A 144179-nucleotide genomic window follows, 5' to 3' on the forward strand; every position below is an offset into this window, starting at 1 on the left:
GGGGCTCAGCTTGTAACTAGTGTGTTGGAAAGTCAGGTTCAACAAGATGTCCTCTGTGTGCGTGCATGTGTGTGTATGGAACAAGACAGGAAAATTTTCTTTCAGTATATAGTGAAAGGAAGATGATTAATGATTTAGGATTCTTTTCACACTGCAGTAAAAATTAATTAAAGATGTGCTGCCTTTAAGCAATTCTATGCCTACAATGATAAATATGGAAATGTGCTGCATTTTGCAGAATAAAACCCTCTGTCTTTACAACACACAGAAATGAATTGTATCCACATCCTCTTTTATGTAAACACTGTGAAAATCAATTGTTAAGGGTTCAGCTGAATGTCTCTCCATGATTAAAGAAAAGCAATACTGGTAGTAGCATCTTCAATTGCAAATACTTTTTCTCACTTAAGAAAGAATTGGAAAGAAAAGATTTTTGTCTTCTATGGATATAAGGGCAAGTGAGGGGAAGAGGCAGGTTCCATAAATACTTTCAGTAGCTAAATATATTACAATTATGCTGAATGAGGGGAGAAATATTTTTGGTATTATTTATTAAACTTAATTGTGTTAGATGTGAGCTCTGAATCTATTATCACAAATAGGCCCCCAATCCCTTACCCCTTCTATTCTTACAAAATGAAGCTACCAGAGTAATATACCTTTCTGTTGACACTGAAACATAATTCCTCTTTTCAAATCCCAATGGTGTCTCTCTATTATATTAAATAAAACCAATTGTTCTCAAACTTCCACACAACTTTGAATGCCGCTGCAGCTTTCTTTTAGTCTAGTCCATTTCCATTTTCCTTCCTGCAGTTGCCATTTTCAGGGTTTTGGGAGCATTCCTGGCCTTTTCTGCTTCCTCCCTGCCTCGGCACAGCAGCTGCACAAGCCTGTCCTACAGCCTGTCTAGGACAGCCACAGCAGCTCTTATCTCTGACTAACCTCTTAGATCAACCTCTGCCGTGCTGCCAGAAGTGACTTGTTCAAAAAGTGCCTTTCATCTGCTTTCTGCTTGCTCACCTGTCCTGCAGGCTTGTAAAGCCTGCTGCAGTTTACAGTGGTGATAAAGCAAACCAAGGTTAGGAAAAAAGTATTTAGAAAATCCTCTTCATTAGGAACCTGTTTGTGATTTAGCTATTCTTATAGAAAAATGCTTTAATACTACTACTGATTTACTGTTGAGTATCTCTAGGTCTCTTTATGGCACATCGACTAGAAAATTTAATTGGTTAAATGAGAATAGAAACATTCTCAGGAATATTTCTTGTTCCCTTTGCAATCTGAGGATAAAGGGAAGAAGGAAAGAATGGTGTAACTGAGAGCTAAGCATGCAATTGCTTTCTAGAGAGAAAGCAGAATTATTTGTGGAGCTGAAGTATCAGTAGTGGATGGGCAGTTGACCCTGTGTCCCCCTTCAGCATGACTGTGTTTTCTCTTTTGAAGGAATTATCCTTATATCCTTTATGTGCTGGCCAGTGTATGAAAATAAACTTGCACATCAGTGCCAAGGCACTGTAACTACATTGGCATCAGTGGAATGACAAACTGAAGGGTCAACCAAATCCGTCCATTTAAGAATTAAGACATAGTTAAGATGCAGAGAAAAGGATATATTGGTTTCTGAAAATTCAGCTAAACACAGATATATTTTTTGGCCTGAAAGAAAATTTTCTTGTAATATGGGTAAAGATAATATAGAACTAAAAGTTCTAGAAAACTGACATGAGTTTTTAGCACCTCTGAGGATGAATGTTTTGATGTAGGCGTAATGTGCTAATGAATTAGCCTTTTAAATACAAATGGAGAAAATATGCCTCGTTCTAGTCCTAGAGCATGAAAATTGTTTGCTCAAACCAAAAATGATCATATGCTTTAGCAAACTATGACATGAGAGGAAATTTCTACTTGGTCAATAGCAAGTAGGTTTTTTTGGTGCAGGCTTTAGAAGTGTAGTAAGAAAAATTCATGTAATCTTGCATAGTTTAGGATAATATTTTACCTAGGTTTCAATCAGTGTTGTTGAGGCTTGGATAGAAAAAATAAGCCGGGAAAAGATGAGAAGATGAGTGCTCTGAACTAGGTTACAGGAGGCATATGACCAAACGTATTTGAGAAGGTGTGTGCCCTTGGGATACATTTTTCTGTTTGCAGCAGATTTTCCACTCTTCTCTTGGAGTGGAACCAGGTCTGTCCTTGAAAAATCCTCTTAAAAATCTTAGAAGTCAAGTAAAGCCCAGTGAGTGAGAGCATCAAATCTGCTTAATTCTGAAAACAGAAATATTTAAATAAAAATAGGAAAGATTTTCTGACCACAAGTGAAATAAAAGCTGGGAATGTAGATTTGAGACGCTTGCTCTAGCAGCCACCATCCTCCATAAGTGCCTGTAGCTACACCAGCTTGTGGGTCGTGTTTTAACTAGAGGCTTTTCTATGCCTGCTCTACAGTTTGCAGTCCATTTAGTTCTGTCACTGCCTTTGCAAGGCTCTGATGGAAACCAGAGCACTGGAATGATTTGTGTTAAAAACAAACTCCTCTTAAAAAGGGAGAAGAAGTGAGAGGTGTTATTGGATATAACTGTTTACTCTGGCAGGGGAACTGTGAATTGTCTTGAATGGCCAGCAGCAGCTCAGCCTCTCCAAGGCAGGGGAGTGAGGGAGTGTTTGTACTTACAGCAGTAATTACAGCTGCTGCTCATTCCCTACTCTAGAGAAATTAAGCTGTTCCTGATTTGAGCAGTAGTTTCACGGTACAAAGTGCTATGTCTCAGTGCCTGTTGACTTTTATTTTTCTTCCTTCCCTCCTGCAGCACCTCCCTCCTTTGTGCTGTGTCAGCGCAAGTCTTTGTTCATGTTAGGTGAATTGGGAATTAGGGAATTAATCTGACTTGAATAAAACACAACAAACCCGATTACTTCTATGCCTAAAACCCCTCTGATGTGAGAAATGAGGACTGAGTGTACAGAATGAAATTATTGTAGGATCCGTTTTGGTGCCGGAAAAAACTTGGGCTTCTTATGTGTGCCTAACAGACAGCCTTATTATGTGCTCACAGAGATAATGGAGTCATTGAATAAGCGGTGTAAAAAAGCATGACTATCCATCAATTCCATCCTTTCTACTAGGCAAACTGTCACTAAAAATTAATAAAATCACATTGTTACTCAGCTTTAAACCTTCAACATCAGCAGTGCTATGCCATAACTAAGTACAAATCTTATTAGGAAAAAAAGCATTACCTTTTAGATTTTCCCCTAAAGAAGAAATATCTCACTGTTGCATTCATTGCTAAACAGAAACACTATTATTTCAGTAAACAGTTTATAAACATTAAAAGAAACTGAGTGAGATTTATGGGATTTAAACCTTCGTTTCATTATTTGTTAACAGTCTTTAGCTCCTGCATGCTACTTCAAACATCCTTCTTGAATACACTTTTCTTCAGTTTTGTGTCTTGAAAGACTGAGAAAAAAATTTTCTTACCTGAGCTGGATTTTCTCAGAAAATCAGCAGGAAGACCTGATGTCAATTACAGGTTTAAGCAACTGTACAAACATCACTGAATGTGCAAAAATGCATCTTCAATAAATTCTTTCTACTTGGACTATGATTTCTCTCATGAATATTTCAGTTATAAAGTTTTTTTTAAATTGACTTTAATTAAGAGGCCTGCTAAGACAAAACTGGTTATAACTTAATTTCCCTTTGACTGGCCTTATCAGGCATTGCATTCAGCAAAAAATATTTATTTTCTTGACAAAGTATTATGTTTGCTGTTGCAGTTAGAGCCAATACATAGACAAATGCTTATGGGCTGAAAGGTTAATACATCATACATTGTTCCTTTGCCGTGACAAGCAAAATTTGCAACTGGCTTCTTTATATTTACAACAAAATATTTATCTTTTCCACAGACAGGAATACCCACAAATATTTGATTTTTATTGACAGATTAACAACTAATTTATAAAATGCGTTTTCCTTGTATATCATCTCTTATTTTTCACTTCATCACATTACTTTAATATTTTACTCTTTATGGGGATGGGATAAGAGAAGTCAATTGTAATTTGATTGAATAAATGTCATGCAAGAAGTTTCATAGAATAACAATCTTGCAAAGAAATGCTCTAGCAGGGGTTTAGTGTATAGTGACTTTTGAGGACTATTTGGTAGTTGTTTTTGGATGCACAGGAGTATCTCTGTAGAAGTAAGGATGACAAATTCACTGACCTCTATGCTCGAAAGATGAAGGCTTGAAAATCATGATAAAAAGGAAGGTTTAGTGACAAAGAACAGGAAACAAGGAAAGTTTCACTTTTCTGAGAAGATGGAATTCAGAGGCTGATAAGATCTGAATATTATGAAGGCTTTAAAATCACTGGGGACATGGGAGACTGAAGTATATTTTAGTAGCTGCCAAATCTGTGGTATAGCTAGATCAGTGTATAAACTAAATTGAAACAATGCCACAGTGATGCCCTGTCAAAATTTCACCATCTAGCAAAAATGTTGCACTAAATGAGGCAAAAATGAAGCAGATTAGAAGCTTTCAACAGCTTCTGAGTCAGCTGGTGGCATTACCAGGATGGAGGTTTGCACAGTGTCTAGCCAGCCATTCATATCAGTCATTGCTTTGTGGAGATATTCTTACTTTTTTGCTCATATTGTAACTTCAAAGAGAAAGCTGCACTTTCAGCCAATGAGAAAAGAATATGGAAAATTAATACAGGACTTCTGCATGGTTCAACAAGATGATTACAAACTGGATTTTTTGTCTCTAATTTTTCAAGTGTGGAAAAAAATCTTGGATAGAATGATTACAGTCAAGAGAAACCAATTAAACAGATTTGTGTCCCATGGAATGTCTCAAGTGTATTAATCTCTATGTAAATTCTGTTTTCAAGTACTCAGAAAAAGCCTCTTTATAGCCATTCCTCCCTAAAAAATGGTAAATAAAAAGTGTAGGCTGTTGGTAGATTCATGCTTGAGGTATTTTTCAGCATTTAGACATAATCAAATACTTTAAGAAAAAGAAGATAGTCTATGAAAATGTAAAATGAAGTGATAACCCAACTTTTTCCCCTGATGCTGAGCCTTTTGTCTGGTGTGTTATCTGTGGTTGTAGTGTTCTTAAAACAAACCAAGGATATTATTCGTTCACAACCTGTAGTATTAAGGTTGTCAAGTAAAGCACTCAGAAGACAAGAAGTGCCAGTTTAGGTCCCCATCTGCATGTTATTTTGTCCCTACCTAGCTGTTTATGTTGTTAGATATTTTTTGACAAATGTACAAATTCCATTTCTTCTTACACTATTTTGGCATATTTAAACATCTCTGGCTTTGTAACTTTGACTAACCAGCCAAATGATTTTAAAGTCCTTATTTCTGTAAAAATATTCCTGATGCACTGGTAGGGTATGTGTAAAGCAGTAGCATGTCCTGGAATCACTTTCACAACTGTATCAGGTCTTCCTATTGCTGAGCAAGTTGCCATTGCAGGTCTGTCTTCACTGACACAGTCCCTTCTAGGCTACCTGAGCCTCCTCCTTCATCCAGGTCCTACCTATCATTCATGCTTATTTTATCCAAGGTGTGTTAACCACACTCATAATGCAGCCTTTCTATAATGCAGGATCTTTTCAGGCTACTCTGTACTTCATTTGCAGTAGCAAAGGGTGTTTGAGAAAAGGCTGGAGTTTAAGGTTTTTATGTGTGGTGGAGATGGTGCTGACTGCCTTGCACTCTGTGAAGCTGAGAGATGTGCCAATGAAAGGAGCAGGGTTGGGGTGAGAGAAGAATGTAAACGTCACCATTTCTGCAAGAGTGGCAGAACTGCAGGGCAGAGCAATCTGGATGGCAGCAAGGACAGAGCAAAAGACTTCAGGTTTTATGGGTCACTAAACTATCAGGGGGTGGGGAGTGTAACAACATGCTTCACTGTTATACTGACACCCTCCCAGCAAATGACTTCATCTTTTAATGTTCTTATGCTGATGTCTGTTGGCAAAATATAGCTCTTCTCCACTTAAAATTTTCTCTTACAGTAACATACATGGTTTGTGAGCTTTTATGTTGTTATCTGGACAAAGACATAGATACAGGGAATTATCAAGTTTAAACTGGGTTGTCAAGGTGAACCTTGATGTTCAAGGTTCATCTTACCAAGTAAGATGTTTCTTACTTGGTATTTCTGACCATTAACCTGAGAAATTTGAGTCCTTGACTCTGGCTGACACAGAGCACAGGGTAACTTTAGGGCTGACCCTAGTTATTGGTGCAAATGCAACCTATGCTCAAAAAGGTGGATAATGTTTTCTGTGGTTCTTACATTGTATTACACTGAACCTGAAACTCAAAATAGCTAAGCACTTAAATTTCAGTGAAGAAAATGGGCAAAAATGTGTCATGTCACTACAGAACTATTGGTTTGAGCTCAGTAAACTGCAAGGTCTGTGAAGTTTCTTAGAGAAAAGAGCAACTGAAAGTACTTCAGGACAACAGAAAATAAGAACTGCTTAGAAACTACTTATAGAAATAGTTGAAACGAAGCACACGGCTCCCCAAAAGTTCAGTAAGTCTGGTTAACCCATTATCTTTGAATAATTTTAGAGAAATAAATCTACCACAGTGCTACCCAGGCAATTAGTAGTTAAACTACTAAAGAAGAGAATTGTACAAGAATTAAAAGGAAGTGAGAGATCAGCTAAAGCAGAGATGATAATGCATTTTGTTAAAGGGGAAATATTAATGAAATTCCTCCAAGATCAGTCTTGCAACTGATGTAATGTAAAATTTTCATTAATAATCTCAACATAAATTTGAACTTGAGCACAGAGAAAATTCTCAAATTACTTATCTTTGGAGCACGGGTGAGTTTTACTCTGGGATAGTCTTGGGTGCCTAAACCAGTAGGTTAGAGAATGGAGTGGAGAGAAAAAATCATCTCCTGGGGCTGGCTCCTGGCACCTGGGTTAGCTTCCTGCTCTGAATTGCTCTTTTAAGTACAGAGAGGGAGTCAGGATGCAGCAGGAGGCCTATCAGCTCGCTGTGGGGAGTAATGACATTGTTTATTACACACGGTTGATAACCCCACATTCAGGCCTGTTCTAGTTCTTGTTCACAATGTTAAAACAGGGCTTGAACATTGACTGCGAAACCTGCAAGCCCCCTCTGGAGACTCTACTTGAGTCCATAGATAATTTAAATGTACATGAAAGGACTTGCCTAAAGCCAGTGTATTTCAAGTACTCTACTTCCAGGTCTTTGAACGATGCTTTTGGAGTAAGTTTCCCTTTGTTGCTACAAAATACATTTGTAGGACAGTATCTAATGCTCAGTGTCACCAACACTCATCTGCTGCTTGACAGGGTGCTGTGTACCTGCATAAGCACTAACCCTTTCCCTGACAAATTAACCAAATTAAAGAGATATTGCTCTCAGCTTTTCAGCTTTGATGCTCCTTTTTCAAAACTTGCATTATTTAAAAAAAGCCCAAACCAACTGCCCTCCCCCAACAGTTAAAAATCTTGCTGAAAATCAATAATAAAATATTTGCAGCAATACAAAAGACACTGAGGATTAATAAAAACTAGCTGCAATTTTTTTGTCTCTTACTGTATTTGTTTGTAGCTACCTCTCCAGCTCCTGGCTGCTCCCTGTGCCACTGTCCACACCCTCCAGGGCTGAGTGTGTGGGACAGGGGTCAGTGAGGGGAGGATGGTGACATTTTGGTTTCTTTCTGCCTGGGTCATTTCTGTGGTTTGGTTTACATTTTGTGGCCACATGTGGCAGTAAATTTGCAACTTTGCAGTTTAAGAAAGGCGGCAGAATGTCCCCAGTTTTCTCTACTTTCTGAAATTTAGCACACATTGTAACAGTTACACTGGTCTTTGCTTATTCCTGTTTCCCTGTGGCCAGACTTGACAATGCAGACCATCCTCACTGATGTGTACCACTGTACAACTATTGTAAAATACCTTGATCAAATATTGTAAAATACTGTAAATTTCTCTCTCTTAAGGGAGTCAAGTTACCAGTGCAGATTGGAAAACTAAATGCTGGTTTGGCTGTTCTATAAATGTTTCCTTGCTAGGTATGTAGAGCAAGCACCATTGTAGATGGAGGCCTGATCACATGTTTTCTAAAAGGAAGTGGAGAAAGATACCAGACTCAGGAGGAAATACCAATCTTTCAGCATGAGACTAAATTGGTTTCTTTAGATTGTACAGCAGGGACTGGGAGTGAGTGAATATTCCTTGTAAATAGTCCATGTTTTAGGCAACAAAGAATGAGAGGTGCTGTTTATCTTTAAAATAAGGAAAAAAAAGAAAAAAAAAATGTTGTAGGACCTAAGAGAGATGCACTGTAAGGCAGTGAAGTGTGGAAGAGAATTCCAGCAAAAATATTGGCGGTAAGAAATGTAACAAATTCTAATCTGAAGATTGATTGTTTTATGAATAGCGTGATTTTGTGGCTGTTATGATACACATTGTTTTCTTGCCTATGTTAGAAAGTGCTCTAACTCACTTACTTGGGTTTAGGCATATTCTCGTTTCCTAAATTATTATTATTTAATATGGACAAAAGCATTTGCTACATTAGTTGATAACCAGTTAAAAAAAGATAAAGAACTTGCACTTTCATTTGACTGCTTTATTTTGAAGTTTGACCTTGATCCTGAAAGAATTTGTATGAACTTACAGAAATGCAGGCAGCTATAATTATTGCAATGGGAACAAACTCAGCATATTGTGAAGTACATATGGGTTACAAGGAAATGTGCTATCACCACCTATATTCAAATAAGATCTCGTAAGACTGTGTGCTGTTGGCTGATAGAATACTATCCAGCTATTCATTTTACAGAATAACATTCCCAGCAGCTGTCACCATATTAGGGTCTTGAGCTATTCAGTCTGAGCAGAGTGTAGCGATTTGGCAGGAATCACAAATGAGCAGCAGTCATTGATTTGCTGTGTGGAATAGGAATGGCAGAGTACTTTGAGGGTTAACCCTGAAATGCAGCAGATAATTTGAGAAGGATTTTTAAAAAAATATTTGAACCAGAGACTTCTTCAAAACAATAGATTCTGAAATAGGAATTGCATAGATAAATTATGCATTCTAGTCGAAAGATCTCACATCATATAGGAATGTTTTGTCTCTTAGAAGAGTGTGCTGAAAGGGAGACATCAGAAAATGGAGCAGTCAGAAAAATCCATATTTTCACATCTAGTTTAGTTTTCCTGCAACCCTGCCCTAATTATTTAAAACCAGACTAGAGTGAGACTGTCTGCCAGTCCCTCTATTTACACCACCTTTAGGTTTTCTGTGGAAACAGTGCAAAAAGTTGCCACAATGTTCTGTGACTTAGATGCTTGTTTTAGGAATTGGTACTTAACCACCAAATTTATTTTGAAGCAAGCTATTGTAAAATCAGACAAATAAAACCACTTGAAAAATCTGGAAAAGACTGATTCTTAAGGTGAAATTATCCCAAATCCATCATCATGCTGCTGCCAGTAAGCTACTGTTAGCACATGCTTTGGCATATGCATTTCTGAATTTGCAGATGTTGCTGCTGCTTCAGAGGTTTTGGGGAGTAGAATGCATAAATAGCAGTTATTGCTATGGCCATTAACTTCTGGGTTTGAAAAGTCTTTTACATTATGATTGAGAACTTTCTTCCAGATGACAGCCAGAGGCAGTAAAAGACAGATAGAATCTTTTGCAAGATAGGACCCACGCATAATTGTATGAAAAATTATAATGGCAAAGTTGGACTGTAGATCTCTAATGCAGTGTACTGAAATAAAATTCATTTCCATATAGTACGTGCAGGACTACTGCTGTTTGTAGTAACCATCTTTGCAAAGCACAATATACTATCCCTGCATCAGGAGACACACTTTTTCTGCACAAATTTTTATTTTATTTTTTTTTCCTCGTAACTTAATCTGGTTTTGAGATATGAACATAGTTTGCAGAGGAGAATAATATGAGTTTAATACAGCTTCAATTAACAGTTCAGTAAGAACTACATCAGGTCCTTGGCATATTTCTGGACAAGTCCTGACACCAGAACTTACATAAAGATAATTTAAAATATAATATTTTTGCCTCATTATATTTTTGAGCCATAATTTTAAATTCTGAAATAAATCCATTGCAATTTCGCCACAAAGAGTAAATGGGAAAAAGAGTAACTCTTTTTGAATGGCAGGCTCTTGTAATCCTGAACGGGAACAACATAGCTAGTGTTACTAGCTATCAATCAGCCTGAGCTGATTGAGGGAAGACATTTTGTTCAACTAGCCTTGCTGATTAAAGGCACATTTTCAGTCCACCCTCTAGATGCAAGCTGAAGCAGATGAGAAAGAGAATCATCATAGAATCATAAAATAGTTTGGGTTGAAAGTGACTTTAAAAGCCATCAGTTCCAACCCACCTGCCATGGGCAGGGAGATTTTCAACATGACCAGGTTGCTCAAAGCCCCATCCAGACCAGCCTTGAATACCTTGAGGGATGGAGCATCTACAACTTCTTTGGGCAACCAATTCCATTGCCTCACCACTCCCACAGTGAAGAATCTCTTCCTAATATTTAATCTAAATCTACCCATTTTCAGTCTAAAGGCATCACCCCTTCTCCTATAACTACGTGCAATTTTGTTATATGGCATAATAACTCTGAAAGAGTTGAAAGTCCCTCTCTGGGTTTCTTGTAGGTTCCCTTTAGGGGTCGGAATCCTCACAATGAAGTGAAATTCCTCATTTATTTTATTGGGAGACGCTAAAGCAGAAAGGGACTATGTAATTCCTTGTACCACTTCATTAGTGAAGAATACAGGATGCATTACATTCACTTAGCACCTACTACTAGTAAGTAAAACCGAGCAAGTCCTGTCAAATCTCACTAATTGCTACAGAGTCTAGATCCTTCTACTATTTCTTAAGACTTTAGGTGTTGTTTCTATTTTTGAAAAGAAGTTGCTTCTCTGCTGTATCTGTATCATCTCTGTTTTTCTGTTCCTCTCTTTGAACCTCTTAATCTCTATCTCCTATTTCCTTTCTCTATCAGGGGCTGGCAAGTCCTCCAGACAAGTGGTGGTCATTATCTTTCAGATATTGAAATTCTTGTCTGTCATCACCTGCTTCCACTTCCTTTGTGCCTGCATATGCTTTTAAATTGCCTCACTCTAATGAATATGATGATTAGATTAGATTAGATTAGATTGCCCCCAAATTACTTGTTTTTTGTTGCAGCATCAGTTTGTTGTTATTTCTTCTCTACCCAGTTATCTTTGTACACACACTAACTCTGAAATGAACTTTTACATAAAGCCTGTCTCAGCCTTCTGGAAATGTCCAAATCTCCTTCATGAACAGAGATTTGACTGTGGCATCATCCTTAGGGCTTTCCCAAAAGAAAGGAGAATACCCACACCTTTCCTCAGGTACCAGAAGATACTTTTTCTCTGATATGATGCAAGAGGAAGTATTTGCTTGACAGATTTCATGAGTCTGACAAGCCAAAAGGTGTGTATCCTTTAAATAATACACCTTAACTAGTGATGTCAAATAGGTATCTGTTATAACTTACTTTCCTGATATTTTCTAATGAGCAAAGCAAAATATGATGTGTATCATAAATAGATAAATAAGTGCTCAAGACTTGAAACAACCACAGTTAGTGAAAAGGTATGGTATGGTGTGAAGTGGTATGATGAGATGGGCTTCCAATGCAAATTTGAAAAAAATTTGGCCTGAAAGCTACTCTGTGGACTAACTGTTCCAGGGGAATGATAGATGGTAATCATAACCCAACCCTACCCTTCCCAGAAACATTACTTCTGACACCATAAATGATATTAGACCCTTTTCTTTCCAGAATGTAGAATTGGATTATACATCGTTATTGCTTCCTACTGTCTCTTTTCTTTTCCCCAGTAATGCATGGACATAATGTAGACCTTTATTATTTTTATAATAAAAAGACAATTTATTATTCTCTAGTCAAATTTACGATAGAAAGACCCAAAGAAAATATCTCTTTGTTATAACTGTAATATAATTAGAAACAATGCAGAAAGATTTAGATGGTAGTCGGCTGACAAGTGTATGATAATAAATCAAAAATGCAAACGAAAAATCAATGTATGCACAAAAAGGAAAGATGTCACAGATTTCTGGCCAAGAAATAGAAAAAGTTTGGGAGTTATGGTGTGAAAAATCTGTCAGTTCGTCAGTATACTGCAGTTGTAGTGCTGAAGAAAAACATGTGTCTTGGATTGTACTGTTAGGAGTATAAAATCAGTGATGGATATTCTATCCAGAATTGTCGCTACACTTCACCTTAGATAATAGTATAATGCAACTTTGCAATGTATGCCACTGACTTTTCAGAGTTTAAAATGATAAAAAAAGAAAAATCCCTTAGATTGTAAAGATCTTAACAGAAGAAAAGTTTAAATTGGACTTTATTAGAATTGAAAAATGAAAAATATTCACTGGAATTTACTGAAATTTTATAATTGTATCATATAAGTTTCAGTGTCATTACGAAACATAATTATACAAAAAATACCATAATATATAATTTGCTAAACCAGTGGAAGCAAGCAAGAAGTAACAAAAATAGGTTAGAAGCATGATAGATAGCATAATGTTATATACTAAGGATAGCTGCTGAAAAAAAACAAAAATAATGAGAGTACAGAGCACAGTCTGTGTTAGGAGAGACAGCTTAGATTGTGCTCCTACATTACCCTTTACTGGGGAGCAGCAATCAGCTGGGAGGCTGGTCTGTAAAATGAATGATGTGAGATAAAGATTTTTTTTTTTCCTAGAGCCTTTTTTTCTGATCCAATGGAGGTGAAAATTTGCAAATGAGGAAAGGCAGTGAGAAGCAATGAACAGGACAGGAGAGCTGGTCTACAAGTTTCAGAAAGAAGAAGATAGGTTTCTGCACTGGTAAGGCAGAAATAGTTAAAAGAAAAAGGAAAGGAAAAGTTGACAATGATTGTGAGCTTTAGAAAGCATTTATTTAGTAATTATTTGCCTATAAGTAGCAATTTTAAATTATTTATCTAATAATACTGATTTTATGTGTGTTTTATCATCACAGTAACTGCATTTAAAAGTAATAATTTTTTTATCATCTTGATGTGACTTTGATATGGGAATTTTGCCCACAAGGGGAGAAAAAATATTGCTTACATTTGCATAGGAGGTCTGAGTCGAGGCAGAAAGTGGTAAACAGTCTCATCTCACTACTGAGCAGGCTGTGCAGATTGCTCGTAGTTAATCCGTCTCTAGAACAGATTTTCGTTCATGTTTATTTGAGTTTTAAACTTCAGGCTCCTGAAAGCAGGTCTGAATAAGAGAAGTAGTGGAAATCCTCACAAAGACTGGGTTTATGCAAATAGTGTCTACAGGTTGAAACCATGAAACTTAAGACACAGTGCCAGAAAGCCAAGTCACTTTTGACTCCAGACTGCATACAGGAAAATAAAGTGTGTCAGGGATCATATAAAGGAATTCTATACTCACGTAAAAAGCCATCCCCTTGGAGGAATAATTCTGACTTCTAGCTAAAGTAATTAAAAAAAAAAATTTACAACCTTTTTGATTTTTGTTTATTCCTCCAACCTCACTAAAATTTCAGCTTTCCAGGGGTAAGGGTTGGGAGAAACTGAAAGTCCAATCAACTAGCCAAACACCATACAGAAAAAAATGCTTTATAGCGATGAGAAATCTTTCTCTGTAAAAAGATCAAGCAGCAGCTTGATGACCTATTGAAGAAAGAAAATTAATTTTTACTTTGAAACTCAGATTAATATAATCTGAGTATAATTTTTTTTTAGGAAACCTTGACATTTAAAAAAAATTAAAATGTCTGGAAAGTTTAAAATTGACATATGTGCAAGAAGTAAGAAACACAAGAACATCAGGAGCAGTTTCAGCAATAATGAAGCTAAAAATTGGTGAAGGGCAACATTTCAATTCTCCACACAAATCAATATGCTCATATTTCTAACTGTATAATTATAAAATACATTATGTTCTAAAGTGAACATTTACTGAAATTAATGAGAGAATTACTAAAGTAGTTTGACTCTCTTAAAAGTGTGTTGGTGATGATCATTACAGGGATTTTGCTGGCAGGCATTCCTTATTACCAGAACTGTAAGACTGCACTTTCTAGAAATCCATCAAAAAAGAGGTTTTATGTCTTCAGCTTTGAAAGAGAATATGAATACCAGCACTATGCAAGTAGCAGAGCAGTTTGACAAGTGTGATGCCAAATTAGGGTCTGCACAGTTTCAAAAATTTTAGCTACATTAAAATATTCCATGCTTCACTTTTAGTATACAGCCTTTATAAGGAAATTTTGTTAAAGTTGGGTATGTTGTTTTTAGTAAGTTTCCTTAAGAGACTGCTAATTTTAACAGATGTGCTGGCTTTGTGTGGCAAGGTTTTGGTTGTGGGGAAGCACCAAGGGTGGCTGCTGTGAAAAGCTGCCAGAAGCTTTCCCCGTGTCCAACAGAGCCAATTCCAGCTGGCTCCAGCACTGACACTGCTGGTCAAGATCGAGCCCATCACTGTCTTGGTATCCCACTGCCTCTGGGATAACAGGTTTAAGAATAAGAAAAAACTCCTGCACAACAGCAATGGGAAGACAGGAGTGAGTGTGAGAGGGCAGCAGCTCTGCAGACACCCAGGCCAGTGGAGAAGGAGGGGCAGGAGCTGCTCCAGGCACCAGAGCAGACATTCCCCCGCAGCCCTGGTGCAGACCATGGCGAGGCAGCTGCAGCCTTGCAGCCCGTGGGGGAGCACAGTGAGTTCATGGTGGAGCAGGGGGATGCCCCAAGGCTTCTGTGACCCTGTGGGAAGCTTGTGCTGTTGCCCCACGGAGAGAGAAGCCCACGCTGGAGCAGGTGTGCTGTCAGGATTTATGACCCTGTGGGGTCCCATGTCAGAGCAGTCTGTTCCTGAAAGGCTGCACCCTGTAGAAAGGACCCGTGCTGGAGGAGTTCATGAAGATCTGCAGCCTGTGGAAAGACCTCACATTGCAGAGGTTCATGGAGGATTGTTTCCTGTGGGAGGGACCCCTCGCTGAGGCAGCACAGAGTGTGAGGAGCGCTCCCCATGAGGAGAAAGGAGCAGCACAGGCCACACGAGATGAAGGGACCACAGCCCCCATTCCCTGACTGCCTGCGCTGCAGTGAGGAGGAGTTACAGAATTTGGGAGTGAAGTTGAGCCTGGGAAGAAGGGATGGATGTGGGGAAGGTGCTCCAAAATCTGGTTGTAGCAATGACAGGAATTACTGAGCTATTTCTGTTTCCTAATCTTGACCTACGTTTTATTTTCTCTCCCCTGTCCTGTTGAGGAGGGCAGTGATAGAGCAGCCTTGGTATCTGGCATCTATCCGGGGTCAATCTTCTACAGCAGACAATGGGACACTGAAATCTTCAAAGACCTACTTCACACCTAAACTGTATCTCCTGGTCTTTTAAATTTTTTTTAAAATTTATTTCTTTAAAATTTATTTTAGAGGGAGCAAAACTTACTGAGTTTAGTGTTCCAAATTACTAATGTTACAAGTAAGACTTTTTACTTTTTTTTAATCAAAGAAATTAACTTCAGAAGTATATGTTTTCCTTCAGAGATCATTTGAATGTAAAACTAGTGTGAAAATTTTTCTCCTAAATTATATTGTTGATAAAGCCAATGAGTTAAAGGAATCCCAAGTCTTGTAGGTGAGAGGACACAGACACAGTTTGTTGCATTCATCTGGGTTTCTGAGATCAGAAATAATGAGACACACTCCAGCCAGTGATTCCTCCCACTCTGTGAAAACTCAGAAGTAGTTTTCTGTCACATTTTATACTCTTTCAGGAAGGAACTCCTTGCAGAAACCTGGGGATGAAGAAGAGCATCCAGCCGTTTTAAGGTTAGCAGAAAGACATAAAAAAGGGCAGCTACCCAAATCGTCTCTGAAGCAGCCAAGCAGAAAAGTTTTAACATACAGGCCCCCTTTTTTTTCTCTCTCTCTCCTTCTCTGAAAGCAGGACAAATGCAGTAAAACAGCCTGAAGGAAGAGATACGTTGGTGGAATATATAAAGTTGAGGGGGCTCAAGGACTATATAAAGTGCCCTAGTAAGTTCTGGGAAGTGTTAGACCTACAGGTGTTACCTCTAATAAAATTAAGGTGTATGTGTAGTTTCTCTCCTATTTGAATGCAACTGCTTTTAAAATGTTAGCTTTAAGTAATATTTAGAAAAATTTACTCTTAGAGTTTTTTTAAGCCACCCTTATAATGCTGAAGTTAAAAATTCTCCTTGCTTTGTGAACATCCGAGGTTGGGAGAATAGTAATGAATGGACTAGCAAAATAAAAACGCCTTAAATATCTGCATCCTAGTTTCTCCCCACGTTCTGTCAAGAGGATTTTGAGGCTTGGTAATGACAGTCATGCCTAGGAAGATTGTTAAATTCTGTTAGTGAAAATGGCTGCATGTCACATAGTTATCTCTGTGTTTATCTACATTTTCTCCTTTTCCCCACTGAAAAGTCTTATATAGATAGAATTTGAGAACTGAGAGCATATATCCTGGGATATCTAAGCAGGTTGAGGCCATTCAGGGAAATTTTTATCTATGCCTGAGATTATATGGACAGATCAGCAGAAAAGGCCTATGTGCAGTGACTTAGCTGCACCTTGGACAAATCAAACTCACTAAATACATACTGCACATTTCAGTCTTTGAGTTCCTGCAAAAAGAATGAGAACTCTGATTTTCCTGTCTGCACAGATGTATTGAAATAGATGTAATGTCCTGAATTTATTTTACTTTTTGCTTTTGACTAAATATTTCAATCATATTCATTTTTCTCCATGCCCTGAGAAGAAATATGGGAGGAAGAGGAAGGAGGCAGCAAAGTCAAGAAAACTTGGGAGACTAAGTTTTGTTCTTAGCCATACTATACAGTGGATTGAAATATATCTCTTTCTACAGTATTTTGAAATCCTAGGGCTAAAAATGTTTCTATAATGAGGCTTTATAATTCTAATTATTGTTAATATTTAAACTTTTTTTCACTATTTTATAATTCTAATGAAGAGAAAACTAAGGAAAAGGCTGTATTGGAGTGACTCCAAAGAATTTCTTTTCAGGGTGTTTCAAGTTGGTCACTTTTTTACTGTAAATTGTGTTATTTTCATTCAGACTGCAATTGACTATCCAACTTCAGAAAAGCAAATTCAGTTAAACATCTGTTCAACTCTTTATTAACCATAATACATGGCTTACTTTGTGTTGTTCCAAATAATTTCCCTTCTTTTTGTTTCCCATATTTTTTACTCTATGGAGGTGCAATGCAGGTCAGAAGATAAGAATTTTCAGTCTCTTACAGAATATATTTAGAGGCTTGCAGTACTCTACAGAAATGCAATTGGTATTCGAGAGGGCTTTTTTTCCCCCTTAATAGGCTGTGAGCTGAAAAGGACACTCCATTTTACTTAAATAGTCTAGCTGACAAATTATGCTCTTTAATTCTACTTAGGAAAGTGTCTTTTACATTAACTAAACATCACCCCCCTCCTCGGCCCTACTTGACATTTAAAGCTTAAGCAACTGCAACCTACTTCCAACAAGTTCTCCTTCAATATAAATTAAAATGACGTGGCACTGAACAAAATCATCCAGTATCAAACAGTGCACTCCTCTGGGATTTCTTTAATACTGTTCATGTATAAATACACGAATTCAATTAAAAATAACCTAAGGCACTATGCAAACTTGCAATATCAGCAGAATGAAATGTAACTTGTCAGAGACCTCGTCTCAGGAGCTGTATATGTATGCACACACATACACGTACATGTAGGAACACATATATAGGCCTAGAATGTTCCTAAACAAAGAATATCTTCTGCTCTCATTATCTGAGATGGTTTTATTTTAAATGGAGTTCTCTTCTGCTTTATTTGGCTTGTTAGACTTACTATAATGAGCTTCCTCAACAGCAGCATCCTGAAATTTTAAGATCTGTAGGATGCAGTTACAGTACCTTACAAAGTAAATGGTGTGAATTAAACTCCACAGATTTTACCCAAGCTCCTCTCCACAAACTCAGTTTTACCATCTACAAATCTTAAGAGTGGAATTGGGTACTTGAAACTACCACTGAATGAATGAATGATGTCTGCAGATGCTCTATAACTTGCCATCTTACTTAAAATCAAGACTGATCCCATTTGAGCTCCTCTAGATTTCTTTACCTTTTTTTAAAGGTAAACAGGAATAGATAGATTGATTTCATCACAACCATGTCAAGAGAAAATGGAAGAATCTTCTGAAACAGGTTGTAACACGATTATCATTAGATTGTGCTCACTTGAAATCATCTCTGTGCACCTTCAGAAGACAAGGTATGGCAAAGGTGACTTTTTTTCTTAATATACAGCTGTGTGCTAAATTTAAATTAAACATCTGTTGAACTCTGCTCTTTGATTATTTTTACTTTCAGTTTGAATGTCCTATTTTTAAAATGGCTTGGTAATATTAATTAATTTATTAATTGTGCTTATATAACATCACATTTGAAACTATTCACTTGTACATTGAAAATGTACTTACGGGGACAGCAGATCATTCATTGACTGTAGTGTTTGCATATCCTCCCTGTTCCACTATTAGTGGTTATCATTTAGTGCCTCAGGTGGAAAGAGTGTAGTGTCAGTGATTTTACATATATGTGATTGAAATACTGAAAAGTGAGACCTCAAATATGTTTACTTCCCGTTGTCCTGGAATTTAAAACACTGGGCTTTTTTTTTTTTTTTCTTCTGATGAAAATTAATAAATGACAAATACACCTATCCAGACTCCTCCTTCCATGTAATTTTTTTTTTAATATCAGTTACAGCTTTTCCTTTAGGTTAAGCATTTCTTTGCTTTTTTGAGTAAACACAAAATTTTTTGAAAATGGGTTGATAGACTTACTGACATGTTATTATAAATACAGAAGTATTTGTTTATGTAAAATATAGTTGAAGGTGCTTTAAATCACAGCCTATCCTTTAATGTTCTAAGCAGCCGTACTTCCAACAGATGTGTTGAGTATACTTTTTCTAAGAAGTAGTTTAAACAAAAGACCAACCAATCTGCCTTCTTGGATCTGATGTGCATTACATGCAAAGGAACAAGTCAAAGTCCTGCAAGAGATTAAAGTTTAAAACATTTTTCATAGACCTGAAATTAATCACACAAACATAGAATCACAGAATCATAAAATGGTTTGGGTTGACAGGGACCTTAAAGATTATCTAGTTCCAGCCACCCTGCCATAGGCAGGGACCCCTTCCACTAGATCAGGCTGCTAAAAGCCCCATCCAACCTGGTCTTCAAAACTCCCAGGGCCAACCACAATTTCCCTGGGAAACCTGTTTCAGTTCCTCACCACCCTAAGGGAACATTAAAAATTACTCTAATATTAATTTTCAATAAAATTGATCCTAAAAAACTACAAAAACCATACCTGGGCCAGAACATAAACTATTAATCTAATAGTTTAATTTTTTTTCCTTCAAGAATACTCTATTTGTAAAGATGTTGTCAAGTCCTAAGACAATGTTAGAGAAACACCTAGGTTGCTTTCCGATATGGTATACACATTTTAAGAGTTACAGGATTAATTCAGGGAAGTACTCAAACATGTGTCAAACTTTGAACACTGCTTAAATCTCATCAACTTTAATGAAATTTAATTGCATATGGGAGCACTCTCAAAGAATAAGATAATTCCCGTAAATGTTTTTTTCAGAGGGCTTGCTATTGAAAAAAGCTTTAACTGTAAGATTCCAGCTGTAGTAATGTTTCTGCCTAGTAAATAGTTTTACTAGTTTTAAAGTAATTTTATCTGGCTTGCTTTAGGAGTAACAGAAGTAGAGAGTGTTTATTTTATTCTTTAATGCACATGAATGGAAAGAAGCAGTGAATAAGAAGCACAGCTGGTTACTTTTATCCTTGGTGCAACCCTGTTGGCTTCGGTGTGATGTTGCTAGGGATGAATTTGGTCTGCTGTTGGAAGACTATATGTTCTGACTGCATGTGACAGCATAATTTAGTAAAAACATATTAAATATACCATTTAGGCACCACACTTCTAGCATTTTTGAGATCCATAGGAAAGATGTTCAAGCACATATGGTAAATTGCTCCCTGGAATTAATGGTCTGGTTTGATTGTTGTCTACAAGATTAAAAATAAATAGGAAGTTTTTGAATCAGGAATTTTAGAGCAAAACTGTGAGAGTTGATAAGCACACTTAATATACTATCTAGATGGACCATTAGTTTGATCTGGCATGTCAGTTCTTATGTACCTGAAAATAGCTTTTCAGTACACAAATGCCAAAAAGAATTTCGTCTCAAGCAGAGGTTAGAACAAGTTAATTTTATTTTAAATTATTTTCGTTTGCAAACTTTAAAAAATAGAACGATCAATTTTAGCAGAGTGCATACATCTTAGATGCATAAGCCCAATATATTTAAGAAAACACAAATGAATTCAGACTCCTAGCTTTCTGGTGTTGTGGGAATTCAGGTGTTCCCAGAGTCAAACCAACAGCTGCTGATGATTTTGAAAAATAATGCAGACTCCAGCTATATTTGAAGTTTAGCTTATTTTATTTACTGTACTTCCATGTCAAAGAGCTTGAGTGTTCTGCTTTCAAAAGTGATCATCTTTTGTAACCCAAGGGGCAACTACTGAACCATTCAAGAATGTAATTCATGGACTTGATGCTTTTGTTAAGGATCTATGAAATTCTCAGTTTTTAAAATTGGAAATATACTTACTGAATGATGAAAAATCCTTATAAAGAGGAATGTACAAGATTGAGGATCTTTTAAGAATGTGCTTGAATACTTCAGGAATTTGAGAACTCTACTGGTCATGTATTTGCTTCTTGCATGTGAATTTTAGATATATTGCAGAGTTTGCACAACTGCAAATTGAATTAAGATTAAATTCAAAATAGACCAAGTATTGCACAAAAGCTAATTTTATTGCATAGCAATGTGTACTTTAGATCTAGAGGATCTAAAGATCAGTCTACAAAGTAACCAGATGATAAGTTGGATTTGTTTGACATCTGAATGAAGCTGGACTACTATGCCTCTCTATCATTTGTTTCTTACAAATTAGTTTAACTTCTTTGAAAGTTGAGATGGAGAAACAGTACTTTTTTCCTTAAACTATTATCGATTTTTGACAAAACTTTAGTCAAGGTGAGGTGAAAGAAGACAGCTATCATAAATTTGTTCTAGGATATTAATGTGTAACAAAGTGACAAGGTCTCACACTTCACTTTCCCCATCGAAGAGCTGTGACTTCTGTCGGTAAGTCTGCAAGTTACCTTAGAAGGTAAGCTACTTAATTTTTATTTTTATTTTTTTTACTTTTCCTCATGTAAATTCCAGCTATACCCTTGGATGATTGTGACCACCTGTTCTCCCACACCTGTTTCAATTTCTAAACCATATGTTGCAGTCTTAGTCTAGAACTGCTAGATATATATGATGTACATTCTAATAAATATTTCATAGGCTTCCTAGTCTCTGTGATTAAAATTAATTTGAAAGCATTGATTTTCTGAAAGTCAGGACTGAAAATGGTTTCCCAAATTACCTCTGTTCCTTAGACAAAGAGTTTTACTGGTTGCTGAATCATAAAAAATCCTCATAGAACTATCAGCATATTGCTATCAGGTATTAGCCGTATCTTTTCAAAATCAACTCTACTGTATTCAATGGTAAGGAAACGGAGGACACAATAACTTGCTGTAACACAAGAACGTTTGCAAACAGTCATTTGAATGGTGATATTTCCTAGACTAAGTGTTCAGACAAGTTTTGCAATCATGTTCAAGTGTTAGAAAATTTCTTAAAATTACTCTGTTAGGTAATTTGGATAGTTGACAAAATCCTCTCCTGGTGTAAACAAAACCTTTTAAAATGATTTTCAATGAAGATATAACAATTTGTACATTGCATATACAAAAGTGCGTAAGTGCTCCACCCACTGAACAACTTCTGTAAGTTCATAATCTTTGAAAATATGATATGCTTGGATATGAAGCTATAGTGTACCTTTCATTCTCTTGGCAATACTGTAAAACCTCATTCAAACTATATTTTGTCTCTTAAAGTGGTCCCTGAACAGGAAAACTTCCATACCCATGCAAGATGAATGCTGCTGGTAGATAATAAAACCATTTCTCATGAAATCAGTTGGCTGTGTTTTAGATCCATTCTTTGGACTTTTAATCTCTTCCTACAACAAAATATGGATCCTCTTGCCTCCCATGGGCATGTATATCTTCACCAGCTTGTGCTGAGTTGATTTGGAAAGGAAAAGAAACTTGTTTACATAAACATGTTTTCTGAAGCCATTTGCCATTTTTGGAGATTGAGATGGTCTTATGAAAGCCCTTTATGCCTTACTGATTTTCATCTACTCTAAAGTGTTTGGAAGAAGTGGAATTGCTTGCAAAATGATTTGTTATGGCACGGACTTTATGCTTCACTTTTTACGCTTCATATGGAACTAGGAATGTATATTTATATCACTATGCAGGGGTAGTGAATCATTATGGGTGATGCAGAGCTGAATGTTTAATTAATGTCATGGATAAACCAGAGTGATATTATGCTCTTTTCCTATTGTTGTTGAAAGAGCATCAGCTGCCAACATAAAAAGTCAATTATGTTTGTTATATCTTGTAATGGTGAGAAATAAAGTCTGCTGGAGGTGGTATGCATTTCTTCTTTGTTTCTCTACTTTCTTCACTCCTCTTGTGCTTGTCTTTTTCTTCCCAATTTTTGTTTACTACTATATATTCAGTTCACTGATTACTTAGAAGGAAAGTTGTAGTATTAGAAATAAACCACTGCTTGCTTTCTTCTTCTTTTCCCCCTTAATTTTTTTTGGGCTTCTTATGTCCCATTCATCTTCATAATCTTTCTGGCTTGTTTTAAATGTGCTTAATAGAAATTTCAGTGTGGGGAAACAAGACTATTGGGAAAAGCTAATGCTTCAAGCTATGACTATTGTAGCTTAAAAGCAATGCTACTAAACACAAAGGTCAAGGAACAAACCCTACAAATTTTCAGTGTCTAAAAACTTAATTTTAGCTTAAATTGCTCATTGATCTATCAGAAGTTTTGTTTATTATTTGTCCAATAATGTTTAAGAGAACTTCATGCTAAAAGTTAAAATTCTTTGTGTTGTGCAACATGGAGTGTCCACAGAGTAAATAGAGAAATATTCGTTCTGATTCAGGATATGAAGTGGAGTAACTTTTTGGCATTTTAGTTTGGTATTGTTTTCCCCTTGCTATAAGAGATGGATGGATTTTAGTTACCTGATGGTACCTCTGGCAGTAGGGGTCTAATATTAACTGAAACCACCTTATTATCTTTACCTATCATCTGATAGACTTTTGGATGTTTAGGCCACCTCTAGGCACAAAAACTGGTTTTAGCCACTCATGCCAGCACTGGAGTTGTTGACTCAGAGGTTCCTTTCTGCTGCTTTCTCCTTTTCCATTAAAAAACCTTAATCTGAAAATGCCTAGGTATTTTTTGATTTAATAAAAGCCTTGGAGTTTCTTGTCATTTCACTTTAAATTTAGACCTTTTTTGCTCAGAAACATAGGAATATGGCTCAGTTCTCTGAATTGTAATTAGTGAGTTCAGTGCTCACTTTAATGAAGATAAATTAATTGAAAATGATGAAACCTGGGTTATCATCCATGGCTTTTCAATATGAATATTTCATGTTTCATTTTACTGTGTGATTGTCTTGATCTCTAATGCCACAGACTTGCTGAGATGTTTTGATACCACTTGGTCTTTTCATATTTCCTCCAAAGTCATGTTCTTGTGTTTTCCTCCATATGCATAATTAAAATAACAAAATGCCTTCCTCTAGCTCCTTAGTGACATTTGGTACACAGGAGAAAAAGAGAGCAAGCCTTTTAATTGGTAGTTCCAATTGGTATGAAAACAAGCAATTAGTTTCTGACACATAAGATACAACAGAGAAATTTATTAAAGAAGTTAGGCTAGAGCAAAGTTATGGAATCTGGTTATGAAATGTATAGAAACAAGCTCAGAATCACAATCTTGGTGCCTTGTTGCCACAAAATATGAGGCTACAACCATCCTTGAAAAGAAACAGAAAATGTAACCCATCTACATCTCATCTACATCTAAAGTGTGTTATGTAAATGGGAATGTGATGGAACAGTGACTAAAAACCCAGACTAAGCACAAAATCTGACTAGCTAAGTACTTAATACTCCGAATATACGTGTGTAGATGTATTTCTATTTGTTCATCTTATGCTTCAGACAGGAAAACTATGTATTTGACTGAACTATGCCACTAGGATTCAATACATGCTTTAAATCTGCCATAGGAAAAACCCAGTAGGACTCTTATTTGGCCACTATGACTTTTCCTCTTAAGGGCTTGAACTAACATGCACCTGTTCTTATGTATGTGCTCTCTTTTGAATGGGGATAATAAGCAAACTTCAGACAGAATTTGAAGGATAAACTAAGCTTTTAGGTGAAACCTGGAATGCTCCAACATTACAAAAAATAAAAGCAAAAGGAATCACATCTTGATGTTTTATTCTCCAACAGGGTCCTCAAGAGTGCTTATAGAGTCATTCACCATCAACCACACGAGGTGGAGATCTGAGACATTTTTAATCTTTTTTCCCCTCTTTAAAAAAAATTAAAAAATTTAGCGACCACACTGTCATCACAGGACTCAAATAGATAGTGATTTAAGGAAAAATAAGATATAGTATTGGTAGATAAGTATAGTTCTCTCCACATGCTTAGCTTTCCCAGCTTCTAAAAGCAAAGTGTGATTACAAAGTCTCTACTGCCAAGAGGGTAATCCAGAATAACTCTCATTGAGTTTAAGTGAAAGAAAATGTTTCTGGGTTTTTTTTATGCTCTTTTCTAGGGCAACAAGGGGAGAATGCTCTGTCCAAGGTTTGACAGGGCTGTTTTTCCAATCAGAGTGAAGCATACATTTATTTTGCTACTAGAATACAATTGCATTCTAATAAACACCGAGGTAACAAAATTCCAGGGTACTTACCTACAAAAACTTACCTACAGCCACATGGTTTATAGGTCATACAGTCTCACATTAGGTTAAACTTGAAGCTGGTGCAAGATATTCAGTGGGAAGGTTGAACAAAGGTCCTCAAAGTTATAGTCATTGATTCTGGTTAGTGATATAATGATTAATTAGATGTCACTCAAATAGTGATATGTCAATAAGAGCTTGCTGGGCCCCAGTAACCGGTATCATTAAGTAAAATTTAGTGTGAGCTCTAAACCCTCCTACTGTTACTACTTTTCTTAGTAAAGCTTAGAAGCCCTTAACAATAGCAGAATCTCTTGGCTTTTGCTCAAATTCACACACATAACAAGATCATTCATTGTCACCAGTTCAAAGCCATCCAGAAGAGGCAGAAAAAGAGAAAGAGAAGTGATGCAGCTAAGCTAATAAATGAGGCTGTCCAGGGAAGTTTGAAAATAGGCTAGCCTGAATGTTTCCGTGTGGTTTCCTTGGAGGCCTGGGGAACTTCACCTCCAGCAACTTTGTCTTGCCTCCTTTATGTTGTAGAAATTTTAAGAAGCAGGAGTAATGTCCTAACAATGGAGGCAAGGTGTTGTAGGGGCATAAAATTTTTCTTTGATTCTAGCCTAGAATGACTTTTAGTTATTTTCAAAATTCAGTAAGATGAATGATGGACATGGAAAAGTTTCTGTGATTTCCTGTAAGTACTTCAGGCATGCTAATTCCCTAATGAAATATAATTTTATTTACTGCTCCTTATTAAATATATATTTGTGCCCAGCCAGAAGAAGGAAAGTCAAAGGAACAATTCAATTGTAACTAGATTTCTTAATTTCTACTTGATTTTTGGGCTAGCATTGAGGAACCTAAGCCACTTTAATTTCAGTAAGGTTTAAGCTCCTAACTGTATCTGTGAAGTGGGGTCTTGGTATGTTTGCACTTTAAATATCTCATGGAAAAAATAAGTTTCACTCTGGGATGAGAAGTGGGTTATCTCTTCACAAAACAAGTTTAGAAATCCTTTACAGGTGGAGGCAATTAAAACACAGACTCTGTAATTGCCTGAACCTGGAAACCTAAGGCAGCAAGATCCAAAATACCCTTTCTATCAAGCCATTTGTCCTGGTTTTACTGGGGTGTAATCGTCGAAACTTGCTGAATGCAAAATGACTTTTTCTTACTGGGACTTCAGCTTGTTCTAGTTTAGTAATTCGTACTAATTTGTTTTAAATAAAAAACTCAATCAAATATAAAATTTCAAATAAGAACATCTACAGATTTAAAACTTTCTGTTTAACAATATATTTAAAGGTAGACACAAAAATAGCTACATATATTCCTACCTTTAAATGCATTTATCTGTCCTTGCAAAATTATTCAAATAATTGTTAAATGAATTAAAGATCTCCATTCATTGTCTGTCTTGCCACACAATGTTTTGAATCATAATTTGTTGTGCTATTGTAGCTCAAGCAGACACCTTTTCTTTCACTTGTTCTCTAGTGCAAGTCCAGAAATATTACTCCAAAAGGATGTTTTTTGAGGAGCTAAAAGAACCAAGGGTATTATTAAAATTTGGCCTTAGTTGTTATCTGTGGTATATGTTTACCTAGAAGCTATCTCTCACTGCTGTAATACGTGGAGAAAATGATTTTCTGAATAAGCCTGAAACAAAATGGCTAGTCAAGAAGTATAATGAAGCAGAGCAATAGCTAGTATTCTTTTGTTATGACACTATGGTAGTTTTTGTTCTGTCTCCCAGTGTTCTAATAAAAGAATTCCAAAAATCACCAAAACAATATATTTCTGTGAGAGTTTTTGATTTCTCTTCCCCACAAGATCCTGGATTACAATGACACTGTTGATCTAAAGTAAAATGTCTAATCTGGAGTGTGATATTACAATTTAAAAGATATTACAAGTCAAATACACTCTTTTCTCCAGTGTTGATCTCATGTAATCAGTTTTTCTGTCAAATAATATGTCCACATGTAATAATACTAAAAGTCATGTCAACATCTCTGGAAACAAAAATGGCAATATTTAAGATTGTTCTCTAGAAATTAAATAATGCAAAAAGCTAAATATTGGAAGTTGCAACAAAACACAGTGCTCTACAGAATTAAGTTCCTAGGAAAACTACCTAAGAAAAAGAAAAAACTTTTTTCTTCTGTTTTTGATAAAATTTCTGAGAAAAATAGGAAACTCTTCTGAATCTGCAGTCCTTTATTCTGTCAATTTATAAATATCAATCCTATGTTCATACCTAAATAAGCATAGATGGGATTTGGCTAACAATTCTGACCTACCTGAACTATAGAGTTTAGAACAATTTTTATTTCATTGGAAGTGTGATATTGGCAAGTAGTAAAAAACTAAAATCTCCCAGAAAAACAGTGAAAATATCCTGAGTACTAAGAATACAAGTATTAGAGACTGATAAGAAGAATACTGAGGAGTTTTGGTTTGTTTCTTCTCTCTTCTTAAATTTTCTTTGAAGTTCCTAAGTATTTTTCCCTGCATATTTCACCACCATCTTGAGTAATTAATAGTTGTTTAGTTTCATGGAGGGAAAATATTGGATGTTAAAGGCTCCTTCATCTATCAGAGAAAATAATAACAAGAACTAATGTCTGAATGTTAAAATCAAATACATTCAGGTTAGAAATAAAGCATCTTTTCCGTTGTCAGTGTTAACAATTAAAATTACTTATAGAGAGAAATGGTGCAATCTCCACCTCTTGGTATTTCTTGATCAGTCCTGTATGTTTATTTCTGAAAGGTATGATTCAGTCAAACCCATTTATTATTGATGTGACTACAGGAGTAATTGGGTATATTGTTTAGCTTGAGATATGTGCAAAGGCAGACTAAATGCCTCAGTGATTCTTCTTGATCTTGAAGTATTTTATTAGATAAGTCTTTTCAAGTGGAATATAAATATTTTAAGAGTCGAGGTTTTATAGAAAACCATTTTATTTTTATTTTTGAAAGTATCAGCTTCTCCCCTGAGGCGACATTTTATCATAAACATATTGTACTGTATCTTGATAATGGTCTCTGGTTTTAGTTTTTCCCTTTAAAATTGACTTCTACTAACCCTATGATAAAATAGGCAGTTTGATTAAATTTTATCCATTTATAATGATCTCACTTTAGATATTTGTATTATATTTTTTAGGATCTTTTCACCTTTTTGATTACATGAATCTGAAACAGCTCTGAACCACAAGTTGGCAGTGATATGGAAGGAATCCAATATAACATGATTTGTTTGCATCATTGCTTTAATGCAACTACAGAGGCACAAGGTTCTCAAAATAGATGGAGAAAGCTTAAGTCTGTGTCTCAAAGCCGTATAGACCATAGAGCTTCTTGAAAGGTGCCTTTTGTTCCTTAAGATCTTTAATTTAATTTCTTTTGGTTTATATTTCTACTGCATAATTTTTAGGACCTTTGGAAAAGAGGGGCAGAATTTTTTTCAGAGAAGCACAGGGTCACTGAAGTTGGAAAGGACTTCTAGAGCCCACCTAATCCACAACCCTGCTTAATGAAGTGTTGCCTGTATCAGGCTGCTCAGGGTCTGTTGGGTCTTCAATATCTCCAGGGAGGGAGAATCTTTGAATTCACAGATCTCAATTTGCTAAGAACAAAAGATGATTTGGCAACTGTCTGAAATATCTCTCTGAAAAATAATAATAGTAACATGGTTGGTTCCAGTTTTCCAAATTCTTCTGGACGAATCCCCAGCCATGCTTGTGAAGCAACTTGTGAAACTCTCTGTCCCCAGACACAAGTTACTCCCAGTCTGTGCACACAAGTCTGACATGGTTGTGACCACACAGACCCCCATGAATAGTGGTGCCTGTACTGACACCTATAAATGCACATATAGACCTCACATAATCATGAATCTCACGGTCAGCCTGAACTTGTTCCTCCTCTCCGTGATCAGGAGACACAAAACTGCTCACTAGCTATCTGTTCACATGAAATGGGTTTTGTCATGTTTCCTCTCCATTTTCCCAAATTTGTTCCTCCCAGTTCACCTTGGTTACCCTCTTTCTCCATCTTTGGTCCTAACGTTAAACATACCATAAAAATTTTGAACATTCCCACAATTAACTTGACACATCCCTTAATAGTTTTTACATAAACCATGAATCCTCTTCACCACTCCATTTTGTGATAAATCCTGTACCCTTGGAGGCAATAATCTCATTTTAGTCTGAAGGCCTTTGAGAGTTTCTGCTGCTGACTCATCTCAGTGGGATTCACACCAGGGACAATAATTTTCTCTTGATAGCTTTAGAGGCAGCTGATTCAGTGTGCTCTAATTTTCACTGATTAGGTTTTCACTGATTGTGTTACTATGGGACTTCCACTCATGACTGTTCCTTAGATCCTTGCTGGGTCTATCTGTTCAATTTACTTATCCTTTCATCACAGGCTCTACAGACAGCTTGCTTTTAAATGAAGCAAATGTGGAACTTTTAAAGAACTGAAATAAAATTTCAGGTTTTTCTTCCACCAGCTTGCTTTACCTATTTAAGGAAGAAGTTATCCAGTTTGGAAATTGAACTAATAATGTATCCTTAGCTTTTCATGCAAACCATAGGAAGGATAGTATGGGGAGTTCAGCTACTTTCAGGTTTTCTCTAATCTGTACCAGAGAAGCAATGTCTGATATTAAATTCATGTCTCTAAGTTCACTATTACTGGGTTTGTGCACTCAATTCCCTGATGGTCTCAAGGTGATCAGATATAGCACAGTTGCATTTCTGTTCACAAAGACCACCTCATAGAGCTCTATGCAGGCTTTCTGCAGCAGTGGAATGGCTGATATGTGATCTGGAATAATGTCTATATGGAAAAAAAGTTAGCTTTTCAAAATTTTTGAGTCCTTTTGAACAGACAAAGTGAATTTTTCAAAGCTTTGTCTCGTGCAACTGACTTATTTTACTCCCATCTTTTGTGCCTTTCAACTTAATATCAGATTGACTGTTTCATGGAACCGCAGTGTAAGCTGTAGCTCTGGAGAGTGAAAGTATGTGGGTACAAGAAGTAGCAGCTCTAAGGGAGTGTGAGAAACTATAAAACCGGAACATTAAAAGTAAGAAATTTGAATTTAAAAAGAAGAAAAATGTACTTCACCCTCTTTCCATTAATTCTCAGAAAACATCTTCCTCGATCTCTCATTCAGTATTTAGTGCCACACAGGTTGCAGATAAATTAATTCCTTCACTTCAAAGTAATAGAATGCTAAGCAGGACTTAAAAAGGTGGTTTATGTTCTACTTTAATCATTGAGTTGCCGCTTACTCTTTTTGGTTAAACACATGTCAACAAATTTATTAAAGGTCATTGATTGATTGATTCATCATTATCTCATTAATAATTAATTTTTAATGTTCTTCAGGATCATGGCTCCTTAAATTTGATGTGTTTATTCATTTTGGGTAGGGGCTTGTGAAATGCCCCCTATTTAACCTCTATATTTGACATTGGTAAAAAATGACACAAAGTTACTACTTATTCTGGACCTCTTACTTGGAAAATAAAGTAGCCTGCGATCATTGATTTTAGTTGCTATCTGTTAGTAATGGAAATGTTCATAAGTAAGTTTCGGTGGGTGAGTGGCTGAAATTAGCATAATTTTTAAAGTTAGAAGGTGCTGACTAAGGGATAATAGGATGATTCTTATTCCCTGCTCTTTCAAAATTCACCTAATTCAACTGACTTCAGACCCTCTGTAATTACTCATGGATAGTTTGATGTTTCTTGAAGTTAGTAGTTAGATCACAGGACTGAAACACAGATAAAGATCATCAATGTCTGTGAAACTTGTGACATAATTGTTGTGTTACACAGTCAGGAACACATTACTGTGATGCTAATATATTTTGCTCACCAGTTTAACAGAGTTTAAGGTATTGAAAAGTGACTTTTACTTGTATTATATATTATAAACTGCTTCTATGCAAAGTCATATTCATTAAAAGGATAGTTTTGATAGCATATATGCTGAGAATTAGAAGAAAAAAGACTTCGTAGTTGGTACAGCACAATGCATTAAAGAGTTCATACAAGTTAAAAGGAAGTGATTATGATTTTACAGCTGAGACAACTTCAATTTGTTTCCTTATTATAACCATTAACAGTGTGCTAGCTACTGTTTTTATGGGGAGAGACAGAGCTCTGTTTTCTGTAATACTTTTCCCTGGTCTGCTGTATGTAGCAGAATACTGTGTATATTCCTAATATTAGAAAAAAAAAAACCTGCAGGAAAAAAGAGGCCCCTTTCCCAGCCTTTTAGAAATGAATTCTATTCTTCCTTTTGCTTCAGAACTCCACATGATCCTGTAAAAAGTATCTGCAAAGAGTCATAATTTAGTCATGTGAATGAGATTCACTGAGGATTCGAAAGCTGCACCCCTGGTATGAAGACTTTTGGTTACCCGTTATCAGCATCACCAGCACATTGGAACACTAGGTGAAAATATGGTTTCACTTTATCTACTGTGTGTGCATCCTCTGTGTTTCTGTTCTGCAACTAAAAGTATTGCAATTCAAAGAAGTCTTCTGAATTTTATTCAACAGATTTTATCACTGTTGCTCCTCTTGAACTGCATGGAACATCCTTAAAGGGAATTTAGAAAGCATCTTTATTGGATACTTGTTGCAGATGGGAAACTGAAGGTCATGTGTCCTTTGTACTTAACCTTTTGTGACTGCTGGCAAATTAATACTTGAAGAAGAGCTCTATTTTAGCTGAATGATTCTTCCTTTTCTTATGTTATCTTTGTGTGGCTTTGAGACTTCTTTTCCTGCTTTGGTGGAAATATTATAAAGTTGAAACAGGAAAACTTTAGAACAGCCTTAAGAAAATTAGAAAAACTAGAAAACGCCTTACAGTTTGAATCAGAAGGCCGATTAGTTGCCCCATGTGGGAACATTTTAACAGATCAGATTGTCTGGAGTAGTTATTTTAAAATATAGTTCTGAAATGACTGACATCTAATTTGCATATATAATGAAGATGCCTCCAACTAGTTCATGGTAAAAAATAATTGAGTTTTTCCAAGGCTTCAAATTTTTGGCTATTTCATTTACAGAGTCCAGCTTAAAACAACCCTACTTAATGAAGAGGAAACTGAAGAGTCATAAGTGGCAAATATTTTGGAAATTTTCATTTTGGTGAGTTTGTATGTGAAAAGGAGGTTAGCGTTATCAGAAAAAACCCTGAAATTTATGATAGAACTCTGTACCAAAATCACTAAGAGATTTATAAGTTATAAGATCACTTTTTTATTATTATACAGATTTTAAAAAATAATAAAACAGCCTCATATTACAGGAATGAGTATTTCTGAATTTAATTATTAATATTTAAAATAAAAAGAAGCATGCAATTCATTTGAGTGCATTGTATAGATGTTGGCAAACCATTATTTTAAAAGGATTATTACATACCTTGTCTGTAAGTGCTCATTTCTCTGACGGAATTTTAGCTGATAACTGGAATGTTAAATTTTTTGTCATTGAGAAAAAATAATTTTCAAATAAAGTATAATATCCTTTTGTAGCAAGCATGAAGAATCCTAGCTGTGTGTGTTACCATAACACAACTTTATTAATTTATTTGTGTGAAACTAGTAAATAGATTTTTCATTTAAAGTGCATCTCTACAGAAACAATGGACTACCAAAATTTAACAGTTAAACAATTAGCATTATAATAATATTATTTATAATTATATTATCCTCATACTTTTAAAAGAAACTTTTTCTTATTTAATATTACTTTCAAAATTGCCATTATAATTTTTAAAAATAACCTTTTAAAATTTTTTATTAGAATTTGAGCAAAGAAACAGCGCTAAACTGTTCACATTTGAATGGCAAGCAACTGTTTTCTTCACTGATACATAAATACCTATCTTTTCCTCTCTAAATTGAAATTTGAGCATGTAAATACCAGAAATGAATGACTTCAATATTCAAGCTTATAGTACTTGTGCACAAAGCAAGTACTAAGGGCTGTTTATTGGAATCTTCTGCCAATAACAGACTTGTTTATCTCATGTCATGCTATATGGTTAAGTTGTATTACTTTTTTATGATTGGTCACTTTTCAATATGGACATTGCTAAAATTGTTATTGTTAGCTCCAAGTTACTCTGTCAGGTTGATGGTCCCTCCTGTCTGCCTTGGATAGCAGAGGTGATAACATTCTGCTGTTTGACATCTGCCTGTATCAGGGCTGCACAGAACACTGCTACTGTGTGCTGGCATACCAACAGAAGGAGCACAGTAGTAAATAGTGCCTTTACACTATTGTATGCAGTGCTGTAAAGCTTTCAGTGATCTGTTTTAAGTCTGTGCAAAAGTGTCTTGGTTTGGACAAATTTGGGAGGAAACCTCTGAATGAGGTCCTTCTAGAAAAAAAGAAAAAAAAATTGGAGAGAAGTGGAAAAAAGAAAACTGTTTATTCAACAGGCAACACACCTCCCAGCACAAAATGAACAATATCAAACAGCAAAACCTCTCGCCGTTCCGAAGAGATAACAGATTTAGAAGAGTTTTTTCCGTGGCTGCCCGGCTCACTCAGTCTGCTCTCAGTCCCTCCTGTGCTGGGAAATGCCCAGGCCAGGCCCGCTGGGCCACAGGTGTGAGCTCCCGGTGCTCTTCTGGGTTTTCAGTCCAGAGCTGGTTCAAACAGTTCCAGGAAAACAGAAAAAGGGGAAAAAAAAAACAATCCAGGGGGCTTCTCTGCCTCAGCTAGCCAGAAAACTAACCAAGAGCAAAGGAGAGCTCTCTCTCTCTCTCTCCACCGCAGACAGCACAGTCAGTCTCTGATAACAAATTCTGCACTTCTTCTTCCTCCCTCTTCACTCCTGGAACCAGTCTTAAAGTTGCAGAATTTAATATTCAACACCAACAGAACAGACGATTTGGGGATATAGGCATCATACAGTCACCCCAAGACAAAAAGGCAGCTATTGAAATTCAGAAGGGACATCATCTTGTCTGTGCATTGTACATTTTTTGTTCCTCTTCCAGTCTATTTAAAAACAGCGGGGATTTTGGCTTGTAGTTAGGCTTGTAGGGTTTTCAGCTGGCTCCTCTTAGAGCAGGTATTTCCCTGATGTACTTACTGGCTTCCTTTCTAAATTTTGTAGATTGTAAAGATTGTACATAAAGTTTGCAGGGTTCTGCTGTGGTTGCCCGTCCTGTTTCAGGCTTTCAAATTCTTTGCCGTGGTGATATCCTGAAGGATGGCAGCATAAGAAGCATGTAGATATGAGAGTCAGACTCCCTCTCTGAAAAGATGGGTCATGACAATTACTGTAGGAAAGGAGGTTGCCAGAGAAGCCTTGCTGATAAGATTAGGAGTAGTGCTGGATTCTGGCTATGTTAGCATGACTCACCTTCACAAGCTCTGTTATAGTAACACTGTAATTCACTTTTACACAGAAAAACATGAAAAGAAATAAAATCAGCTGATCAGTCTAATTTTTATATTTATATACTTCACCTCTTATATTTAACGGTAAGAATATCAAAAAACATAAGAAAATTCTTTATATAGGAAACAGTTGATACATATTTGTCAGGTCCTCACATCCAAATTACAAATGAAAGGATCCTTTTAGTTTCTGTGCAACATACAAGCTGTAGATTTCAAAGCTTGTTGCAAGACTGTGAAAGAGGCAAATTTATACTGAGAGTAAAATATATTGTATAGAGAAGGTGGCCATGTCAGGTTTTGATCTCTTTGTATGCCAAGAGCTTTCTCAGTCTGAGACACTTAGACATCTATTTACCACTAACTCCAAGTGATATCCAGGGCCAATTAGGAGCCCTGACCAAGGTGTGTACAGAGCATGCTGAAACCATGGCAATGAGATTCACACAGAACATGATGTGATGTCTGCTTTTTAGTGTCAGATATCCTTTTCTAAGCTTTAAGTTAGAAATCAAAATTCCCTAGATGCTCACTGACCTGGATGTAAATGGGTATTGAGTCCTTTGGGCTGCAGAGTGGCCAGATGTGGTACAAGCTGGGTTACAGTTCCAAAAATTAAAGGAAATTGTATCTTGCACTGCATACCTGAAGAGTCCTTGTTCTCAGTGAAGCCTTTATCTTGTCCTATATATCCAGCAAAATAATCTGTGAGCTTCACACATAATTAACTTATTGTGTTGTCAAATCCATAATTTTTAAAGAAAGCTTACTGTCTCAGTTTCCAGCACTCTTCAATAGAAGTGACTTTCCATAAATACGATTAAAACAAAAATAGACTTGCATTATCCTAGTAGAATAGCCCCCAAATCCCAAAATTCTGGCTAAGCATTTTTGTCAAAAGACTGGCAGTAGCACTCTTATTTATGTTATGAAAATTTCACTACTTATCACTTTAAACTACCAACTCCACATGAAACAACTGCATTTGATGAGCAGCCAGTATTATTGCAAATTATCATAACTTGACACAAGCTGACTTAAAATGAATGAAACCCAAGCCAGAGTTGCCTTACCAGACTCGGTAAGCCTGATGCACAAAATCAATTCAAAATGAGAGTTCCACAGGTTATGACCGAAAAGTGACAGGCAAAATAGGCTAATTTTTAATCTACATGATTTTGGCAAAAGAATTATCTAGAAAATTGAGTTTTAGCCCAATTCTTACTGCTCGAGCTTTGAGGATTAAGTACAGACAAACTAGCATTACTGGAATCTTCAAACTTTATAAGTAATAAAATACCACAAACACAGAATTCTGGGAAAGAAAGACCACCTTTTACATGGAGGTTTTTTTTTTGTGTTGTCCTAATTCACATTTACTGTTTACAATTGCTTAATTTTAGGAAACTTCAGTCTGAAAAAAAAAAGTTAATTTTGAAATCCTTTGTGTCTATAGACATGTTAACTGGTAGTACAGATGCTAGTTTGTTTTTTTTCTTTTCTTTGATACAGTAGTGCTGAAATTGTCCTCCTTTCTGGAATGAAAATTAATCCTTTGTGTGAAATAACAATAGCAAATAGAAAGACAGGTAATTATCTCCAAAAACATGAACTGATTTGTTTGAAACTGAACATCTATGGACTAAGCTATATCAAATTTAGACAGTGCTTCTGAAAATTGTGGATGTATAGTAAATCACTAGCCTGAGGGCATGCAAAGCCTGAAAGAACAAAAGCAATGTCCCATTTTACCTGTAACAATCTGCTAGAAATGATTTTGTAAGTTGCTGCAGTATTTTGGATTGTAGGAAGAATAAGTAGTGCTTGGCATACAGTACAGTGCAGAATTCTTTATCAGTTGCTTTAATAGGAAAGAAGGTAATCCTTTGTGAAAAGACTCTCATTTGTGAAAGTGAAATGGTTAAAGTGTTACAAAGTGGATGATTATTCTTAATTTTTGGATTACTGTAATATGGCAGCTCTGTTATCTAGCAAATCCATATGCAAAAGACAACTGACCAGAATATTAAATATAACCTCTAACTAGATAAAAGAAGCCCTGAGCTCCATAGATGTCTTTTCACAACTACTAGAGCTAAAATAAGTCTCAATTAGTGAAGAAAAAACTTGCTGAGGGTTTTTGGGAGAATTGTAATAGAATGTGAATTCAATGAGGATTAAGTCCAAATTCTGCAAATGGTTTTAGGAGTAAGAACAACATATCCTGAAATCTCACCTTCTAGATTTAGCTGTCTGTGTGAAGTTGGAATTCACAGCTTCAAATTTGACTTAGGCACGTTATCTTCTGGGTGCCAAGAAACTATTGGCATTTTTCCTCTAATGTATGATGCAAAGCAGCAGGCTGGGGTCTGTGCTATGAACAGAGCAGCTGGTGAGGGCAGAGGGCACAAGTGGTGTGCACCCAGAACCTCCCCAAATGGAGGAGCCCACACACTGTCTGGTGTCCCCTTGCAAAGGGCTGAGCTCGCAGGCATAAAGCTATGGTGGTATCAGGTGGGGGACAGACTCTCCACCTTGGAGTGGTTTTGGGCATTAGTCACTAGGCATAGCAGAGAAACAGGATCTGATGCAAAATTTGGAATGCAGTTCCCTTGTATTTGGATCTGAAGGTTTTTTTCTCTGTATTTGCAGAAATCCTGAATCCTCTTCGGCATCACATCACAGCTTTTGCACTAGGACTGCAAAAGGTATCTGCTGACTGGAGCCACCAGGCTGGTGGGCTGAAACACTAATGGCTGCAGAGAAGGGATTAAACTTAGACTCCATTAACTGCCTGTAGTTAGAAGGTATGACTTTGGGCTGGATGGATTTAAGTAGTTTACAGGAGACCTTGTGGTAGTGATAAAACTGATGTAGTCATTTCTACTCTAACCTTTAAAACTGGCGGCATGTTAAACAGATATTATATCAAGAAGAAGAGAAAATTAATCTGTAGCTATTGATTAAAGTTTCTGCAGACATGAAAGGAACTATAAAAGTAAATAAATGTTTTTTATTAAACCTTTGTCCTGTTAAATGACAAGAATCTACATTCAACTAGCATAGTGTGATTTACTCTTATGGTAACAAGAAAACTTGAGGCAGAAAGTAATTTTCCGCATCCACTGAACTTGCATTCATGTGAAAAAATCTAATGATTGTAATAGAACTACCTGTGGGAGTAAAATTTACTGCAGAGTATGAAATGTCCAAGAAGGTTTAACATATGCAATGTAATATTATTCAGGTGTTATGGAATACCAGCTCACCCTATGAGGTGTTGTTTGCTTTCTCAGTACTTCCACTGAAGCTTGCAAAAAATGCAAGTTTTTGTGGAGTTTTCAACCTCTGTGTGCTCAGTTCAGAAAAGAACTAAAGGCTGCAACTCTTCTGTAGTTGTTAAAGTAGTGCTAAGTATATTCAGATGTGCATTAAGAAAACTTGAGTGCAATTTTAAAGATATTCACTTTATTATTTAGTTAAAAAGAAGTGAGCTTGAATTCCTTTTTCCCCCCTTCCCCCCCAGGATTTTACCTCTAGCTATGTAGAGATATCTGTTATACTTAGCATTAAGTTACTTAGTGATTACATGATCGCTTCCTATAGCTCTGCTGTGATGGCAGTAATCTTCAGTATGGAGGAGGTCTTTATTGCTGTTTTCCATGCATTTACATCTTAAGGCAGCAGTTTTATTGATTTCATCAGACCTGAATATTAATGCTGACTGTAAGCCAAATCCTGCCTGTCTGACATGCATAGTTCTAGAGAACTTTAGGGAAGCAACAGTATTTGGCCCTTTCTAATTTTAAAACCTTTGACCTTTTCCATGTTATACATCTATTTATTTATCTTTATTGTACTTCAAATAGGCATGATATTGATCCAGTTGACTGTACCAGCTACAGGGTCATTGTTGTACAGATTAAATGGGGATAACTCAAAGAGTAGACTTCTCCACTGAAAGACAGTAATTTTTGCCTTAGATTTATATGCACTTCCTATATGATACATTGAAAGTGCCGCAGAATAGAGCGTGTTACTGCTGTAATATTTAACGATTATTTGTGTAACAAGATATTTATTCATCTTTTATACTTATTTTTATATTATTTATAAAACGAGTTTGTTTGCAGAAACCATTTTTGCTGGTCGTATTCTCTGTCCACCTGCTGAAGCCAGGTATTGTTAGTGTTGCTGTATCTCCTGGTCATGCATTCCTAGTCACAAATTCACAAATCATGTTTTTATATTTAGACATTTCCAGCTACACAGATCAAAATAAACAGAAACATTCAGCACTGAAAAAATCCTAGCATATGTGACCTCATCTTCTTACTCCCCATGACTGATAAGGATGAAGATACATAATTGGGAATAAATATACATATGCAAGATGGGTCCCTCCAAAAGTGAGGCTCAGACACAGCCTGTGCAATAGCTTCCTCTGGATCCCCGGATTTCTAGTTTCTGGGACCTAGGCACACAACTTCCAAGGCTGGTACAGGTCCCCAGGTCCTCCCTCTGCACAGGTGCAGAGACACACAGACACCTCCACTGTAGATCCCTCCAGCAGCCAGTCTTAGACACTCAGTCTTTTCAGTGACTGGCTTGTGCATCTGGTCTCAGATTGTTACACACACACACACACACACACACACACACACGGACACAGACACACAGACACACACAGACACAGACACAGACACAGACACAGACACACACACACACACACACACACACACACACAAACTCTCTCTCTCCCTCTCTTAGTTGGTCTCTGGACCCCGAGGTCTCTGGCAATCAGCCTTGACCTCTGGGTCCTTCTAGTAGCTGTCTCCCGCACAGACCTGCATACTCAGATGGACCCCAAACTTGAGTTCACTTCCATACCCGGCTGCTAAGCCGTGTATCCTGTTCCCTGACTTGTTCAGTCTGATGTTTGCTGGGGATGGCATGCTGACACAAAATCACTCACAGTGTGTGCAGTCTTGTGTCTACAATTACTGGCACCACAGATACATAGTCCCTTTGACCCATGGTCTGACTCTAGTTTCTGGCACTCAGATCCTTCCCACCCCAAGCACACACAAGTTCCTCACTAAGGTAAAGAAGTAGAAATGGGATTAAACGAGAAGATAGGACTGACTGTGGTGATGGTTACAGGGCATGGCCAGGCAGGCAAACAGAGCAACTGGAATATAGATATATGACTATTTGTATGTGAACATCATCTTTTATAACCTTATTAATCTATTTTGCTCCTTTTGCTCCTCCCTTAAATTTTTCATTGTAAGTCTTATGCAATGGCAAGAAATTCCTCCTCTTCATCCTATCACAAATCCTGTACCTCTCTCAGTCGGTGGGGTGTTGTCCCCAGCTTTACTTGGGTGATGCTCCTCTGGAGCTCTCCAGATCGAGACAGGGAGCAGGTGTAGGTGATCAGGTTATTGAATTTCCCCTGCCTGACCCTTTTTTCCACATAACCTAACAGTACAAGTGAACTTGCATCCTTGTCACATTGCTTTTGAATGTGAAAACAGATTATTTCAAACAGCAGAATAGGAGAGAGATGAATAAAAAAGCCAGATGAAAAAAAAATATAAAAATCTCCAGCAACAATGCATGTCAGTGGTTGATCTGCAACACCCCTGCCTCCCTACACCTCTTAGCAACAACAGCTCTCTTGGCACAGCTGACAGATCTGTGACCACAGCGGTGCTAATGGATACCACTATAATTCACAGGTAGTGTTCATGGGATATAATCTGCTCTGACACTATACCGTGTAGTGCATATTCCCTGTTCAGGAAAATGCCAGTTGCATTCCCTTCTATATAAAAATTTCAGCATCTCTATTTCTCCATGTAGGAAGCTGAAAGTCAGTTTGCAGCTCAAAGGTAGGATTGCATTACTTCAAATTACAGATCTCTCTAGTCACAGTCTTTGCTTAAAATAATCTGTGGTGAAATGGAATGAGCTATTTGAGAAAAAGTAAATATTTTTTTGCTGTGTATCTGCTCAGCTTTACACATAGAATCCCTTGGTGTCTACAAATAGATAAACTAGGAACATTGTTAGGTACATAATTTAAAAAAATTCAAGATTATAAAATTATCGGCTGAAAGAATAAAAACATTGTATATGTTGCATCTTTTATGCAGTCCCCCTGGAAAAGTTTTCAAATTGCTTTTGGTGTAAATCTGGCTAGAGGATTTATAGGAAAGAACAAACAGGAATGAATACTGTTTATACCTTTAAACTTGGTGATATTTTTCTGAAGAGTGGCAATAAAAGCATGATGACATATCATAAAAGGAATAAAAGGAAGCAGAAATACCCAGTGTTTTAAACCTATGTCTTTTGGCTCCAAAGGACTGTTTCGTATGAGGAAAAGGCAATGGTGATTCACAAGCACTAACTGTAGATTATTTGAGGTGAATTTTTGATCTTCCAGTGAGCATGACCACAGTCTAGTGACTTAACTTTAAAGCCACCTTATATGTTTTTAAATAGTAATATACTTCTGAATTTTCCAGCAATATTAGTTATTTATGATACTTTTATATTGTCACTGCAAATAGCTAACAAAATGCCAATGACTTTAACACTCCCAAATAATTTTTTTTTAAGTCTTCATAATATGCTGTATCCAGGTCTAATGCTAGAACATCTCATACGCATTTAAGGAACCAGTCTAAATGTCCTGAATTTCACATCTGACACCTTAAATGACAGCTGCTGAAATCAGGCTGAGAAATTCCTATGTATTCATATATATATATCCTTTCAAATTCTTCCTGTTCTGTGGTCTGCCAGTGTCTGAGCAGACAGTTTTAGAGGCTAGAATAAGCATCACATTTTTAACCAGATCTTTTACTTTATATAAATGGGACACATGGAGTTATGTCCTATTTCAGAGAGTGGGATAATAAAGATGGGAGTAGTTTCCTCTTTGTCACTGTTTCTCTAAGTCACATACTTCTCTGTTTTAGAGGCACTTAATCCTAGACCAGTTATCTAAACAGGTGTTATTCCAGGGATGTACCCCCAATACTTAACATGAAACAGTAGCCCAGTTCTGAGGTTAATTCTGCAATCAGTTGCAGTTGTTACATATTGTTTTGGTTCCAAAGGAAGTTTTGTTACACACAAACCAGATGTCCAACAGAGGATATTAAATTGGGAGCTCTAGTTGTGCACTTATAACAGTACAAGTTGAAGCTAATGTTTGATGCTTCACAGTATAGATGTGGTGATGGTGTTTCATCCAGGGACCAGGTTAAAGCTAGTCTGAAGGGAGCTCACACACCATGCAGGGTGTTGATGCTGGGTCACATCACCATCTGGTTTTGATTTACTGATCTTCCTGTTTTCAGTATTTTAAACAATACTTGTTTTAAAATATTACTTTTTAACTGTTATTTTTCTTCATTAAAAAATGTGCAAAAAGCTGTTTTTCTCTCAGCATATGAACACAGATGTGGAGATACTGAAAGCACAGCACTGTGTATTTGCTCGCTCCTGACCTAATCTGTAGCTCCTTTGACAGTTACAGAGATAACAGACAATCTTTGATGAATTTGTTCCTGTCTCAGTGAGATAGAAAGTCAATCCAACTCTCCATTTCTCAGTCCTGTGTGATAACAATTAGTGCCAATGTCTTGTCAACTGTGTGCTCATGCAGGCCTTTCATATGGCAGTCAGTGTATATTGAATGAAAACTGTTCAAGAAGAAGGTAGATGAAAACTGGGTCAATATTTTAGGGTCAAATATTTCAGTATTCAGTGTCAAACAAAGCCCAAAAGTGAATATTAAGTTATTTTTTCCCCAAGAATATGGAAGTGCTATATTTGAATTTTATATGAAGGTCATGCTGATCTAGCAACATTTTAAATGATCATAAAAATTATTATTGGATATTAAAATATAGGGTAGAGTACATATTTTGAAGTGATATCACCGGATACATGTGACATACAGTTGACCTATTGAACACTGTCTATAAACCCATTCACAAAGAAGATGCATACTGCAGAATGCAGCTCTTTAATTTTACTGTAAAGGTATAATGAGATCCAGGGATTTTATTTCAAGGTAAAGCAAGATAAATTCAAGGTTGAAAAGGAAAGTACATATTTCTAAAAGTAAAAGTAATTAATCTTTACCAAATCTTATCGAGGGAAGTTGTGGATTTTCACTGCCTGAAAACTTTAAATAAATCCACTGTCTTACAAAAGAGATATTCTAGCTAAAAAGGGAGATATGAGCTTATATGGATTATAATGGAGTATTTCTATGGTGTGTGAATATCAGAGGCTAGACTGGACGACTGTCATGGTTCCTAGGATTCAAAGACTATCAGCCTGTCTCCTACTAATTTAATCAAGATTTGTGTTCAAAAAAAAAGAGGAGAAAAAAGAATTTATCACTTTTTGTCTTAGTAGACAAGGATTTAAAGTGATAGATGTTCACTTTCAAGTTAGAGTTCTTTTATGAGCAAATGTTCTGTATTAACCAAGTTTGGCAGTGACAGGTTGCTATTCTGAGTTCATTAACAAAATGCCACCAAATAATTGCTAGGTTCTTCTGATGTACATAAGAATTTCAAGTTGCTATAATACTTTGAATTAATCAACAAACTATAACTGATTATTTGGTTTGTTCTTAGGTGGATGAGTAACAACTTTAACAAAAGTCAGAAGTCTTGCTATAATGCAGGAGCTAATAAGTAATTTTTGCAATAATACAATTACTATTATTATGTGTTTAAATTACAATATTATCATTTATGCATTCATTCTGCAATACTACTCAATCAGGTTAAAATGGGCTAATTAGATAAGGCTCTTATTATGATAAAAAGCAAAAATATTTCTGAGAAATTTATGTTACTGGACAATTTTGATATTAAAATCAGACCACATACAGAGGACCAAGAACCAAGTAAGGGTGTAGAAGGGAATATATAAGGAAATACTTTCCTCATACAAACAGTGTGTATGCATGTATAATATAACATATGTATACAGGTCATACATATGTAATATACCATTTGTAAACTTTCTACTTATTTTGTTCTAAAGAAGCATAGAAAAGTCTTTAACACTCCATCGAAAATTTCCAAAACGTTCAAAACAAATGAGAAGAGCTGACTCACAAATTTCTTTGAATACAATAGAAAAAACTCCCACTACTCCCAGGAGATTTCTTAGCAAAGGACAGTTTAGAGAATAGTCAACAGATTTGAACACTTGAAAGTATTGTGGAATAATTGAAAGATGGGGAGAGGAGAAGCATACAGACAGAAGCTTTTACCTTAGATTTGTGAGAAATGGAAACCAAAATATTCAGGGCATGTAACATGAAAAACATTTTTTATTTTTACTTATTTTCAAGTTTGCTAATATTAAAATTGAGACATTCTGCAAGAAGTGCATGAGTATTTACTGTTTGACTAGTAGATATATATTGCTAGTGGCTTTAGTCACAGGCTAACATTGAAAGAAACAGATTTTAAACTGTAGGAATGTCTTTGACACAGACAGCGTGTGATGCAGTCACATGTAGTTTATCAGAGCATCAGATATTACAACCAGTAAAGGCCAATACTATACATTGTAATGAGTATTGTATTGCAAGCATAGTTAAGCAATTTAAAACATCAACTAAAATTCCCATTGAGTTTTAGGATAGTCATGCATAAATTATTCTGGGATTTATAATTTTTTTCACAACTACCTGATTATATCAAAAAAGTATAATTGCTGGGTAAACTCAAAGCAGATTTTGACAGTTGCCAAAGGCAGGATCTCAGAAAGAATTTAAGTTCTTGAACTGGAAGAACAGCATATTTTGAAGTCTTAGTCTAAACCTGTGAGGTCCAGAGCTCCCACAGAGCTCTTTCTTATATTTGACAGGTCTGTAATCTGTAAGCACTTCAGTTCTTGACCTTAAAGTTGTCCAGATGCTTAAATCACTGTTACCGCAGTTGTCAGAAGTATCTCAATCCTGGTAGTTCAGCAATTCAGCCCTAACTCAGGGATCCAGAAACTAGGCACTACTGCCTTCCTCCTTTGAGGGGTATGATCTGCTAAGCCTCCTCAGACTTACAGGTTACTGAGCATGCAGTGATAGTGGCTGCTTCCTTTAAAAGCATACCTAGAGAATAAATCTCCCTTTTCACTCAGAGATTTGCTTATATTAATATGACAGTGTGAATCCTGGTTCATTTCCTCCTGTGCTGAAAAAAAAAATCTTAATGCTACTTATCTCTTTAGACTCACCAACTTGTTTGAGACTTTATGAACTTCAGTGCATATGTTTGTGAACAAAAATGCTTTTCACCACAGATACTAAACTTATGTCTCCATGATGAATTCCTAAATGAAAAGAACTAGGAAAAAAAGTTCAAAACAAGCTGACATGTAATGCATACAGCTTTTCTGAAGGAGAGAAGTTTTGTATGTTTTATCCAATGATGACATGATGTCAAATAAACGTGGGTAAGTCACTAGGACTGCACTGCATTCAGCAATGAGTTTGAACTCAGGTGGAAAATTGCTGAATTTGTGGTGAACTTGTGTAAACTATCTACTACAAAGATCCACGCTGTCAGAAGACTGCCAAGTTTCTAGCATAACTTTTATCTGAGATAAAAAGGACTTAAAAGGAAATCCTGGAACTATGGGGTGAGTCTGACTTCCATTCCTTGCAAAATGATGATCTACAAAGTGGAATAACATGATGAAGCACAGGTGTAATCTCATTGTGTTAGCTGCCAGGAAACGGAGTTCTATAAGAGTATGAGTAAGCAAGTGGATAAAGGAGAGCCAGAAGACCTAATGTGTATGGATTTGGAAATTAAAATCCTTGAGAAGCTTCTATTTAAAGGCCATATAAGAAATTTATTTGCTATTAGTGTGGAGAAAAACTAATGGCTTAATAGGATGGCAAGATGAAGGGCAGGCCATGGCTTAATTTTAAATCTCTTTTCAGGGGGAAAAGAGCATGGATCCCCATAGATCAGTGATGTGTGCATTTTACTCAATATTTTCACAGATGACCTTGAGACGGGGAATATTCAAGTTTGCAGATATTACTGAGGTATTTCAGGCAGTTAAATGTGACATTGATGGTGAGAAACTCTATAAGAAGATCATAAGAGTAAACTCAAGTATTGAGTAAAGAAATGCAAGATGATAATTTATGTGAGTAAATAGGAGGTAATGGAATGTAAATTATAGTTTAAAAGTGGTGAACTTGAAAGTGGAAGTTAAAATTCAGGAAGAATATTTTGGGCTCTCTGGCTGTTTTCTGAAATCATCAACTCAGTGTGCACTTTGTTCTCAAGAACAAACAAAATATTTGGCATCATCAGGAAACATATTGAGACTAAACCAAAAACAAACATTTTTTTTTCTCTGAAAAACATTGATGCACTTGATACAGTGCTTTTCTTTGCATCTTAAAAAGGCTATAATGTAGTCAAAAATGATGCAGAGAAATCAACTTCTCATGATTATGGGAACGAAACATTGTCTCATATTAAAAGATTAAAGTTGTCATAGAATCATAGAATGATTTGCATTGGAAAGGACCTTAAAGATCTTTTTGTTTCAATCCCCCCGGAATGATCAGAGACTCCTTCTACTAGGCAGGTCCCACCCAGCCTGGCCTTGAACATGTCCAGGGATGAGACATCCCCATTTTCCTTTTTCATCTCAATCCATTTTCCAGCCTGCATTTCGGCTGCGGATTGCCCCAGTGCAAGTGCAGAAATTTGCACAGACCCACCTCTCAGGTGTGTCAAGGTCTGTCTGGGTGGCATCTCTTTCCTCAGAGTGTTGACTGCACCACACAGACAGGTGTCATTGGTAAACTGGCTGGGCCTTTCCATTTTGGGAAGAAAAGCCTGGGCAGATGATAAATATTGGCAAAGTCATGAAGACTGTTAAGGCTGTTGTTATTCATCAAATCCCCCAGTACCTGAATAAACTCACTGAAACTAGCAGGATGAGAGCTCAAGAGAGGTAAAAGAAAGTAGTGCCTTACAGAGTGATTAGTGAGTTAGTGGCATGTGTTGCCACAGGTGATCGTGGAGATAAATAATATCAAGCAGGTTCAAAACTGGATTAATCAAGTTCCTGGGCAATATGTTGATAATTGGAGAGTGAAATCAGGGATACACTCCCTGCAATTCCTTCTGTGAAGAATTTCTTCTGAGAAGATAAGGATAGCGGATAGCAGATAGTAGAAGGACTTGTGTGTGATTGCTAAATAGTGCCTCCTACTTCTGCAGAGAAAATGCTGAGCTATGTTACTGTTTAGCAAGCTTGCACAGGATGATGATACCAGTGTCTCACCAAGGTTAATATAGTGAGTCCAGGGAAAAGGTAAGGAGGAATCATGGGAACCTGCATCACCTTATTCTCCACAGTCAATGGTGAATAATAGTTGAAGGATAATTTGAGGTAAATGTAACTATATAAATCCTGAGAGATTTTTTTTGAAGTGGGCTAAATTTAAGTTTTAAGGAGATACATATCCAGCTGATTCACTCTCCAATGTTTTCATGTTTGAAGAAAATAATATGAGGCAGATGGTTTAACTATAATATAATTTTGTACATATTTAATTGGTGGGGGAAAAACAGTCTTAATGAAAATTCTTTGTATATCTACTTATCTTTTTCCTGAGGGATGTATTTGTATTAATTTTAAAGGAAAAATTCAGATTTGTTAGGATAACTCCAGCTGTCTTCTGAAGACCCACCTATTATTAACATCAATAACTTAGATTTTTCTATAATGTTTCTACTTTTTCTTCCTAATTATTTCCATATGAAACTCATGTCTCTTGTAGATTTCATTCCATCCTCTTCTTACCTTCATTTAAAGTTTGGGTTTTTTTGATATGCCTCTTGTCTTATGACTCATTAATTTTTTAAAATATTAAATTAAAACCACATATATATAACACATTTGTCCCTGTAAATTCTTCTAACAGACTTCAAAACAAATGAAATTCACATTTTAAGTGCTAAAAAGAAAAACTGAATAGAAGGAATTGAGGTATGTTTTTGATATAACAGTTTCAAACAATTTACGTCAAAAATTCTAGTGTGCCTATGATTATTTGTTGCCTAACTGAAGTATATTTTCAAAATATCTTCACTTTATCTGGAAAAACTTGAGGAAGAAGATAATGTTTTGAGTGAAGTCAGCCATGCCAAAAAAGCTGAAGCAATATAGTTTAACATGGCATCTTTCTTTCAACAAACTTACTAACATGACCTCATCTCTGGGCCCCCAGAATGAATCAGAGAAAGCAGCCTTGAAGAGATTAAAACAAGCAGCCTTGAAGAGATTTGTTTTGAGAAGTCTTTTTAATATCAGTGTAGAATTAGAACTTTATAAAAATACAACAACACTGTAAATGAATCCTGAAAAGGTAGTATACTAGTTTCTTTTCCTATAAGATACCATGGCCATACTGGAAAAATTCATAGGTTAAATTGAAGAGGAAATACTCTCAGACTAAACACATATGAGCAAAAATGAATCAGTGAAACACCTAATGAGAAGAATCATGGAAACACACACTTCTTTAGGTGACATAAACAGCAAAAGAAAGGCTTGGATAAAGGTGTGTTTGTTGCTGAGTGGGGCAGGGCATCTGCTGTCACAGGACATAGAGAAGCTGAGGTACTGAATACTGCCTGTTCCTCAGCACTTACAACAGGACTGCCATTTTCAGAAAGGTGAATCTTGTAATTGCAAATGAATATCTGAAGGGAGGATGTGAAGAAGACAGTCAGGCTCTCTTCAGTTCTGTCCCACAAAGCTACAAGAGGCAATGGTCACAAACAGAAATACACAAAATCCTGCTTAAACATGAAAACCAGGTTTTTTTTACTGTGAGAGTGACAGAACTTTTGAACAGGTGCCCAGTGAGGTTGTGGAATCATCCTCAGTAATACTCAAAAGTCATCTGGATTTGGCCCTGACCAACTGATATTTGATGCAGAGTATATTGCATTTGATTTTGGATAAATGTAATAATTGATTACTTCCATAATTTGTTTCCCAGGTCCTATTAATGCAGTAGAGCTTGTAAAAAGGGATCTCAAATTAATGTTAATGACAGCTCAGATATTTACATTAAGCCATTTTGGGGATATGTTGGAGAAAACATGCTGTGATTCATTTTACTTTATGAGTTTTAAAATTATTCAAGGTCTGGATCTTTATTCTTTTAGTTTCACTCAAGTTTTCATCAATTTTGTGTTTCTACTGTGTACTGCACTAGGATCGATAGACAATTTGAAATGTCTTTTGTAATCTATTCATTATTTCATGCATACTGAAGGCATCTTATATACAGGAAAGGAAAGGCTGTATCAGTATTTTGAAATGATATTAGGATTTCCAGTCTATTAGGAAATCAATAACACAGATTTTGTGAAAAAGAGCTCATCACAGAAGAAATAGTGCAAAAATTAATTCCTAACAAAGCATAAATCCAAACAGGCATGGTGTGAATTGTTAAGAAGTAGATAAGTTTTTTTACATGTATTATCAGAATTTTAAAATGCATTTTATCTCTTTCCAGCTTAGGAGGAGATTTTCTATTTTTGTCATAGATTAAACAGGTACAAAAAATTTACTTGTATGCCCAGAAATTTTCTTGGTAGCCTTTATGATTAGGCCCACTATCCAGGGAGTATTTTGTACTTGAAAATGAAGGGACAATCAAAGAATTAAGATTATCAGTAGAATATCTACATTTAATTCTTGTCTCTATTGAGGACTTTTTGCATAATGTAGAGGAAATGATTGTTCTGTGATACAATACCTCATCTCTAATCTTCAGAGGGAAGAATGCGTCTGCCTTGTCTGTAAAGTCTTTGAAGCAGAGACTGTCTCCTTGAATGCATTTTCCAGCATAAAGTACAATGGAAGCTCTGATTTGTGCGAGAGCCTTTAAGTGCTACTGTGATACGAATAAATAATAATTAGTAACAGATGTTTTGTCTACTTTCTTTATGAAGTATAAGTTCATGAAAGAAAGCAAATTTTCCCCTGTAAATTGAAAATAACTCAGAGGTCAAATTTTAGCTGTTATTCTAATGAAAAATGAGATTCGCCTAAAGCTGTTGATAAAGAGTATATTTTCATAAATTTCTCCTATTTCCTGTAAGTTGTATTAGAATTATTACTGTGATTTTAGAGTTTGAGCACACAACAATATTAAAAGCCCCCACAGACTGCATTTTTTCCCTTTAGCTGTACTATAAAGATGACATCAAACCTTCCCCAGAGTCTTGAACTACCTTATTGCTTTAATAAGTAAGAAATAACAAGATTGATAAAAATTTCAGTGAGATACTTATGCTGGGAGAAATATCAACTAGTATCTATCAAGCATTATTGTTTTAAGTAACAATGTTTTGCAGAAAGTCAAATTAAGGTAGATTGCATTTATTTTTATGTTGGCAATGCTTTAGTGCATAGACCTCACTAATTTTAAGCAAGAAGAAAACTTGAGTTAATTCCAACAGTCTCACCTTATTCTTCCTGTCTGAGGATAGAATCAAGAATACAAAAAACCAAATTATTATAATGATGTTTTATTTGTGGTTCAGTGACCTGAAGGAAGGGAACTGCTGTCTCCACTGATATCACCTCATACCTTGTCAAGTTTTTATATTCTCTTTAAATTTTCTGCTCATCAAGATAAACAAAGTCAAAGGATTAAAATAAATTTATGTTCTGATACTTTCTAAATTGCTTTATTATAAATATATATGTTTCAGATTTAGAAATCAACTTTAATATATTTGACAATGAAAAAGGATTGAATCTCAAGAGAAGGATTTTAGAAGAATTTACTGAGTAATTTGCTTGTTTGAAGTACACAGATGATGGAGAATTGTAAGTGAACCACTTTAACTTTTAAGTATTTTTTATCTGCTGATTTGCTGAATGCATAGTGTCTCGTATCAATACTAATTTGGAAATGAATGATTTCAAGGGAGGAATTTACAATCTTCTACCATAGGCCAGCAAGAATACAGAAAGGAAGAAGCTGTCTCCTTTGCATATATAGAGCAGCTAAATTTATATTGAGTTAGCATTATTCCCTGAAGTTCTCCTGCCATCCTGTGATATCTCAGGATCCTTATTTGAAGAAGCAGAGCATTTGGCTATTTCCATGAATGTTAAAGGGACAGCAAATTAGAAATAAAGATTAGAACCAACAACAGCTTTATTAGAAGAAATGGCTATGACCCCCTCCTATCCTTCTTGTCATTAAAGTCTCACTGTCTTTTGGATTCTTACTTACAGCATTCTGTTTCTCTGGATGTATTATGCTGTGAGAGCTGGGCGACTGGGGGTCGAGAGTGGATTGCCCCTGGTAGACAATGAGGTAAAAATCAATCTAAGACTGTGGGAAACAAGATGCTAAGAAAGGAAACATCTGGATAGTTTATGGAGAGGAGAATGGAATTGTGGGAACGATTATGTTAATGTGGTTGCACCAAATAAGGTAATGTTCTTAGTTCTTGTTAATGATTGGTTAGCAATATTTTACATATAAGGCAACATAATTGTTTATTAGTTCACTGCCCTCTGGCAGTGCTGTAACAGTCTATATATTGTTATGCTTACCCCATTACGGGTCTTTGGAGATTGTTCTATATGGTGTGTGGCTTATCCTTTTGTTAGTGCTTACTAAAATTGTTTTTTGGGCAACCTCCACTGATCCTGCTTCTTCCGTTTACGACATTATGCTGTCTGTTTTAAAACATTTTGCATTCCTCCTAAGTTAGGAAGTGTAGGATATCTCTACTTCACATCTTTCCACATGCATGCACTTTCTCCAACACTCCTTTATGTTTCCCCACCATTCCCATTAATAGTAATCATCAATTCATTTTTCCTTCCTTAAACTCAAATGTTAGCTGTGAGAAGCATGCTCTAAATGTCAGCAGTCTCTTTGACTCAGTCTCATTTTCTTATGCTGTTTGCTAGTTTTGCTTATATGAGAATTGTTCCATCTAATGCTCTAAAGCTCTCTTAGCCAGATCCTCATCAAATGTAAATTTACTTAACATCATTGGAAGCATTGGAGCTGAAAAACAGTCTTCTATGCTTCTGACTCTTCAGAGTGTAATAACTGTATAAAATGCAGAATCAGAGAATTGCTGAGGTTGGAAGGGGCCTCTGGATATTTTCTTGTGCAATGCACCTACTCCAAGCAGTCACCTAAGGCTGGTTGATCAAGGCCATATCCAGACAGTTTTTTAATATCTCTGGGGATGGGGACTGCAAATCCTTTCTGGGCAAGCTGTTCTTATGTTCAGTCAGCCTCAGAGTAAAAATATGTTCTCTTATGATGCAATAGAATTTCCTGTGTTTAGTTTGTGGCCATTTACTCTCAATTATTTCCAGGGTGGCATGAACGAGAGCCTGGCTCTTTCTTTACTTCCTCCTGTCTGGTATTGGTAGACACTGATTAGATTCCTGAGCCTTCTGTTTTTCAGGCTAAGCTGTTACAGTTGTCTCTGCTTTTCCTCATAGGCTGGTTAGTCCAGTCCCTTAATCATCTTAGTAGCCTTTCACTGGACTCTCTCCAATATTGCCATATCTCCCAGCACTAGACACAGCACTTCAGGTAAGGCTTCACCAGTACTGTACAGAGGGGAAGGATCACATCCTGTGAGCTCTTGGCAACACTCTTCCTAATGCAGTGCAGGAAGCTACTGCCTGCTTTGCTCTAAGGGCAGATGGCTGACTTGTGTTCAGCTTGCTATCCATCAGTGTCATCCTCCAGTCACCTGGTCCCTGCACGTTTCTATGGTGTTCTTCCATATGTCTTCCAGATGTCTTCCCTTTGCTGAATTTCATAAGATCCCTGTCAACCCATTTTTCCAGCTTCCTGAGCTTCCTCTGAATGACAGCATAACTTTTCTGGTATTATCAGGTGCCCTTCCCAGTCTTGTGAATTATACATAATTGCTGGGGGTACATTCATCTATATAATTAAAAAAGATGATAAACAGTGTTACCCCGGTGCTGACCCATTGGGTTTATCATGAATGGCTGACCTCCAGCTGGACTTCCTTCTCTGATGATAAGTCTTCAAACCTAGCAGTACAGACAGTTTTCAACTCACTGTTCATTTATCAAGCACATATTTCACCAGAATTTCACAGGAGACTCAAGTCAAGATAAACAACATCTGCTGTTCTCTCCTTGGCTACTGAATGAGTCATTTCACAGTAGTCAGGACCCTGGTAAAGCTGTGTTGACTGAACCTCAGTCACCTTTCTGTCCTTCATGTCTAAAAGTGGCTTCCATGTTTAGCTGTTCCATCATTTTCCAAGGGTTTGAGGTGATCACTTTGAGGTCCTCCAAATCTTCCTCCATTCCGTTCCTCAAAATTGGAGTGATATTTTCTTACTGCAAGTCCTCAGGGATCCCCCCTCTCTTTCCCCATTGGCATGGCCTTTCAAAGATAACCAAAGTGGCCTTACAATGATGTTGATCAACTCCCTCAGTGCTTCTCCACAGAGGGTACTTTCCTTGCTCCAGATTTTCCTGTCATTCTCAGGGCCCTGGGATTCTTGTAGGCAAATATTCCCATTGATGACTGAGGCAAAGAAGGCATGGAGTACCTCAGCTTTTTACGTCCTTTTTTACCAGGTTCCCTACTCCGTTGAGAAGTAGGCCCACATTTTCCCTCCTCTTTGCTGCTCATGTATCTGTAGAAGCCTTTGTTTTTACTCTTTACATTCCTCTCCAGATTTAGCTCCAGGTGGGCTTTGACTTTTATGACCACATCCCTGCATAGTCCCTGTGTGACCAAGCATTCAATAGCTCTATATTCCTGGGTGATTCAAATTTTCTTCTATTTTTTGCATGCTTCCTTTTGATATCTGAGCTCAGTCAGAAGCTTCTTGCTAATCTGAGCAGGCCTCCTGCCATCTTTGCTTGATTTTCTGCAGCTTCTAATTAAGTGCTCTTGGTCTTGGAAAAGCTGATCCACAAAAATCAAACCACTCTTCTGGATCCCTCTTTTTTCTAGGACTGCTGCCAATGGTATTCTTTTGAGCAGAATCCCTGAAGTGTCAAACATCATCTTCCCTGCCTGGAGAAGCATATATTCTGTAGCTACTTCTATAAGCTAGTCTCATCAACTCTGTTTTATCCAGTCTATGTTTAAACTAAAAAATACTAATAAACTAATTATACCACTAATTATAATAAACTAATTTATTCCACTGCTGCTAATAGTATTTTAATTGACTTTTCATGTTAAAAGTATAAAGCCTAAAAATCCCAAAATCTCACTGTATCAAGTTTCTGCTCTGCGAAATAAATGAAAAGAGTATTCATTATTTCCATGCTACAAAGAGGCACAGTTTGAGAGGAAGTTAAAGCTGTGTTGTGTCAGACATGCTATAAGCATATGTTAAAAGAGAACTTGTAGTCTAGACCTTATAAAGTTCCCAATACAAGCCAACAGAGCAAGAATAACTAAAGCGTCTTCTCTGCACACTTGCAAGATAACAGCAACTCACATTCAGTTTAGAATCCAGCTTTCCAGCTTTTTAGGTTCTTCCTGTCTTCAGTATATCATGTTTTCCCTAGTAAGCATTTCCTGTGCTAATATTTTTCCCATTCTAAATGCCACAAGTGGCAACATTTGTACCTTTTATTGTTTTCTCTTTGTTCTATTGCTTGTTAGAACTCACTGACAACAAAGTCTTTTAAAGATTCCTTTCTTTTTTTCTGCTTTCTTAAACTGATTTCAGATGGTTTCATTACATCCTCTTTGATCATTCTATATAATTCTTCCCCTTCTTTTGCACCTTCTCATACTCTAGTTGGTGCCTCCTTACACTGCTCCAACAGGTGAAGCATAAATAATATTTAGAAAATTAATTCTCTATATGCTATGGTCTAGATATTCCAAGAACTGGAATTTCTTTTGCAGTAGAAGAGCTATTTTTAATTTGATGTTTATGAAATTCATAACAACAGTTGAATTGGCTGTGGTTTTATAAATGAAATATATGAAGACCTCCTATACCACTAGCTGATCTAACTGTCCTTAGAGTGCCCTTATGTTTTCTTCCAAATACTAAGGCTTCTTCCTACTTCACTCTGAGCAGACATAGTGATAATGAAAAACCCTTTATGCATATTTAATGGCATGTTAAAAGCCTGTTGAGCGGTAAGAAAAACACAAATTGCTTCAAAACCCTTATTTTTTGTTATTTGTTCTCAGAAGTTGTGGCTCTAGCAGTAAAACCATCATGTCTCCTTATCACAGTGTAAGTCTTCACACTGGGGAGGCAGTGTAACATTTTGGTATTTTGATCAAGGGGTTGATGGCTTCCTGAGATAATATAACAGATTATATACCTTTCCACTTGTGGATGCGCTTAACTGGGGACTCCATTGGTCTTTGTCCATAACCATAATAATTGGACAGTCAAGTTGTAATAATCTCCAAGCTATCCCTTCTCATTACTACATTTTTTGATCTGTAGATGTATTTAGAACACATAAACACATAAAAGTTCCATGCCATGACATCCACTTTTAAGATACTCAGATTTCAGTTTTGGTTTCTATCAATAATTTCATATGCTGTTATCTTCTTGAGAAAAAAACAAACACATTTTTACTGTACAGGTTTATAATTCCCCAGGCTCTATACAATAAAGTGGATATATTCCCAATAATCAGATTAGACTGTCTTGATCTTCTGTTTACAAGATTTTTTACCTTGCAAAGCAGTTCAGTATTTTCTAGTAAAAGTTAACTTAATCTCAATTTGTGTAAAATTTCTTGATGTGTTTCCTAAGCCTGTTTCCTAGCCTTGCTAACATCACAGCATCTTTTTATTGTCACTTCATTATCCTCATGTTTTCCCACAACAGAATTTAAAAACAAGAATATGGCTTCAACTCAGCCCTAAGAACTAGCAGTGCTTATCTTTATATGATGACAGCAGCATAATTTAATGGTTATATATTACTACATTTAGTTTGTATGTAATAATTCAGTTTCGTGACTTTGTAATCTCTTGTTATGGAATTGTAAATATATAATGGAAAAAAATTCTGGTCCATGGACCTTTCTTCAGGTATTGTGCTCTTTCATGTTTTCCCTAATGTTTTGTAAATATTTCATAAGGAAAAGTTAGTAATTTTTCTTTATTTTTGATAGAAATCACATCTGAAGCTGACCTATTTCACATTGTTAGGCATTCTTTCTCATTTTGTGTCCAAGGTGGTATGCATGAACATAAAAACGTGTATTTAGTATGTCTGACATAGTGACTGTGCCATAAAACTAAATCATGCAGTTCGAGGAGATTGCTATATTCAAAAATCTGTTAGAGATAATGTATGTAGAGATAACTGGAGGAGAGGAAAGGATACTGAAAGTTGTGATGCATCCTTTATTGACTGATTATGAAATAGTGCATTCCAGAATGACTACAGTAGCATTTGCAAAGCTGAAGTAAGACATATCACTGTGTCATTGATTTAGATATTTACATTTTACTTTTATTAGTAGGACAAGAGTATATTTTTCAATTATAATGGGAATTGGCTCGGTACAATTTTGATTCTAGTTACAATTATTATCATTCCAATGCATTGCTATTGCTCAACTCAGAATTTTAACTCTTACTTTCAATGAAAATAGATGTAGTTGAAATCTCTGCCTTTGGTAAGAAGGAAAAATATTGTAAAACTATGCAATGTTATATTTTTACTAATGCTTTATTTTTTTAAACTAAAAGAATATGTCACCTTTTTGTGATGGGAATACAGATAAATTTATACTTGCATTTTCATATTAGGATATGCAAAGGCTGTGCTGAGAACTGAAGGTAAAAGCCATGGCACGCTAGTGAATAGACTATATTAGAGATAAGAATAAACTAAAGGGTGTCTCCTGGCTTTCTTTCCAATCTTTTCTAAAAGTGAAGCTAAACTGGAGTTATTGTTGCCCTCTAACTGTGCTAGAGCTGTTAGAATGTAGTGTGAAAATGCTTTCTGATGAGAGTTTTATAACTGCCTTTTTCAGACCAGTGAAGAAAATGTTAAAAATAAAAAAGAAAGAAAAACCATAAGAGTATTCCACAAAAAACATCTGGATGCTGGACCAAGACCTGACTATCTATGTTCTATTTCTGCCTCTGAATGTCTGACTTAGTGACTCATATAACCATTTTAATGATCAACTCTTTTCTATTTTATTTACTTTAAGTGAGAAATAATTGTATCAGGGACTGTTTGGTAAAGTGTATGCTCAATGTCTTTAAATAGGATTATAATTTTAGTTAAGGCTTCTCTCCGTCACTCCAAATAAATCATCACAAGAACTTCCTATTGAGCAATTTGTATTGTACTTCACAGATGAAAGCTAAAGTGGTGTTCATACCAACTTTGATTATGTGCTAAAGAAATTAATGTAGCATTCCAAATCCTGGGGGGAGGAGGGGAAAAAAAGATTTTAAAGTACTTTCTTACAGATTTTTAAAATCTCTTCTCATGGTTGCACAGAACATAACTGAAAGTTTGCTATTGATTGAGGTACCTTGGTGACATGGGTGACCAAGAGCTTCAGCTAACCCACAATTCCTTCTGGCTGTTTCCCATGAGACATGAATAGAGAAACCTAACAGTCTAGCGAGTGATGGTGAATGTAATTTCTGATGGAAAGAAAAAAAATTTATAATCCTTACTAGCTTATACATGCAGGGGAAATTCTGATCAGTACAATTATTGGAGGTATAATTGTAGAATGGAAGTGTGTGCACTTTAGATGTTTCCTATGTTGGGTGGTTATTCTGCTTTTTTTCTGCTATTTGTACTTGCTGAATTGGTTAAAAAAGAATGATCAGCAATGTAAGAAACAAATTGCACTTTCCTCAGCTGAACTGCATGGAAAAACCCCAGAGACAATCCAAACAAGCCTGGCATGGTCCCCCAGGAACCTATAAATTCCATTGGCCTTTTTAAGACTGTCTTCTCTGGGGAGCAAATCCCTGCAGCTGCTTTTAAGAGTTGAGGGTTAAAAGCATTTTTGTTGCTGAGAATGCACATTGGAGCACATGTAATGCTTTAATGTGCATTTTAAAGTGAAAATACAATACAACTTTTCAGAACCCTTGAAAAGAATCACAGATTTGCTTCTGTGGTTGAATGAATTCAGAAAGGTACTTTCAGGCAGAGCTGACTGACACTCTGAAGATCCCTTCTAGAAGAAATTTTGATATTTCAAAAAAGTTTTCATTTTGAATGAGAATGAATTTAAGAACTTCTTTCATTTCCTTCACTGGAAAAATAACTGTGAAAAATGGAAACGCTTTGTTTTGGTTTTGAGGGTTATGTTTGGGTTTTTAAAAGGAATTTGTCAATTTCTACACTTAAAAGACTATTCCATGGGTTGCTAGCTATTAGAAGAAGTCAAAGAATTTCCAGAATCCAGAGTAATCAAATATCATTGAGAAAATACTCTGAAAACGAAGACTTTGAAATGGATTATAAAGTGTAGATTTGGCATAGTGTTACTGTGCAGAGGAAAAAAAGTCATGTTATTAGCACATTTCCTGATATTAGGTATTTTCCACAAAGGGCAAAGGAGTTCTGGGAAACTATGTAGATTAGCTAAGCTATCTCTCTCTTCAGTGATGCATTTCCTCACTTTACAATTGATCTTGCCTCACTGAATACTTAAAGGCAAGTTTTGATTGATTTCATTTCACAGGGAAAATTTCAGTAGTATGTGCTGCTGGAAGCTCTAGGACTGATTTTTTTTATCACCCACTCTGAAATTCACATGCATGAGTGTCTAGACCAACCAACTTGTCTCCCTCAACCAGTCCTTCATGGAGTCCACTGTCTGCCTAGCAGAGCTGCACGTATACAACTGTTTTTAACTTTGATATTTTGCTGTAGATAACAAGGAGAGCTGCTGACTGAGACAGCAGTTAAAGCAAAAGGGACCCTTTTTCCTGCCTACTCCAAAATACTCCTGAAAAACAGCTCCAGAATGCTATAGGCCTTGAATGGAGAGAGGGGAAGGGTGGTGGCAGAGTCTCAGGGTGTCTGGGCCTCTAGGGTAGGAGTTAATAGCTAAGAGACTGCAAATACAGTGATATCAGAAGAGATTTAGTACAGAAGTCTGTATTAATATCTGTCACCCTTAAAACTGTGATATTACCGTGGGGCAGACACATTGCCAATGACTATTTAGGATTAATGGAGATTCTCATTCCTTCTTGTACCCTTGCTTATCTTCAAGTGAGTGATGCTTGAGAAGAACAGTGCTAAGGAGCAACTCGATCCCGAAATGGTTCCTCTGTGAAACTGCAGCTGCACTCAGAAAATGCCAGATATCCTGTTTTCTTGTGTGTGCTGTAATGAATGAGCAATGGTGAAAAATAGCACTGGTTTCTTTTTATCTGTATGTATCCTAAAAAAGATGCCAATAACTCAGCTATGTGTCCTCAGCTAAGTGCCCATTCAGACATTTGAACTTTATGTATCTTTTTTCTTTCTCTGGACAGCATCTCACTAATCATGGGTGTCCTGGTTTCAGCTGGAACAGAGTTAATTTTCTTCACAGTAGCTAGTACAGTAATCTGTGATTTCGTTTTACTAGAAGAGTAACGTTGATAACACATCGATATTTTAACTGTTGCAAAGTAACTTGCTCTAAATCAAGGACTTCTTGTGTCTCATGTTCTGCTGGTGAGCAAGTGCATAAGCATATGGGAGGTAGCATGGCTAGGATAGCTGACCCAAAGTGGCCAAAGGGGTATTCCATACCATAGAATGTCATGCCCAGTATAGAAACTGCTGAGAGCTGAGAGCCACAGATCTGCTCAGGGACAGGCAGGGTATCAGTCAGTGGGTTGTAAGCAACTATATTGTGTGTCGCTTGCCCTTCCTTGGTTTTATTTCTCAGTCTCTTTTTGTTGTCTCTCTTTTCATTACTATGTTAATTATTACCATTATCATTGTCATTGTCATTATTATTATTATTATTTGTTTTCATCTATTAAACTGTTGTTGTCCCAAAATATGGGTTTTACTTTTTTAAAAAATTTTCCTTACTATCTCATGGAGGGGTGGAAGGGTGGAATGTAAGTAAGTGTCTGTATGGTACTTTGTTGCCAACTGACATTAAACCATGACAATGGGAAAGTGATGAATTATCCCAAAGAAGTACTTGTACCCCTTTTTTCAGGTTACCAGAGACCTTCATTTTGGTTCTCTTATATATCCCTCTTGACTAGTACATACCTGTCTTTGCATAGTGTATTTTTATTGCACAGGTGCTCTGAAACACTTTGCCTGTTTTGTATTCCTAACACAGCCAGACTAAACATAGATCAACAACCTGAAATACCCCATTCAATTCTGTAAAGTAGTAGTATTCTAAGAAAAACTTAAAATAATCTATTTTATAGCACCTATCTTTGAATTCTCTTCTAGCAGAAAATGGGGAATATAACCATTATAGGTCTATTTTTGAAGCTGTAATCACAGTTAATGATGCAAATCGTAACTCATTTTCTCTAAATGGTGGATGTAAAACCAGCAGGTGTAATGTATCACTACTTAGAGATTGAAGTAATACTGAGTACACTGATCTATTCACTTGGTCATATTCATTGTATTTTAGGATTATAAAGTTTTAAATATATTTCAGATGGGACTTTGATGGTCATTGTCCACAATAACCTGCTAAATTTAGCTGTCAAAAAACGCAAAAAAGGCGTCAGGTCTAGCCAAATCATTATGCTCCCTGCATAGTCAATGAAAGCCAAGCCACAGACTCTTCCTTCAGGCCTTTGGAGTAACTGTAGGGAGCCTATACAATGATTATAGGTATCTGTCTGACTTATATATCTTAAATATTCAGTAAAACTATTTCAGCTCTATGTTGTGATATGGACATGTTTTGTTTTCTGTTTCATGTGTAGACAACGGAATTACACTCCTGAAGTTTTTAACAGATCATTTAAATGTCCTTTTATCAATTTTCATGAATCATGTGTTCCAGTATTTAATTCTGAATTTTATACATTTTTGATATTTAATTGGCAAATCAAAACGAAGACTCTAGCCTAGAAGGATTCAAAGCAATGCAAGTTTTTCACACTGTATAAGACTTTGGCTAAAGGAAATAGAAGTATATGCTATGCCTATTCTGAAAAGCAAAATGTTGGACTGAAAGTAGGTTACCAGTGGAGTTTCTCAAAGCTTGGCTCAGAATTGATGTAATTTAATATATTCATTTATGACCCTGGCACAAAAACTAAAAATGTCTTAATGAAATTTGCAGATGGCATAAAGGTGAGAGGAACTATAAATACAAAGCAGCACTTGAATATTGTGTAGAGTTAAGACACCTTGAGGACCAGGGTAATAGAATTGTAATAAGATTTAATAGTACAAAATAAAAGGTCACAGAATTCGGCCTTTTCATCTTACCCATCATTAGCTGTCTCAAACTTAGAGACCTACTTTAAGTTGTTCACCTGGGCTCCTTTAAATAATCATAGAGATATGCCTCTACAAGGACACTTCCATGCTAAAGTAGTTATTCCACACAGCAGGTTGTACTGACTTTTAGAGATGCCTTTCTCACTACTTTGCTTTTGGAGAAAAACTAGATGTCTGCTTAGCCTAGATGCCTGAAAATCCCACCTTCAGACTTAATCTGAATGCTTGCTAATGCTTATTGTCCTTCAATTGGAAAGAGAAAAATCCATTAACAAACAGCTTCAGGGAATGCAAATATGGTCCTTCAATACATCAAGATCAATATTTCTATGAAACAAAATGAAATAATGAAAATTCCTGTAAAAATTGTTTGAGGAAAATCTTCTAGGACCTTCACCATTAAAGTTCATGAAATAAAACTTTATTGTAAAAATACAAATAGTAATGAGAAAATATAATTTTACAAGATGAATTTACATTAATATTTTTCACATAGCAGATTGAAGAGAGGGACACATGAATTTTTTCTGATCTGAACCAATATATGCATCAAACATGCCTGTTCTGTGTGAAATAACACCAGTAACAAGTCAGGTTAAAAACCACAGAATCTATATTAGTTCTAAACTGTGCCTCACACAAAACATGCCACCAGTTGAGGTGACTGTCTTGTTTCTAAGATAGGCATGGCTGTAGCCACTGGTAGCATGTAGACAGTAGTCAGTAAGGCCACTTGTCCCCATCACATGGACTACATCTCCAAATCAGAATATGTTGGGTTAGATGAGCCTTGTGAAAAGACCATTGAGCTTGTAAGTGATTTAAAAAGTTATGAGACATTTTTTCGAAAATATGGAAAGCTTTTTTCCCAAAACATTCCTTCATTGTCATGCCCACTATTTGTGTATGTATTCTTGCATTTGTAGTAGACTAAAGGTGCTAATACAACTATCAGTCCACGAGTAGTTCTGCTTAAGCTGATCCTGTCCTGCAACATGAAGTCAGATGGAGTGCTGTACTAGTATGGATGTGTGCACAAATCACTGCTTTTCAAGCAGTTAAATGTTTCAGATAGCTCAGCTTTTGTAGGTGTTGGTTAAAAGATTAGGATTTCTATAGTTTTGAAAATCCCCATTTCATTAAAAAATGTTATGTTTGCATAATTTTCTAGTTATTCCAAAACCTTTCAGACTATTTCTGCCTGTCTAATTCACTAGAACTTTCCATCTTACGAATTCATTACAGTATTAAAAATATAAGAAGTGTTACTTTAACTGTTTCTTGAGAAGAGAACAATAAAATACACAGACTGTAAAAGTCCCAAGATAATGTAAATCACTCCCTTATCTGGGAATAAAACTAGCTAGGACTTGGAAGGCATCTTCTGATTTACACTCTTCAGATATCTGACCCATACTTATTACCAAAATACTTTCCTTTAATCTGGAAAAATTAGTAAGAGACAACATTTGTCTGGTTGACAAAACCATGTTTCTTTAGAAAAGCTTTTTAACTCAAGTTCAGGTACCTTTGCACATTTCCACTAACCCATGGATGACATCTGAAACCTAAGTATGATGTGGAAGTTGAATAAGTGTTCCTAAAATAGATTAGATTTATTGCAGAGGTGGGAAATGAACAGTGCAGCCAGCTAAGGGAGGTATTTGCTTGACTGTTTTTGTGTTAAAGATGCTACCTTGAACTTGCAGGTTGAGCAGAAACAATACTGAGTCTTGGAAATACACTATTTTGATGAATGCCATCTACTGTAAATGAGACATCTGTATTTGCTTTCTCTGTTGTCAGCATCTCAACACTCAGTGTGAACTCTGCCATGGCAAACTGTTGGAGTAAGTTATTTCTAGTCTGCAATGAGTACTTCTGTCACATTGTTATTGAAAATAACAGGTCTCAAATGTGTATGGTATACCATTTTTCACCAAAGTACAATTTTTTTAATGTTAGAATGAGCAAGAACACCCTCCAACACTACTTCGAGTATAAAAGACTGAAGATAAAATTTTCTCTATAACTACTAGAAAAATTCTCTCTGTATGTGTATATACAATTTAAAATTGGTGTTTTGAAAGAAGTGAGACAAAATTTTCCTATGCATAATAAAAGTAAGTTTTACAGGGATTAAATTATCTGAAAATTTAGTCAAGCAAAACAAATAATTGTATGCAACAAAAAATTTAAGAGAAAAAGGAAACATATAATGAAAATATAAAAATTCAAAATTTGAATTTAATTATGTTTGATTTCCTAAACTAAAATGAAAAATGAAAAAGCTAAAAATTTGCATGAATTTATGAAAGTATGTTGTATGTGAATTTGAATGAAACATTTTGGGTTAACACAATTTCTTTTTCACTTTCACCCAATGTTTTTTTTCCTCTTTCCCTTTGATTTACTATTCTTCTGTCTCCTCCTTTTCATTTGTGATTAATCATTGCCTATTTTTAAAATTTTTCTGTAAAGAAAATTATTTTAAAAAATAAGTATTGTTTACCAGTTTGTATGAACATTGTCACTATTATTTTGCACCTGGTTTAACACTAATTCAAACAAAAAATGATACAGTGATGGAGTAGGAGCTATTTGGTTGTATGCTTTCTAAATTTGATATTCAGGATATTAGATAGCTAGGCTAGTTGATTGAACTTCCATGGTGTATATATAGCAAAAAGTAGGTTCCAGCTTGTACCTCTCTGGCAGATGTTTCACACTGGGGTGAATTTTGTCCTGAAAGGGGTTGTTTCTCTCTGTGGGAAGTATTGTTAGGAATCTCCTGAGTGGTAGTGTTTTCTTGAACATAGCTAAGGGTCTCAGAATTGTATCTGATTATGAGCTGTGGCATGGTAACCTGAAAACCTTGGGCACCAGATCTCAGATAATATGTTCCCAGGCTAAGCCTGTCTCAGAGTTAGAGCCTCTGATTGGAAAAGGGCAAGCAGGTGCAGAAATGAACTGTATAATGTAGATTTAAGGGTCTCTGTTCCAATTTTTTGCTCTCCTGATCTGTTCCTATCACACTGAATTACTTGCCAATGCAAGCACAACATAAGACAATCATATAATTCCAAAGTTCCACAGCTTTGTCCTGTTTTATAAAACTGTCATAATTATTAAACCAAATAATCCTCAAATATGCTTGGCTTTAAATTTATACTGATTATGAGAATAAAAGGCGTTTCAATCATTTATTTAAAAAATATCCTGAAGGAGTGAAACTGTGGATGCCATTTGCAGTGGGGTCTTAAGAACTGTATATTGAAAAAGAGGGTGGTACTGTTAGAAGCATTTAAACCAAGCATATGCATGTAATTTAAGGCTTCATGCACAAATAGTGCTCAAAGTGAAAAAAAGAAAAATTACACTCTGACTCATTTTTCAGTGGATTATCATAAAAAGCAGAGAGTGGAGATCTCTGTTTCTCAGTTCACAAGGCAGAGCAGTTTTCCCAATTTTGATGTATTTTGAGATACATTTTGTTAGTTTGCGCTTTATCTAACATCTAACTCCTCAAGACATCCTACCGTATTCCCTGTTATTAAAACCACCACAAAATATTAATTTTTGATGTTAATATTCTAAAACCAATGCAGGATTTATTTTTAAGTTTTAGAGATTGCTAAAGAACTTACTGAGTTGTGAGAGCAGAGAAATAGAAATATTCACCAAGATTAATTACTATTCTTCCTCTCTAGCAGATGATTAAAGATTAGACCAGGAAAAGACTAACACTGAAAATCCCACTACAGACTAGCAATGATGGCTCAAGACAGATGAACACAGTAGCATATCAAATTTTGAAACTGGAGCATCACAGCAGATTTTTGTCTTCAGTTAGCTTGAAAAATTATTTCAGACCCTTGCTTGCAAAGTTAAGATGTCAGAAAAGAAATCCAGTTAGAGGAAGCTTGTCAATAGGAGAGAAGGTTTTGTCTCTCTCCAAAAATATTCCTGCAGATCTTTCAAGGTCCTGAGGGCTACTCTTTCTACCTACAAATCTTCACTGAGTGAAGAGAGGCCAATACTTCTCATTTGCAGCTCTCCTGAAACATCTGTTGCTACAGCATGCCATCCTTCAAAATTGCATTCTCTAACTCACTACTGTTTGACTGTGACATGAGATCACAGAAAACAGCAGCATCCATGAGGGATCAAGAGGAACTATGAGGTGAAGGGTAAGACCTGGAAAGGAATGTCTCCTCTGAACTTTACTCCTTTGTTTTGTTTTATTCCCATTAATGTCCTCTGTCTTCAAGATAAATATGTACCATCTGCTCTTTTTGAGTCCCTATCATACTGTAATAATTCCTTGATTTGTTACGTGATTCACAGTGTCCTTTCATTTTGGAGCACATATAAAACCTTTAGAAAGGGAGGATTTGAGATTATCTAGACGGCTCTATTACTGTCTTTAGGATACTTGTCTAAAGCTTCGAAAAAAACTCACATTAATTTCAGTTTCAAGAAGAATTTTTAGAGAATCACCCAGACTCCTTGGAACAATAAATATGCACGTCATAGGAACTCTCCCATCACTTGAACATGCTTGTTCTACATGAGTATAGGGCATGCAAATTCTCTTTACTGGAACCACACATTTGATTGGTTTTCTCAAATAGATACAGTACTGAGCTAAGCAGTCTAAATCTTAAAGTAATAACAAATCATTGAGTAGGCTACATGCTCTGTGAATTTACTTTTTGTGTTCATGTCAGCATTTCAATCTTTTATTTTTCAGTATTACACTAGTTTTAAAAACTAGATGCGAGCTACAAATCTGACCTCTGTGGAGCTAAGGAAGCTAATTCACAGCAGAATTTGGTTATAATGGTTGTATTCCAAATAAACAGTTTTGGAAACGTGCTATCTGTACTTCATATGCAGTGCAGGACTTATTTGGTTTGAGGAATCCATATCCTACTACAATTTGCAAGATATGCAGTTTCCTGAATACATGGGAAGCTTCGGGCAACTACTTGTTTAATTCCAAATATGAACATTAGATTGGGTATTTTCAAAGTAATTTTCTCCACATCATGTTCCACTACTTCTACCTACCAACATTTTATCAACGTTTTCAATAGGAAATTCATTTCATACTTGCTGCTGGAGTTTATTTTAACAGCTGAATAGCCTGAACATGTTCAACATTATTGGTCAGAAGGTGCCACGGTGTAGAGCTGAGATAAGGGAAAAAAGAAGACCTCCAAGAAAGTAAGTTTTGGCTTGTTTCTTCTGGTATGTAACAGCCAGCATTTTTTTCCTATCACTGTTTCCCAAGTGTTATAATTGGAAATGTAACATTTAGCTTGGTAAGGGTCTTTTTTATTTCAGTCAGTCTCCTATTTCTGTTTAAGAGCATACTGCTAATGTATTTAATTGGAGAAATATGAATAGTTTGCATTCTGTAAAGTACAGAATTGCTACAAATTATTCTGGATTTTAAGCCTGTTAAGAATTGTGCTTATATAGAGGCCATACTGGCAAAGCATATTCATATTGTTGGAATGGAGGTAATCTTGCAATCCTCACTAAGTTGAAAGTCTTACTGACATCAGTAGAAATATTTTCAAAAATATCGATGTTTTGTACATTTGCATATTACAGAAAAAACTCACAAAACAAAACACCTTTCAAAAAACCTGCATAAACAAAAGCACAGATAAAAATCTGAAACTCATCGAAAATTAAAAATATTTAGAATAAGTCTATATATGCCAGTCATTACTTTGACTGTACAGTGGAAAGCTAAGCAGACAGTAATGTGAAGTAAAGTTGTGCCTTAATAGGAAGGTAAGTTGTATTATTGCTCTTTGCAGAGTATTTTATTCCTTAGAATAATTAAAGGGATCCCTTCTGGTTATCAAAATTTTCTTTGGAATACAGAGTTTTGAATGGGATAAAATATTTAATCAATGATGTTCCCAATTTTCTATATCACTTATTAAATCTTACTAGATCATCATTTATCAGATGGTACTGTCTGCTTCAGTATTTATTTTAACTACAGTCTATTTATTCAAAATAATGTTTAATTTAACACTTGGAAAGAACAGTTTGTTGAGTAAAATAATTACTTTTAAACCTGAAGATAAACTAAATAAATCCAATACTAAGGTTTTATTATCGTAGTCAAAGTAATGCATTTTTCCATATTTGTTGAGTAAAAATGGGAACAGTTCACTTAGTTGGACAAAAGGCTTTGAGCTATACTGAAAGTTTCTACTGCACCAATTGAACTTTATTTACAATAGAAAAAGTTTGACAGCCAGCATAAAATAATATCAACTTTTAAAATTAAAAGAAAAAAAAGCTTCAAAATTTGAACATATTTTTTGATTCCCTCTTCTTTACTGATTTCTATGTAGGTGAAAAATAATTTCATTATCTTGTACCACCACTATTTTATTTCTCTTCCTCCTTTGACTTCACAATTCCATATTCATGGGAATAAAAGCACTTCAAGGAGGATGTCTTCTAGCTTCCTTTTAAATTTCCTGTGATTTGAAATAAATGTTTGTTTGGTTTATCATTAGAAATAATATAGAGAACAGTTTTCAGATGGTAGGAAAGGAATTTTATGTTTTATTGACTATCTGGAGAACTCTAGAAGTCTACATTTTTCTGAAAATGCCGTTTTTCAGTATTTCTGAGGCAACACTGGTTTGGAATTCCAATTGGCAGACATTTTTCACTTCTTTTTTTTTTGGTTTAGACTTTTCTCAGAGGGACATTTTGGAAAGAATTAGTTTTTTGATGAACCAGAAGCTCAAAAGTTTATAGTTCAGTTCACAAAGCAGTGAGGGAAGGTAGTTTCACTTCATGCAGGACAGATCTTAACCAGGATCTGCCACAGAAGAATTTTTCTGCATCACTGCATGCAGGTTTAGCAAATATAAGCAGATGTGGTTTCCTGCAGTGACAACAAAGGGAGACATCAGTGAAATAATGCCCAGCTTCAGGATCAGATGGGTGGTAGATGGTCAATGGCACTGCTATCTAAAGACAGAGGTGTTCTTGATTATGACCAGAGAGGTACCATATCTCTCCAATGACAGAAAAACCAAGAAAGGATGATTATTACTGGCAGTATTGGCTTCATATGGAAGCTATACTTTCTAAATAAGCTCCTTTTGTTCACAGCCCAAATTCTAATGTGAATATGGTCCAGTTTTAAGTATTCAAGGAACAAGAAGCTTCGCTCAGGCTTTTGAGAGGCTTATTGCCGTGAGTCTCTCCCTGCTGAACGTCTGTTGCTACGGGGCAAGTTTGCAAGAGGAGATTGACTTCTGCAGCTAGCTTAAAAGCAGAGGTAATATGTCCCCAAGGCAAGGTGGTTTAGGAAGAAAGGCATCAGCTAATTAAACTTAATTGGGTTAGCCAGGGTAGTCTGATTAGCATAATTAATTTAGGCCTCTGAGTAGGCTTGAGGGGTGTGTGTTTTTGTGAGGGATCCTTTGAGGGAAGTGTTTGGGACTCTGAAGTGGAAAGAGGAGTTAACTCTCTAGGTCAAGGGAGAGACACTATAGATGAGTGGGAAAGGCAATGTACAAAAATGCAGAGGATTTAGCTTGCCTAAAGTCTGTGTACTCTTTTGAAAATGGCAATGGTTAAGGAAAAAAAACAGAAGGGCTAGTTAGAGGATTTTAATCCACCTAGAAAGCATGGGGAAGGAGCCTAGCCAGCCTGTTACACTTGTGCTTGGCAATACTGTGATATAAGTAAAAATATGGTGTCTAGGGAACAGTGGATTGAATTAAAACCAGATTGTCTAGCAAAGAGGTAGAATCCTCCAGTTAGGGGAAGTTAACATGATTTCACCTTAACTTAACTAACGTTAACTTAAAAAAGATTTGGGATCTTTTGCTACTGCAAGAAATGAATTAAGTACTGGTTTAAACTGTTTTGCGAGCTTTGTGTTCTGTATTTTTAGCTCATGCAAAGAATCCCTAAGAAATAAAAACTTGCAGACATAAATGGTATTTCTTAAATGACAGAGTAAAACAAAAATTATGATCACTTAATAGGACTTCTTGTTTTACAAAGAAAGTGGGCTTGAAAATACGTGTATCCTATATTTGATTTCAGCATTACTTTAATGGAGTAGACAGTGTAGTTCTTTATTCCTGTACTAAGTTATATAATATGTCAGTTTCATTGGATCTAAATTGTAAGTTATCTGAACTGCCTTCACATTTCAAAGCTTAAGTTTTCTGATTTTATTTTTGCTAAGCATTTAATTTTCAATTTCACTGTTGGTGATGCAGTGGTCAAATGAGCCTTTGTCATCTTCTGTTTTAATCCAATGCATGTCCTGGCTGCCAGGCAGAAAATCTCTTCCCTTTTGGCTGAGAAAAGAAGGTAACTCTATCATTAAACTTACCCTAGAGCTGTTATGTATGAAGCATAAGAAGAGAAAAGAAGAAAAAGATTGTTCTGCTGCCCAACCAGTACTGCTGCCCAGGTATTCTTGTGAACTCCTTTTATTACTTCCTGATCTACAATATAAATCACAACAGTTTCAACTCCAAGATAAAACTGAAAAATGGGAATTTTACACTGAAAACCTTATAATAATTCTGAATACATATTTGTGGCTATAGACTACTCTTAAAAGACCAATCTGAGGATTTTTCATTATTTATACAAAGGATGACTAATATATAATCAAGGATATTTGGCATGTAATTTTGTAAGGATTCTCCTGAGACCTTGAGAATTTTGACCAAATATGATGAAATGTTGTCTACAATAAGGAAATGTAGTGATTAAATGTTGGAAAAGAAATATGCAATTTGTCCAAATAAATTATGCAAATTGAAATATCGCTTTTTGTAACTAATGTTTGAATTGCTTTTTACTTAATTTCTTTAATAATTTTTTAGCTGATTTTTCATTCCATCCAAACCATCACTCATTCCTTGAAAAGAAGTTTCATATCATAAATAAAGGTATTGATATTCTAGTTGATGGTTTGGAGGAGAATCTCAGTATGTGTGAAGGCAATTACAAATTAAGATGGTTATATTCTAAGATCGTGCTATGTGATAGCCTTTGGAAAACATTCTCACTTGAAATAGTATGAACACAGTTTACAATGAAAAAGATTTTTTTAGTTCTAGCTGAACCTGGGTGAGAGAATAAACCATGAAAATTAGAATCAAAACAAAGCTGATGTACCAGAACCAAGACAAATAAATAAATCCCCAAGTTTTCCTTTTCTAATCTTTAAAAGGTTTATGTTTAGGTCAATTCTTGCCCAGTTCTGCTTCAGAGCCATTCAGATGAGATTTTATAAAGGAAGAAAGGAGAGATGTTGCTAAATTGCTTTGAGAAAGGTTAGCCACTCAGCATGAATAAACTAGGGTTTGCTACACCACAGATACATATGACATATTGAAAAATGTTTTAATGAAGTAGCAAAGGTCTGCTAGAGAGTGAGTTAAAAAATATAGCAGCGTAGTACGCTTTGAAAAGACAGAAGAATTCTTTTTTTCTTTCTCTCAGAGAAGAATTGAAACCATAATGTTTCATTTCTTTGTTTTAAACTCTGTGGCAACTCTGTATTGTTTAAAATACATCCTCCAAATTTCAAGTTTGGCACCTGCATTATTTGAGGTATAATTGCATTTACTCTATGTAATTAGAATATACATTTGTGTTGCTAAGGCAGGATAGTATTGTGGGATTTTTTTCCTGGGAGGTAGTGTTATGCATGCTGTTTTGTGTTCAGAAAATTTGCCATGACAGTGCTTCATAATAGAACCAATTATCAGGAATGCTGTTACACATAGCCTTCCAGACCCCAATTTAAACAGAAGCAAGTGACAATTCCTTCTGTGAAACAGTCTCCATAAATAAGCCATATGTGAAGACCTACATGCTTATTAAGGATAAAACAAGAAATATGAGTTTTAAAAAAATATTTATGTATTTTTAAGGTGTTCTGATTAACTTGCAAACTAGGGGGAAACAGCACATATTAACAACCCCTACCAAAACTACTTTCCATGTATCTTTAATAGGTATCAGAACATTTTATTTTTTCACATTTCAATTTTAAGAGAAAAAGATCTCACTTCCAATGCTTCAAAATAGATGTTGTCTACTTTACAGCACAACAGGGAAAGCTGCAACTGATCCTGCTATCTTTGAAATTCCTGTCCTATATGTAATGACATATCTGATTGTTGATTCTTATTTTAAATGGGCATTCTCAATTAAAATACACAAACCTGAAGGAATAGCCACTATTTTTGATACATTATTAATATATCTTCTTTTTTCCTGAGGTTTCACTTTGTTAACATGATCTAAATAGCCCAGTTCATCCTCAGACACACTTGGAAACTTTTAGATGCAATGCTTAGAACAGCCTATTATTTATGTAATGTTTACCAAAAGCAATGTCCTTTATCATTGAACTATCTATCTCTGAACACAAAAGTCCAAACGCTGGCTTAGATGTCAAATTTAGTTTTTCCATACATTGATTTTAAGCATTTCCAAGGTATACAGTGATACACTGGAACACAGAAATTTAAGCTAATATTCTCTTTCCATATACCTGCTTTTTTATTTTAGATGTGTTTCTTTAAACATGTGATTATGTAGGTGTTTTTATACTATATTATAATTGCATAGTACTTGAAGTTTTCCTTGAATAACAATCTAAGTAATAAGCAGTTAAGAATAGCAAAATTTTAGGAAAACACTTAGGAAATAACATATCAACTTGGGTGACAAAAAGCAAATTGAATAATTTAAGACACTTTTACTACACAATATTTCAAAATATACTAAAATTGTATGAAAAAAAATAAATTAATTTAAAGTAGAAATCTTAATGAAGATTCTGCTATGTTTCTATTTTGCCCCTACTGGTTTGCCTACTGGAAATAGATGGGAATAGAATGTTTGATAGTATCTTGCCTGCAAACTTTCTAGATTTTGTTTTCCAAAGCTGTAATTAAAATCATACTTTCCTAAAGAGAACATGGAATTTTAAATAAACTAGAGTTACTAATAGAAATTCCAATATTGCTTATTTTTCTTTCACTGTTTTATGTATGATCAGACATAGGTCAGCATTACATTGAAAGTTCCGTGGAAGACTGAGGACATCTCAGCCTTCATCTCTCAGCTTTCATTTCAGGGAATTCAGTGAAAGGATAAGTCTTGGCTTTCCAACTCCCAGCCTGTTTTCATCCAGACATCCATTTCCTGCTGTTGCAGAACTGGCAAGCATCACTCAGGATCACACAATGCTCACCTTTACATTCATTACCATGCTTGTAAGGTTTTTCTGCAATTTATTTGACAGCAAAGGAGCCATGAGATCAGCTGTGGCTGAATGTGTGAAAAGAAAGGAAAAGGGATTGTTGTAGCACTATATTTTCCACTAATATGAGGCAATTTTGCAGCAAAGAAGTTTATTCTGTTTGTGAATTCCTTTTTTCCATTTATCCAATAAACTGAGATTATGAGACTGAATCTTGGGCAACAAAAATAGCAAATTCTTTGGTTTCCCAGAAGAAAAAATTACTATAAAAATTTCATTTTGGGTCTACCTTAAAGGCAGTGGGGAAAAAAATGTGTTTATTGGTACTTTTACTCTAAATCTGACTTTTGTGTAGGTGGTAGGGGTGGTAAGTTCAGTCCAAATGTTTGCTGCAGATATTATGATGGTAGAAACAAGAGTTCATTTGTTTTCTTGGCACTGGTAAATTAAAGCTTTATATTTTTATGTGTTTTAAATCTGAAATGTATAATAAATATTGACTATGTCTAGCCTTCTAAAATGTTAAGCATTGTAGTTGTTTAAAGCAGAGAAATATGTCAGAAAACTCTGCTGAATTCTGCCTTTGGGAGTGGGCTGGTGTTTAGTTTTTAAGTCTCAGTTTGTGCAAATCTGTAGTTTTCCATTTATACAAAATCAGTAATTTCACTTTTTTTTTCTTTCACCTACTTGAAAAAAAGGATTGTTGCTGTCTAACACTGCTATGGTGAAGAAATATCTCAGTATTTTAAAATAACATTTGAAAGCCTATAAAAAGGATGACTTGAGATATAATTATCAGATCTAATCTCTCAAGATTCCTGGAAGTTAAGATTCACACATTATTGATTTGATTGATTCTTTTTCTGAAGTTGACACTTCTACTTTCAATAAGCTCACTCTCTTTGTGGTTTTGTATTGTCATTCTGAGAAATATTGAAAATGAAGACATTATAATCCAGTTCCATGTCCTTGCTGAGGAAAGAATAAAAGAGAGAAGGAATAAAATTTGGAAGATATTTCAGTTTTCTAGAAACAAATTTTCTTTTCCATGTATTTAGGCAATGTGTTACTGTTAACTTTCACTCTGTTTGACCTTGGATGTGCTTTCATTTTAGAAATGCCATAGGTATGCAATAATCTTTAAAATATTTTAAAATATTTGGATGGTAAAGTGCTTATACAACACAGGAGTCTGAAGTCTCGTTAAAACAAGAGGGAAACTTTTCATAGTCTGCTATTTGGCCTTCTTATCAGGTCCTGATTTTTTTACTTTTTTCTCCTTTAAAGAACAATACTCAATCCAGAAGCTATTCTGGAGATAATAATATAAAGATTTTTAAAAATCAGGAATTTCAGAGCCTAGAGGTATGAGTTCTGCCTTTGAAATCATCACAGATTCAAATGAATAGTGCCAGGCTTTCTTATGATCTATTAAATAAGTGAATAAAAAATGTGTTTCACTTTCTTGCCAACCCCTCATGACAGTGACCATATCATTCTCCCTCCCATACAGCTGACCGTTTTGCATTTATTATTTTTAAAATTAATCTTACTGACAAACCAAACATTGCATTTGAAATTAGAAAACCATTAGAACACCATTGTATAATATTGTATCACATTTTGGGAACAGGCAAAGCATTCAGTATGTGTCAGGATTCTTCAAAGACTCTAACAGAGCAGAAGCTGATGTGGTGATCCTTCTCGGGCCAGTATTGGAAAGAACGTGCTTTTCTTCTTCTCCAGCACATGGTTCACTCAGGTCACAGGGGGCATGTTGTGAGCTGAATTCCTTCAATGCCTTGCCTTAGTGAGAGCATTTCTTTTCAAAGGAGCTGCTGGGCTTTATCCAGCTGCGTTACTAGTTCTCTTATCCACACCTGTTTCTGACACCTTTGTTGTCCTGCTTGGTCTCTGAATGGCCTCTTGACTACTCTTCATTTTTATTACTATTTGAACCATTGTTTCTCCTTTTATGCCTTCGAAATTCTGTGTTAGGCATAAAATGTGTTCTCAGTGTGGCAGAAAGCCATTGCCCTTACTGCCCTGAAGAGCAATGGATAACACCTAGGTATTTCACTTGTTAGCTGTTAACCCAGGGTCAAAAAGGAGTAGACAAAGGCACCTTAGCTGGATACTGAAAGGATATTTGGACAAAATGGCTTCTGTGCTTGCCCTGTTCTTAAGCTTCCATGTGTCTCCACTCTGGCCACCATCAAACTCTATTGCTGGGTCATTGAGCCCTTGGTATCAACCACTAAGCCATTTCTGTGTGACATGAACTAAACTTTATCTTTAATCTGGACCAAGAATTAGGGAGGTATGTAACATGAAACTACTTTCCCTTAGAACTATCAGGATGCATTTAGTGGTGATTTCAGCCATACAGTCTTCTGTGCAGGAATTTTTTGCTTTCTCTCACCTTGTTGCTGGCACTTCTCCAAAGTGTTTGATTAGGGGTTATGTCTGCACTCAGTGTCTAGCACAATGAAATACAACTTTTCAGGGTGTTTCTCATGTCCTCCCTTTATCATTTTGTATTGTATACTATTCTTTCATCAGGGATACTTAAAACTGGCAAGTAGATTGCCTGCAGGTTTGCAGGATTTTATTCTGCTATATTATTTTCTTTTGTCAAACTTAATTATAATTTTAAACCATCTGTATGTGAAGATAATCACATAGCAATCATATGCACTTATAAGGAGGATACAAACTGTTGATTAAACCTTTCCATTATATTTTTATTTGTGTTTTGGTTGTTAGGCAAGTGGGCATTTTATACAGGGGTGCTTTTGTTCAAAGCTTTTTTTTGTCTGGTGAGTGAAACATTAGCTAAAGTCTTGAAATCCCAGCTTTCTTTTCTCCATAGTTTTTTTGCCTACCCAAAAAAAGCAGATGGAGCATTGTGCTGAGGTGACCATGCCAACTTCTTTTGTATCAGCATGAACACCTCTGATCAAATCAAAACACCCAGTGTTATCAGACTCGTTTGAGCAGCCCCACATTGCATTTTCCAGGTAAGTTTCCTTCAAAAACTCATAAAAGAGAAATTCATAAGAGAAAGAACATTACAATGAGTGATGCTGAACTGAAAGGAATCGCTTGGCCAGCAGTCCAAACATCACAATGGGTATTTTTGCAATATCTTATATGAAACTCATCAATTTATGTTGAGTGTGGCTGCAAAACTGCAGCTACAGCAAAGACAAGAAAGTCAACACACTGCAGTAAAGCATTTAAGAACTCACTGTCAGTTTCTCAGATAGACTGCAGATCCTCTTCTATGAATTGCCCATTTGTAGATATTGGCTCTACTTAATAATTATATTTGAAGGCAAATTTGGGAATAAATCTCTAAAAGATGTTCAGCTATAGGTGTGATTTCTTCTTCTTGTTCCAGCAAATGTACTCTGTTTCAAACTGATATAGCAAATTATGGTCATTTATGTAACATCATTCTTAGAAACAGCCTATGTGATGTGGAATAATTCAAAGTGCCAACTATCTAAATGCAGATAGTTTCTTAGAATATAATAGGGAAATCTGTGTTGTATTATACTACTGCAAAAGCATAATAATTTATGCTGTTTGTAGGAGTCTCTTCAAATATAGGTAACCCTGTAATTTTAAGCCTTCAAAAACATATCAGAAAGAATATAGTTTTATTATTTTTTTGTAATGACACCTTTTCTTTTGATCTGAAGACTAAACAGAAATAATAAAAAGAGTAGTCAATAAATTTAGAAGAATAATATTATTATACAAACAAGATTTCTAAGACCAATAACAACATATTGACCAAGTGTTGGAGTACAAAATTGATAGCTACATGTGAGAAAAAAGGGCCAAAAAGAAATTCAAGAATCATTTAAATATTTAAAAATTTATTTGAAGTTATAAACTTAATAGATTTAACTTTCAAATAAAGTGACCAGCCTGAAAATTTCTGGTAAATAACCATATGAAGAGTTTACTGATGATAAAGGTACAATAAACTAAGGCCAAAAATCTAATATATTTCTAACAACCAGGTCTGAAAATAATGATGATAATTTAAATTAGGAGGAGATGCCTTTTTGAAACATTTGTTGACTAACAGCTGGACTTAGCAGAAAGGGAACCAGCTGAAGAAAGTACATGAACTATGTCAGTCAGAACTCTAACTACTCTGAACATGATGATCAGGGATAAATAAAAGCACTCAAAAATCTTTGTTAGAAGAAAATCTGAATCCGTGGGCCTTTGAAGCATCCATGGCACTATGAGGTGAATATCTCCCTGAGCAGCAACAAACATCCTTTTGTGGATCCAGTCCTTTGAGTTGGGGATCTACTAAAGGAAATGGGAAACCCAAGAAGGGCTTGTAAACAACTGTATGGATGGTGAGGTTTGAAGGTATGCACCCTTGCCAAGATAGAATCTAGACACACTTACAGCTCATTTAGATACTGGAATCATCTATTGTGCTTTGAATATATTCCCTTAACTTGCTAAATCATGAACCAATTGAGAAATTATCTTTTAGTTAGAAGGTTAGACTTCAGGTTAAGAGATGTCTTTTCATGTCCTGGAACCACTCTCTGGTGGCTTCAGGTAGGAACATTTTCTTATTTTTGTTTTCTGTGTGTTAAATGGAAGAAATAATTACTTCCTGAGCTGCAAAGCTGTTGAAAAGTTTCAAGACACACAGTTCTGGGTGAAGGGAAAAAAATCCTGAATGAATAAAAATTTAGAAAAGGAATTAGAAGGGACATGATATGATTTCAGGAAAAAAGGAAAAGAGGTGCAGAGAAATTAATGTTTTTATGTAGCACTAAAACCCCTTATATTTGCCCCTGAAATATTTTTAGTGTGTGTCTTTTGGAAAATTCCAGGAAATTCTGGAGGGTTAAAAAGTATCTATGTGTATTTAAATGAGGAAAAGCAAAAAAGGGGAAAATATTCATTTTCAGAGTAAGAAGGATTTACATTTTCTATTTTTAGATCAATAAAGCTCCTAAATCGAAATTGAAACGGGATAGGAATCAGAGTGGAAAACTAGGGTTGCACCATATTGATGCATGTTAATGCACATGTATGCTACCACGTGAAGCTCCTTGAGAAGCAAATTTCCCTATTCATAACACTTTCTCTCTGTTAGTTTTTCTGTCCCATCTTTTATCAGAAGAAGAGACAGCAAAATAAAATTAATACTTATGAAGAGGGTTTACTGAGTGATTTATACATGAGCATCTCATGAGCAGTAGGAACCTGGGCTCTATTTTCCAGTTTTTTAGATATCTTTTCTGAGCTTCCGAGTATTTCTAATTTCTATAGAAGCTGAAGGGAACAGAGCATGTTGTTGGTGTGAGCTAATTGACATGCAGGTTTGTAAGACAGTCAGAGAGCAAGCAGCTCATACTGTAAAGTTCTTAAGTGTTATAATAAAGACAGATATTTAAAAGCATTGATTAATGAGAAACTAATAATTGCTCTAGGGAAAAGCATTAAATATTTAGTACCATCAAGAGCTCAGCACAGATCATAGTCAATATATTTAGTGTAAACAAAACAATAAGATTTTAAAAGTAAAAGCATTCTCTCAGGCAAAGCCGTAAAAGTAACTGAATATATGCAACATGAGAAATAGACAATAAACTTTTCAAATAATATTTTCTAACGTTTCAGACCCATGTTCCCTTAGAAGGATCATAAATATTCCCGTAAGATGCTACAGCATTGCAGTTACAATATATGGCATCTTATACCTTTTGATTTTATTCCTCAAAGAACTTCATAAAAATATAGGAAGAGAAATCACTGAAATGCTTTTCTTTAAATACATCGGATATTTCCTGGAACTCAGTATAAAGTAATATTTTTCCTCAGGTGGAAATTCAGATTGTTAAAGGTGTGCTTTTGTTCTTACACTAATGAAAAAAGATTTTTGCCAAGTAAAATTCCAGAATACCTGAATGTGGAAATATCAAAGTTTAGAAAGCAATAAAATATTTCTTTTTGTGGAAATAAAAGATAAATTGCAAAAAACTTTTTTTTCTTTTTTTTTTTTCTGTTCTTGAACAAAGATTTTCTATAAGTCCTTTTTTCAGCTTTTTGTGGTTTTGTTCATATGTTTTTGATATGAGTTTAGTAAAATGTAGAACCAGGAGTGGCACTTCCATTTAAATGCAAGAAAGATCAAATTTCTGATTTTCTAGCCAAATTTTTTGCTTTTCTTGGACATTCTACAAAAAGAAGAGGAAACCTAGTCCATTCATTATAACATGAGATTGTGGTAGACATTCCAATGAAAGCCACTGAAAAAAGACATTTATATACATGGTCTTGCAGCCTCTATCAAGAAACTGGATAAGATAAATTATAGATTTCCAGGTCATGGGTACATTTCATCAGCAAATCCTAAACTTTGTTTCAAAATCTATATGTGGGTTTAGAAAATGTACCCAAACATACAATATAAACATTAAGCTTAAAAATAATACAACAATACAAAGACATTGCCAAATCCAATGCAGAATTTAAATCTGATATTCAACATGATTAATGATTATGAAGATTTTAAAAGGAAAATAATCATGGAAATATTTATTTAAAAGTTACTTAAAGAGAACTTTGTCAGTCTCAAGATGGTATTTGTAAGTAAATGCACACATCAGCATTCTGAAAAAGCTGAGAAGAGGAGAAATAAAAATAAATCAAAATTATGTTCACTGTGAGTGAAAAGTAGCAACCAGATTGTAAGCTAACGCTAGAGACCTATATAAAAAGGCTTAAATGTTCTAAATTTATCTCTAGGTATCAAAAATTAGACTATGCCAGAGCTGTACCAAGAGGGAGAAAGATGGTTTCTACACCCTACCTTTCATTCTGAAGATGCTGCAATCTAACTGAGTACCAGATAAGCAATGTAAGTATATTAAACCTGAATGCTCAGTCCTCTTGTGCTCACTCTTTTTTTTTCTTTAATATCTGAATTAGAAATAGAGTGATTTGCTGTCATTGATGGAAGAAATGTGTAATAAAGTGTTGAAGTGAGTAAGAAGTTTGCATGAACAGCAGGAGAAAAGCTGCTGAGATGACAAGTAGCTCTTCCATACACATTTGGATTAGGCATAGCACTACTTTGCCCACTGGTATATATGGTATTAAAACAAGAAGCTGTAAAAGAGGGTGTTGGGCATAAATTCAAACAAACTGACATATCTGTATTTTCCATATTGTCTGATAAGGAGTAGAAAAAGAAGATATGGCCATAAATCACCTCTGAGAACAAAATATATAATTTAATGTGTGTGGGAACTAAAAATAGTGCACACTGACACCAGGATATACCACAGTGCATGAAATGAACAAATGTAGACTCCAGTCCTGTGAATAAAAACTAATCATATGAGAGAAAAGAAAAGAAATAAGATCTATATCTAATTGCAAAATGAGGAATGATCTTTCTAGTTCAGTTATCTGAATGCAGAGGAATGCATAACTGCTTATTGACAGGTGTAGAGCAATAGATTTCTTGTGGTGCTTTAGTTCATTATAGAGGCTTCTTGACTACTTAATCTATATATATTTTTCTGTGTCTCTTGAAGATGCTGTATTAGTCATAATGGCATTTTGCATAAATTTAGAAGACATGAGTATTCTCAGGCTGTAATGAATGTTATTGGACAAAGCAGATGGCCCAGTAAAGGGCCTGTGTGATGAGGTCCTCCTAAAGAGATAACTATTACAGGCTTTTAAAGCTATATTAACATTGTGATTAAATTTGTGAATGGGAGTGCTTTTCTAACAAATTGTAATTAAAACAATTGTATAGTAGTATCTCTTTAAACTTTTGAAAGTTTCCAAAAGGTGAAAGCAAAGCTCCATATGAAGCAAAATGTTTCTTGTCAGAGTGTTTGAAACAGGTAGGATCACTTCCTGGGTAATGTGTAAAAACAGTCAGGTTTTCCTTCTTGGCTCACAAGTAGTGGACTGAAGGTGAACTTATTACCCGTTGTATGCATGGATGCTACAGAAATGAATGCTACCTCATTCCTATTATACTATTTCCCCCCCTTTTATAAAAATTGCTGTTTAAAACACTAGAGAAAAGAATTCTGAGAAAATAAGATGGAGTTTGGCAAATGAGCCTTGTATTCAAGATCAGTCTATTTTCTCGTGAAAAATATTTTGTAGGTCTTGATAGTTAGGAACTGCCTTCTCATCCCAAACTCATACATAGCACCCCTGCTAGCATGCAAAATTCATCCATATTTGATGTATTTGAACTGAAAGACAGTAGCAACCTCTTTGTGCAGACTGTTGCTTGTACTAGCTATGCAATTTAACTTTGCTGTGGTAGGGAACAGAAGAAAAAAACACTCACACCTTGAGCCATGATCTCAGCTGGAAAGCAGGCACCAACAGCTGTGAAACTACTGTGAGATGTCCCCCTTGTCAGAGCAGCGCCTGACTGAAGGAAAGTTTCTTGACTTTATGTCAGTGCAATATTGAAGCCTAAGCTTCCAGCTGTTTGCTCTGAATGGAGCTGGAGACTTTTATCTAAGCAGACTTCCTTGCTTAGCTTTAAAATTATTCCCTTCTGTAATAAAGATGCCTGAAAATATGAATATTTTCTTCCAGCAAATGCTATGAAAGGGCTAAATGAAACTATTCTTTGTTACAGTAGAATTAAGCAGAAGAATAACTCTTCAGTTTAGTACCAGTTTCAGCTTTAAGGTGCTGACCAGCAGCTGGTGTTCTTCTGTCTTTGTACTAATGAGAACGAGTCAACTTTTGTCTCTAGACTTTTTCTCTGAAGTTATTATTTCTAGAACGAAATTTGTATGACATTTGCCACTGCTCAGAAATTACTGTGAAGTGGCTACTGGGCATATTCATCATTATTCATTATACTATATATGTTTGTCTTCTACATTTTCTTGCATTCAGCATCTTTGGGTTTTTTATTTTCCTTTCTACTTGTGAAAATTTAATTGAATATATTACAGAGTATTTGACAATTTATTAATCCCATGTCCTGTTATTATAGGAAATGAGCAATCTCCAATGTCACCTTTTAGCATATTCATGTAGGTCATATATGTAATCGAGGTCAGAATTTATAGAAACAGCTACTGTCAGGAAGTACATTTTGTAAATACTGATGAATGCAATGCAGCCTAAATACTGATACCTTGGAATAAAACCAAGTGTGTTCTCTTCTGTAGTTTCATTCTTTAGTGTTAATACCATTATCAGCTTGTTTTATGAAGGAATTGATTTTGAAAAAACCAAAAACATATTATCTAACTTTACTGCCTGGACATATGGTAAGCCATAGGATCATTAACAATAACACATTAGCCCCAATAATGTTTTCTGAAAGCTCACAGGGATTTCATCTGTTGTTGCATATTAAACATATGCATATTGTTTCCTGTCACCTTACAGATCATACTGAGTCTACAAAAATAACACCCGAGTTTTATTCATCTGGAGGCTTAGATGGAACAGCTGCACACAACAAGCAGATAATTTCTGTCAAAATGTTCTTGATTTATCCATTAGAAATATTCTCCTTTCCAATAGGCAACAACCATTCATTCACTCTGAAACTAGAGAATCTAACTGTCTTCTGATCTAGCTGTAGGGTGTTTCCATAAAGAGGTTTATTTGTATGGATAGGTATCCATGAAGAATGTTAGGTTATCATATTGTGGTTATTCCAAAGAAATATCAGGATTGACTGAGTGCTTTAAAAAGATATGCTACTCTAACCATTAGATCAAAAAACAGCTTTATTTCTGTGACTTAAATGGTATTGCCAATGAGTTAGCTTGCTGGCACAGTTTGGGCATGGTAGTATGATAAGTCCTGTAAAGGTACTACAGGTTCTTAATGAAGAGTTCAAATATTTTTCTGCTATTTGGGTTCTGCAGTGCTAAAACGCTCTAGGTATAATGGCTCGAAATCCCTAAAAATGGGTTGTTAAAGTGAAGGGAAAAGTATGGGAAGTAGTTAAAGAATGGAATTTATATAAAAACTATTGTGGAAAAGAGAGAAAAATTCAGCACTGGGCAAAGATTAAAAAGGGACAGAGAGTGACTGTTCCTGCTATAGTATATTCTTTCTAGGGGCTGGGCCCTAAATATTTTCCTATATCTCAGTTAGTTGTCAAGTTATGTTTATCAACTGCTAGGTAATATAGAGGTATACAAGGTTTCACATGCCTTGTCTTTCTGACAGACAGCAGGATACATTCTCTGTTTTGGCTGTTCATTCCTCCTCAAATCTCTCTCCCTTCCCATCCTGTTTTTTCTTAAACCGAGATCATGACTTTTACTTGTTATACAATGTTTTTTTAACATATACACACAAACATACACACGTTCTTACACAAAAATTATGTAAATAACATGTAGAAATATAGTTATAATATATAAATACTGTATATATTAATATGTATTCACTGTGGTAATAAGTAGCAATACTTGGACAATTGAACTGGTGGCAGACTGTAACTGATGAGTGGGATGATGGCATTGTATCACAGGCTTCTCAAATCAGCTTCACCACCAAGAAAATGTGAGCGGAACTGCAGTCTGATTCTGAGTACCTAGTCATGAACTGGTCCACAGATCTAGCTCAGTACCACAGATCCAGCAAATGAGGTCAGATGGAAAAAGATAAGATGGAAAGAAGTTATTCTTTATAAATGATAAAATTCTTGAACATCTGTCATTTTAACACACAATGAAACATAATTCACTCAAGTCATTTATTTAAAGTGCAATTTTTGTTTGAATGCCACTAAATCTATCATTTTCTTTAGTACCTTTAGTTTCTTTCATAGGGACTTAAACTGGCCCGTATGGTCATAAGGTATGAACTAGAGAGTGTTATGTGTGGTACAAATTCTTCTGGTTAATGAAGCATTTCAGATTGTTTCCATGAAATTGTCTTTTCATGGGTTATTTACCCAAAACTAAGACTTGATATCTGGTACCTTTTGTGATAGCTGGTGTCCCCTTTGAAAAGTATTTTAAAAAATCCTTTAGTGTAAGTTGAAGGTTACTATGCTGAAGAAATTGAAGCTAATTGGATTTAAATAATATAATGAAACACTTTCATTTTAAGTTGAATGTGCAATTTAATTGTATTTTTCTTTCAATTTAGAATTAACTAGACAAGCTGAAATTAGTATATATGCACTAGTATCAGTGACACCTAAAAACCTACATAAATGGGTGTTGACTGTGAAGATCAAAATACTTATCAGTCAGGACAGCACTTTCCAGTGATTCATTGCATTTCTGAAATCTGTGGACAGCTTTCCATTAATTTTAATGGAGCCTGAACCAGGCCCTTGTAGCATTATATAAGCAGCCTAGTATTCATAATTTCCTGAGAAACCTGTGTTCACCAGCTATTTCACTGGTAACTTGGAAGCCTAGAAATGCTTTCCCACTGCTTGTAAATGAAGAATGACACAATCTTGGAGATGGTTGTGACAATAAATTGAGGAATAATAGCGTAATAATATTTAAAAGAAATATAAATAGAAATGTCTGTACAAAACTACCTGTATTTTGCATAATATCTTTTTAATTAGGTTTCTAACCTAGGAAGTAGAATCTGGCTACTTAATCACTGCTTCAGCCTGAGAGGCTTTCATTCACCATTCAATAAGACTGAGAGCCACAGTGTTTACCTGAATATATGACAGGGAGAGTCTCATTCCTGATGCCTAAATCACTGATCACTAACCTTCTACTACCTTCACATGGTTTTATGTCCTTTTAGCTTATGTTGTTTTATCTGTTACGTAGTCTGGGGAAAAGGAGGCTGAGGGAAGACCTCATTGCTCTTTATAACCACCTGAAAGGAGGTTGTAGTGAGGTGGGTCTCAGTCTCTCCTCCCAAGTAACAAGAAACAGGACAAGAGGAAATGGCCTCAAGTTGTGCCAGAGATGGTTTAGAATAGATGCTAAGAAAAATTTCTTTATGAAAGGAGTTGTCAAGCAGTGGACCAGGCTGCCCAGGGAAGTGATGGAATCACCATGCCTGGTGGTATCTAAAAGATGTATAAGTGTGGAACTTATGGACATGATTCAGTGCCAGACTTGTCAGTGCTGGGACAATGATTGGACTCAATGATCTAAAAGGTCTTTTCCAGCATAAACAGTTCTATGATTCCATGATTGCTCTACCTGAACTAGAGGCCTACCTCCTGTCAATGGACATGGAGGGACTTCTATTTGCTGCAATACAAAATGAGCACCATCCTCAGGAATTTGTTTCCCTGAACAAGTGTAGGGCGCATTTGCCAAGGTAAGTGCTTATTAATTTGCACAATTTCGTGCATCTTGCTTGGTGTTCTTTCTTACTGATTTGAATATCATGGCTTTTCATATGATACATGTTGTCTCTGGATAGTGGTTACTTTTCTCCTTCTCACATCTCACGCCTACTCTAGGAAGCCTAGCCTGACATTTTGGTGCTATATATCTGACCACTAGTTGCTGTCATGACTAAAGTAAAACTTTGTAGTCTTGCTTTAGCTGGTTTTAAAGCACTTCTCCTTTTAGTGACTATCAGTTTTACTGTTTTACTGCTCCTGGAGGTTGATATAAATATTGAATTAACCTCTTTTTAACGTCTGTTTCTTATGCCAATACATCTGAATAAAAATACACTGTCTGCCACAGGGTTTATTTTTGCCCTTTCATCTTCATTTTCACTATCAAATACTGCCTGTCACCATCTTAGGTTAGGCATGCTTGCAGCTATTTTGCATTTATGTAATGAAAAATAAATATGTAGGCCATTGTAAACTCTTCTGTATTTCTTGCTTAAATCTAGATCTCATGAACTAAACTTTATGCTTATATCAGTTGCATTAGTTTTACCCATTTTTTTCAAGCCTAGCTACAATTTCAAAGATCGTAGTGTAAGAAGGAAATGACCCTGGGGAAAGTTTCTTCCAGTTTGTGAGATAATAGTTGTTCAGTAATAATTATAACTCGTTAACCTGTTTTGAAATCATTTGGTCTCCTAGTGCTCACTTGGTGAAAGTAGCTATAAAGTCGTTTTCCAGTAACAATATTTTGAGCTAATAATTTTTATGGGTTCAAGAGAGGATTGTGTTAAAGCTTTCATAACAATTAGTGTCACATCCCAAGCTTGCCCATATACATATATTGGGATTTTGGCATTGTTAATGGCTGTATTTATTCCATGATAGCCATAATTAATGGGTACTAACTAAATTTGTTAGAGAATGAAAGCTGAAACTGCAGCTAAATGAGTTTTATTAAGCCTAAGCAGAACAACATGAAAAAATTCTACAATGCAATTAAGAATTAAAGTTGCTTGACTGGTTCTAGGTGTTCGTTTCTTTCCCAGGCAGAAGAATGCAGAACTTTTGTATTTCCAAAGAAAATGTCACTTGCAACTTTACTTTTAATATCAGGATTTTTTCCCAAATATCCAGAATAAATTGAACTTTTCCATAAGCCTCACACTTTGTAAGGCTCTCTATTTTTCTTCGAAAATATTCCTAAATCATTGTGGCACAGAAATACTTTTTAAAAGATGAGAGGGAATAAAGTTCTCCTTCTTGAAACATAGTAAGATTCATCAAATGTTGTCTTGTAGTTCCTTAGGAAAAAAAATAAATTCTTTCATGGTGAAAGAGTATCTGATATAGACTTTATAATGTTTGTTTTATTTTTTAAATAGCTTTCTCTTTTATGATGCCAGAAATGTTCTCCATCATTGCTTGAGTAGAATGATGGTAGAATACAATGTAAAATGCAAAAAGATGATATGTAATATGTGATATTATATTAGATGTGCTCCAATGTGCTCATCATAGTGTTTTAGTCTTTCAACTGTTAAAACTTGATGTACACAGGTACATTACTCACTGCAGCTCTTTATTTCATTTTCTAAAAGACAGAGGAGTAAATTCTTAGAGCCCATAGAATAAAAGCAAACCAAACAATTTGCTCAGGTGGTTATTAAAGTCACTTTTTGTAGTTACTGACTGGCCATGAACCCAATAGAATTGCCACTGCCTGTAACTTCTGAAGGTATTTGCTACTATATTTAACTGCAAGTAGTTATAAATTGCAAATGTGTAAATAATAATTTTGTAGAAATACAACTAAGTCAGCTTCCACTGCCATTTTGGCATGCCCACAAGACCTCATGTTTCTTCTGGTTGCACAATACTTGCAATGATCCACTTAATTACAGCTTTTAAAACCTTGACATTTTGTGGTGAAATGGAATAGTATAGACCAGCTGAGTGTCAGTAGATCAGGCTTACAGGGGGCATATATGCTTTGATTACTTTCCTGCTGTGAAGGTTGTTAGGTTTGAAAGTTTCTGGAATTACTTTGTAATTTTATCAGGTATTCTTTGAAGCTCTTCACTAATCCCTCACTGCCTATTGCTTGCAAAAATCTGCAGTCTAATGTGCAATGAGCTTGTCAGATAAAGACTGACAGATCATATGCCTTCCTACTCTATAATTTAGTGATATATGTGCTTTACATTGTACAAACAGCTATAACTTTGTTATAGTACAGACCATTTCACAGAATCACACAATCACAGAATGGTTTGGAAGGGACCTTAAATATCTAGTTCCAACTCTATTCAGGGGATATTACTGACGACTAGAAGAAGGCAAAAGTCATACCCACTTACAAGAGTCCTGAGGAATATACAGGCCCATTAGTCTTATCTAAATCCCTGGAAAAGTAATAGTGGGTCCTCCTGAAAACTGTTAAAAAAAAAAAAAAATGAAGCAGATGTTTGGAAAAACCAGGATGGATTTACCAAGAACAAACGAAAAAAAAAATTCTGTTAGCATGAGGAGAACTGTGGATGTTATTTACCTGGAGTTCAGCAAAGCATCTGTCATTGTTTCCTGCAACCATCTCCTGGTAAAACTGAGATGATACTGGACAGGTAATCTGCAAGGTGGGTAGGAAATTGACTGCCAGGCTGCACTCAGAGTGGGTTTTACTTAGGCTGGGAGCCTGGCACAAGTGGGTCCCCCAGGGCTTCATGCTGTTCAGCATCTTCATAAATGATTTGGATGATGGAATTGGAAGCACCCTCAATGAGTTTGCTGATAACAGCACACTGGGTGGTAAGGTGGATGTGAGTATTGGTTTTGCATGGCCTGGTTTTGGTAGCAGGGAGCTACAGGAGTGGCTTCTGTGAGAAGCTGCTGGACGCTTCCACCATGTCTGGCAGAGTCAATCCCTCGCGGCTCCAGAAGACGGATTTGTTGCTGGCCAAGGCTGGGCCAATTAGAAACGGTGGTAATGGCTGTGTGATCACATATTTCGGAAGAAATCAAACAAAAGTTGTTACACAGTTTTAATTTCAGCCAGAGAAGACTGGAGTGAGAACATGGGAGAGAAACAGCTCTGTAGACACCAAGGTTAATGGAGAAGGAGGGGAAGGAGGTGCTCCAGGCACCAGAGCCAAAATTCCTCTGCAGCTCGTGGTAAAACAGCTGTGCCCCTGCAGCCCGTGGGGATCCACAGGGGATGCAGGGATGCACTCACAGCCCGTGGGGGATGGAGCAGGTGGATGCCTGGAGGAGGCTGTATCCTGTGGGACACCCGTGGAGAGAGGAGCACTGCTGCCAAACTGAACAGCCTGTCCTTGAAGGACTGCACCCTGTGGAAGAGTGACCCATGCTGCAGCAGTTTGAGGGGGACTGTTGCCTGTGGGATGGACTCACATTGCAGCAGCTCAGAGGCTGCTCGTGAGAGTGGACCCACATTGGAGAAGTTATGGAGAGCTGTCTCCCACAGGAGAGACTCCAGTGCAGCAGGGGAGTGACTTCTCTCCTTGAGCAGAGGGAGAAACCACACGTGATGAACTGACCATAACCCCCATCCCCTGCCTCCTTGTACAAATGGGGCAGGAGGTAGACCTGGAAAGGGTGGGGTGTGGATAAAAATGTGTTTCTGCCCTTATCTCTACCCCTGAACCCTTCATTTAATTTTCTCTCCTCTGTCTGGCTGCAGTGGGGAGTGAATGAGCAACTTTCATGGGTGCTGGCATCTGGCCAGTGTCAATCCATAACGATGTGTCTGAACAGGCAGTGGTCTTAGAGACCTGAACAGGGTGGTAGAGGGGGCTAGAAATAGCAGCATGAAGATTAACAAAGACAAGAACATTCTCCTGCACCTGGGAAAAAGGGCCCAGTACTGGCTCAGCTCTGTGTGACTGGGGAGCAGTCTTGCTGAAAGGAACCTGGAGGTCCTGGTGGGCAATGAGCTGAGTAGAAGTCAGCAGGGCGCTGCTGCAGTGACAAAGGCAAATCAGACCCTGGAGCATTGCTAGCAGAGGTACAGACATGGTCATTCCACTCAGTGCTTGTTGAGCTACATCTGGAGTAATGTGTACAATGCTGGTCTCCACAATCCAAGAAAGACCAGGAGAAAACAAGATGATCCAAAGAAGGGCCATGAAGATGATCAAAGATCTGGAAATCTGCCCTGTGAAGAAAGGCTGAAAGAGTTTGATCTTTTCTGTCTGGAGAACAGAAGGCTCAAGGGGGATTATTTTCACAGTATTCCAGTTCTTAAATGGTGGCTACAAAGAGGATGGAGGCTATCTCTTTGGAAGAGCCCCATGGAGATGACAAGAGGCAACAGATATAATTTGCACTGGAGAGGTTTCATCTTGACATAAGAAAGAATATTTTTTTGTAGTGAGAGCAGCCATTCACTGGAACAACCTTTCCAGGGACATGGCAGAAAAATTGTTAGGCTTTTTATTCGTTTTGCTTTCTGGAGCAAGTGCCCCGTAATACAAGTAGAAAGATCTTGGGATATGCCTTTAGTTTCACTTATGGAAATCTCTGCAAATTCGTAGTCACAAGCCCAGCATAGTGAATCTGGGAAAAGCAAGGCATATTTCAATATAATTTCTTTTAAATAGCTGCAGGAACATTAAAACAGGGTTATATGTATATATAAAGTTTTATCCTACAAGAAGACATTCTCTTTCACTAGATTAAAAAAAACAAACAAAACAACCAACCAACCAAAAAAAAACCCAAAAAACAAACAAACCCCAAAAAACCCCAAGAAAGACACCTGAAATCTTTGCTAATCTGAGATTAGTTGCATTTAATTGTAAGTGGCCCCCTTTCCAAGCACGAGTTTCAGCAATACTGACTTATGAAAACCAGTAATAAGGTATTAAGTGGCCCAAAGTTGTATGTCCATGATCAATTACTAAAAAGTTGTCACTTTTAATGAATACTAAATCACTTTAATACTTTAAACTAAAGCATGTATTACAAGATAAGTAATCATTCATGCAGAATCTGGTTGGGGCATAAGGGTATGTATTTAGCTTTGAGTAATTCATGGGGATCAATTCTACCTGCAGTGAAAGCTTAAATGAACTTAGCTGCACCTAAAGGATCTCTTGACAGCAGATAAAAGCTGGTGGTAAAAGAGAAAAAATGACCCATGAAACATCAGGGAGAAATAAAGGACTCAGACTTTGAACATGAGAACACCAGGAATGCATCACACCCAAGATTAATGCAAGACCTCTCATTATTATATTGAGTTTTGTGGACATTCAAATTTTCAGCACAATTTCAAGTCTCTCATTTCTCACAGTTATCTTTAATCCTTACCCTTTCCAAGAATGTCTGTAAGAGGATTCCTGGAAAAGAGTATCTTCCTTCTATTTTTCAGTTTCCACTTTGCAGCACAGGAGACATTGAAATATTTATTATTTCTCAGTGGATTTTTTTCTTTGATTTTTTTTCCCCCTGGATCTCATATAGACTGCCAGCACGAATAAGAACCTTTGACAACAGCTCTCCCAGGCTGTGTGAATTATTAGTTTTAGTTTTAATTGTTATTTTTGTTATTATTGTGGAATCTGCTACCTTCCTTTGATTATTCATAGTTCTTTTACTGTAAAAGCTGGGGAAAGACTTATCCAGTCAGCTCATGAAAGTCAGATCCCATATACCATACTCTATATTCTCTTCAATCTGAACCATAATTAACCTCTTTTTTTTTTCAGATTGAAGAGTCCTTAGTCTGCTTAGTAATTTCTTGCACAGAAGCTGAATATCTTTGAGCATTCTTGTCTGAAGCTTTTACATATCAGCTGTCACCTCAAATGACTTTGTCAATTATATCTGAGGTATTTTAATCCATGAACTAATGCTGACAAATCTTTTTTTTTTACTTTATTGCTCAGCCAGTGCTGACTGAGTGATTCTTTCACATATTGAAGGATTCTTCCTTCATGAGATCACATGATAACATTTTAGGAATTTATTCTTTAAACTCCTAAGAGGCTACCTGAATGAAAATCCAACCCTCTGTCAGTTCTTAAAAGGCTAACGCTTTTAAAAACATTACCTGCTCCAGATCCTGCCCACCTCACCAAATGTAGTCTTGCTTAAAACATTATCCTACAGTGATTTAAATTAGACATAATCCATTGAATTAAATGTATTATAGTAAGTCTACTGATTTCAAAATGGACAATGATCTGAGCTTTTGTTTATATTATATACCACAAATTCAGTGTTTTAAAAGATACAGTATAAATGTAATATTAATATGTTTATGTTTGCCATTTTTAGCCGTGTAAAACAGTCAGTACTTGAGTAAGTGTTGTACTATTGTGTTCTGAGTTTTTATTGTGTGAATGTCCTTAATCTCAAGATTATGACTAGCTCATTTAAACTCCTGCCTCATAATGGTAATTTAATGTCTGTGCTACACTGAAAATATCCAATAGGAATGAATTAGTGAATATTAAAAATGTAATCAATTACTGAAGTAGGAAAACTTTACCTTTAGTAGAGAATAATTTTTACAGTATGTGGAAAGGGTAACAACACTGGAGTACAGGAGAAAAGTTTTATTAAAGCCATTAAAGTTCCATCTCTTCTTACTGCAGTGAAAAGAATCAAAAACACAAACTCCTTTTGTCTAGTGAAAAAAAGAAAAAAAGACTGAAAAGCATGCTTGGATCTATGGAATGGAGAGTTGATGGACAGGTAAAAGAGGAGTTGGAAGCTAAAAGAAAGGAATATATTAAGTATCAAGAGACTGCAGGGGAGAATGTGAAGGACATACTGAAAAGAAAATGTTCCTGCACCAATACTTTGTGATTGTAACAAAAGTAAATATATGGCTTTTAAGAATGAAGAGGTCATATAAAATATTAGTTTGTTTTGCTTATATATTTGAAGGATACAATTATGTGTTTCTATTTCCTGAGTTCTCCTAGATTTGCCTGCCTGCCTGAAAAATATGTAGACATTCTGTAACCCAGAATGGCACACAACAAGTCACATAATGTTAGGAATTTGCCATTTCAAATCACTAAAGTAAGTATGGAAAGAGTTTTAGAAATCACCTTATGCCTGAATGAGAGGGAAAAGGAAGGAATATGGTCAATTTATAATTGAGGGGTTTTTCATTCTCTTCTTTCTGGAAGGTTGCTGTTCTGTTATATGCAGCATGCTGAGGACCTCATTTCTTTTTATACCTCATTACTTAACATCTTTTTGTTTTTTTTAAATCTATGTCTTATATACCAGGTATGGAAAATAATTTTTAAATTATTTACTGTCTGAAAAATAAAGCATATAAAATTTATTACACCCATGAAGGCAGGCATGTACAAGCATATCGTTTGTAAATGGCAAACATAAGCTGATTGACAAGGTTGTCTGAGGCACCAATGCCACTTGTGCTAGAGCATTCATTCTGGAGAGAACTAAAGTGGGAAATTTAGGATTGGCATCAGTTTCTACGAGAAAAAGTAAGATACTTTTTTCCTCATAAATAATTTTTGCTTTGTTTCATCATAGTGTCTCTTTTTTTTATCATAAATGCTATGAACTATGTAACCAAGAATGGGACAGGCCCTATTGAAACCTGTCAGAAATCTTGTTTCTTTTCATTTGCCCAAGTATTATTCTGGAGTCAGAACAGTCACTGCAGCCATTGGTATTGTGCCAGAATGAATCTGAATCAACTGATGAGATTTAACTAAAGGTTTTTTAAGGCAGTGAGTCCATTAGTCTAACACAAATCTGCAGAGAGATTTGCAGATTAATCTGTCTTGGAATTAAAGGAAGAAAGCAGACAAAAGAGAAAGTTGCATTGCTAAAATTAGATATGATGACAGATAGCAAATCTCTAGCCTTTATCAAATAGTTTAAACCTCTTTCCTGATGGTATTTAGGCTATAAAGAGAACTCGCTCCTTTAGGAGAAAAATTATGAATTCATTGTGTGGGAGGATCATGTTGGAAATCTGGCATCTACTTGATAACCTCATGAAATTCTGCCAGATCTGTCCCATTCAATACTGACCAGGCATGAGAGGACTGTAGTTTCATTTCAGGAATGGATTCTAGGGACTTAGTTTATGCTGAATTTAAAATTTGTAAAAATTTTATTCTACCCCTTATTCCCTCCAATCTGGGAGTTAAAAGCAAGGAAAACTGAACATATGTTTTCACCTTACCCATTTTCAAAATTCTACAATTATTCAACCAGTTGAAGTCTGCAGGATAATTTCTTCTGAAGAAGAAATAGTCACATTTTCAGAAAAATTTTGAGAAATGTCAAATTTCTGAAAAACCTTTTTGCAACAGGTTGTTCTGGAGCAATAAGCAGGAAAAAAAGAATCTCAAGAAAGACAAATGTAAAGAAAAACAAAAAACAAAACTGAAACTTGTGCTTATTGTGGCAAAGACTGTTGTAATGTCAAGTCACAGTAGATGGTGCTGATGGGCTAGAAGGCATAAATTCATTCTTTTGGGTCATACTATGATGAGGCTGTTTTATAGAAACATATATAAATAAGCCCTATTTGGTGTAAGTAACAATCAACTCTATTTGCTATTCACACATTGTCGTTACTACATCTGATACTCACTGAATTTTAATTGATTCAGCTGGTATTAATGAGGATGTCCTACTACTCATCCTTCCCTAAGAGGAAGGCATCAGTGGGAAAATTATTTTTATTACCTGCAGTAAAAAATGAAAACAGGGAAACATTTTTTTTCTGTACGGAGGGAACTGTGTGCAGTTTGATGAGAAAACTGAAGAGCATATTGATAGTAGCATTAACTCTGCTGGTGCTTTGTGTGTTTTTACTGCTGTTCTTTGCATTATGCAGCTGATTTCGTCTGACAGAAAGGAATCTCTCCCATGTTTGCTGTGCCATACAAATGCTGAAAACATCCTGCTGACCTAGCCAGTTGGTAACAGCATTACTGGGTATCTGCTATGGTCCCATCGTATCAATTGCATCTTCTAACCTGAGATGATGACGAAGGAAAAACCTACTTGAAATCAAGTTAGTTTGGCTGCAGTCTTATATTTACAGCTCAGTGAAACTGAGTGAAACGTCCAATCCAGAGGCAAAACTTACCTTCTGGAACACACAACAGAAGTAAAAAAAAGTAATGTATGTGGGAGTAACTATGAATACCTACATAGAATTTATGCTGGCACATACTAGTTTACCTTATAAGTAAAATATATGAATATAAGAAGCTTCTACACAAGTATTTCAAAAAATATTAATGACTGTCATAGCTGTTATTTTTTTATCTCATGGGGTTACTCCAAATAAGAAATTTAAAAAGCAGAAGGTGATTAATTGAGTGAAATTACTCTGCTAGCCTTTATTTCTTTGTTAGTTCAAAAATTAAATATCTTTTCTGACTGAGACTCATTATAAGTAACAGATAACAACTAGATTTTATGGATAACTTTTTCCTTATCTTCTTTCTAGAGCTGACCAAAGCCAAACTCCTGACCAATTCATCAGAAGGATTTAAAGTCCCCTTCACTTGCAGAAAAGAATGCCCTAATTATGGAGATAAACTGTACTCTAGCATGGGTCTTTCACCTGTGCAACTTCTTGCACTATTCATGAACTGTGATAAGTCCACGCACATTTGCATCAGTGTTTTAACTATTAAAGACAATAAAACTGAAACCAGGTCGTAAATTATATGAAGTAATAATTCCTCGATTCTTGCTTTCTGAGAGTGATAAAAGCTATTAACTTTGTGTGTGAATGTCATTTAAATTTTGCATTCCTTTTTTTTTCTCCCCAGTGATCAACAGTAAATTAAACCATTCCTTGGTTTGTTTTTACAGATGAAGAGAGAATTAAAAGCAGTGCATGAGGGAGCTTTTTGTTCCTTAAGACCTCACAAAAGCCGATTTCAATGAATGAACCTTCTAAAAGAACAGTAACAGAACATTTAAAATGTATTTCTCTACAACTCTATCTGTATTTTCTTAATCTGATTTTTTAAAGATGTTATTATATTTGCACATATATGAGAATTAATGGGTTCAAAATTACACAGATTTTACTCTCTTCTCAGCTAGTTGTATTATTTTTAAATTAATTAAATACAGTGACAGGCCATTAAGCCTGTCTGTGATATTGTGTCTTTGTCAGCAGTTTACATCTGTCTTTCCTGTTTAATTAAATGGGAAACAGTGAGTGGCTGATGCACTGCTATGCATGGTATGTAGGACAAGCCACACCTGCCACTGTGTATAAAATCTGCTTAATGCACATGATGAAAACACACATGCACATAGCATATTGTGCATGTGTGTAGATATTGTGAAGAGTTAATTCCTTGCCAAGGTATTTGCAGCTCTTCTTTCTTTTTGAACACACTAGCCCTTATCTTGCATTTTCTTCAGTTTATTTACAGAATTTTTAGTCTGCTTGCTCTGGCTTAAGAATCTCCTGAGCAAGCAGACTGAAAATTCAGTAAACAAGCTGAAGAAAACTTGAGATAAGGTGCGAAATATCTAGAAGAAACAAGATCTGTGCAGTTCAGAAGACTGAACTAAACTTTCAACATCGTGGATTTTACACAGTGCGCAAAATATTTTTCCTTATAATGTATACGAGTTCCACCACTCAGCTATTTTTTTAGCATGTATATTAAATACTAACAACACTAAAATGTTGGTATCCGCAAAAATTTGACCTCCCCACTGAACATTGTTCACCATCTGCTTTACACCTTTACTTTATATATCCTATTGTCTACAATTAAGCCTGCCACTGTAAGATACAATGTTTTTCTATTTCAATTGCATCACAGGGTTTGTATCTCAGTTTATTTTTGGCCTGAAAACCAAATGAAGAGGTAGCATAGTGCATTGGTATTTTCTGGTTCAGTCTCCAATTTCAGTTTTTCTTTTCCCTTCTCTACATGTAGGAAAGCAAAATGTTTTTTTCTCCCTTTTGCTTTGACACTATCCCATACCCTCCCTAAAATGCCTCAGGTAAATTATAGCTCCAACATCTCCTTTTCAAGAAATGCCACTGAAATTAGCAGTGCTGAAAAACCTCCCTAACTGCCATTAATGCATTCTGCAAATGGAAGCAACTAATAATGAAATGGTTACTTTTGTGTGCAGACTTCTATGTGCATCCTCAAGTCCAGCCTTGGCCAAGACCTGAAATGGCTTCTGAATAATGCATTTGTCTCTCAGGGAACACCATTCTATTTTAGAACAGAAGATGCCACGTGAACTTATCACACTGCCCCTTCCTTCACAATTCTTTTGCTGCTTGACATGTCCCCTAGGCAGATTGTGTGAGACAGACCTTTCCTCTAAGATTCTGCCGTTTTTGGCAGCCTTCTGACATATACTCTATTCATTGCCTGCATTTACTGGATCTCAGCTGAACCATTCTTAGCTGCCCATATTTTACTGTTACATTCCTCATCCTGCTATCACCCAGCTCTGTAACTCTATCCTGTGTAACAAAATATTCTCACTTGTGAGAAGAATGATATGAAAAGGAGGATAAACAGACTTTCCCTTAAATCTTTACATAACTCACTTGTGTAAGAGCCTGGGGGGAGGGTAAGAGGTGCAAACACATGCCCTGTGGGCGATATTCCAGCCTCCAGGCTGGAATTATGACAAGGACATTTAGACAGCCTGCTTGACAGACTGGTTCAACAAGTCCGTTTAAATGCAAGTAAAGCTTTTGAATCATCCTACAAGATTTTCTCTTTTTCCAGATCACCCTCTATATTTAAATATTTATTGCTGATCTCTCTGTTCTACTTTCCTTTCCCAGGTCTTGTCTTAGCATCCTGTCTTTTATCACGGAAAGTGAACACACCAAGCCTTGTGTAGTCCTTCTGGACAGTTCTTGTACTTCCAAATTAAAAAAAAAAAGTCTCCATATTTAACAAGTTGTGCACATTTCTGTACAATTTTTATCTCTAGTGTTGAAATTGTAGAACTAATTATGCTGGGATATAGTGAATGTCAAAAGGAAATTATATTAGAAAAAAGATTAGACAGATTCAGGAAAGATAGTACACATGTAGCCAGTAAACAAGGCAGAGGCACAGTTTCTAGTTTAGAAAGTCCTCAAACTTTTGAGCCATTGCAAAAGCCAAGTTGTTCCAAGGGACAGTTAATTCTGAGTTTTCTGTTCTTTTTTCATTTGATAGCTTAGTAGAAAATTTTGCAATATTTTGCATGATGAAGTGTTTACTTAAGGCTTGTCCAACAATGAAAGCATGAAATTAAATTTTTAAAGAGGTATTTTAATGTGAGGTTTAGTAAATGTAGGCCATATTTCAAGGATTTACTATAAAAACTACCAGTAGCATTTACTTTAAACATAGGAGATAAGTTCAATAAAAATTAAACCAGAATTGGCTGTACAGTATTCATAGATGCAGATATATATTTTTGGGTCTGTAAAGGCTACATAAATGGATACATCATGCATAAAAAATGAGACTTGTTTTCCCATTACTCATTATACGGCAATGTTGTCTAATGGGAATAAACTAGGTTAGTAAACTGCTTCTTCAGCAACTTACCTTTACTGTTGATTCCAGCTGCAACAAAAAAAAATAAATCATATAGAAACATTTCCAGATAGCCAAATTACAAGCAATTTAGATTTTTCTCCTTAGAACTGTATATCACATTTGTAAGATCTTTCTTCTAGTTCTTCTAGTTCTGTTGTAACTCCTTTTGGTAAAAGTTATTGCAACCTTAGTGCCTTGATAGCAAAAATTACACAGAGGACATTTCTTCTCTGGAAAATGAGTTACTGTTTTGACCTTTTTTTATTTATCTACATCTTTTTATAAAATGTTTTAAGTATGGTCACCTAATTAAACCCAGAGATCATGACCTGTATGATTACTTGTATTTTCAAAACAGAAGCAGAAAAATTCAAGCTGAACTTATTATCCGTATAACATAAAAATGTGCATACTAGGGAAACTTACCCGACATACCATTTTAAAATATTTTGAGAATAAGGTCATAATTCATTAAAACTTTTGAACCACAGACACTTCATAATATGGTGTATAAAAATCTTATTCTTACTGAGAAAGTTTTATTAATTGTAGGCTTGTAAATGTACTCTTGAGACACAATGCTAGGTACTTTTGAGACACTTATGTAATTGAAGGATAATTTATGTGAAAATTAGGTGACTATGTGCATTACCACTACCTCCACAACCTTGCTTTGTGCACTTAGACATAGAAAGTGATGACATAGAACTCCTTTCCCTCCTTAAAACATATGACTCAGGTTATAATAATTTCAATGCATGCTGTCCAAATCACTCTCCAAAACAGGTTTGCTATCATGCATACTGGGAAAATTCCCCTGCGTAGGAACAGTCCTCAGACCATGCTGTTCCCCGAGCATTTCACTGGCATTTTTTGGAATATTACTATTTGCCCATACATACATTTGTCCATATAGTAAGTAAAGCCAGCCCTACAGCTTGTGTACAAGTCCTGATCAGTTTGCTAATGCAGTTGTAGTCTAAAAAAGCTCCACAGACCTATCTTTTGGACATATAATGGCGTTGTAAGATTAGAAACCTTCTACTATGAGTGTTTAATATTCCTTGGGGATAAAGATTCCTGAGTTCTGGACCACTTGTGCATTTTATTTACTGATTTTTAATGCAGAAGGATAAAGAAGCCATCCCAAAAGAACAACAGAACATTGTTCCCCCTTCCTGTCTGAGAACAATGTCTGAGCTTAATGTCTGGCAATATTCAAATTTCTCTTGTACATCTGCTGACTGCTTGGCTTATATATCCTTATGTAGCCTTTCTGCTTTAGATATCCTTGTACACCCTTTCTACCTGGTGTTACAGTCTTAGCTGTACAGATTGGGAAAGATCTCTCTGTCATGTGAGTTGCTACTGTTCAAATAGGTCATGATTTTGTGGACAGAACATATTTCCTGAGGTATTTGTGCTGATGTTTTGAGACCCCTCTGAAACTGATGGGGAACTAGAATAGACATTATTTATATCCTGGAGGAACACCTAAAGGTACAATGAAATAAGGGAAAAACTAAAAATTAATAAAAAAAAAAGGGTTCTTGCTGCCATTAAGAAGCAAATACGATTTGTAAATAATGGAGCACTATTGGACTGTGAATCTCAGTCTCATTTAGTTTTAAGCCCAGATGGGCAGGATATCACCCATTCCCTTTTCTTCTGCACATAGTGAGGTTTGGCTTAGAGATTCTCCGAACTATTATCTACTTGTTTAGATTGTCTAAACATGGACAGTTTCTCCCATTCAAGTGATTTAGGGATTTAGAGGGCAATTTAGATCACCAAAACCTCCTGTAGGTTGTTGTATAACATTAGCCATGGGAATATTTGGACCCTTTGCTAAATCTTAAAGCTGTGTTCATATTTAAACAATTCCATTCTCTTTAAGACTGTGCACAGCATTATTAAAATCTACTTGTCTACTTAATTCCCTCAGGCCGGAGTTATTCCTTTATATGGAGCTACTGCACACTCGAAACAGCTGCTGTCAGCAAAAACAGCCTATCTGAAAACCTACAAAGCTTCACAAGCCTTAACAGCTTAACAGACCACTACAGAACAGAGGTGTGAAGTTTACTGAAGTCCAATTGATTAAAGTCACATGCCAGTCTTAGCTGGAAAGCAAAGAAAAGAGGTTCTTATAAATATTTGGAAAAGTCTTTCAAACAGAGTTGGCAAGTACAGCTTCCTTGAAGATTTCTCTGTCTTTGTTGTATTGGGATAGATCTGTAAGTAATTTAAGATAGTACAGATCCATCATTTTCAAAAGTACATCTGGGCTTACAGGAGTTAAGACTCTCACCCTGTGAATTTTAGAGCACAGCAGGGGCGTATTTTGTATCCATAAAATGCCCTGCTGTGAAGATAAAATCATTGCGTAACAATCATGCATTTTTTTTAATTATTAGAAAGATATCAACCATTTGGCTCATGACTACAAATTTATCAGAAATAAATTTAGCAAAATGTCAGTGAAAACCGGTCAGTTGGGGAAGATATTTTGATTTAAGTAGAACAATTATCCTTTTTGGAAATTTGAAATAGTACAAGACCAGATAAAATTAATAGCAACCAGAGACTACATGATGCATCATAGTACAGTTTTTCAAAACTCCCAGGTATCTAGAGAAATCCTCTGTTGAAATGCAAGGTTTTCTTTAATTTCAACCACTCTTGAATCAGAAGTTGCCTTTATATATTTCCATTAAGAGTTGCCATGGTACCATTTCGTTTGTGGATGAAATGGTGCAGGCTTTCAGAGAAGAACCTTTCACAGTCACACCTGGTTCTTACCAAACTCAAGATATCTGGCTGGGGGCAGATGTGAGAGGTGCAGCAGGAAGAAGAACAACCTAATGAGATTTTATTTTAACATTATTAGAATAATATTACTTTGCAGACATGGAGATTTTAGATAAGAGAATACAGAATGTGGAAACTCTGACAGGTGTTCTCCAGTAATTGCTGACTGATAAACTGCCAATGCAAGGGAGAAGCTTTTTCCTTATAAACCTTATAATATCCTTCCTTTAATAGACAACTTGCCTGAAAACTTCCAAAGATATTGCCTGAGAAAGGCCCTAGATGCAATTTTCTTCTTTTTAAATTTTTTTTTGGTGGAATTGGTTTTTGAAATAATTCAAAACATTATCTATGCAATACCAGATATTCAAATGGTGAATTAATAAAGTATTAAATCAGTATCTGTAATTACTTTGATAACTCTGAAACTGAAGAGGCAACATGGGTGAAGGTTTATATTTCATACAAATAAGCTGGAATAAAGAAATAGGTAAGTTAAAAGAAACGACCATTCTGATATTCAGGGATCCTATTGTGCTTGGATTTTAGTTCCTTACTCTAAAAGCTTGGATAGGAGGCATAGATTTTGAAATTAAAATAGTTTGTTACAGTGATCTTTCAATATGAAGGTTGAAATAGAAATATGAATTGTCACAAACACCCACTTAAATCTTGCACAAAAAGAAAGAGATGGTGGCTGCTCTGATTTTAAAGGCTTTAAGAGATGATCTTGGGGGTTTCTGCTGATGCAAGCATGATTCAGCTGGCTGTATTTCCTTTCCAAAAGTTCCTGGGTTTGTGTCTCTTTTGAAAAATTTAAATTGTGTTGTAAATACTATTGGTTAGTGTTAGACTAGTCTGTGATTAATTTTGTTCATGCTAGGAAAATGTTTCTTTACCTGAGGGTGTGTCCTTACACAATTGTATCATTGCTCACAGTGCATACTAACAAGAACAGTGTAAGTCTTACAAAAGAAAATAACAAGAATAGAGATTTGAGTTTATTCTACAAAAACCTTTATTCTTCTCTCCTTTAGCAGTTTTAAGAACACAAATTTAGTTTATTGTTTCATTTTATTTTTAAAGACATAGTTGGATGGAGAACACACATACTTTTGGATGTACAGAAAATGAGGAAATTATGATGTTTGGGTGTGTCCAAACAGGACAGCTTTTGTAAATGAATGCAAATGTTATACACAGATTTCAGCTCAGGTTGCAGAGGGAAAATGTTGCATTAAGGTATAGTAGTTGAGCTAATCAGCCTGTCAGAATTTAGTAACCAAATGTCTTAAATTCTAGATAATGGAGAAAAAAACTTTTATTTTTGTTTTTAGTACTGTCTCAGGGATTTCTGTGTTCCTGGCTACACAACAACAACAACAACAACAACAATAATAATAATTTGGTGAGGCAGCAAGTGGAAATAGGTGTTATAGTTAAGGTCCTTCAGGCAGAGATAATAGATCTTACAGTTCCTGGCAGCCTGACCTTCATTTTACTTGTTATTTAAAGGAAAACCACCTTGCTCTTCTTCCATCAATATGTTGGGACTTTTTAAAAATGAAATTAGTTATGACTGCCGAGCTTTGCATTGAGTAACACCCTGTCTCTAGGAAAGAGGTGAAGGTATTAGCATTCACATCATGCTGGACCCCCTGGGTAAGGATGAAGGAGCCAGGGACCTTCCTTTGCTGACAGAGGGTGATTTTGGGCATAGGCTAAAGCTGATGTTTAGAGATCATGGGAACTGGAGGACTGCTCAGAGCAGCACCTAGAGAGGCCTCTGTGCCTCTGAGGTAAACAGCACTGTAAAGCAGGCTTTCCTGGTCATATTCTTGGACATCTACAGTCTGTTGAATTCCCACAGAGACAAAATGTGGGTGGTCTGGATCCTGCCACAGTATTGTTAGCAAAGAAATGATTCTAAAAGAATGAGTTACATAGAGTGAGAGCTACCTTGTTTGTCTAAAATTTAAAAATCTATGATTTGAACAAATTGTCATTTTATCTTCCAAAGAACACATTACCTCTGCTGTGCAGAATACCCATATGATCTGCACTGTCAGATTCTATTATTATTGTGACAGATACTGTAGCATATAAATTTCAAACTAATGAAAAAAATGTCATCTATCTTTTGGAGTTAAATTTTCAAAGTGCATCAGCTATTCAATTTGATAGATCATTCTTCAGACAGTTTGAGAAGAATTGCATATTAAAAATACAGTGAATGGGAGAAACCCTCACTTTTATCCAGCTTCACATTTCTTAAACTAATTCTGGAGAAATCATGAGAGGTCTACTTCCAAAAATGTTTCTTTCCTCAAAGTAGCTGGGAAAAAAAAGTAAATAAAATATTTCTCTATTAAGATAAATTTGATTTGAATAAAAAAATAAAACTGGGTATTAGAACTTGCTAATGCTGATTTTCTGTTTATTATGGTCTCCTGCAAATAGCTGAAACGGGAAATAATAGCTGCAGTTTATTGCTTTCATATTATTCTGTAGGTGAATGGTATCAACATTTATGATTCTCTAATAAAAGAACACACTCTTGGGTTTTATAGGCTAGAGCAGTTGATAAATTCCAGTAAATGTTTTAATGCAGACAACTTTTCTTATGGGGGAAAAAAATATAAAAGCTTTGCAGGTTCCAGATACAACAAAATTTTGAATGTTTTAAAGCTGGAGAGAAAATGAAGAGCTTGAAAGCTGAAACCCTTAGATAATTTCAGTTCGAAGACACTTGAACAAAAGGGCAAATAGGAATCTAAGCATGAAATTTCCTATGCCATTTTGTTTGCATGTTCATTAGCATTAACATTTTCTTATGTTTCAAATGCTTCATGTCACCAATTAAATCATTGCTTAAAATATCAACAGGCGCCCATTATTAATGAGGGCAAAAACATCACACTTCTGTTCATGTTCATGACTTGCTACTCTCATCTTCCCTCTTTCTGTTACATACTGTTGGAAACTATAAAGTTTGTTAGCAAACCACAGAGGATATAAACCAGCACATAAATAGTTAATTCTTAAAGGCACTAATGCTCAGATTGAAATTACTTAAGGTATAATTTATACAAAGTTTAAATTTTTTTTTATTGTAATTTATTTACAGGGACTCAGGAATGTAATAGGTATTTACCCCTTCCTCGCTTTCTGAAAGACAAAATTTGAGAAATCCACCATTACAGTTGGCTTTTCCATTAACTTACAGGGACAGTTTCTTTTACTTATTGGAAAAAGAGGGAAAGAGAAACACTTCCTCAGAAGTTAAACAATCCACACTTAGAATAACCTGTAAAGCTCATCCTGTCAGTGGAAGTTTGGTTGTTTTTTCAAACGTGTTTCATTTCTATGTTCTCAGTAGATCCAAGGACTTTCCTTCACATCTGTTAATGTGTTTTTGGTGACTCAAGAGCCAATGCACAGAGAGGAAACTGGAACTTTTCAGGACTTGTTTGGGCAAAACAATGGGAACAGGAAGCTTGTTACATCCATACTCAGCTTCCTTCCAAATAAAGCCCTTGTATGGCTTTGGCAGCTAATGCTGAATAATAAATCAAGTTATAGGAGATAAGCTGAAGAAAACAACAAATTTTTCACTCTAAAAGGGAAGACATTCCCATGTGAAGAAACTTGTCTGAAAAATCCATGACATTTTAAAAATCATCCCTGCAGTCTGATTAAATATGGAAATGATCTTTAGACAAAGTGAACATTTCACAGTTCTGAGCTTGATATTTTTTAATTTATCTCTTACAAATTCAAACAATTTCAGAAGATGTAACTAAACCACATGTGGTTTACCATTGATCTTTACCATAAATCAGAAGAATGATGAAAATTTTGGAAAAAGGTCAGTGAACTTTGTTCCACTTCCCCATCACTTATATCTTCTGTTATTTAAAATAAATTGTATTATTTTCTGCTACAATAACTTCTTGTTTTGGGGGGACAACAAGTAATATCTGGGATGTTATTTACTTTGATTCCATAATAGAGTTTTGTTCATTTTCTAGTATGAAAAAGCCTCAGAGAAACACAGCAGGAACTCTAACACCAGATATTAAAGCTGTTTTATTTTTTGGGAGAGCAATAACAGGCATTATTTATTTGATTTCAGCTTCGTTGCATAAGTAGCAGTTATCCCTTGCATTTTAGTGGAAGGAAAAAGATTTAATTTTGCTAGGATTACATTATGAATGCAATGTAATAAGTGAAGTATTTTGCTTTCTTTTTTCCAAATAAATATTTTAGAACAGGCTGAAGTACAGACACTGGGAAATGAGAAGAAGGTGGAGCCTTCTCCCTTACTCAAAGTTGCTTCAGGTTTTTGTTCGTGCCTTCATCCACCATTCATCAATTTTTTTAAAAAAATTTGTCCATCAATGACCAATCTGAGCATAATTTTTTTTTGAAACATAAGTGACCAATTCTTAGGAATTCACTGCATTAAAAAAACATCTTCAGTACAATGTGTTTGACTTCTCCATAAATAATTTCACTGTATGAAATCAGAGCTTGTTATTATATTTGGTCTTATTCATTTTGATGTGCTGTGATTTTCCTGCCACATGCTGTAGGTCATGCTGTGGGATTAGTAATGCAGCCATTCTGCTACTGACTAGTAACTGACAGAAGCTGTTTTCATAACCTTTTTTGAAGATTGCGACATCTATATTTTTATTTCTGTTTTCCAGCTTATCTTGACTTTTCAAAATGCTTGCAAGCTCCTTATCAGTAGAGTTTCAAAACTTGTAGTAAGGAATAAGTTCATTTTTTTAGCTAGCATGCTATCAGTTCAGGAAAAGTCACTTAAAATCATGAGCAAAACAGTCTAAATATATTTAAATTGTAACCTTGAAAGAAAATGGAATGTTATCTCAAACTATCAAGACTAATTATTCATGCCTTTAGAGATTATTATCAAAACTTCAGAGTTAAGTTAGATGTTCTAGATAAGCCTGACTGCTGGCTGGACTTCAGAAGATCCTTGAGAGCAAAGTGCTTTGGCAGGCTGACCTTCATCTGAAACACACGTGTACGTGTGCACTCATCCATCTGTGTGCTTGTGAAAGGTTTTGTACTGCAATAACATCCCAGTTTGTTTTTTTTTTCCTAAATCAGAGCATTGGACTTCACAGAGGAAAGTTTTCTTTATGCTTTAACAAAACAAATATACGAAAAATTGTAGATGATTTTATCTTGATGTTCATGAGCATTCTAAAGTAAGTATTATTATGCATGTGCCTAAATATGAACTATCTTATTCACCTTTGCAGGATGGATAGAGCAGAATTGTGCCTGGATTTAATGTTGCTGCCAAAAAGCCAGCTAAACAGATTATTAAGAGCTGTAGAAGAAGCTTCTGTTCTCTGTCTAGATAAAAAACCACAGTAGCAGTAGCTTCAGATGTGATGAATCAATGTAGTAAGGAAAAAAAGCTCTTTCTGTACTTTTTCAGTTTGTAGTATGAACATGTGCTCTGAAGTGTGAGTTTGAAGGTTTTTCCTGAATTTTAAAATGTATTTTATTTTGAGTTGTATTACAATCTAATTAGTGAGAGATGCCTCTGCCCAAACTAAGTGCAGACAGATCATATGCCACAGTCAAGAATATGGATTTTATTTAACAATAAGTGTGAGGCAGACCAATAGAAAGAAATAGAAAAGGGGGCTAGGGAGAGACCAAGCAGAAGATCAGCTGTGGGTCCAGCCATGTCCCTTGGTCCTTCCTCACCCTGGATTTCTCAGTGGTGGGACTGCCAGAGCCATTCTTCTGTGGGTACCACCTTCAGAATCCATGGGGTGGTCACAGACACTCTTCCCATAACTTGGGATGATATATGCATGGACAATTACTTCCTTTCCCACTCACTGTTTGTCACAGTGGGAATTTTTGTCTGGATGCTTTAAGCAGGATGTGCTAACCAAATTGCCTCTGGATTAGCACCTTTCTGTTGCAAATGCCTCCCTTCTGTGCTTATCTCTAATACCTGCTCTGGTGGCTTATTTTGTGACAAGATCCTTCAGTGGCCTTGACAGTGTTTGAGACAAGCAACTGGGCTCTTTAAGTTGTGAGAAGTATATTTGATGGTGCTTTAGTATTTAGAATTAAGCATTTAATATTTAGTGTTTTAGTAGATGCTTTGGTAACTTTATAATTTAAGAATGACTTCAAAATTAAATTGTTTCTTTTTTTTTTCCCTACTCCTGAACATTGAAATTTTAATTTAAAACTTGATACACTTTGACATGAATATGATACTTAATGATAGAATAAAGGCTTATGGAAATTATTTTTTACACTGACGACTTATAGCACTTTATTCTACTGTATTCTAACAAATAAAAAAAAAGTTCTCAATGTACATCATTATAAGTCCTACAGCTACTTTAAAAGTAAAGCAAAGCACAACACACCACCGAGAATTTCAAAGGATATCTAGTCTGATTAGTGCATGGTACTGTCCTTGAAATGTGCTAATACATTTTAACTGGACTTAAATATAAAATGAAAGTTAAATTTCTGAAGGTTCATTTCAAATCTTTCTTTTAAGGTAGTAGGTAAATCAGAAAGGAGATGGAACTCCTCATGCAGTAAGGAAAATTCAAATTGGAAGGAGCAATTTGCTATGTTGGCAGGTCTTGCATCACTATTTCTCTGATGTGAACAACCTCATTTAAATACTCAGTGAAGTCAGGATGGGCTTTGAGGAAAATCTTGACAGACATTAAATGTTCTCTAATAATTTTATTTTCCAGCTTCAGTTGAAATACTTTGCAACTCATTTAATTTTTGTCTTCCATCATTTTCTTGTTTGAAATATTTTGTCACAAATTTTCACATTAAATGATCCCTTATGAGTCAATACAAGTCAATACAAGTCAATATTAACGATTTTTACTCTATGTGAAATAGTTTACAAGTAGAAAAAAGAATTGTAAACATCTACTAAGCAGATGGATTCTATAGGAAAGAGTAGAAAGAGAAGAAAGGATGTATGAAGTCTTAAAATCAAATAGTTTCAGGTTGCCCCATGAAGATCCATTATCAGCTATCTGCAGCGTGGGAAGGATGAGTTGTGAAGCTCACAGGTGCTGGCTTTTGTATTTTGTTTGCCTTGTGGTGTGTATGTCTCAGCAGGTAGCTATTCACACACACTCTGTCACGCAGTGAGGTGGTAAGGGTCATGGAAGGAAAAATTCTAAACAGATTCATTAAAATCATGTTCATACTAATCTAAAACTCAGATACATTGCAAATAATGAATGAGCTGTGCCAGACATTCCAAATGAATAATGGCAAAATCTATGCAATAAATAATTAAGTTATGTGTGTCTTCTATTTTACAGAAACTTCTAAAGTGCTATGAGAAACGTTATTCTTAAAAAAAGAACAAACTTTTGGGAGTGAGGCAAATCTCTCTCTCCAGCTGTAATGATGGGTTTCTTTTTAAGAACTATGACATGGAATACTGCTTCCACTATATATTTCAGAATTGTTTAGTTGATGAAAAAATGAGAAGCAAAGTTGAGTGCATGGATGTGTTGCTGGGTCCTTTAGCTCCTATTCTCAGTAATAATTCTGCAGAACTAAGATATATGCTTGTCATTAAGTATGTAATCTAAGGCCTATATATTCCAAAAAGGAATGCCTCTCGTTATTGTTTACTTTTAAAAATGGGAGATATGTCATAGCTGTGAGCTAAATACCTCCTTTGCATTCACATCTCTGAGTTTCCAAGCAAAACAATAATGTTAATGGAAGGTAGAGCATTTAATTTCAAATTTAGAGGCTTTTGTTGATAATGTTATTTAAACCCAGGAAGGTTATACTTAATTATAGATATGGCAGTGTTTTTGACAGTTCAACCTCTTTAATGGATTATATTTCCTCATTTAAATATAAGAAGTAGGAATAATAAAAAAAATAAATCTACAAATTTAACAAGCTTCTTTTTATATGCTTAATAACTATCTTTGAAGAAGAATACACACCACACTGAGCTTTAAAAAACTGACAATATTTATTAAGCCACAAAAGAGCTTATGTAGCTTTGTGATTATGGACAGGAAAGAATTTTTAAAAAGGCAAAGTTAGCAAAAAAAAGCTTTAAAGTAAGCAGAAATTACATGTCAGTCATAGACATTAAAGCTGGCTGTTTTTAAACTCCAACTGCTAAGCCCTGGGCATGAAACAAGAAAATGATGAGGTAGGCTGAATGAAACGCACACAAATGCTAATGTTTAGAACCTTACCTAAAGTTAAAAATACAAATGCTTGCTTTAAGGAAAAGATTTCAAATAAAATAAAAGAATCCATCACATGAGTCTGTATGAATACAAATATGCTGAAATCCACACATACGGAATATGCTAAAGATAGACTTTTCTGTTGAGAAATCTTCCTACTGTATGCTCTGGAGTTTACTGTTATAGGAATGCAGAAATAAGGAGTTGTACTGAATAAAACCACATTATGTATCGGAAGAGAGAGGAGCATGGCAGTCTTCAAGTGGAGTAAGACTGTTATCATTGCATACAATGCAATCAGCACCAGTTAATTTATTTCCTACTTTTTTTGAGTGCTTGGTATGGTAAATCACAGCATTTGCTGAAGAATTCTACAGAAGAATATGGACTGAAACTGTTTCTTAGGATAATTGTCAGATGTTGCAAAATTAAGTATTTTGTTTAGGAAACCACATCTTAATTTCCTTTTCTATAGCATTAGATATATTTACATGTGCCATTATAAATACACACTTACATGAATGTGTATTTGTGTGCGTATAATATTGAAAAAAAATCAGTTTTGTTTCTACTGTGTTCATCTGCAAAATAAAGCAACATTGTAAAAATTAAAAAATAGATGCGTATCATAAAAAACCAACCCCAAACCAGCAAACTACAAAACATTTCTAGTTAGAACATTATTACTTCTCTTTCCTGGCCCAGAGCCCTATTATGGACTTCAAGAAAGGAGCACTGAGAAAGCAGTGGAAAGGGCAAGGATTCCCAAAATTTACCATGTATTCTTCATTGAAGATGGGAAGAAACACAGTGGAATGAGCTCACATATTTTCCAATGTATCTGCATTCCCTTCTCAGACTCCTCTGCCCACCCCAGTTCAATCACCTGGTGTGCAGCTGAACTGCAGCCAGTGGACTTGGTCTCACCACTTGAAGCAGCCCTACATTAAAGGGAAGAGCTGATGAAACTGTCAAACTCCACCAGTCTGAACAGGAAAATCTACAGTCTCTAAGGGATCTGTCTCCCTTTGGTCTGCATTCATGTTTTACCCTAAATGATTGTCGATTTATACTCCTAGATTCAGCAAGAGTAACAGTCACTCATAATGATCCTGTTATGCCACTGCATATGCCATTGCTTGGTTTTGTTACTGCTACCATATTATTTCTCTTCCCTCATAGTGTTTCTGTTTTATAACAAGTCCTTTTTTCCATGGACCTGGCTGTGTGCAGTACAATCAGGATGAAGCACTGCATGGGATCTTTGCATCCTTCCATCTCAAATAGTGACAAAATCGGTAGTTTTTGAAACATACAGTTCCATTTTTAATTTACTATTATATGTATTAAAATTAAACATGTTCAAATTAAAAGCCTCTTTGAGTCACTGCTAGGAGATCCATTTTTATTGGAACAGTTCATTAGTCAAGACAGTTTTGAATTTATTTGTCTTGTGTGTGTGCATGCATTTGTGTGTGTGTTCGCATCTGTCTTCAGAAATTAAAATAGAGTATGGAAACAGTTAATGGTAACATCCCATCCATAATGGTCTCCCTATGATATCACAAGAAAACTGCTTTAGCAATAACAGCTGGCCATGTGATGGATCCTTTAGTCCATTATTTTAGTCAGAAAACTTGAATAAAGATAACTGAATTTGACCTAATAATAAGACAATAAATTATGTGACTATTGTAGATAAAGCCTTGTGGAATATAAAGCCTTGTGAAATATTAAGCCTTGATGTAATGGCAACTACTCAACTCATACCTTTGAAGTAAGAGCAGTGCTAGCTGTTTGACTGAAGTGTTGCAGGCAAATGTAAACTGCTAACAGCAGTTCCAAGAAAGTTGGAATAACAGAATAAGCTTTGTTCTTCTATAAAAATGCCATTTTGTTCTGAAAAGAAATGCCATTATAAGGTAATAATACTTTTTATTATTATAAAGTGTAATAATAAGGTAATCAATACTTTTAACATGAGACAAATAAAAAACAAGTAATGTTGTTATCTGTGTCAAAAATAAGTACTTTTATCTTCACGAAAGAAGTGGAAAAACAAAAGTGAACATTCAAAATTCCAGCATTCATGTCCTTTCATGATCTAACATGAACAATCTAGTTCAAAGGCCATCAGAAACAAAAGGTCTAGCAAACTCCACAGAATTTCTGCATTTGGAATTCCCAACCATATCTAGCAAGGTGATATGTACCTTGTGTTTTAGTCTGCTCTCCTGCAATACCATTAGGCTTTTTTGCTATTAATATATGAAACCAAATGCATCAATACAGCTGCCACTAGAATAAAAACCTAGTCTTCATCTTAAGAGTTGGTGTGCTCTAAATAAAATAAAAATTATTTCTAGACATTGCCACAACAGCATCTCAGGGATTTCAGATTTCTTAGAAGCAGCACTTAAAATCATGAACTCAGATATCATGCAGAAACTACAAATACATATTTTTAAAATAACAAGTACAGTATCCAGCCACTTCACTGTTTTCTGTGCTCCAAGCCCTTATTCCCAGCAGCAAAAATACCAGTGCAGAGATGCAGCACGTAATGGGTTCAGGAAAGGTACACATATCATTGCACATTCCTTGTCACTGGGAATGGGCTGGGTACACCAGTGGAACAATGTAAACTTGAATTCTGACAGAAAGATTCACACTAAGGATCATTTTTCACAAGCTTTCTGAAGGTGACATTTCATCTCATGAATTTTCATCAGAAAATATGTTTCACTCCGTACAGGTAAAAACTATTGTATTAAATATATGCAGTGAATATTCTTATCTGAAATTTGCAAACATTTATCAAGTCAAGAATAAAGGTGTGCGCTCTGATGCATTAGTCTCAATTAAGAGCTGTAATCCAGTCAGCAAGTATGCAGCCCTTGTGAAGGCTGCATACTCGTGGAGAAGTCTATGCAAATGAAGCATGAAATTTAAGGAAAAAATTACATCAAAATGATAATATTTATTAATACAGATGTAAGAGAGATATTAGCTGGACACAAATCCAAAGGCTACTCCTGCACTAGTGAACTAATTAGTGATAGAATGTGGTTTTTTGGGCAGTGTCAAAGGCCTGTTGTTACATCCTTATAATTATGTTCTCAGCCACCAAAATCCTGTCCTTATGGATCAGAATGGATTTTTTCAGAGGAGTAGTAGGAGGCAAGAACAGAACTGTGCCCCTGAGCTTCTTTTCATGAATGTAGGTGATGGCTTTCCAGTGTTTTTCTTCACTCTCTAGCAATATACAGTTTGCTGTTATCAAAATAGTGTGAAAAGCTAAATATGTAACTACGTTGGTTGTTAATTATTGCATAAAGACAGTCAATGGTATACTTCATTGTAATCTTCAATTCAAAGCCATTTTATTTTAAGAAGTGGGCAATTCCTATTTTCAAAAATAACCCTAAGACACTGGGAAACAGGGTTGACTAGCTGCAGGGTGTATATATGCATTTTTATTCCAAAATGGGTTTTTCTTGAATTTTTACTTATAGTGTTTGGAAACTTAGTTGGTGTCCTGCTGTGCTATGTACTGACAAGCTTCATATAGAGATAACAGTCCTGGAACCAGTAATTTACAATCTAAAAATAAATGGTATAACTTAATGCTTAAACAAGCAGAGAGAGGGGAAAATTATAAAAAATAAAAAGAAGAAAAAACTGCTCTGGACATTGGCCAGTGGCAACAAACGATGTAACAACTATATCACTGAATCTGAACACAGCACAGAGCTTAGAGACAAAAACTATGAACCCATGATTTTCAAGAGAAAAAACATTCCATGGGTTCTATAAAAACATGTCCTCCTAGCTAGTCATAGCTATTTACAATTAGATGCCAGAACACACAGAATATGAACCAGCATTTTCTGAAAATAGAGAGGGATCCCCTTCTAAGAAACTTCCTTGCTTTTGTCTTTACATCTTTCTATAAGCATGCCCTTTCTGAAAAAAAATTACATTCTTTTGAAAAACATTCAGCAACTTGAGTGTCAGCAGCAAGACAGTGAAAAAAATTATTTTTGTCTGCCTTTCTCTTCATCTCTCATGAAAAAGACAAAACTATGTCAAGGAAGCAGGAAAAATGGAGGATATTTTATCACCATAATATACAGTAATACTTCCTTTATCATAGCCACTTATTTATGTAACTTTTAGATTTTCTTCCTGTTTAATAGTAAGACAGTTTATAATATGGAAAGATTACTATTTTCAGATATATGTATTTAGTCATCATTGTTAATTTATTTTCTTTCCCCTTTCATACCAATCTGTGATTTCTCTCTCCATTCCATTCATTTTGGCTGGAAATTTCAAGGGCATAGCCTTTTCCCTTCAGTAATTCTTTCAAAAATTATTTCATATTAGCAGAACTAGCTAGATTTTTCTCCTTTACTGTGAATCAAAAAATCTTTTTTCCCCAAAGATAAAGAGTTTTTATTGCAAAATTTGGTGAATGACAGAATGAGAATACCTTTAAATATTATTATTCTTTCTTTCCCTTTTGGTTTAGGGAATGAGAAATATCCTGCAGTTTAAAACATAAATAAGTCATACAGTTATTTAAAAAAAAATCCTTTAGAGATTTGACATGACCAGTATCATCACACAAAATTGTGCTATTTCAGTACCGTTGTGCAGAATTGTCTGCAATGTAGGTGAGCAATTTTAACAGCTAATGCAATGGATCAGAATATTTCCTCCAGGATGAACAATGATGGAAATTGTTTGGGTCAGGCAGTCCCAAAATGTAACTCGCATTCTTCCTAAGATCTACAAGGACTGAAGAGAGAGGATATGTTAAACCTGCTTTCCAGTGGTTTCCCAGTTTCATTTTGAATATATTTCTGCACGTAAGTCCATAGGTTTTTGTTAAAAAGATTTTCTTTGTTTGCTTACAATTTGTGCCTGTAAGATCATCTTAAATTAGAACCCATGCTGGCACTATAAATGTGTGTATTTTTTTTGCAACTAAAGAAAACACAGAAAAGGGGAAGTATCTTATTAAAACAGTAGGTTTATCAAAATAATTAGGTGTATAGCATCAATGTATTGAATTTTAATATTATCTCAAGGGTTGTTTGATTAATTTTTCCATTGAACAAAGGTGAATTTTCAATGATTTAACAAACATAGGACATTCGCTTCAAAATGAAAATTCCTTCTCCCTCTTTCTCAAATAAACAGCTTTGCTTAAGAAAACAAGAACTTGATAAGTCATAAATGCAATTGTGTTCTCTCAGTAGCGAAAATGTACAGACTTAGAATCGATTCAGACTGAGTTAATGCAGGCTCCTCAGTCGGTCAGAAGAACTGTAAATCCTATACAGACGATTTGCACCCAAATGAAATAGATTTGCTCCTGCCCTGGATGGGTACTGTGAAGGTACCCATGAACTTTCTATTATTAATCAGAAAATACACAGAAAGATGGAGACACAGCACCCTGCAAATTCTGTGGCATTTCACTGCCCCACTTTTGCTGGAGAGAAAATTGTTATTTTGTACTGATTTTTGTTAAAGTGCCAATCACTTTTTAGTGGTAGCAATATACCAGGAACTCTAGTTCCCACAGTGGAAATACAGACAATCAGAAAATATCCTACCTATCTACATCTTTGCTTCATAAGGGGGCAATTTTGAGAGAAAGATTGAGTGAGCATAGTATTCATAAATACCAATTTTCTATCATATCATTTTAACAATAGATAAATGTTTGTGGCTCATATTAGTAAAATTTTTTAAAAAAATATTTTCATGGCTGAAAGTATATAATTAAAAAAAAAAGAAATAGAAAAATACAGGAATCTGTTTCAAGGTATTGGGTATCTTTCCCCCATTGTTTATCTTTTGAGAAAATCACCACCCTCATTAAATGAGTCTCATTAATATCATACTCCTAGATTAAAATACTTCCATTTAGGCTTAAATTCAGTTAGCAAATGTATTTTGGTCCATATGGAATTGGCTTAATTAAGACAGACTAATATTTTGGACCAAACTAATTAATAGCTTAGGAGTGGATTCAGCTTTAAGATTTTTAGCAGTCTCTTAAAGTACGATCTCTCAGAGGGAGGCAGCTGCTCATCATTGACATGCAAGACTAATATATTCAACTTGAAAATGAACCTGAGTAGTTCCAGCTGAGCTTTGACACTGCAGGTATTGGAAATCTTCTTGTCACCTGAGTATTTCTAGTTCTTCTTTCATCTCATTAGCTCTCATATCCTTAAACAAAGTTACAGAAAAACTGGCGTACTCTTGCTGACTGAATTTGTAGTGGAGTAGAAAAGATCAAGGAGCAGAGAGGGCTGGAAACACTGGCCTGCCATCTCCCACGGAACTGCGGCACTGCCACCCATTTCCAGAGACTGAAAGGGTGAGGTGGGTAGTCTTCCTTCAGAAGGCAGGGAGGGAAGGATGAAAGAGGTAGCAAATAATATAAATGGGACCTGTATTACTTTCCTTCTTTTACTACTGTTCAGGTTACAAAACTCATCTGGTCACCCGACTGTTACTAGACATTGTTTCTCACATTTTCCTTCTAATTTGTTTCACTTCTCCCTTTATTATATTGCATGTACAATCACAGTAACAGGATATGATGTTTATTTTATGTTTAAGCATTTCCAATAGCACATCCAAGTCACCTGAGACCTCTGGACAGGACGTAGGTTTACAAAAGCTTCTGAATCTTGAATTTGCTTACTTGAGTTAAAGTCAGTCATGACAATATGATATTTGAATTAGTTATGTAGCCCTTCATCTTCTAACTTCGGAAATTGTTTTCTTTCAAGCATAAGAATTGTACGTGACCTTGCATCTTCCTGTTCTTCACTGTCTGAACACAGTGTTCTCCTTTGGGAGAAATGCCTTCTTCTCTACTGGGAGTTGAAGATCAAATCCTTGGACAAAAAGTGTGATGGTATAAATTGCATGTAATCCTGCAATTATCTTTAAACACACATTATCTTACATATGTATACTATATATATATATATATATTTCTTGCCTGTATAGACAGTGAGAGTTTAGAAACCAATAAATCAATCCTCAAAACTTACTACAGCATATGAATATTTCTGTAGCATTTTATGTTGTCTTGAATAACACATGAATGCTTCCTTAGAGTAGCCATATCATTCTAATGACTCTTCTGAGGTTTGTGAATTATGCTAACAATGTTTTTTCCCACCAGTAAATGTAAAATACACTCCTATGTTAGCATTGTGGTTAAAATAGCAAAGGGATTTCTAATACATACAGGATTTAATTGACTGCTTTTTTTTTTCTGTCACTTTATTGTACCTTCCTTTAGATAAAGCAGCACAAAAATTTGTTAATGATTTTTCTCACGTCAGTATATCTTCGTGGTGCCCTCTTTAGTTTTAGTCCAGATTTCTTCATACAATGTTTCTGCAAATGGTATTCTTACAAGTTAATAAAAAAGGTATTACCTTAATCATATGTAGTTTCTATGGTAAAATCAAGATGAAAGAAAAATATTTAGGAGGTGACAGCTTTTATATTTTGTGTTTCCTCAGTCAGAGCTCCTGCTGCTGCATAGCTCTCAATGTAAATGGTTTGCTTGAAAAACAGTGGTGTTGTTTATATTGGTATTTTATTTCATTTGGAATTGATCATGCCTCTGCTTTCAGATTTACCAAGATTAAAAGTACATCTGAATTAATGTCAGCTTTAGATATCTAGTATAATGTCAGTAGCTTGAAATCTATTATATTAATGTCACCTATATCTAGTAAAGTAGAAGCATAAGTTTAGGAATAGAGATTTTTAGAGATCTGACCCTTTTTTCTTCTTTGCTGTAACTTTCTGTCTGATAATAAACAAACATCTGCTCATTCACATTCGCTGAAATATCTAAGTGCCAAATTGTCATTGAAATTGGTTATTCATCTATAGCTAGTCTATAGCAAAGAATATTTAAAATATATCAGCCTCAGTCTCCTGTCTGTATGACAGGTTATTCAGACAGGAAATATCTTTAGATACCTTAACGTTAGTGTCCTTGCAGCACTGAAGGCCAACAGTGTCTTGGGCCGTATAGATAGGAGGGCTCAAGGGATGTCACCCTTCTCCTCTAATAAGCACTGCTGAGACATTTGAAATTTTGTCTTCTTTGTAAGAGAGAAACGGACATTCTGGATCTAGTCCAGCAAAGGGTCATAAATGTGATCAAGGAATTGGAGTGTCTCTTATATGAGGAGAGGTGGAGAGAGCTATGACTGCTCTGGCAGAAGGGAATGCCCTGGGAGAGCAATATCAATGTGCATACGTTCCTGTTTGCATGGTGTAAATATGAGCTAGATTTTCTCAGTAGTAGCCAAGGAAAGGGCAAGAGGCAATGACCAGAAACTAAGATACAGGTAACTTAATTTAAACAGCAGGAAAACACATTTACTGTGAGAGGGTCAGGCACTGGCCAGAAAGGCTATGAACTCTTCATTCTTTGAGATACTTTAAACCCAGCTGGACCCAGATCTGATCAACCCACCCTAACTAACCATGTCTTAATCTGGGAGTTGGACTACATGATTTCCAGAGGTGCCTTCCCACTTCAGACATTCTGTGATTTTGTGATGAAATCTTCCTGTATTTTAGTTGAGGAGGAAAGGAAGTGAGCAATGAAAAAGTTCTCTAAAAACATACCTCATAAGCAGAATTAATTTAAAATGTAAGATACACACTTCTCCAAGTATGCAATTGAGCTATTTAGCATAGACTCACAGAATAAATTGAGTTAAAAGGGATCTATTAGGATCATTGAGTCCAATTCCTGGTCCTGTGCAGGACACCCCAAGAGTCACACCCTGTGCCTGACAGCATTGTCCAAACACTTCTTGAACTCTCTCAGGGCTGGTGCTGTGACCACTGCCCTGGGGAGCCTGTGCCAGTGCCCAACCACCCTCTGAGCGAGGAACTTTTCTGAATATCCAACCTAAACCTCCCTGATACAGCTTCATGCCTTTCTCTCAGGTCCTGTCACTGATCACAGAGAAGAGATCAGTGCCTGCCTCTCCTCTTCCCCCACAAGGACGCTGTAACTGCAATGAAGTCTCCTCTGGAGTGAACAGACCAAGTGATGTCATCTGCTTCTCATGTGGTTTCCCCTCAAGGTTCTTCCACTGTCTTTGTTGCCCTCCTTTGGACACTCTCTAACAGTTTAATACCTTTCTTATATTGCAGTGCCCAAAACTGCCCCCAAGACTCGAGGTGAGGCCGCCCCAGCTCAGAGCAGAGCAGGACAATCCCCTCCCTTACCCAGCTGGCCATGCTGTCCCTGATGCTCCCAGGACACGCTCGGCCCTCCTGGCTGCCAGGGCACTGTGACTCAGATCCAACTTTCCACTGAGCAGGACACCCAGGTCACTTTCCACTGTGCTGCTCTCCACTTCCCTACACCTGGAAAATCATGTGAAATCTTGACAGTTCCACATAATTCTTATTAATTAAAAATCTTGGGGTATCTTATTGCTCGTTCTCATTCCCTTCTGAGCTCTCAAAATGTTGTCATGCATTATACTGAAAAAGTTATATGTATTGTATAAAAATTTCTGTCAAATTAATAAAGTGAACTTAGATACGAAACAAACAGGGGGACACAGAATCATTTCATGAACAAGGAATAACATGTGTTCCTCTGTGAAAATTCTAGGTCTAGAGCTCTTCAGATTTTCCTAAAATGTTCGATCACATCTGGATAATTACATCAGAAGCTGTAGATTTATCATATTTAAAATTATCTCCTTTGAAGTGAGAGGGGTTTGATGTTTATGCAGAGGGAATATAATGGTTGATTTAACTTTAGAACAGACACTGGGCAGGGCTGTGCATCATTATCAGCTCTGCTTACCTATTAAGAAAAAAAATCATCTCTCAAAATACAAGAGTTATTGTTAGAAAATTGGACAATATGTATGTTCAGAAATAAAAAAAATCAGACAAAATTTCTTATGATATAGAACAATGGTGTAATTTCAGAAAATCTAAGAAAAATTAGGAGTAGGAGGGTAAGCAGTAAATTTTTGCTGAAACATAGCAGAAAACGTGATAACAAATGAAATGATGACATTATTATCATGTAAATATGAAGATGAAATGTCCTGAAATGCTAAAGAAGTAGTAGTCATTTTAAGAGATTTGAAATAGAACTTAGGGTATCGATAGAGATTTGGAATTACAACTGCTTCTTGCAGGAAGCTCACTCAGATTGAAAAAAGCAAAGGTTTTCTCATGAAGTATGAAATGAAGCACATGCAGATCTTGGCCCTCAACATCTTTGTGCTTTTGAGACATGAACACCAAAGGAAACAGGACATTAAAAAGATTTTTGCTAAACGAAATTATTACAGATGAATGCTGTGAGTCAGTTATGCCTTTTTTATGACTAAAAAGAACAGGAGGCTCCAGTGGTAAAAAACATCATTTGGTCTGACATTTTCTGCCACTAAGGTGACCAGGTGAAGAAAATTCATTTCTGTGAGGCCTGTATTGGCAAGTTATAATAGGTATAGCTAATCTTGTAGCACATAATGTGGTCAATCTGGTTGTAATGACATGACAGCTACTACAAGCTTGTGAACATGCTCTGAAAATATAAACAAAGCATATGTATTCAATAGAATATGCTAATTGGCTAAGAAAAAAATCTGTGCCAGGCACCATGCTAGCAAACAGAGAGCATTGCACAGCTCAGTTTACTAACGAAGATAGAGGCATAGGTTCCAGCATCTGTTCTGGTGATAACTAAAGATGTCCTGACTTTGAAGCATTCTGATCTGTGCTACACATACATAGGTACAGATAGCCCAGAGATAAAAGTCTGGCTATGCTCCATATCTGATAAAAAAAGGTGTTATCTCTTCTTTCATTCTGTTGTCACACAATCTCTTTTGGTTTTATCCCACAAAGCCCTCATTCTCAAGTCTAAATTGTCCATTGTGCTATTGCTCATTATACAATATGTTTATTGGACCCTTTCTACAGAACTCTTAATAGATTCCAGATCTGTAAAAGAACTAAAATGATATAGAATGTAAAGATGTCAGATATCTATGTCTCTCTCAATTGTCCTAAAAAAATCTGACCTTTTGAACTCTTGCTTTTTTTTTGCCATCTTCTGCTCCCCATTTGCTACATAATGTAGCTAAAATGATCTTTTTTAAAAGGCCTTACTTTTAGTGTATCTTAGAGCTTGTCCCTCCTTTCTGCAGTAAGCTGCTCCTCCATTGTCAAGGAGCTGTACTAAATTGTTTGATCCAAGCTAATCCAAGATGGTGACCAGCTTCCATTCTCCTTCATCTACATTGGAAGATGGAGGTGTGATCAGCAACAGTACTCTTAGACACTTTAATATCTTTATTATCTTTCTTTTGTGTTTCTGCAAGGTATTTTGCCTGTTCCTCTCATCCTCATACAAGACTTTCTTTAATTTGAAAGCTTTGACCTGGTTAGAACAGACCTTTGTTGAGGTAATTAAACATTTTTTGTATGGCAGGTTTATTTTTATTGATTTACAGGCTTTTCAGATTAAAAAATCACCAAAACCAAACCAGAAGTGATCTCCCAAGACCCACCTCAAAAATTCTAATTCTTCATTTTTGTAGCACTGGAAATTTCAGTTTTATCAGTTAAAGAAGTCTGAAAGGTTATTCCAGGAGGAGCGGGGAGGTAGGGCAAATTTTGTTTACTTTTTAACTTTAAAGAAATTGTTCCACTTCTTTTTTTCCCCCTTTCTGGAGAAAAGCATATTGCCCAGCCTGCTGTAAGCAATTCATATATTCTTTTCAGTTAGAATTTATAATGTTTCCCACACTCTTGACTGGGGCAAGATATAATCCAGCAATTAGCAGCGTGCCTCACATTACACCCATGGATGTGTAGCCAAGCCAGGCTGAATGATCAGTGTAGGCATAAAGCATCTTAACTTGGCACAGTAATCTGGACCAACCATGCTAAAAGATGGGCCAGCAGTCTCACAGAGCTTGCTGCAGCTGAACTAAAGTGCCACGCTAAATCTGCAGTGAATCCTCCCGCCTCCACAAAATGGAACAAATCAAGTTTCTGAGCTACATTGTCCTTTTAGTAGTATTTCATGCAGTTACTGTCACTACAGTCAGTTCAGTTATTCCATCCAGAATTTCTCCACTTTTGAATGTTAAAATTTTTAAATTTAGAAACAGAATAGTGAGAAAACCAAGAAAAATTCCAACTTTTTAATTTAAAAGACCTAACAACAACTTTATTTTTCTTAATTACTCACCATTTATGACAAAAATTAACTCCTGAGTGAATTGTTATGGTAGTAAGTTATATACCAGGAAATATTTATTATAGACAAACTAGCACAAACTAGCACTAGGGCTCAAAAACTTAGAAGAATGTCCAGCTATGTTACAGTCATTCTTTTAATGAAAGAAAGGAGACTATACACATTGACAAAGGAAAAAAATGAAATGTCAGTCTCTTAAAGTTGTTACGTCATAATTAGGAATAACAGGAGCAGCGGGATTTAACACTGATGGGATTTACTATTAATAGACTTCATCCATAAGAATTCATAGTACCAAGTTTTCTGCTAGCATCAGTTAGGGTCCAGAGTTTCACAAGTATTTGTGAGACCTCATTAGGGGATTTTGGGGTGCTTCTAATCTGTAACTTTTGGTACCTCAAGTATTTTTGCAACTCCAGTCTCCCTTGCTTTGACTTTTCTTACAGTTATCATCTGGGCCTCAAATGTCTCCGTAAGTACATGGGCTAGGCAAGCCCTAGGCATGACTTTAGAGCTCACAGTGGTGATAGTTTAGCTGAGCTATGGACACAGTGAGCAAAAGCTGCAGCCTAGAAGAGCTTTTAACACTCCTATTTCCTAGGATTGAATAACCTTCTAGATTTTTTAACTGAAAGTGAATTCTTTTTCCTTTGTTCACTTCTTAGTTACTCTGTTTCTTTTAGATTTTGTTTATATTAATAAATTGTACCTGACTCCTTTTTGCCCTACTTAGGCAGAGTTGGTAACGTTCCTTTGTTTATAATGTTAGACATAGATTTTTCTTTTCTCATCTTATTACTTATCGTTCATATTTAATGCTGCACACAGAATTATCTTTTAGACTCTTTTTACCTTTTGATTTCTTATATTTAATGACACACCCAATTGTTTGATATCCTTTTTTTCCCTAGGAACCTGTCAGCACTTTCTATTAGCTGCTTTGAACTAGCTTTCATCTTTTAGTATTTAAATCATCTAAGTTCTCATGTATCATACTGCATTGTTCCTCATTATTTACTCCTTCTGACTATAATGCCATTCTCTTCAAACTAGTGATACTTTTTTCTTTGTTTCAGGCTCTTTGTTTTTAATTTTCCAAGTCAGATTTACGCTTATTACATGACTCCCACACCTTAGCTATTGTCATTAACCTCAGATGTGAGACTTTATCAAAAAGGTTTTCAGAAACTTGTCTGAAGTGTCTTATCTACTGCAGCTCGTTTGTCGTCTGCGACTGAGGAGAGTTATTGAATGACAGAAGGCTCCTCTCCCTGGAAGCTAAGTGCCCAACCCTCCAAGTCCTTTGTTTGAATGTAGGTCTCCAACATGGCAGTCTACAATAGAAGCACTTGACAAAAGGATTGATTTCTACATCCAGCACTGGAAAAAATGCATATAATTTCCATGTATTACATGGTGTATGTACTACATAATTTGAAACGTTTTTTTCTAGCTGCACTGCATATCCTGTTTGAAGCCTGGGCTATATTGAATGTGATTTCTATTGTAAAAAAATGGCATTAACTTCAGAGTTGAACTCTCAGTACTTGGCATCATTGCCACAGAACTTTACCAGATATTTTGAATTGTTTGCTTGCCAACCAAAATCCAAATCTAAAGAGCAATTCCAAATCTGAAATTGTGCTTGTTAAGTACAAGTCTGCGTAGAGAGCCTAATTGGAACTGGATGAGTTTTTGCTGTAGATACTTCAAAAAACACACTTCACTGAATCTGCATTTACATTTAAAAATGCTTTAAATCCTGATGATTCATAAGGATCAGTAAATCAGGAAAGAAAGTAATGTCTTCAAGAAAGTCAATGCTGTGTTTTGGTCCTAAATACTCTGGGTAAAACTATGTATTCCATTTCAAGAAAAGTATTTCATTCTTGATGAACGATGAAAAGGAAATAAGGAGAAATCTCACCTCTCAGTAGAATGGGAAAAAAATTCTAAAATTACAAAGGTTTTTATAGGGTAAAAGCATAAAAAATACCCAAGCAGTAAAAACCAGGAGATCAGGAAAATTTGTTCTCTATGCCCTATGCTTCAGAAATAGGAGACATTTCCTAAAAGACAGTAAATGAACTTCAGACCATCATCACATCTCAGTGTCTGTAAAAATGCTAGGAAAAATCTCATACCCCAAAATTTAAGGCTGTATTGAACAACAGAGACCAAACCAAGACTTTTTGGAAACAAGGGTCAGAAGGCATTTATTCCACCTCTACCTACATCACATTTCTCTAATGTTTCTAATTCTTGCTCTCGCCTGAGACTCCATGTATCACTGATGACTTAAATGACACTTTCTGTTGGTGCTCACTGCAAATTGTGTTAATAGGAAATAAATTAAATCCATTAGAACTGCTGTCTTCATAGCTGACTTTAATGCAAAGCTGCTTTGAATCAAAACATAATCAAACTTTTAGCCTTGAGGCTTCACAATCAAGTTAGACTGATCAAAGGGGGAAGTTTTGTGTAATGTTTAATCTAATATAATTGAGGATGTAACACAGGTGGTTTTGCTCTCCTTCCTGTTAGCCTTCTTCATATGATCCTGCCCTTCTTAAACCTTTGCGTCTGTCTGTTTGAACTTTCTGATCTAGCTCGTTCTGCAGTTACTTACATGTTATATCTGATAATATCCAGGCACTGGAAAAAACTGTGGGTAGGAGATCACTTTTGAACTGGATCACACTTAGTGAAAAATGCACACTTGGTGAATTTTTCTTCTCATACCTATTTGCATGTTCCATTTCCATTTTTTGACATTGTTCTGGTTTGGCTGGGGTAGAGATTTTCTTCACAGTGGCTAGCATGTCTATTAGACTTGAGCTGAACACAGGGTTGATAATATAGAGATGTTTTTGTTCTTGCTGAGCAGGGCTTACCCAGAGCCAAGGCCTTTTCTCTTTTTTTGTACTGCCCTGCTCAAAGAAGTTAGAGGTGCATGGGGAGGTTGGGAGGAGACACAGCCAGGACAGGTGAGCCAAAACTGACCCAAGGGATATTCCAGACAATGTGACATCATGCTCAGTGTATAAAGCGGGGGAAGAAGGAGGAAAGGAGAGGCCTTTGGAGTGATGGTGTTTGTCTTCCCAAGTTCCTGTTACATATGAAAGAGTCCTGCTCTCCTGGAGATGGCTGAATGCCTGCCTGCTCATGGGAAGCAGTGAATTAATCTCGTTTGACTTTGTTTGTGTGCACTGCTTTTACTTTCTCTATTAAACTGTCTTTATCTCAACCTGTGAGTTTTCTGGCTTTTTCCCTTCTGATTTCCTCCTTGATCCTGCTGGTGTGGGACTGAGCAAGCAACTGCATGGGGCTTGGTTTTTGCTTGCTATTAAATCCTGACAGACAGCTAGAGTGGTTACATAGCCCAGCAGTTGTTTGGGTTTTTTTATATATATGATTCATACATAGATTGAAAAAAGTAAAGTTAATGCAAGAGAATAGCAAGGAAGCCCTAGTGAGAAGGTGAAGGTAATTATGGACAGAATTACCCTTTCTAATAGCTGCCTGGTTTAGCTTGATTTAAGCTGACTGTGGAGCTATCGAAAGAAGCCAAATTCAGGTTCCTCTAATGAGCATATTTCATACAACCTCTCAAAACAAAGTGAAATGGGTCAAATAGTAATCATAGTCTTGTACTGAAAAAGGCTTTCTGTCCTAGAGAGTTCAATACTAGCTCTGTTCCTGATCTGAGAGCCTTAGATGACTTGAGGCTGTATGCAGAATAAACAACATAGTGAATTGTACCCAGAAATAAAAATGTAACTGCTGCAGGGCAGAGAGCAATCATTAAATATGTTCCTCACAATGACTCAGTTGACTCCAAGGATGAATTACTCCTGTTAGCAGTAGATTAAGTTTCCATGCCAGGTGTTTCTCTAACGTAGTAGGATAACCTGTTTCAGTAGAGTTTGGGCTGCATGGGTGTGTGTCCCTGCTTTCAGTTCAATCTCAGAGAAGAATGCTCAAGCTGTACAGGGAAATAAGACAGGGAGAGTGAGAGAGAAAAGGCAGATTTGCCATTCTGAGGGCTAAATATGCCTTCCAAATCTGTGACAGTAAAATATATTGACAGAGGTCAGTTAAATTTACTCCGTTAAAAATACATCACCAACAAAATTGTGCAGATTCTATCTTTGGTCGTCAGTGTCATTTCTGTTCTATAGGGAAGTCAATTATCAGGAAATCCCATACCTGCCTTGCTAGAGTGAAATGGTTCTACTTCTTATACTCTTAGCCAAGACACCAAAATTCCTTTGAATACTGATGACACTACAAACTTAGATGTTGCTTCATTCTTGTTTTACTACTAAAACCCAAACCAAACCAAGCAAAACAAAAATAAGAAAGAGGGAGGAAAACTGCAAAATAATTTGCTAATGGAACTCTTGGACAGGAAGAATAAAATTTGAGTCTTTGTCATTCTGAAAATTCAAAGGAGTAAATCTACCAGATCATCCTATCTAATTCAAGAGAGAAATTACCAAAACCCAAAGTGGTTTTGGCAATATTTACTGATGAAGCAACTAAAGTGTTTTAATGAACTTTTTCTAATACTATCAGAAATTGCCCAGATCGCATTGAAACCTAATGGTCTACTAAATAAAGATGTCTATAAAATTTAAGAGTACAAAATTGCTTAAACAGGACCTAAGTAGACAAGGCAGGCAAGCATTTGGACATGAATTGATGTGAGTGTTGGTTTAAAAATATTTTTTCTCTTTTTGTAGCTTTATCATCCCTTGTTTTTAGGTGTTTAAAATCTGCGTTTCTGAAGAACCAGATCTATAAATAACAGAGTTTAATTGTTATGTCCTCAACTAGTTAGGTGTTGCCAGAACTACCTAGGGGAGACATGATCATCAACACAGATTCTTTAGAGTTCATTTTCACTGCTGTTGCTCAATGACTGCTTGGAAACAGATGCAGGAGTTAATTATTTTCTTTTCAGCTATCCAACAGTATTCATGCCCACACTCATGGAAAACAGGACCTTTTGTTCCTACTTAGCAGTTTGTTGAAGGGTTATTTACCATCTGACTTAAAAATACCCATCCACACCATGTTAATAAAATTGTGGCCATATCGATACTCATCTCATCGTGCTCCTTCTCTTTTCTGCATTTATACAAATCTATATGTGTGTGTGTGTGTATCACACGTGCCTGTAAAAACACATACAAACCTCTACATTTTGTGTATTACATACACTCATATCCTTATAATATAAATACATTTATTTAAATTAAATACTTTGATGATGCAGACCTAACATAGATTTAAAATTGTGAGTCAACAGTATGATTTGTAAGTATTTATGAATTAAAGTTTACTCAAACCACCTTTCAATACATATTCTAATCAAAAGGTTCCTTCCCAGTTAGTAGACAGATGACTTACTTAATAATTCAGTGGACCCATAATAAATAGTTTCAAATCCCACACTGTGGTGAAGTTTCATTAATTTGTTTCTGCTTATATTGGACTCAAACACCTGAACTTGTAACATCACGACACACTGACAGGGAAGGGATAGCACAGGACGAAAAGGAAATTACATTATTATTTTTAGGAAATTTCATAATTCCCACTGGAACTGAATCACATTATAATTGTACTCTTATGCACATAACAATGTAATTCATTTTTGAGAGCATTAATAATATGAAAGTATCAATAAGTCTCATAGTAACAGGTTAAAATTCATTGCATTTATTGTCAAATGAAAATTGTGTCAACTTTCAGCAGATACATTATTTCTTTGATGCTTCATGCCTATTACACTCATCATATTGTGCTACATACAGTACCATAACACAATGTGACTCTTCAAACTGGATATGGCTCACATTTGAAATACTGAGTCAGGGAATAATACAGGGTGACATGGATGGAATAAAGGATTTTGATTCTGTTTGATTTTGAATTGCTTTACATTTTTGGATATAACTCAAATCCTAAAGATAAAACTATATTTATTCCTCACCACTGACTTGAAAGTTTAAAAGAAATCTGTGCCCCCCCTTAGCTATTAATTGAATGTGAAGAAAAGGATTAATTGCAATTTGCATTTCTCAATTCAGTGAAAAACTAGTGCTATTAATGATGGTGACAGCCAGGGGCCAGGAACCTCAGTCTAACAAAGCATTTTCATACTGTAGGCATTCTCTTGTGGTGGTTTCTTAAGGAATCTTTTACAGGAGCTAATAAAGCACTAGATGTCTGAGATGTTGAAATATCATATTGAGAAGGGCTGTATAGTCCTTGGCAGACATTTTGAATTTGTAAAGCCTTGTATCAATATCTGTTACGGCCACCTACTTCCGTCTTAATTCCACAACACTTTATTACACTGTTGTAAAAGTAGATTCTAACTTTGATGCTTGTATGTAGACAGCTACGATCAAATTGTTTTCCTGTATGATCAAACTGACACACAGAAGGGAGGAAAAACTCAGAAAGAGCGTAAAACATACTTGAAAGCTATAATTGAATTGAAGTACACAACCTCTAAAGCATTCTTCCTTTATTGTGCTGTCAGATGTTAAATACATGATAATTGAAGTTAAAACTGAGACCACATTACACTACTTTTGCTATATTTCTGTATCTTTTCTTCCCCCTGCATATAGTTATTGAATAAAATTGTTGCCTGGTAGACTTTGGAGGGATGATCAACATACCTAATTATTCCCTTTGGCTGAGTCTGAGAACATGGTTGGAATTTTCTTAGTCTCTAAATATTGAAGATTGACTATTTTTTTCTCTCTTTTACTTTCCAGTAAATGTAAGTTTAATACATAGCATCTGACACTGTACTTCTACATGGTTTCCATACTTAGAGACTGTGTTCTGTTGTCTATAACTGTGCTTCAGATAGATGGACTGTCACTAGCTGGAGTTTTGAGTATAATTTTATTTTTTAATTGTGTTTCATACATCTTGGTTTTGGTTTGGGGTTTTTTTGAGAAGGAAGGTAAAAATTCTAATAGTGGATAGTAAATCCAGATCATAGAGAAAAAATTGTGAGAGATGCAATCATCACAAAGAATGCATCTTTTAAATGTTATATACATGAAACAATCAACGTGGCCAAATTCTTATAAATACCTAGCATTAAAAATAGAACTATCAAATACCATCTTTGAGAATTCAGGAAGTAGTTTGGGTAATTCATAGAACTTGTTTTTATGTCTCCTAAGTAAGTACTATATATGAGATCAGAGAAAACTTCAAGAAATCCTTTAGCACCTTGAGGAAAATTTTAGGCAGCAAGAGTTCATAAGCAAGAAATCGTTAAATTAACTTGTTATCAAAGAAAATTCAACAATTTGCTACAGAAGGTAGGGTTAATGCAGTGAGCATAATAGGCACTGTAATTTCTCTGACTTCAGTAAAGATCTAGCCTATTAAATCAAGGGTGAATTTGAAATCTGTTTCAAGAAATCACAAGAAATGTAGTATATATAGCAATGCATAGAATGTGAGCTTGAAAAAAATAAATAATGGCATTATCTTTTATTTTGATTAATCTCGGATTAGACTTTTTTTACTTGTCACAGAGGTGTTACTAATGATCTACATATCCCAGTGCTGTTCAAAGCTCATTGAACATCTTCATGAACATACCAGCAGGAGGTAACAAAAATAGAGCTCAGTAAATTATGTAAGGTGAAGTATCTTTCTTTTTGAGGAACATAACTTTAAATATCATCATCCTGGTGTTGTACATCACAATTTTATTTGTTTCTGTCACCCTGGAGGAAACAGATTCTATTTTCCGTAATACCAGATTTCAGCAGCTAAAGATGTGAAATGGCACTTTCACTCCAGGTAGTTTCTGACTAAATTTCTAGTCTGATGAAAAGAAAAGAGATATTTATAATATGGTCATTGATTTGAAAACTTCAGGTACTAAGTTCTGTAAAAAAAATCATTAAAAACAGTTAAATACACATCATCTTCAGGAAATAAAGGTTACAACGGGTTTTAATGACAGGTCTATGAATATTTGAGGGAGCAATGTCAAATAGGGTCATATAAAAAAAGAATGAGAAGGCTTATTGAAAATTACCTATCAAATTAATGAAATAATGAAATAATTTATTGCAATTGTAAATGTAATGTGGAGATGTATTCTGTGCTGGCAGAAATTTGGACTAATGACACATTATATCTTTCCTGATTTTAGATTTTTTGAGTCTGTGATCCTTTATAGGCTAAGAAGATTGGGTAAAATATCTTCTATCTGAGACTACTTGAAATGTTAGAGTGGGGGTACTGTAAATTTCTTAGAGAGTCTGAAAACCTTACTGATATTGGTATAACTACTCACAGTGAAAAGATTGAACAGTGAGTAGTAGTGATTCTAGCTCATAAAGTTTATTTCATGTATTCATTTACATATGTATATTATTCCTATATATTTAAATATAATCTCTATATATGTCTATATATGTCTATATGTGTCTAATCTCTATATATGTCTATAATTTCTATTATCAGAAAGATATATGCAGAGTAGAAGCTGGGAGGTATTTTAACTTCATCTATGAAATGCCAAACAATTTTTGGAGACTGAAGCTCTATGCCTCTGTTTCACTTAGAAAACCTTTGGGATTTTAAGAGTTGGATGCTAAATTTTTTCTTATTCCAGTTTATTTTACTGAATAGTAGAAGTCAGGAGGTCAACCTTAAGTCTGCACGTATCCAGTCACTCATCATTTTACCAGATGTCTTAGGAAAAAAAGCTTCTACTTGTTATCTTGCAGGTATCCTTATCAGAGAACTTTATCAGAGATGAGCTAAAAACCTAAAACAGTGGTAACAGTATCACATGGTTAGTCAACAGCAATGTACAAAAAAAGTTTGTTCTTTGCTTCATAATTTCCACTGCTTTCAAATACCTCTATATTGTTCAACATATACTTGCCTCCTAACAAAAAAGACAGAATTTTTCATCTGTAAAGAAATAAATTGCCTCAGGAATCTGTTCAAAGAAATTGTGCATCTTCTAGTGATGCAAAGTAATAAATAAATAAAAAAACCTGTATGACATTTCAATGGAAAGTAGTGTGTTTTAAATTAAAGCAGTCAAGGACCATCAGCTAGCAGGCTATCTATGCAAATATTCCATTCTGTATTGAGAAAGCACTCACAGTAACATCATCCCGACTTAGTGCTTCATTACAGGCAAGAACTAATATCACTGTCCATTGGTGCTAAGCTTTCAAAAGTGACAAAGTACCACCTCAGAAGAGAACTGATGTGAATAAGAGCACTCTGCTGATCAGAAGACTACAGATGAGTTTTAGTGTCCCTGGCTTCATCAGTGACAGACTTATTAGCTGTGGCTGGAGAGGCTGACACTTAAATATAGAACTGATCTTCAGCCATAAGTTTGAATTGCTCTGGGCTCAGTACTCAGCAGCAGTTCTGCCAGGGTCATCATCTGCTCAGATTCACCTCTGTAATTGGTAGTGGTCACATTGCTAACACAGCTCAGCCAACACCCAGTCCGGGGTAAATCATGCAACAATTTGCATGGTTTAATCAGATGTAAGGCACCAAAATTCCAGTCCCACAGCAACAGTTCACAGTGCTCCCTGGAGTGGCTCTTGGTGTCACTGACTGCACGTCCCTTTCACTCTCTAAAAGTTAGACAACTGGTTCAAATTAGCCTATCTACTCTTCTCCTTGAATCCTCAGAGAAAATTGCTTCTCAGAAATATTTCATCAACAATAATGTAAGAGTGTATGAAAAAATGAGTTGCTCCTTGGGAGATGCTTCTCTCTTTCTGTTGACTAAAGAGGAATAAAGCCTAGATAACTTAGAGCTGAGGCTATTCACCAACCTTTTAGAAGCCTGTGTTACTTGAGATATGACTGTAAGGCCAAGAGCAGCAACATCAATATAAAACTGAAGTAATAAAACTGGTAGGCTCTGATGTCTCCTGGGTTAGCAAATACTGGTCTGCAGTGCTTGTCACTGAATATCTGTCAGGTCTAATGGAATGATGTGGCTGTGTACCTTTTACAGGTTAAACATCCCACTGTTTCTGGTACAATGATTTTCATCAGGCACCCTTTGCAGTTTGCATTATACGCTATGAAGCTGTACGGTAAACTGCATTTTAGGCAACAAATTCTGTGCTCTAGGAATGACTGTGACACTGTTTGGCTTTATTTTCCTATCCCAAGTTAAATCTATGTACCTATTTAGACACTTTTATACTGCTAACACGTGAATATAATGTGTTAGCTAGAGATAATTAAACAGTGATGGAAAGATCTATGCAAAAATATTTTAATCATGTTTTCCTGTATCTGATGCTGTACTTGAGTCAAGTCATTGGGTCAAGTTAATAACTGCTATTAAGACAAACGTTTGGTTTTTCCCTTAACTGTGCAAGCAAAGGGTTTTGTATGCTGCACAATGCTGTGAAAAGATCTTTGGTTGGTTAAGGTCCTGGAGGCTGTATGAGTAATAAACAGCATGGGAATAGAAAGCATTTACACTGCTGCTTAAGGTCTATCTTCCTAACAGTTAAAGGCAGAAAGAAAAGGATACCTGCCAGTCATTCTGGCATCACATATCCATGTGATTAAAAGGGAATTTCTGTAAAAAAATTTTCTTGTTTCAGTTAAGAAAAAATAAAATAAAAATGGAAGTGAAGAAGTAAGAATAACTACCAGAATGCAGGAAGACAGAGTGTGAATTGATGGCGTGTTATATATAGCTAAGTAGGCCAGCGTAGATATTGCAATAATTAAAAAAAAATTAAGTTATAGCCCCACTTCTTAGGAAAACACAGGTAATTCTTCAAAATAACCCTGGCAATGTGTTCTAACAGAAAAGAGAGATTTGCATTTTCAGCATAATGGTAGGGTTGGAAGAATTTGCTGCTTCCAACTACACCATTTTTTTCTGTTCATTGCAGCCTTAGAATATAGTGAAGACCCTAATATGCCCTACTGTGATCAGGGTCTAAATACTGCAAAATTGACCTTTTATCATGCCAAATGTGAAGTGTGAAAGACTCTAATGTGTAACATGGAGAAAGACTAAGTTAGAAATTTCCATGGCTACAGGAAAAAACCAGGCTCAGACAAACCATAAACTCTGCAGAAGAATACAGAGTGACATGCTGCAGAATGGCAAATACCATATTGAGCATGTACAGTATAATGAGAAGAATTAGGTCAGGAGAAGGGGGGCAGGTAATTAATTTTTTATCTCAGTGCAGAATTGGTGAAATGGTATTTGAGTGCTTTACACTGTTTTGGGCTCCATAATACAAAAAAGATTTTGCTGAATTGGAAAGACTCCAAAAAAGGATAACAAAAATGATAAAAAATGTTTATTAAGAAAAGAGAATTCACAAAGCCTGGGGAAAGTAGGACTAAGGCACAACATGAAAGCTAATTCTAAATACCTGCAGGGGATTAACAAAAAAAATGACTGGGGGTAGAGTAGGGAAAGAAAAAGTATTTCAGCTATCAGTTCAGGTACAAGAAAATAATTACCTCAAAATAACTTTGGAAAAGAGAAAAAAAAAGGTGTCGGTGTGCAGCTTGCAGTCAGTCTCACACGAGTCAGTTCATTGACTTTCCAGTAGGGAAACCTGAGGAACCAGTCATTTGTCAGTGGAAAAGAAGTACTTGTCGGTGTTAATAAAGGCATAGTTTTTTTCTGTTTCTTGAATTCTATGGGCTGAAAACATCTCTCTTTCCTCTCTTTCTTTCTTGCTTTCTTTCTTGCTTTCTTTCCTTTTTTTCTTCATAAGAAGCATGCAACTGGTAATACTGAGATTTCAATCCAACCTTTATTGAAAATCAAAATTTTCAAATGTATATTCAACATCAGAGCAGAGAAATTAAACAGGAATGAAAGTGTCTGGAATGATATAATTAATTTTTTCACACATATTTGATCAGGAAGAGTTGGTTCCTACTTGCATTAAACCCCAGTGTTTTTCTCAAGTTTTCCCAAGTTCAGAACAGTATTTGACTGTCAAACCAGACTATATCTATATATTTTCCAGTACTTGAAATAAATTAAAATTTTAAAAAGCAGGCAAATTCAGGTAGAAACATGACCAGGTCTGTATACTTAGGCTTAGCAACCTCCTGAGTTATTATATGCAGGTATATTATATACATATGACCAAAAAATCTATTAGGGAAAGAAAAATTAAAAAAAAAAAATTATAGGAGTTTTTTTTCATTAGACCCTGAGTGCATATACTGCATGTGCCCAAATGCAAAATTGTGAGAAGAACATTATTTTGTTCTCCCCATGCTTTTAAATTATCATTTCATTCTCTGCAATGGAAATGACACTGCTCAACAAATGCCAAAGCAAGCTAAACCTTCATGAAGCTCTAAGAATTTCTGAAATTCTTTATCTTTGTATTAACGGGTGTCTAAAACTAGATGAACACAATTTGAATGATGCGCAGTTCATTTTCTTCATTGTTTTATTTAGCTCTTGAACAAGGCTTTTGCTTCTCCTTTTAAACTGCCTTTATCTCAGCCCACATATTTCCTCACTTTTACTTTTCTGATTCTCTCTCCCTTTCCACCAAAGGAGTGACAACTAGCAGTTGTCTAGAGCTTAGCTGCTGGCTGTTGCTGAACCACAACACTGAAAAACTATCTTACTAACTGCACTTGATATATAACAAAATATACCAAAAGAAAATATTTACCTATATTAATAAGAGAACAGGGATTTTTGCATCAGAAAGGTGGGCTCTTTGGTCTGGGGTATTTGTCTGTCTCCCTGTTTTGCACTTTGCATTTATTTATAGTGAATTTTGGTTGTGTCTTTTTGTTTGTTTTTGTTTTTGGTTTATTTTTTGGTTTTGTTTTGTTTTTCTGTTTATCAGTAAAGGACTGTGATGAATGATCTCTTCAAGGCTGGACACCTGAAATTACAATACATAACTTCTAATTTATATAGAAAAACATACAGATTGAAACACAAGCTATATAACGGAAAGATACTGATAATATGAAATCAGAAAGTGCAAATTACACTCCAATGAGTAAGAATGCATTAGAAGTTGACTCCTGTTTTCCTAAGTAGTGAAAGGATTTTAGTTAAACGATTTCTTTGGAATATAATGGGAACTGTGTGGCTTTATTCCCAGACACTACTACAAAATCTTGAGGGTTAATTACCAATTTCAGTCTTCTGCTTTACATGTTTAATTATATACAGTAGCTACATGAATGCATTGCAGATCTGACAAACGGTGAGAGAAATACTCCTTTAGTTTCTGGAAATATGCTGTTGGCATTAAGCAGATAATGCTTATACCAATAAAATGAAATATACTTTCCTGTTTTAAATTTAGCTGTGTTTATTAGGGATGAAAGAATTTATGTGAAATTTTGTGAAAAGGATGAAAGGACTCCCTGCTCTGGAGTGTACATTTAAATTTCACACGATGCCACCTCCAGCTAATTGTTAAACTGGGTCAGAGAATTCTGATCCATTATGTTAACTCTTCATTGAGAATTTAGTACCTTCTTGAGTCACATACCTAACCTCAATTCAGCAGTGAATGTACCAATTAATTTGACTTATTCCAATTAATTGACAATAATTTTTCACTAAAATGATTTGTGGTAAATATAGACTTTTCCTGAATCTCACTGTATTTTCCTCTCTCTCCTTAGTGAAAGAGAAAAAATGAAATCTTGTATCTTTCTGAAATCTATTTCTCAGGAAGAACGATCAAATATAGTTTCTTAGGTATGTTAGCAGTTATAGAAAATTGGCTATGTGAAATGAGCCCAGTGGCTTTAAGCCAACGAGTACATCTGGATAAACCTTTGCTGTGCTAGTAGAAGACTGCCACTGCACAGATACAAATATCTGTTCACCTGGAAAAGCCCACTGAAGTGCATGCTCTATGCTGCAGTTGTTCTGTTGCTTTCATTTATCATTTCAAGCTGTGTTATTTTGATGGCTTTTCAGTTGCAGGAGTACCAGTGCTGATGCAGAGATAATGAAATACTGAAAGCATCAAACAACAGGGATGTCTGTAACTGGTAATGGGCATCCTTCCTCAGTTTATTAACTCCAGCTGTGCTGTTTGACAGTTTTTGTGAAGAGCTACAGAGCAATGTGAGAATACTGAATGGAGAAGGAAGAAGCTAGTGTCAGGAATTAAATTGCATCACACAGAATCTCTATGAGTAGAATTTCAGACTGTAAAAAGGATCATCATCTTTCAAAATTATGATCTCCACTTCACATAAAGTGACCAGTATAGAGATCTTCAGTTCAAGTTTCAGCATACAGCATTTTTATCACAGTGTAGTTATTTTCTGATCTGAAATGCATTCCCAACATGTTGCATATTTACTAAAGAAGGTAGTATCTAGTCTTTTAGACTAGTAAGATGAGGTTGGACTTAAAATTATACACATCATTGCTTCTGAGAAAAAACTAGTTAGGACTTATCATTACCAAAACTTTGCCCAGAATAACGTGGATGTCACATAGAGCACTGGGCGCTGAGGACTGTTGAGGAGGAAATAAAAGCAGCCTAATACTGCAGATCTTCTTGCTTCTTATTGGTGGTTTATAGGGGTTTTAAGTGTCTGAAGCTGAATATGCCAGGAAACTTTGGAAAAAACTGTGAAATCTTTTTAATAATGTACCCTAAGTAGAAGTATTGCACAGTGTGTTGTCAGAAGTGTGTTAACTTAGACATGCCACAAAGGCCTTTTTCTGTATGAGCAGTTGTGAATGAGACCTACATGCAATCTACAGGGATGGACACTGAGGTACTAACCAGAAAATAGCACGACAATTAGAGTGAAAGCATTTGCTGGGAGCTCTTGCTTGAATGTATCACCAGAACAGAGAAGTTTTGGAGTGCAGTGGTTCTGCTGAATCTACAAGAACTGTAAACTCGGGACACTCACACACACTAGCACCAACAACAGATTGTATAACTCAGGCCACATGCAATCTTGCCGAATTTTATGTATACATCTGAAACAACTAAACTTTGATTGACTGTATTACCACTACCAAGGGATAGTGTTCTGGGTTTGGTGGCAAGCTTTTGGTAACAGGGATACACAGGGCTTTTCCCTCCGAGAAGTTGCCAGATGTTTTTGCCATGTCCAACAGTCAAAGCTGCTGATTTCAAAACAGACCTGCTGCTGGCAAAGGCTGAGCCCATCAGTGATGGCAGCAGTGTCTCTGGAATAATGTATATGGGAGGAGAGAAAAAGCTGCCAGGAAAGAGAAATGAGAAAAAGTGTGAGAAAGAGCTCTGCAGACATCCAGGTCAGTGAAAAAGGATGGGGAGGAGGTGCTCCAGGCACCAGAGCAGAGATTTGCCTGCACCCCATGGTGAAGACTGTGGTGAAGCAGCTGTGCCCCTGCAGCCCATGGAGGCCCATGAGGATACGGAGATCCACTGCAGCCTGGGTAGGACTCCCACCAGAGCAGGGAGATGCCTAAAGGAAGCTTTACCATGTGGGAAGCCCCTGTTAAAGCAGGCTTCTGGCAGGACTTGTGGACCCATGCAGGGTGAAGCCAACACTGAATCAGGTTTTCTGGCAGCGCTTGTGACCCTGTGGGGGCCTCAGGCTGTAGCAGCCTGTTCCCAAAGTACTGCTCCCTGTGGGAGGGATGCACACTGGAGCAGTTCATGTAGAACTCCAGCCTGTGGGAAGGACTCACATTGGAGAGGTTCATGGAGAATCATTTCCCATGGGAGGGTCCCCTCGTTGGAGCCAAGAAGGAATGTGAGGAGGAAGAAGTGACAGAGACAACTTGTGATGAGCTGATTATAATCCCCATTTCCTATTCACCAGTGCAGCTGGGGGAGGAGGTAAAAAACATCAGGAGTGAAGTTGTGCCTGGGATGAAGGCAGGGCTGAGGGCAAGGTGGTTTTAAGAATTAGTTTTTAGTTCTCATTATTCTACTCTGATTTGATTGGTAATATATTAAATATATGTTTATAATATGTTTTTCCTATGATAGTAATGAGTGAGTGATATTTCCCTGTCTGTATCTTGACCCACGAGCTTTTTATCACGTTTTATCTCCTTTGTCCAGCTGAGGAGGAGTTCAATCACACTTTGGCAAATCAGTATGACTTCCCTTCTTGGTAAAGAGCTGGCCTTCCAGCTGTTACTGCAGCTGCATACAGATGAGATTGTGCGAGGAAGTAATTGAGTGAACCATGACAATACTTGTCTGCTGCTAATAATAAAATCTTAATAAAAATAATTGTGCTGGTTTTGGATGGGATAGAGTTAATTTTACAGTGTCTGGCCTGGGGCTGTGTTTTGGATTTGTGCTGAACAGAGGGTTCATAAGAGATGTTTTGGTTATTGCTGAGCAGGTCTTACACAGAGCCGAGGCCCTTTGTGCTTTTCACAGTGTCACACTGGTGGGGGGACTGAGAGTGCATGGGAGGCTGGGAGGAGACACAGCCAGGACAGGTGACCCAAACTGCCCCAAGGGATATTCCAGCCCATGTGACATCACCCTCAGTGTATAAAGTGAGGGAAGCAGGAGGAAGGGAGGGGCATTTGGAGTGATGGCATTGGTCTTCCCAAGACATGAAGGGGCTCTGCTCTCCTAGGGATGATTGAGCACCTGCCTGCTCATGGGGAGAACTGCACCAATTTCTTGCTTCGTTTTGCTTCGCTTTGCTTTGCTTTGCTTGTGTGCACAACTTTTGCATTCCCTATTAAACTCTCTTCATCTGAACCCATGAGTTTTCCAGCTTTTACCCTTCCAATTATCTCCTTGGTCCTCCTGCTAGGAGGGTGAGCAAGAAGCTTATGGGTTGCTGGCTGGGGTTAAACCACAACATTAATAAAAAGTGTTCTCATAAATTGTGATCTGTGTCTGTCCTGAATCACTCTTCTACCACACAGCTCTACAATTCAAGTCCTGCAGTGAGCAGCCAGTGCAGCCAGTGCAGGTGCTCGAAGCACCATCAGTTCTGGTGCGTGCAGCTATAGCACATAGAACCCTTCAAAAAGTAGGCTGGCTCAAATCAGCTCATAAATATGTTCTGGTTTTTAAAAAGTCTGCCATGTACCTGCTGTCTTCATGGGAAATTGGTGGTTGTGATGAGGGCAAGGGGAAGGAATGCAATGAATGAGTGAATGAATGAAGAAAATAATATATCTTTTTTTAAAATTCCTTTGTTTTAAATTGATCATTTAAGTAAACTGTTACAACAACACCAAGAACAGTAAGTTTACAGTGTTGCTGCTGTTAACTCTCTTACCCGAAAGTGCTTTGATGTTAAGGTCAATGTAATTAATAGGCTGGAATCTGCAGTTGTCAAAGTACAAGGCTGCTTTCACTCACACCCTGGGGTTTTCTGTCACAAGCTCTCCCTACCAGCAACTTTGTGGACTGACATTTCATTTTCAAGCCAGAGGCTTGAAAATTTTGCTATTACTGCAACTTGTCAAAAAACCAAGGAGGTGTCCAGAGCCTGGTCGTAAACCTAAGCAATGGATACAGGTGAAGGTTACAAGAGATGAAATCATGTTCAGAAAAGTATTCAAAAGGCACTGCCAAACCTGTTTGCAAGGTGTAAAACCCACAGATTAGTAAAACATTCACTTTGGCTATGCCACAGCTGAAATGGAGGTTGAAAACAGGGTCTGTTGGCAGGTTTTAGATAACTTTCAATTACAGGCTTAGGAGTGCACCCATAAAGTGGTGTGAGTGTGTATGTATATTGCAAATACTGGCATTTTTATGTAATAAAAAAAATATGTGCAGGTACTGGATATAGATAGAGAGGATGGCAGAAGAATCAGTGTATGCTTTTATCTGTTTGGAAAGGAGTGAGTGTGGCAGCATGCCAATTCCAAGACCCCAGGACATAGCAGCCCTGCCTATTCTTGGATGGTGACTGCTGCTGAATTGTATACACTAGCTGCCAGGATCATTCTAGCTCAACCCACAGACTGTGTTTTCTTGGAAATGTCATACAGAGCCAGTATGTTAGCAAGTCATGTCTTTAATTCTTCTGGAAAGCTCATATTCTGCTGCTGAAGAAGAGAAAAAGGAAATAAAATAATATTTTTTTCCTGACACTAAACAGGATCACAAACTAGGGTTGATTAGCCTTTTAAATCTTCCTTAATTGGCTGTAAGAGGAAGATGTGAATCAAAGTGCTGGTGAGCTGGACATATGTGTACTGCCTAATGGCAGTTCTGTTTTGTTAAAAGAATCCTACTGGCTAATCTCAATACTCCTTTCCAGTACTGGGATTGGTATTTGGGAAAGGTATTATTAGAAAAAAATCCACTTCCCTGTGACATTGGTAACATCTGGGAGTAAACTGTTTGTAAATACCCTCAACAATGCTGCAACATTGTAACAAGGAGAATCATATAAGTGATCACATTCTTTTTTGTGTTCCTTCCTCATAAATTGCCTATAATACTTATCCTAGACTTCAGTAAAAGTAGGACTAGCAAAAGACTAGATATGTTTTAAAGGAACCCGAATACTAAAAGAAATGTTTAGAAAATCACCCAGCAACAAAATATAACGTTGGGTATAATTTAGTTCCAAGACTGGCAGGTGTACAAATCCATTGTTTACAGCAGAACTGGCTTATATCACAAAAGCCCAGTATCTAAAAGCTGAGGATTTTTTAATTTCTCCTCATGGTCTGGGAAGCTCCAATTTTCTGACTGCTTTGCTTTGGTCTTCATAGTGTCAGAAAATGTGTTTTTGTTTTCACTGGTGTCACTGACACCCTGAAAAGTCTGGAGCCACGAGGCAGAAATGACAACACAGTCCCTGATGCACCACTCCAGAGATATTTTCTGAGCTGGCCTGGACAGACACTTCATGCCATGCATCCACCTGGTGCACCAGGTAGCTCTGGGTGTTTCTCCTGAGTCTGGCAGTCCAAAGGTGACTTCAGCCTACAATCAATGAAAGCAGCCACCCAAGGGTAAGAGAGATGCTCCACCTTATACCTGGATCTTGGTCAAATGGTCAGTTAGTCACTTTGGTTGTTAAAAATATGCTCAGTGCATTGAGTCTCTCTAGATTTCAGGGAAAAAGAAAGTCAGTGGTGGGATTTTCAAAATAACATATAGCTGGTCTAATATTGCTCTGATATGTATGCTTTGATCTTGCCCTCGACCCAATGTCTTTCTTGTACTCCATTATTCCTTTCCTCAGTCATCTCCATAGGCTCTTTCCTCACATGTATATGTACAGGGCATTTTTTTCTGATTTTCTCCCATGTTTTACCTCCTAAAAGTTTAATATTTTTGATCCATATTATTACAAAACTCTGCAAAAGAAATAACAATACACTGTTTTGAAACTGCCCACTTTGAACATAGAAAAACTAAATGCCTCAGTTTGATAGAGAAGAGAATAAAAGGTCTGCAGAAATGAAATGAAAAACTTTTCTTAACTACCCACACAATGGCTTACTCAAGCCAGTGATATCAGGTTTCTTTCATCGTGTCTAAATGCCTGCACAAGGGAGAAAAAAGGAAAATAAAAAATATATTACATACTCCTTGTCTTGATCCAAAGCCTGGAGAAATTGTTAAGGAATCTTTTGTTGTTTAAGACACTCATACATCAAGCCACATATCACCTTATTCTTCAGCAGTAACTTTCCCCACTCAAAGCTAGTATTTTGACTATGAAAAATGTGTGTTTTTATTTTTAGATTCTTACTTTCAATGGTGCAGGATAAAGACTGGCAAATAGTCTTTTACCATTTGTAAATACACCAAATCAAGGACTATTGTGCTTGCCCTTGAGAAGTCAATATATATAACTGGGTTCTCTATAGTAGTAATGACCCACCCCAACTTTCAATGTTCTTACTCTTCTGTGGTGGAGTGGCTGCAACAGTCAACAAAGGAAGACAAATTGATGTGATTCACCTTCAGTAAGGCTTTTGGCATAGTTCCACATGACATTCTTACCTCCAGATTGAAGACACATGGATTTGAAAGGTGGACTAATCAGTGGGTAAAGAATTGGCTGCATGGACACACTCAAAGAGTTGCAGTCAATGGTTTGACGTCCAAGTGGAGACACCTGACAAGTGGTGTCCCTCAGGGCTCTGTCTTAGAATTGGTGCTCTTCAGTAGTTTTTTTCCATGACATTCAGTGAGATCTAGAGCACTCACAGCAGGTTTTCAGGTGACGTGAAACTGAGTGCTGTGGCTGACACAAGAGGACAGGTTGCCATCTAGAGAGACCTGGACAAGCTTGAGAAGTGGGCCAATGAGAACATAATGAATTTCAACAAGTCCAAGTGCAAAGTGCTGCACCTGAGTCATGGTGATCACAGATATGAGCATAGATGGAGAGAAAAACTAATTGAGAGCAGCCTTGCCAAGAAGGACTTGGGGGAGGTGGTGGATGAGAAACTGACATGAGCTGCCAATTGCAGTGCAGAAAGGCAACTGCATCCTTGGTTGCACCAAAAGCAGTGTGGCCAGCAGGCCAAGGGAGGTGATTCTTCCTGTCTACTCGGTTCTCATAAGAACCCACCTGGTATATTGCATCCATATCTGGGGTGCCCAGCACAAGAAAGATGTGGACCTGTTGGACTGAGTCCAGAAAAGTGCCCTGAAAATGATCAGAGGGCTGGATCACGTCTTCTGTGAAGACAAGGAAAAAGTTGAAGTTGTTCAGCACAGACAAAAAAGGCTCTGAGGAGACTTTGGAGCAGAATTCCATTAACTAAAGAATGCTTCAAGAAACCTGGAGCGGACTTTTTTCAAGAGCATCACAGGACAAGTGATAATGGCTTTAAATGGCAAGAGACAAAGTTTAGATAGGATATTGGGGAATATTCCTCACTGTTAGGGTAGTGAGGCCCTGAACAGGTTTCCAAGAGAAGCTGTGGATGCCCCATCCATGGAATTCAAGGGAAGAATGTATGGCATCCTGAGAAACCTGGTCTACTGGGTGGCCTTTTAGCTCCCTCACAACCCAAACCATTCTATGGTTCTTTAATTCTATGATTCATTATATAAACTTTAACATTGGTTTTCCGTGGTGTGGTTTTGGTAGCAGGGAGGATACAGATGTGGCTGCTGTGAGAAGATACCAAAAGCTTCCCCCATGTCTGAGAGAGCTAGTGCCAACTGGCTCCAAGACAGACATACCACTAGCCAAGGTTGAGCCACTAGTGACAGTTGGACCACCTCTGGGATAAGATGACCAAGAAGGAAATGAAGTTATTTCAGAGAAGCAAATAGCAGCCAGAGAAGGGTATAAAAAATATAATATATGAGAAAATATATGAGAGACAGAGCTCTGCATACACCAAGGTCAGTGAAGAAGCGGGGAAGAAGATGTTTCAGGCATCATGGAAGGTCCCCTGCAGCCTGTGCTGAGGATCATGGTGAGGCAGGCCGTCCCTCTGCATCCCAAGGTGGTCCACTGTGGAGTAGAGATCCACCTGCAAATACATGCTGGAGCAGGTGGATGCCCAAAGGGGGCTGAGACTGCAGGGAAACCTGTGCTGGAGCAGGTTCCTGGCAGGACCTGTAGATCCATGCAGAGTGAAGCCCACAGTCCAGCAGATTTGCTGGCAGGACTTGTGACCCATGCAGGAGCCACACCAGAGCAGCTGGTTCCTGAAGAGCTGCACCCATGGAAGGAACCCACACTGCAGCATTTCGTGAAGGACTGTAGCCTGTGGGAAGGACTCACATTGGAGAAGTTTATGGAGGACTGATTTCCCTGGAATGGATCCCATGCTGGAGCAGTGGAAGACTGTGAGGAGTCTGGCTTCTGAGGAGAAAGTAGCAGTAGAGACAGTGTGGCGAACTATGATAACCCCCATGTCCCACCCACCTGCATCACTGCAGGGAGGAGGTAGAATACAAGAATTAATTTAAGCCTGAGAAGGAGGGGAGGGTGGGGGAAAGGTATTTTTAATATTTGGTTTTACTTCTATTACTCTACTCTGATGTGATTGATAATAAAATCAATTAATTTCCCCAAGTCAAGTCTGTTTTGCCTGTAGCGAGTGATCTCTCTTTATCCTTATCTTGACCCAAAAGCTTTCTGTTGTATTTTCTCTCCAATCTGCATCTGAGGAGGGCAGTGATAGAATGGTTTGGTGGGCACCTGACATCAGCCAATGCCAACCCACTGCAAGCTTACAGTGAATTACTCTGACTTTCAGTGCTGTGGAGACAGAAAGTATGTCAGGAGCACATAGTGAAACAACTTGCCTCAAATCAGAACTAATCCTTAATATGAAATCAAGCACTTTTTTTTCTTCTGAGGAGATACTTTGAAAGGTGTGTTAAATTTTTTTTCCCCAGCATCTCTTTTCTGATTGTGCCTTAGTCCATCAGGACAGAAATAAAGAAATTATTCACAAAAAAGGATATTTGACTTAGCAGTCCTGGAATTCAGGGAGCTAATCCAGTTTACACCAGCTATGTCCTCATCCTGTACATATCAGGATGTAACAGCAAAATCCTTTAAGTGATGTAGGATTTTGGCACATATTTTTTCTGAAAGATACATGTAATGCTGCTAAGTAAAATATTTTTCATCATTCCTTCTATTGATGTTGACCCAGTTCTGGGCATTTAAAGGTATTTGGTCTGAGCACTTCAATTCTAGCTTTGCAAAAAGGACCTTTCCAGATAGACAGTTAAGAAAACCAAGGTTTTTTCCTGTATTAACACCTTACTTTTTTTTCCATACTAGTCCCAATTAAGTTTTTTCTTCTGATCAGTTGTTCTATTTATCAATAAATGTTCGAATTAAGAGGAGGAGAATCTAATAAGGAATAATCATGAAAATATGTCCAAAGGAAGATAAAACGTATGCTATTTTCAGGGAAAACAGACATTTTTATTTTTCTAAATAGGAGAAATGAATACTGTTATTAAGAAATACCTTTAGTATTGTAAACAAAGATCAGTCCTGTTTTATATCTCTTTGTAATCAAATGAAATTGGAACTGTGGCAATTGACTGTATCTGTTGCCTAAAAATTATATCAGTAGTTATAATCTAATTTAAACAATCTCTACTGACTGAACTGCCATCAGCAGCTATACATACTTGTGTGTGGGGAAGGATTTATATTTGAATTGTAGTTAGGTGCTTGCTGGATTAATTAGTTAATTTAGTTATTAAATGACTTGACAAAGAGTTTGATGTAAGCTTCCTGTTTCAAATCTGTAACCACTTTACAAAGTATAAGTATTTTCTGGCAGCACTTTTCATGAAAATAACCACTCTGTGAGTCACTGAAAGTTGTGCTGCCTCTGACTGACAAGATAGTGACTTGCCTAGACATTTATTACAACTTTAGAGAAAACTGCTCATAGACTACACT

The 144179-nt window shown here is 36.1% G+C and overlaps 2 long non-coding RNA genes across 2 annotated transcripts; both read left to right on the forward strand.

Moving 5' to 3' along the window:
- The first annotated feature begins 31533 nt into the window (after positions 1 to 31533).
- LOC106850012 (uncharacterized) lies at positions 31534 to 94860 on the forward strand. Its single transcript, XR_015803049.1, has 7 exons — positions 31534 to 31674; positions 32297 to 32378; positions 37302 to 37456; positions 50997 to 51078; positions 79290 to 79401; positions 93695 to 93874; positions 94316 to 94860. It is a non-coding gene; the product is annotated as an uncharacterized LOC106850012 (long non-coding RNA).
- Positions 65987 to 69973, forward strand: LOC148223895 (uncharacterized). Its single transcript, XR_015803050.1, has 3 exons — positions 65987 to 66424; positions 68354 to 68522; positions 69599 to 69973. It is a non-coding gene; the product is annotated as an uncharacterized LOC148223895 (long non-coding RNA).
- Positions 94861 to 144179: the final 49319 nt, after the last annotated feature.

This window comes from Sturnus vulgaris, chromosome 4, assembly GCF_052056855.1.
Source record: "Sturnus vulgaris isolate bStuVul1 chromosome 4, bStuVul1.hap1, whole genome shotgun sequence".
In the NCBI taxonomy this organism is placed as follows: Eukaryota; Metazoa; Chordata; class Aves; order Passeriformes; family Sturnidae; genus Sturnus; species Sturnus vulgaris.